The sequence below is a fragment of the Hermetia illucens genome, chromosome 1, assembly GCF_905115235.1.
Source record: "Hermetia illucens chromosome 1, iHerIll2.2.curated.20191125, whole genome shotgun sequence".
NCBI lineage: Eukaryota > Metazoa > Arthropoda > Insecta > Diptera > Stratiomyidae > Hermetia > Hermetia illucens.
In genome coordinates, this window is record NC_051849.1 from 86,000,349 (window position 1) to 86,144,527 (window position 144,179).

At 40.6% G+C, this 144,179-nt stretch overlaps 2 protein-coding genes across 3 annotated transcripts; one reads left to right on the plus strand and one right to left on the minus strand.

Moving 5' to 3' along the window:
- Positions 1-5,059: 5,059 nt before the first annotated feature.
- On the minus strand, positions 5,060-16,769 carry LOC119658945 (F-actin-capping protein subunit alpha). The gene is made up of 5 exons (XM_038066816.1): positions 16,605-16,769; positions 16,063-16,343; positions 9,434-9,603; positions 9,184-9,363; positions 5,060-6,156 (listed from the first exon to the last, which is right to left on the minus strand). The coding sequence occupies exons 2-5, from the start codon at positions 16,298-16,300 to the stop codon at positions 5,881-5,883; spliced, it is 864 nt and encodes a 287-aa protein (XP_037922744.1). The 5' UTR covers positions 16,301-16,343; positions 16,605-16,769; the 3' UTR covers positions 5,060-5,880.
- A 10,602-nt stretch (positions 16,770-27,371) lies between these two features.
- On the plus strand, positions 27,372-79,369 carry LOC119648694 (DE-cadherin). 2 transcript variants are annotated; one of them, XM_038050506.1, is made up of 3 exons: positions 27,372-28,776; positions 50,596-54,507; positions 78,877-79,369. In XM_038050506.1, the coding sequence occupies exons 1-2, from the start codon at positions 28,288-28,290 to the stop codon at positions 54,478-54,480; spliced, it is 4,374 nt and encodes a 1,457-aa protein (XP_037906434.1). In that variant the 5' UTR covers positions 27,372-28,287; the 3' UTR covers positions 54,481-54,507; positions 78,877-79,369. The 2 variants fall into 2 exon arrangements, with proteins under 2 accessions (XP_037906434.1, XP_037906431.1); XM_038050503.1 differs by lacking the exon at positions 78,877-79,369 and adding an exon at positions 54,862-55,026.
- Positions 79,370-144,179: the final 64,810 nt, after the last annotated feature.

Genomic DNA, 144,179 nt, shown 5'->3' on the forward strand with positions numbered 1-144,179 from the left:
TAAAAGTAGTTCTTTTGTTTCCTATAGTTCATTATAAGTAAAACTATTAAAAGGAAAAAATTCCAGTTTAATTATAAATGTTGTGTTTTGGAAACAACATGTGTCCTTCTTCAGTGCTGGTTTTGTAATAATTTATTTCACTTAACTCTATAGCCTTATACATCATAACGTATTAAACAAACAACCTGATAATTAGTATTTAATTACTTACCCTAATTGCCTGGAATAAGCTAGATGAACATCGGTCTGGCGTTACTTTGTTTAAATATTTCCAGACTTCCTGCGGCGTCTAGTTTGTGGACTTTATGTTTTTGTTTTTTCATTATATCCACGTTATCCCAGAAAACGTTACGGTCACTATCTACTATGTGTTTTGAGACGGCATACTTGACATGCCGTATTGGTTTTTTTGCCGCTAGTTCACTTCTTTGGTTTGCCCCATATATATACTATAGTTTTGAATTCCAGGCATGTGTTATAGATCCCGCACGAGACAATGAAATAGAGCGATTCCACGGACACAGGTTTTATGTAGCTTTTACGGACATAGAATAACAGTTCAGAAACTATAATTGACTGAGGGAACGACCAAAAACAAAGACGTCGATGATGTTAATGCGACCATTCAGAATTTTTTTCCACGAGACTTATTTTCTAATAAATCAATTGACACAGTTACAAACCAGGATGACATAGTTAGCTATCCCAATGAGTTTTTAAACTCCCTGGAATTGCCTGGACTATTACCCCCCAATTTACAATTAAAAGTAGGATCAGTTATGATTATGCTGGACTGTGCAATGGCACGAGACTGGCTGTGAAAAACCTAATGAATAACGTCATCGATGCCATTAAGGGAAAATACAAAGAAGAGTCTTCATCCCGCGTATACCGATGATTCCAACGGATTCGCCATTCGATTTCAAGCTTCTACAATTTCCCGTGCGTCTGGGCTTTGTAGTGACCATAAATAAATTGCAAAGCCAGTCATTGAAAGTTCGCGGAATCTACTTGGAGTATCCCTGTTTCGCGAATACATTGCGTGTTCCCGAGTTGAAAAACATTCATCTTCAATTTAAGGATCCTGGGGTGAAAAGAACTGAAATATCTAAAAACACTTTCTCTGCAAGCCCATGCCCATGGGACACTTCAGTGAAGCTGCAATCAATTTGTTGTGTCCATACAAAAGAGTCAACGGTATTTGTATCTCATCTGTAGCATTTATGAGGAAAATTTCGTCATGAAAAATGGAAAAACATCTAAATTAAGTTGACAATGAAAATTTTCCATTTTGGCACTGAAAAAGGTTCAGTTTTTTTTTATCCAAAAACATTACAAAGCTATGGGCCAATTAGTAAAATATATATGTAATTACAGGTACTCTATAAGTATCTTATGTGATCGATCGTTTGGACAAACAAATGTCGAAGGCCATGCCTAATGGGAGGGAGATTTTCCTCGGGCCCGGAGTAGAAATTTCGATGGAAAGGAAAAAGGATAATACACAATTCGGGTTCAATTTCATCTCTTTTGTGCCGCATCACTAAGATGAATGGACTGACTGGCACATTCAAATCCACTCCCTCATGATTTACACATCCCTAGTTAGATGGTGGGACTCTGAAAAACATTCCTCTCTCTTGCTGCATTGTTCTATTGTACTCCGGAAAGCCTGGTGGAAACAAGCGTAAATCCGGTATTGGTTCAACGCTTCCGGCAACTGCAACACGCTTCACTGCAAAATTTCGGTCTAAAACGAGCAACATTTCCATAGTACAGTTTTACGTAGAAACCCAGATTTCCGCTGCAGAAGATGGAGGTGGTGGATTTCTGCAGTCCCAGAATCAAAGCCGGGGGCCTGGAATAGAAATTTCAATGAAAAAAGGAAATAATAATATAATTTTCACCTCAGGATTTTCTCTCTATGGCCCTGATCTAAGGCATCGATCAATTTATATATCTAGGAAGCATCGCTTTTGCGAACGGTAACACCAAACTTGATCTCGTTTAAGGCATTAACAATGCTGGATCCAATTTCGCTACTTCGTCTACACGTTTGCCTCGCAAACGAAGAGTGCATAGCCTTTCGCTTATATTTTCAAAGCCGAGCACATGGTTTACTGGATGGCCGCTATAATATATGGTGTAACGGCTCTTCTCCAGGAAATCGGTTCATCCCATCTCTTGCAACACTGTTACATTAGCCTTATATTTGGACAGGGTATCGGCTAGCTGCTCAGCAGCATTCGGTCTGTACAGGGAGCGCACGTTCCATGGGAAAATGCGCAAATGGTTAATCTGTTGTCGTTGCCGTATTCGTCGTTTTGAAATCCATCCTGCTCGAGGCTTCGTGTAGGGTTTTCAGTCCTACCCAACGCCCAAACTGGAGGACCAGTTGGTACATTTTGTCTCGTTTTTAGGCGCGAGAGACTCGCCTTCATCCTTCTCCGTCTGCAGCTTTTCGTTAAGAAAGAGCTCCTAGCGGTCATCACGTGGAGGTGGAGATAGGGTTTGGTAGTAGAGCTGTTGGCGTTGGTTCAGCAGACGTTTCCCAGATGCTATGCTCCGGGGTGGGTTCCAATCCACGTTTCGCCCTGGAACCTATACTACCCTCTGACCGCTGATGTATGATTGATATATATACATATATATGATATATAGTGTGTCCGGATGGCTCAAGTGGTTAGAGCGCTGGGCTGGCGTAGCGGAAGGTCGCGGTTCAAATCTCATTGGTGACAGTGGGATTTGCTATCGTGATTGGATATCGGATACCAGTCGACTCAGCTGTGAATGAGTACCTGAGTCAAATCAGGGTAATAGTTTCGGGCGAGCGCAATGCTGACCACATTGCCACCTACATTGTACTGTAGTGTGCCGTTACACTCTTGAATGAAGTGCTCTAAGACACTTCAAGACCCTGATTCAATATGGATTGTTGCGCCAACGTTTATTATTATATAATATAGCAGTGAGCGAGTTACTTGGGAGGCGTAATAGTAATATATAAAACGACGATTCCATTCCTGGCTATGTCTTTCCTTTTTCACTCCTTCCCCCGTTCAGAAGCGGGGTTGGCTCGTCTTGATCAGTTACCCCATTTTGCTTGGTCAAAGGCCTGATCTGAATGGAGTACCAGGACTCTGAAATGATCATCCAACGTATCAAGCCATCGTTGTTTCGGACGATTCCTGTCAACTTCGATGTTCAGACCAATCTTCGCAAGTGAGTTCTCGTCGGCACAAATTACATGACACACCATCGAAGATGCCTCTCTCACAATTTTTCCAGGATCGGTACAACGCCTAATTCATTGTGGTCGGTCCTAAAAATTCTGTTCTTCTCTGATCATTCCTCTTTTGAACAAATTGCTGAGGATCAGCTTTGTTATGAGAAGCTAGGAAAATATCAACTCCGGCACTGGACGGTGGTTGTCCCGTGTAACAATGTCCTTAACAAGATCTTACTCTACCTGCCACACTTTGATTTACTCTTCGGATCACAGTAGAGCAATTTAACTGAGCCCATGAGCTCCTCCAGCGCTAGTTAGTAGTTCTGAAGTTCTTGACGAACCGGGTTTCCTTTACATCAGTCATGCGTCCAATTTGGGCTTCAGACCACGATTTACTTCAGTGCAAACAGAGTACCTATGCTGGGCTTTGTCCTTATCGCATTTTAGTGTGCGCAGGATGTGTTTGTTATTATGCATGGCATGTTAGTCATTCATGGACAAATTTCGGGTTATGTGCAACAACACGAGAGGGTAGCCGCGGAACATTTGTTGAGCTAGGTAACGCAAACGGCTCAAAAGCACTAGTGTTGTCGGAAGTGGAAAAGCTGTGGTACTAAAGAATATGGCAAAAAGGTACTAAAGAGTACTTTTATATGATCTTACCTAGGTTCAAACAAAAAGAAAAGATTTTGAACTCTTCTGTTATTGTATTTTGTGTCACACCCATGTATAATCGTATAATGTGAATACCAAAATATTTTTGGTACATTATTTTAGGAGAGACGAGGACACCTAAACATGAGATTTGATGAAAATTAAAACCCGACCAAATTCGAACTTCAATTTTAATGTTGTGTAGGCAATTACAATTGTAAAACAACAATGTACCGCTAGGGATAGGTATTGAATCACCTTGCTGAAATCATGTTTTAAGAAGATGTACCGTGTACGAACCTTCACTTCGAACAAATGCTACAGATTAAGGTTTACCGATTGAGCAGGCATATTTAATTAGCATGGGACATTATACAATAGCCAATCTACGCACGAGAACAAAGTGTACTTGGGGTTCTTCTCCTACTGAAAGACAATCTGAGAAAGTATACTTCTTTATCATGTTCTAGTCAATAAATACCAATCTATTGACTCTGGTCGCTTTGAAACCCTAACTCATAACCGCCCATATTTGAGGGGTGTACTGAATATCTAAAACTCAAAGATTTTGATAGCACTCTCTTTCTCAGAGAAATTTAGAGATGAACGGTTTTCATCTCACAGAGAGATTCAGAGATTCGAAATTGCGCTACCCACAATATAGCACTTATTTAATTAAAAAAAAAATACTGAACAACCAGAAAAAATTGCTGAGATAATGATGAATTTCGAAAGGCGCCAAATTTAGTACTTCGATAGTAAAAAAGTCAACACTGGTCAGCACCTCAAAAAATAGGAATGTAACTTTCATTCATTCAACTTCAGACTTAGAACTCCTGTTCATTCTAACGGAAAAAAATCCCCCAAGTCTTCCATTCCTTGTTGAGTTTGCACCTTTCAACCATAGGCTGTATTTCTGTTTCTTCTGAAGTTTTTCCTTGATACAAATCTCTTTATTGTATAATGCGCAGTATTTTGATTTCCGCAAACTAAAAAAGCTGTAAATGACATGAACAAATTGATCACAAGAAACTTTCCGAAACGACTGTCTTGCATATTGGAAAAAATTATAATTTATTCGAATGTTCATGGGTATAAAAATAATCGAATGAAACAGACAGAAATCCTAGTTAAGGCTTCCAAGAACAAATATAATTGGTCTTTAATACAAAATGGTTATTATAATCGTTAATACTCTTTATTTCCATCTCATTATTTCTCTCACAACTGCACTTCAAAAAGAAAGATTTGGAACGAAAGGATAACATAAACTTGTTGTTCGCATGGTTTTCTGCTTTCCTTAATAACTTTATTTTCTTCTCTTATTGTTTTTAATTATTTTTTAATAGCATGGTCTATATTATACTTAATAATTATTCTATTAAAACGCTATAACAAGTGAATCGTAGTTTAACAAACCTCTCTTTTAAATACTCTGTTAATAGCTTAAAAAATTTGTTTTATTGTTGTTAAATTACAAGAAATAAACCAACCAAATTACAAATGAGATAAAGAGAATTCTTCTAGCTGGACCACACCGTCAAGGGGGCTATGCAAGCCCAGACTGGTGTCTTACCGAATTCGATTATTTATACGTAAGATAAATGAAATGCAACGTTGCTTTCATGATTCAATGGACAATACAGGCAAACGATCTTCTCTTTCAGTGAAAAATTATAGGAAACATTGTGTCAAATGTTAATTTTAAAAATAATCGTATCTAAAATAAAAACAAGGCAATACAAAATTTTTTTGTTATTTCGCTTTTTTAATAAAAATATCTACAAGTTGTTCAAAGTTTTCATTTTATTTAATCTCATATCATTTATATTTTGTGTCTTCCTTTTCTTTCCGTTTCCCCTTCTTTAGCTTTCGTATATTGAACTTGATTCACATCATGCTTACTTTTTATTTTAAAAATAATAAAATTTATATGTATATATAAAGAAAAAATTCTTTCTTTAAAAAATAATAATAATTGCATTTATAGCTGGAGCTTATTGTGTTTTCAATTCTTTACCGATACTATACGAGACAATTTTACTCCAATCGATTTTAGTTCGCGTAACGGGCAATTGCCTCCGCAACGCTTTGAATGTTGTATCGGACATTGTTTGATAATTTTCTGAAATAGCCAATTGGTATTCGTTTTCGGCCTCTTCAATTATTCGGATGATTTCCTTGGCGGTTGCTTGCTCATTCGTCACAATTATCGATTCGCGAGCTTCCTTCGATGAAACTAGTTGAACGTTACCATCTTCGTAGTAGTGAACCTGAAACAAGAGTAAATTTAAGTCCAGTGCATCAACACTTTGCGATTTTCTTCAACTTCCACCTTGAAGTTACTTCAGTCAGTTCAGTTCGCAAAAATTACCTTAGTAGATAATGTGATGTCATATCACTTTTTGAAAAAGGTGATATTACAAAGTAATATCACAAACACCACCTTTCATTACTTTAACGGTACATATGATGTTATACCATCAGTTAAATGCTAAATGTTCGACAACCTATAGTACCAAGTATTACTTATTACTAGAATCATTTGGTATGCATTTATTATATTCAAAACTTAATGGATACGACAGCACCAAATAAGTATCAATGAAGAAGGAATGAATCTTTCATACAAGAGAAGCAAACGTAACATCTCCTGATTATAGAAGATAATAGATAGTACAATATTTCCAAATACAAAGAACAGGGAATCATAATTTTTGCAAATGAGCATTATTTCACTAAATGTAATCTTTACTGGGCTTAATTAGAGTTTGCCTATCACATACAAAATCGAAACCCACTTTTCACATCAAAGCCAGCCGAAAGAACAGATTTGCAACGGGTAATCGGCATCAGCACTCGATAATCGCATCGGCCGCTTGTTGCGCGCTCCTCGCATCCCCCAACTCTAAGTAAGTGTGTGTCCATTGAATTGAATGTCGAAATCGAATTCGGCAAATCACGCCCTCCTTCAATCCCGTGCCAGAAAACTAGGCGGAAAATTGGGTTCGCTCTGCAGTCAGCGACGACGAGAAGACAAGGACCGCAAGTACACGCCACAGTGTGTATCGAACTCCGGCGTGTGCTGGTACCACCGTAGGTTTGTAGGTCAGGCCACGAAATATACCAGCCCATACACTTTTCTTGTGATCCCAAAAAACTTCGCTTGGGGCGCGGCAACGTCTACCCGAATTGCGGCAACACGTCGCCTTATAGTGTACGACCTCCTTAGTGGGCACAATTGGCTGGTAGACACAGGTGCGGAAGTCTCGGTCCCCCCGTTTCCAGGCCCAACAAACTATTTCTACAGCCAAAATTACCGACAGTAAACAGGCAAGTAGACGTGAATCTTGCGTGTGTTGGAACTTTTCGTGGCGCTTCATTTTGGCTGACTTCAGTGCCGCAGGCTTCCTGTGTCACTATGGGCTGCTGGAAAATATGCAGTGTAGGTCCCTGATAGACCCCACAACCTCCCTTCAGTCATCACGGCAAATTTCAACCTGCTCGAACAATAATACTCTTCACTCCTCTAAAAATATCGCAACATTACTACCGTATGTAGTCTTTCTCAGCCAGTTAAGCATAATATCCAGCACCACATTAACACTATTGGTTCCCCGATCTTCTCGAAGGTGCGGTCTCTACCGCTCAGAAACTCGTTGCTACGCGGAAAGAGTTTGAACAGCTACTTAAGAGGATCATCCGGTGTCGTGTCGTTTTTTTTTAGAAATTTTTTTGTGAAGAACTGGTGAAAGTTACAAAAACACATTTTTTTTATTAGTTCGTTACTGAAATACAGAGCAACTTATACGTCAAAAAAGATGGCGTGGCGATCATCTTAAAGAAAAAATTTAAAGGACATTAACGTGCGAACTTAATCACAGTCCGCAAACTAGGATTGTTAAAAAAATAATGAAAACTAAATTTTTGCAAATATGTTCTGAATAAATCGTGAAAATTTCAAAGAATTTCGTTGGATAGATTTTTACCATAAAATCTTAACTGATCATTAATCTGTTATATCTAGTCCCCAAGCCTTAAGTTTCCTGAAAAAAAAACATATACAGCCTTGGCTTCAATTCTTACGATTTTAGCGAAGTCATTCGAACGTCATTTGGACGCATACGCGCATTATTACGGCGATCGACATAAACCTGGCATGTGACACATTAGCTGTTCAACACTGTAATTTCCGAACGACACCGAATATCAAAAAATCACTTTGCCCATATATTCTACACTATACCTAGATACGGATATGGATGCTAGAAAAAAAAATCGATTCCTCGGATCCGACACACGAGATGACCGTCTTAAGCGGTATATGCAGACCTTTCAACAGCAGTTGGTCATCTCCACTCCATTTGGTCTCCAAGCCCAATGGCGAATGGCGACTTTGTGGAGATTATAGATGCCTGAATTATCAGATTCTTGGACATGGTAAACTTCTACCGTTGTTTTCTGGTGAAAACCGCTCACCACCATGCATTACCTAACGCCTTCTTATCTGGTTCTAATACCAAAAAATCGAGCGAGGCTCTGTGATCTAAAGCCGCCCAAGCGTTTGAAACCACCAAGCAACAGCTGATAGACACTACATTTTTGGTATTCCCTCAACAAGATGTATCTTTAACCGTGTTGGTCGATGCCTCGGACACCGCGGTGGGCGCTGTCCTTCCCCAAAGGGTGAATCAAAGCTGGCAACCTCATTAACGGAATTGCAGCGCTTATATCATGAATTTGTATCTGAGTATCAAGCACTTCAGATATTTCCTTGAAGGAAGGCCGCAGACCTTGTTCACGGACCATTAGCCTCTGACTTTTGCCCTACAGCAAAAGCCCAACAATGCTTCCCCTCGCCAACCTGCCGCACCGTACTCAGCCTACATCAGCCGCTCACATCAGATATTCAACATGAGTCTGCACTGGAAGGAAGCGAGAGCGCCGCGTTTGTTTTGATGTCCGCCAGTCGCCCGCAGACGAGTAACTCCGCGGCAGCTACTCTCCTCGAAACCCCTAGGTTTCATGAGAGGCGGAGCGATATCAGGCACCTGGACATGAGGCCCATTAAGAAAAACCGGGACTACTTCACAATTCTAATTCAGGAATCCTGTGAAGTAGAGCAGGCCTGCTCTTTTTGATAGAAGAAAAATGGTTCTTTTAAGATGTTGAATGAATGAATGAATGAAAATAATTTTTAAGTGTTATAATATTCAAAATTAATTAAAAATCAGTAATATATTGTAGTGTAATAAAAAATATTACTCCTTACACATCTTAAAATGTCTTTTAGTACTTACTTGAACTTTTAATACGCCTTTCAATTCAGCTGCTGCACTACCTACACCAGGCTGAAACGAAATATGCCATTGTGACCGCCACCGTCCATTCCAATAATTTTTCGGTTGAAATTGATGGTCTTCAATACAAATACTAAGCGTAATTAGATTTCCTTGTGACTTGCCGAACACAGAACAAACCTAGAATCACAAAACATATTGTTCGTTATTCTCCATGGATTTAGTCCTAAATATATGAATCGATATTTACCCCATGCCTGTAATGATTGGCAGTATAAGCTAATGTCTCTATATCTAAAGCTGAACGCCATGATTCAGCTGTGGCATCTGCATCGTAGTTTTGATATTCACTTGCTTCTTTACGTAAATGGTCATAACGGAATGACTGTTTCGTACGTGGATCATAAAAACGTCCGCCACCTGCAAGTTATAGAAAAATGTTATGAAATCAGACGATTGTGTGATTTTTTCCTAATTGAAACTAACTTCGAAAACGATCTTATTGCGATAATTACTAAAACAAAGGAAAATGCAAACAGAAATATTTATTCTGCATTCTTTAATAGCAATTCAATTAATTGGACAAAAGTGAATTTCAGCCCAATTCTATTTCGCCGTTCAGAGGTTTTAGTTACCGTAGAAACGAAGAAATCTAATCGACTATTATTTATATGATTGTCATAAACCCCTATATGGGTCACAATGTGTCCACCAATTTACGCTATTTGATTGTCGATTCCTGGCAAAATGCTTCAGCTCCCCCAAAACTTTCCTAGAAGATTGCACTTTTCCTCCGCTGTCCATTACTTGTCCTCCACCATGAATCCCAATGGAATTGTCGCCCTTCCTCAATGTTTGATCTATCTACTGCCAATGAACACATGCACCAGCGTACACCGATGGAATTGGCGAGGCAGGTGTTAACGGAGCTTGGAGCCTACGAGTAACAGTGTCGGTCAATTTATAACAGCACAAAGGCTGCGGAGGAGCCTCAACTTAAGCTTGGTGTCGAGATAGTTGCATTTCTAAATTTCAGACAAAACAACAAAAAGGATTTATCGTTGCTAAGGACCATCGCAAATCCACTATTTGGTCAAGGTTTACGACTCGGCGAGAAGTATTAACAAGTCGAGGCGTTTGCGGATAGGCTGAAACCCATTGATTCCCTCCAAGTCCTTCAGCCACCAATAACAAAAAGGAAACATTTCGTTGACATTTCGCTCCTGGCGGACTCCGCTTTGGATCTTAAATTCCTCTGACATTCTGCCTTAATGTAGCACACGAAGTCATAGGTGAAGTTTGGAAGAACCAAATCTTCCCGAAATACGATATTTGTATTACTTCAATTAATCATAACAAAATAAACACTGAAGAAGGGCACATGTTGTGTCCGAAACACGTGTTTGCTACCTCAACATAAATAAAATTCTATAGTTTAATCGGAAACCTAGTTTTCTTTTCAATGAAAATATTTTGCGTCCTCATATATCTCTCTGAAAATAATTAGTAGTTTATCAGGAGGGCTCTTCCTGCGAAGAATAATTCAGATACACTCCCTGTTCACGCTATCGAAATGCTTCTCGAATTCAATGAAGGGCAATAGAGGCGGGGATTTAAATTCAGCACAATGTTCCAAACGATATTAATCTGATCGATCCAAAGCGGAAGCCAGCCTACTCTCTGTCGATCAAGCTTTCAAGGTGTTTTTGAAATTATTATTTTAGCTAGTATCTTTGTGATAGTAGGACCTCCCAAGCACCCACCCAATTGTGACACTCAAGAAGAATGTCTATCTCCGAAACCTTACCGATCATTACCTTCTTCTACTTAATGGAAAAATTGTATATTCCTAACAGGCGACAAAGTGGAAGTCGCAAGTCTGCAGAAAATGAAGAGACCATGAAGTCCAGTGGCCTTGTCTAACTTGAGTGCGTTGATGATGAAGATCATTTGGTTTCTGTATGAAAGAACAGTCTATATTCATGTGTTACGGTGACAAAAGGTGGAACTTCGCTACATTTAATAGAATCGAGAATGATAGTATGTGTTCCTTACACCCATATCTTCAGCTGTTCATCATCACTGATCTTTCCCTTGCTTACGCAATGGTGTTTAAGAGTTCACCTTGGCATTCAGATTACTCACCCCGATTACAATATAACCATTAGGGAAGTCTGTTTCGTCTTCTATATCTGTAGTTCATAGATTAATTAGATTAGATCTATGGGACAACAAAGGATGTCAGGGGCATGGATCTTCGGAAGAGTTAGTGGAAGAACTGATCCCAGTTTTCACAATGCCTTTCAATGTTTGAATCCCCATGCGTCAGTTTGGTAGAAAATATCAAGCTATCCTCAAACGTAGAGAAAACGGACAAACCAGAAGAATGCGTGGCGTGATATACGGACGTCTTCTACACCTCACCTCACCTACAGCTCACAAACAGAAAAGAGTTATGGAGTAGGAATCTACCTTTTGAATAGAAACGACAAGTGAATTTTTCCGTTGGGACAATATGCAACGTCTTTCAGGCTGAATGGTTGTGATTCTAAGGGCAGGAACATTGGCAATTGAAGGGTAAATGCATCGCATCTGCAGTGGTGGTTTTTTGATCACCTAGAAAATCGTTGAGGAATGTAGAAACCAGCTGAACTCTACTTCTTATTGAAGTGAATGTAGACTCGAAATGTTGAATATAAAGTTACAAAGATGGCGCTAGTCTACTTGCCAATTGAGTTCGGTTATCAAAGAACATTTTAAATCAAAGATAACTTTAGATTTTTTTCCAAGGAAAGTAATTGTAATTGTTTAGCACGTTCTGTCCCAAAAGGACATCCACTTTGCACCGTTTTATGTCTAATTTCATCTTAGGAGAAATGGACTGGCCGATGTGGAAGAGAAAAATTCGGGATCTGCCTAATTATCATGAGACTCAAGACAGGAATAGTAAATGCAAATCGACGACTACTGAATGCTGAAGATGAAACATCTAATTGTATTCAAAGATTCCTACGCCAAGTAGTGCAAAGACTGACAGCACCATACACGCCTGAGCAAAGTGGTGGTAACGCGTATGAAAATCGAACAATTTGTGAAATGGTTAGAACTTTCAAGTATTCTAATCCAAATGTCGAGCTTTAAGAAGTGAACTGAGCTGGTGAATAGAAGGGTTTATGTTCTCAATCATCGGTAGAATAAGTCAGTCCGTGCAAGCTGGGGATGGGAAAGAAGCCAAAGATCAGAAACCTTCGCATAATTGGATTGGCACGCTACGCTCTCATTCCAAAGGAAAAACGAAGGAAGAAGCGATCCACGGATGCCTCGTTAGATAAGATGGCTATGAACATTACAGAATTTACATAAAGCAAATTCACAAAGTTTTCTTGTCAAGATTTGCGACGTTTCAGGAGAAACCCGGAGATTGCCGAAAAAAAGTCAAATTTCCATTCGAAGACATTGAGCCTTCAGGAGATTTTCAAGAAGAAAAATGCCAGTAAGATGAACAAGAAGGAAGTGGTGAAGAAAAATACGAAACACGAATCGACACAACTATGAAAGAAGAATAAAAAGGAGATGCAGACGGTTGAGAAGGCTTTGAAAGGGAAACAGAGAGATTCCAAGAAGAATCAATAGACAATGAGATGGCTTCACTATAAGAAAATGAAACGTAAGAACTCACATCACTGGTGAAAGGTGAGAAAGTGATCCCATGTAAATAGACAAGTATAAACCAGGATTAGTCGTCAAGCGATTCAATATTTTCAGTGAAACAGTTGCAAAAATTACAACTATTCGCCCAATTCTGAGCATAACTGCGAGTGAAAAGATGCACCCTAAAAAATTCGTAGTATCAACAGAGAGATGTAAGAATAATCTATATAAAAAAGCCAGAATGGTATATTAATGGCTCGGAAAAAATATGTACACTGAAAAGAACTCCTATGTAATCCCCAGTGAAACACCCGCAGTTGAAGAAACTTTCTGTCGATTTTGACGGTGTGATGAAAGTCACTCCAGACTTGTTCAGAATGCAACGTACGCGAGGAACCTGCAGAGTTTTTTTAGATCATTCAACAAATCCCAACAGAGCGGAAGCGAAAGAATATTGGTGTGGGCTTTGGGGATTACCCGCCTAACGTTCTGAGGTAATTGTAAGACAGACAACTAGAATTTGGTCTATGTAGTTATTCTATCGATTATGCCAAGCCTTTAGACAGTGTCCCGTATATCTGGCTAATCGTCTTCATCTAAGGGTGCCAATACCTCAGAGCCTATCCATATACGAAGAGGCACCTTCCAGGGGGATTCATTGAGTCCCTTTTGGTTTTGCATGGTACTGAACTCCCTCTTATGGCTACTGAAGGATGCTAGAGGGCATGGCTTTGCAATCAAATATGGTCTACGTGATAAGTGCGAACTGACACACTTGATATACTATGAAATCAAGTTGTATGCCGGTATTGACGACCGCTTTAGAAGTCTATTGCATATAGTAAACATGTTCAGCCGTGATATTCGGATGAATTTGGATTAGACAAATGTCGAATCCAAGCCATCCGCAAAGGTCATCACGAGCCGCATGCCGGACGTAGCATTGATGACCTCTACATCCAAGCTATGACCGAGACAGACTTTTATAATTACCTAGAAATTCTGCAAGGAAACCATCCGCGAGTTGGTGATCTGAAGGAAGCGCATTGAATGTATTCGCTATCCACCGGCGGATATGGACTACTATGTGCAAAATCCGAATGCGCTCTGCCGTGGAGGCGATGAACGTGCCTCGTGAAATCGGAGGCAGGGCCGTGATTGACATGACTGTAAAATATCACCACCAAATCGCGCTTGTTTTTACAGCAAATGGTAGGCGATTCCTTTCATATAGATGGTTGCAAGGCAAGCTGTGGACTGACTCTGGGACCTGACTGGGACGATCTTTGATTTCTCTGAGTGGGTTGAAGTCAGACCAAGAGCGGATCGATAAATGGAAGTCGAAGGCAATACATGGTAAACATCTGAATTGCTTTTGGCAGCTAGTTGTCGATTTACATTTGTCGAACAGATGGCTGTGTGCTCAGGAGCTTAAAAAAGCTCATAATGAAAGAGCGGGGGGAGAACGACCAGTGCAGCCAGTGCAGAATGCGTGGTTCGGCGTTAGAGATGTTGAACCATCTCATTTCTGGCTGCACTGTAATGGCCTCGATGCAATACACGGACAGTCATAATGCTGTATGTAGGGCGATTCATCAAAACCTTGGATACAAGCATGGGATGATCATGGAAACATATCCAGTTTACCAATATGAGCCGTAGGCAGTACTTGGTAAATCCGCTTACAGCATGTATTAGAACCGGCAAGTTCTAACTGATCGACGTCCCCCAAAATAGCAACATTGCACGGAAATACGTACAGTAGAAGGTGAACTATGAGCCATTGGTTCGGGAAATCAAAGAAATTTTGGCATCTCGAGCGGGTGGTTGTAGTTCCCCTATTCTCAGCTATAGGTATTGTACCTAAATCCCTCATGACCATCCCCCAAGATGATACGGAGCATTTTCTATGTGAATGCCCCGTAAGCGCTTTGATTCTGATGTGGTCCAATTGCAGCACACATCCACTAATGGAAATTTTACGATACATAAATATATTTGGGATATTTCTTTAGACGGAGGAGTCGAGTACAATATGATCTGAGTGCTCTGCTCAGAGACTATACTTCACGTTCACCTCAAACACATATGTCTATTTGAATAAACTAGAAGTGTTTCGAGTTTTATTGAAAGATTGCCGGTAGTTTACAACCATTTATCTAAATCACTAATAAACGTATTTTTTCATGAAAAACTTATACGTATTTCGGAAAGTACTAAAGAAGAATTTTCAGATGATAACGAGCTGGCTATCAACTCCATATAGTAACGTCTTTTGCTGCATTCTTCAATTTTACCAAATTTCATGTCAATAGATGCAAAGTGCGTGTGACAGACAAATGAACAGACAAACAATGATCCGACTACTATCCGAAACCCAGGTCACAGCGACTGTAAGAACCGAAATTGTTTCAATATGAGGTGTATGGTTGCTGCTGCCCTTTTGAGTCCGCACGTTCGACTGCAGCGTATTGAGGCAACTTTTATTTGAAATTAGCTGAAGCTCCTCGGAAAAGGAATATTCTCGATGAATTCTCCCAAGTCGATCGAATTTTACCTCATGGAGTGCATTACCGGTATAATCATGTAATATAGTCCCAAAAAGGCTTCATTTCTCAGATTATATAATTTATGAGAACAATTCTATTGAGAAATCCTTGAAAGAATATCTCATGTGGATAAATTTCTCGTTCTTGGTTGCTCAGGTAGCCCACATTGCCAAGCTGATACACAAAAGATCGATAACAAGTAAACAATGTATGCGAGGCACGACCCACCAACCTTTTACTAAAGTTCAACAGTTGAGCCATTTATTCTTCATGTCGCTTCTCACATTGCCTCTGCCCGTCGAGTAAGTACGTAAAGCCGATTTGGAATGCCTTAATCAGTTCCTATCCAAGCCCATCTTTCCACACACATCCCTTATCAGCGCTTTCCAATCGAATCCCACATATCAAGCCGCTCTTATCGCCGACTATAATGTTTACTGAGTGATTCACCTGCACGAAGTATTCGCACTCGAATCGCTGTTGGTAATAAACAGCAAACTCGTAAGACTGATTGCATGTTAGCCGAGTTGCAGAGAATATGAGCATTTAGTTGGAGAATCTGAGATAACACTCGGTGGAATACCCTAACCGCTGGTCGCAATCAGTGGAATTCACTGACTTTGCTCCGTTTCTGATAGCTGCAATCAGCGAGGAAATGACAACTACAAAATATACTCACCCAAATCATTGAATTCTGTGATGAGTGCGTAATGATCGCTGCCTTCGATCCGTACGGGCGTCAATTGATCCTTGTTGTACTGAGCAAAAGCAGCACTGGCACCTTCCTTCAGTAGCGCGTCGTTTTTTAGAAGTTCCCTAACATCGTTGAACACCTCATTGAATTCACCGGGTGGAGCGTGCAGAATGAAATCAGAAACAATTCGGACCTTCTCTTGATCGCTAATTGGCTCATCCATTTTTCCAAGAGTAATTCACGTTCCAGACGGTCCTTCACTCTTGCTGCAATCAACGAAGTTCTGTATTAATGAAAATATCCTCTCGTAAGGCACGTAAAGGAGTTGAAATAGCAAAAAGTCAGCTACTATCTTGCCGTGATGACGACTTCGACGTGTAGTCCCTGTTCATGTACACACAAATCGATGTAGTACTAGAGCATGATGTGAATCACTCGTCCAAGAAACGTCAAAAGACAAGTGGAAGACGAGTCATTTTTCTTTGGGGAACTGGGCACCTCCCTTTGCTGAAATCGGACACACTTACCTTGTCAATATTGTATACTTGTATAACTTGAATGCTACTTAAAACTTTTTGCCGCGTCTAGTGGTCTTTCCGCATTGATTTTCACGGTTTGCGGGATATTTCACGGGAGCAACTCTCAACACGGCTGTCAATGTCAATCACCCCACAAAGAAAATTCCGCGCGACATCGTACTAGATGGCGGTTTGAGGGGACTTTAGAGTTGTTAAGTTTTGCAACATGTAACATACGCTGTAGAAGAGTATAAGTGAGGTTGGTGGGAATTTTGAAATTATGGAGTTCTGAGGGATTGTTTAAATTACTACTGAGAAGTTTCTGTGGCATTTTGAGTTAAATTAATTGATCTTGTGTTGTACTTTAAATTTTCCAAACATTACTTGAATTGAATTTTGAATCATTCGACTACACTACTAACACTGAGCTCATAAATAGAGATCTAAGTACTTCACTCTGTTCTCAAAGAACCAACTGAAACAAGCCGCTTCTACCATCATTTGTCTCCAGGTAAACTGTCTTCGAGAAAACCACTTCTTGGCAAACCACAACCCTTTGGTCGTCGAAGTTCGGAGCGAATGGATGGTCCGTCGCACCTCGTCTAAATGCAAACCGAAATGGAAGGAAGTCTTTTGACGATCCCATCTCGTCAACCAAAATGGCAGCAAAAAGCCTGGGCATAAGTCTTCAATTGCAACCATGGCTATCGACGCTGATAGATGGATTTTGTATGACGATAACAATCCATCAAGTTACGATCATGAGGGATGCAAACCGCTTAGTGGAAAACTCTTCCTAGCTTTAATGTTTAATAATAATGAAATTGTTGAGGGATGTGTCCTAAAAAAACTATTGTGCACCTTTACTTATTGTAATATACCCATTAACTATAGTACCAACTTAGTGTTTCAACCTGGCACCTGGTATTAAGTATTCTCCCAGGTGCTTCAACTTATGTACTTTGCACAGGTGTCGGACACTTTCCCAGAATATGTGTGGGGGTTTCATCTCTCTCTTCACAGAATCTACAGACATCCCTAGCTTCCTCAAGGGATAATTTAGCCTGCAGTGATCAGTGAATATTCCTACTATGACCCAGAAGCTCTTCCTGGCAATAGAGATATGTAAGATATTTCATATTCACCATGAGCATCCTAGATTATTCCAATACTCATAGGTTCGCCCAGTACAGTTCTCTCAGCTGTTTCTAGCTGTAAGAATTACGTCAAGCTGATAGGCCCGGAACTTTCCTGAACCCGATACTAAGGAAGTTCGGGAATAAATGAGCTTCTAGGTCTATTACGGGTCTAGGGTTTGTTGTGTTGCTTAAGGCCAGTGAAAGAGATGCACAACCCACGACATCTACATATAAAGCATCGATAAAATACAAGATATCTCAAATAAATTTGTAGAAACGTAAAGCGGTCAGGGCACTAATCAGTCGTCAGACCAATTGCTGCAAGATATTTTTATATCTCATACAATATATTGATCTATCGCACGCCAGCAAAAGCGTTAGTCCCCACTCCTGCATGGTAGTTTATTTCTACTGCGACGAGGACGAAATTCTCAATAGAATGTTTATCCTATATGCCTATATCGCGGTAGAACAATTTAGCCCAGCGGGTTTCTCTCTCCCGGTGTCGCCGCAGGGCATACGAACGGAGTTTGTGTGGTCCCAAGTCAAACACCTTCTCTAGATCCACAAATGCAATGTACAATGCTTCTCACGGTGTGTCTATACGTAAAGTGAATGGCGTCAGTAGTTTCGCAGTTTTTGGCAAACCTGACTTCGTTCACGGTTATTTGAACGATGTCACGAATATGTTTGTCAAGCATACCTTTAAATATCTTTATGGTATGGGACAGTACCCTGATCGGATGGTAATTTGAGCATGGAACGGTTTTACTTTCTTCTTAGTCAGATGGTGTTTTTTCTTAATGCTGAGCACTGCACTGAGTCAGCGATGTCGTCAGGTCCTGTTGCTGTTCCCAATTTCATTCGTTTGATTGCCTCATCCAGTTCCGTAACATTTATTTTGAGTGTTCAGTTTACCGTAACTGCGATCGATTTCTTTGCTTCTCGGTTTTTAATTGGTCCCGAGGGTTGCCTAGATCGCTTTGTTGATCGTGTTTTAAGCTTGATTCCACGATTCTTCGGCATCCGTAATGGTCGGCAATCGCCTAAGTGAAATCATTTCTTCTCTTTTCTCGTGAAATCGCTACCACTTAATTCGTGGCGTGTTCCTCGTTGTGAGAGATGATCTCATACGGCACCCCATGACAGTAATATAAACGACGGCATCGTTTGAGGTTGAAGTCAAATTACGTTTTATTGTTCCTACTATAAAATATAGAAAGCTTAGACAATCGTTTAATAAACCATATATGACAAGGACAAGGTTATGAGTGTCTACAAAATCAACCAGGGCATCTGTTGCTGTTTGCCTTTTCACTCACTAAGAACGCTTACACTGACGATATAGTAATAGGCAAGCACGTTATAGGCCTTTGTATCGAGTACGTGGACTACCAAAATAGAGAAGTTTATAACTATTTTTACTGCGGTTGTGTTCTGTATCGGAGCTTTTCGAACCGTACCATCTAGTTTCTTATAGAGCGCAATTATCCATGCGCCCTTTCCGAAGAACTCTTGCGAGTTCCTCCGTCGATCCAGTGGGTATAGAAATATTTAGCATGTAGACACGGATTTGTTCGGTTTAGACCAACTTATTTGCCTCCTGATGCCGTCCATGCATCAAGAACCCTTTTTCATTTCCTGACAAGCCAGTCCAGGATTTAGCATTGTGGAGTAAATCCGACTATACTTTATTTATTTACCATGCAGAGCAACAAAAGAAAATAGAAAGGAACGCCATAATTCAAACTATCATCTTTCTATACGCGAGACTAGAACAAAACACGTTCAATGAAAATTCTATCTACATACTTGAAACTCAGCAAAATAATTAACGATAGAAAGGGTGAATCATATGGTAGCGACATCTTTTGCAATAATTATTTTATCCACAGGATCATATCCCTACTCCTGGAAAAATAGGTACCAAAGTTTCCATATTTATATTTAGAGCTTTACATGGCTATAACTTCCAAAATATGTAAGTTAAAGCCTTTATCAAATTTATACATTTCTTATGTAAATTTTGCGAAGTATGTCGGTCGGTCTGTCGGTGACACGTACTTTTTTCAGAAATGGCTACACCAATTGAAACGGAATTTAGTGAGAAGATTGGAACTGTTGTGTTTAAGGAGAGGTCCCCATCCGTGTTGTCTTTGTGATATCAAAAGGACTAAAGCGCCATAACATTGAAGCAAGATGTCGCAACATTCTCGAGCAGATATGTTCACTATTGGAACATAGTTTGAGTATTGTTGGTCAATTATGGTGGAAATCAGTTAACTTGGGGCTTCAGAGCGGGTACAACGGGTTTGAAACGAAAAATTCCACTTATAATAACTTTGTTAGTAATATTATGATTTCCACAAAAGTTACTATTTTCATGCTCTATATTATAGCCTATATTATTGCAAAACTGTATGATTCTATAATGAACTTAAAAACTTAACTTAACTTAAAAAATATAGTAATATACTATTATTTACCTTATTTGAGTAGAGATCAGTATTGAGGGTGTTTCGAAGCATAGACACCATATAGCGACAGTTTCATGACTTTTTTCAAACGGGTAGCTTTTGAGAATGGGTCCGCGAAAAAAAATGAAATGGTCCAGCCCCCGCACTTCCCTTTTTGCACCAAATATCAGAATTGAGGTCAGCTTTGCAAAGCACTAATCGAGACCCCCATTTAATACTCCAAATGGTTATATTCGATGTAAATCCACCATTAGCACACCCTCTCGTACGTATGGGGGGGGATCCTCCCATATAGAATAATAGAATAATAATAATAGAGGAAGGACATGTAATGGACTAGGTGGTATATTCAAAGAGGTCAAGCAGACAAAGCTTGCACCGGATGTTACCGAAAAGGAAGTTCGACCAGGCACATAAACTTGTCCCTAAAAAGGACACGGTGCAGGACCTCGAGGACATAATACCCCATAAAATCCTCCACAAATTCATTAGTAGAAGGGTTAATGGGCACCACGAGACCGACAACATTCTGTTCGAGGAGCAGGAGGGCTGTCGAGTTGGTTCAAGGAGTTGCAAAGAGCAATTCATTATCGACTCGAGTCGATAATGAGTTGACAAGTGCGACTTCAAGCCATCCGCAAAGGTCATTACGAACCGCATTCCGGATATAGCATTGGTGATTTCCACATCCAAGCTATGTCCGAGACAGACTTCTTCAAATACCTAGGAATTCTGCAAGCAACCCATGTTCAAGTTGGTGATTTTATGGGTGCTCTACTGTCCGGATTCTTGTGACGTGTAAAGTTGGTGCTGAAATCGCATCTCTCAGGGAAGAATAAAATAAGCGCATTGAATGTATTCGCTATTCCCTCGCTAGCTTATGCATTCGGAATATTGCCGTGGACGAAAACCGATCTGGAAAACGTCCAGCAGCAGCTACGGACTACTCTATTCTCCAAATTCTGAATGCATCATTCAAACTCTACCGTGGAGGGGTGGACCTACCTCGTGACATCGAAGGTAGGGGCGTGGTTCACATTTCGGTACAACATCATCGCCAAGTCAACTCGCTACACACTTATTTTTACAGCAAAAAACAGGCCAATCCCTTGCATGCGGCTGTCTGTAAGGCAGACAGTGGGCTGGCCCCACTTAATTTGAAGGATCGATCTTTCAATCCTCAAAGTGAGGTGAAGTGGGACCAAGAGCGGATCGATGAATGGAAGTCGAAGGCAATGCACATTAAATATATAATTTAAGTAGGTAGGATCGTCCGAGCCTAAATGCATCCTTGCATCCATGATCGAATTTATCCAAAGCAAATTATGACGCACAGAGGAGACCAGTAAAGCGCAGTTACGTGCGCCGCGTAGAGAAAAAAGGAGACCAAGTTATAGTGAGCTAATACCGTTCTACAGAGCAAGAGGGGACTCGGAGTGGTTTTAGTGTCTAAAAATAAATCACAACGTTTCGATAGCACTAGCAGTTGGATCATCATAAAGAGGTTTATACGTCGTTCCCTCCTCAACCTCGCATGCACACCATAGTTGCCAGCTTGACGTGCTTCAACTCTCTCCAGGTTTTTCTGAGATGTCTACACCTTTCTTCTATTGTTCTATGTCATGTGTGTCTAGGGCGACTCACCCGTCACTTTTGGAAAGTGGATTCAGCAATGGAATTTTCGTCATTTCTTAAAGTGTGACCTACCGGCTGCCATTTTAGCCTTCTAATCAACACCATCGGTACGTGACTTACGCGCCTTTAGTATATATGCATCATGTTTCATTATTTTATTTAAATTCATCTTCTTCAACACAAAACCATTATACTCGAGGTGCCCAGCTTCCGATATCCCGACTTGTTTATTTTTGATATGTTTGAAATTTTAGTGGACAGACAAATCCATCCAAATACGACAGGTCGATTACATAAACAGACCATCCTTCCCCAGGCAAACAAATGGCCAGACGGCTCAGTGCAATATCCCAGGAAGCAGCAAAAACTGTACAATCTCCAAACTAGCGATAATTATGATCATTTCCCCCAATAAGTATTAATGGAGAGAATACCAACTCGGAACTCGGAATCGGAAAACGTCCAAGACAAGTTGGCTTTTCGGCCTTCCATACCTAGAATATAACACCAAAGGTGGCCAGCTGCTAAAGCTCCTTATAGACATAGGGGCTAACAAGAATTTCATTTCCATCAAACTAACTACAAACGCAAAACACCCAGCAGAAAGCATTAAAATCACGGCAAAAGTCAGCGGTCCCTGTTTTAAAAGCGACGGAAATAAGACAATTTTAGATTTTTTTATGTTGGCTGGACTCACCTCTTTCTATAGTATCATAGGTAACGATACTTTGAAAGTTCGGCATTAAAATTCCTTTCAACTCCCATTCATCTAGACAGATAAACGTCATTGTGTTCAAATGCGATGACTTAAGCGAGGAATTAAAAGAAAAGCTTCAAAAAGGAGCTCAGTAATCACCCGCAAATTTCTGGATCCATTGCACACAATGAAATTGTTGAGACTTACGTTAGAGCGAAAATTGGAACGTCAATGCAGGAGCCCATATATATGAAATCGTATGCCTACCCTGTGGACGGTATCATTCGTCCTTCTTAAAGGCTATACAATTGGTCCCTTTGGATTGTACCCGAAAAAACCAACTCTACGGGCAACTAAAGAGGTGGAAAAAATTTCTTAACTGTATCACATTTGACGAGATTCCTCCCCTTGTGAATGAAATGGCTAGTTGCCGTAACATGCGAATACGAACTGTTCCTCCAAGCAGAAGATAAATCATTTTGACCATCAATGCATTCAGGCTTTACTCCATTTAACCATCTGAGTTGACTGTCTACCCACAGAGTTACTTATTGCTGCATTTGCAGTTGCTGCACACCTGCTACTTCCATTCGTACGGAAATCTAGGGAATCCGAGACCTTTCCCACAGAATGGAAGAGGGAGATGATTGTTAAGATTCCAAAGAAGGACACTCGTTTTAAGTGTGACAATTGAAGGGGTACCTGCGTGTTCCCTGCCGTTGCAAATATAATAACTAAAATAATTGTGGAACCCATCAAATAACATGTCGAAAGTTTGACAGACAGAGTGAAGGGAAGTTTCCGCTCCCCATTATCCTGCATTCACCACATCGATACCCTACGAAAGAGGAGCCCGCCAGAGTTGCATTTTGTCGCTGATATTATTTCTTCTTGTTATCGGTGATGTTTTGTGCGGGGAACGAGAGGGAGTTCAATGGATGCGGACATCCTTCCTCAAACACCTCGACTACGCAGATGACATCTGTTTGCTCTCTCACCGGGTCATGGACTTTTGCCAAATGGCTATGGATTTGGAAAGAGAGCAAGTAGATTTGGACTAAAGGTAAACATCTACAAAACCAAGGTTCTCAGTCTGACGGTTCATCGTACTCTTCTTATCTGCGAAGAGCATCAAAGGCGTTGATCAATTTGTATATCTGTGAAGCGTGGTTTCTGCCGACACGACGCGTTAACAGTGCTGGATCCACTTTCGCTGCCTTGTCTAAAATCCGGAAATGCAACAACAGGATTAAGTTGAGGCTGTTCCTTGCTAGTGTTGTTCCTATGTTCCTAAAAGGGAGTAGCACATGGAAAGTGAACTTCAACTCAATTGCTGCTTACGGCATGCCTTGAAATCTACTCTTCCAAGATTGCCGACTGGTGGGTTGCCCAGAAGGCGCTTAGCGCAGAGCAATAGAGAAGGAGTCCAGGGATCACAAGAAATCATGGGGGAATTGAAGCGTACTTCAAGTAACTGCAATTGAGGGCGCGTAGTGGTAGTTAACGCGAACCTTTGTCTGTTGGACACTATGGGGAAAATGCTAGGATGAATAATCTACAATAGATTACTCCCCGTTGTTGAGTGCCAGGGAGGTCCCTTAGGTCGACAACCATTGATGCCATCAATATGGTTACTGGCTTGGCCGAAGATACAATTGAGAAATGCATCCAATTCGGCCAATTGAAACCTAATACAAGAAACTTGGTATTACCGCCTATCTCGCAGCTACTGTCAACAGCTATTTACAAGAAAGGAGGCTTTGGTATGACATCGATAATGACCCCAGGAGTACATTATCTCCGAAAGGGAAGCGCACTGCTGTGGAACATCATGTACAACGATGTTCTATCTTTTAGTTCCGGGGGAAGCCACGGTGGTGGGCTACGCCGAGGATATAACGCAAAACGATCTGGAAGATGTTGAGTTATACTCATGTGAAGCGATCGGTGCTGCTAAGAGTTGGCTAGAGGGTTCAAAAAGTTTAACAAACTGAGTGCAGTCTACAAAAGAACAGCCCCAAGGGTGTACTCTGCCTTCAGGGCTGCCTCAGATGATGCATCATTCGTAATTTCGGGAATGATGCACATTGACTTCTTGGCAGATGAGATAACGAACATGTACATCGCAGACGAAAGAGAAAAATCTCTAAATAAATTTGAAGAGCATTGGGAATGCTCGGGAATGGGTCGGTGGACACATAGTCTCATTCCTGCCATCAAAGAGTGATTGGAGAGATAGCATGGTGAGATGAATACTAATCTTACTCAGTTTCTCACGTACCAGTACCCGTACAGGTTTAAACTGGATACCTCGCCCGATTGTCCAAATTGCAATGGAATCCCAGGAAAGCACGTATTCTTCCACACAAGATTTATGAAGGAAAAGAAGAACCTAGAGGAGACTCTAGGAGAGGTTCTGGCACCAGAAAATCTGGTGCGAAAAATGCTAACATCTCAAGAGGAGTGGGACGCGATCAACTGCATGGTCGCATCTATTTAGAGCAAAACGACGAAAAGCGGAGGAGACGAGAAGAACGCGGTTACGCACACGCGATTTTAATGGGTAAAAATCCCATACCCTAGTGAGTCCAGGCCAGTGTCTTCGAAGATTTTTACCTCTTCAAAAAGAAAAAAGACAGATGGACAGAGAGACATTAAATCTATTCTAATAAGGTTTTGTTTCACACAGGAGTTTTAGAGACTTTTTGTCTAGTTTTTCTTACGAATAATGAAAAATTTATTGGTTTATTAGAATGTCAAGCAGATTCGAAGAAAAATGTCCTACTAGTTTGAGAATGGTAGTTTCGAGAAAAGGCGCTTAAGATAAAGATACAAAGTTTTTCACCATAGATTAACTGATATCCTGAGCATACATAGTAATTTTTCCAGCCCGATCGCAGAGTTCGTTATTGAAATATAGAGCAATTTATACACCCATCTCCAAAAAAGTTTTTTTCTGCTACCCCGCTAGAGGGCGCTGTGATCATCTTAAAGAAAAAAAAGTAAACTGCATTTTAACGTGCAGACTTAACTACAATCCACAAACTAGGATTATTAAAAAGTCTTAAAAGCAACATTTTTGGTGCCTTGTTAAACTTTTTTTTTTGCGAATTTTGATGTTTTTTTCATGGCTTCTTCAATGAAAAAAAACTACTGAATGAATCACAATTATCCTAGTTTGTGGATCGTAGAAATATGTTCTGCATAAGTCGTGAAAATTTCAAAGAATTTTGTTGGATAGATTTTGGGCTATAGTGGCAGTCGATTTTCAATATGCAGTTTCGAGAAAAACGCATTTAAAAAGTAGATTTTTAACCATAAAACCTTAACTGACCATTAATCTGCTATACATAGTCCATAAACCCAGGTTTTTTCAAGAAACAATGCAGCCTTGACTTCCACTTTTGTCCTTTTAGCAAAGTCATTCGTAAGTCATTCGGACCGATAAATACGCGCTTTATTACGGCGATTGACATAAATCGACCCTTTTTTAACTGCTGACTACTCCTCCTATTGGTCGAGACGCGGACCTCGTCAAATTGTAGCGACCAAGCCTTTGAAATTTCGCCAATTTTTATGGTCATGAGGTCCATTATGACCAGGTAAGTTTCCGATCCTTCGTTGAAAGTGGATGTTGCGATTCAGGCTGCAATTTCAGTGACATCTTTGCCAGAAAACTTGCTTTTCGGAGAAATATTCCAAATCAAGTTATCGTATCTTCCGTTAGTATTTTGTGTATTTCTGCCGTATCTCGTGACGAGGTTCTGCATCCATTAAAATTTTGTGATAATAGCCTGGATAAATTTCTTTTTTCATATTCTCGATGGAATCCGAATCGTTAAATTGCAAGACCATGAAAAAGGGACATTTCTTGAACCAGTTTAGGCCAATTTTCTATCTACTACGCTTGTATACGTATTGCTATCTCCACCGCTTGTGTAATTGCCTTAAAAGATAGTTTCTATTTTCCCGCAGATCCGTCGTGATTAGGTGAGCATTCAGGTTTATTTTCTTCGTATGACATGGAAAACTCCGCCTCGCTTAGCTGAGATTTATATACAAAATTACAATTTAACCTCCGCATTAATAACATTGCCTGCGAATTTGCCTATGATTGAAGAAACACCTATCAATGATGAAAAGCCTCTCTTCACCATGTGGCGTCACTTGATACAGTCAATGCGTTTGTTTCATTGCCAGCTTCTTTATTTAGATGAATTTCTTCTTCGATTGCCTTTTGAGTTTTTAAATCAACATATTGTTTAGAGACTTTATACATTCTTGATTTAGCGCCATAGCGAAAAATTTGAAGAATGTCCCTTAAACTCGTGAATGTTCGTCGAGAGTTTATGATGAATACAAGTCTCTGATTTATTTCGAGCATATTTTGAGTTGTACTTGGGGAAGAATCGATAAATTTCCTAACACGCCGACACTCGACACCGATTTTAAACTCTAGGCCTTATAAAGAAAGGTTCAATTCCTTTTTGTAAAGAAAGGTTCAATTCATTCACTTAGAATTCCATAATTTGGATTCTGCACTTTGAAAAGTTCAACGTTTAACTTTATTCGACGCTACTAACGCAGTAATGGTAACAATATAACAATATATTAAGATGTGAAAAATGTTTATAGTTCATTCATTTCCCGTTTATAATGATAAACAAATTCAAAATATAACCGCTATTCCACCAAGCAAATTTAAAGTCCCCGCAATCTGCCATCTGGTAACACTCTTATCCCCCGTGAAAACTCGTTTTGCCAGTGTTGACTGGTTTTCCTGGAAACCGGCTTTTCCACTTCAACTTAAGCATAGCCTTGCATCTCTTTCGCACCAACGTGAACCCCGTTCCCTCGGTCAAATCAACAAGTGTCCTCACCGTGCCGTCTCTATTGCTCAAATGGGCAGACAACATTGCAGCGGGCACTCACCGTCAGCAACGTAGCAGCACAACAGTTTCGCTGAGCGTCTACCGTCGTCGAGTTGTGGAGTGACGTCGTGTCCGTGCTGCCTGGAATTGCCGAACGTGCCGTCGTTGAGCTCCTGCCGAATTGCTGACATATCTGCGTTACCTGAACTGCGGTCCGAGTTGCCTAATTAAACTCGAGCGGCATTTCCCCGTCCGCGTCTTGTATGAGATTTGCGAAGTGCAGTCCGGGTCAGCAGCGCCGCAGGATTTCGCATTGGATTACAGTGAAATGCGGCCAATCTCGCGGAAGACAATTGCGGCCAAGTGAATTGAATTGAGAAGGTGAGAAAATAGTTGGTGGCAAACGCGCGGGTGTATGCGTCTCGGGAAGCGATGCGGTGCCGTTCGTTGACGCCGATGTCAACTCAGGTGTGTGCGTGTGTTTACCGATTCGAAATTTTCAAATGTTGCAAGTGCCCGTAACAAGAATCCGCCGACGAACGTTAAATTGTGCGACTGTCAAAAAGTTCAAAATGAAGTGACGCGACGACGAGAGCAAGTTTATTTTGATAAGTTGTATTGAAACCTGTGTGGAGACGCGAACGAATTACACCTGGAATTTGAGTGGACCCGAGTGTCCCCCGACCGTGCAGTGAATTCTTATGAGAAAGTGGCCTACAGTAGCTGGCAGTGGAAAATGGATACCCGCAACCGTCGATAGTACTAAGTGCCTGAAAGTTTTCTGTATTCCTTAAGCCTACAGTTTTGAAGTAGTTTTAAGATAAGCGTCCTATCTTTGTAAAAATACCGTAGCTGTAAGCCTTACTTATCAAAATGAAAACGCGATTAGATAGTTTCCTACAAGTGCTGCTTGTGGTGGTGATTCTCGTGGTAACCGTCGTTCGCTGCCAGACGACGTTCGAGTGGAATCCCCGCGACAATCACAAGCCCCATTTTCGTGACTGCAAGGATTATAAACCGTCCCTGAAAGAGGAGCAACAAAAGAACTCGTTCGTGATCCAAGTGAAAGCCTACGATCCGGATGAAGGCGATACGATAACGTACAAAATCCTTCACTTTGCACAGGAACGGCCAAAGTTCCAAATCGATCCTAAGAGTGGTGTGATAACGACCGGGCACGCTTTTGATCGTGATGAGCCCATCCACGAGAAGGAAGTCTACATAACCGTCCAAGCAACGGACGATGGACGGCCGCGCCTTGACGACGTATGCACGTTCAAACTCACCATTGAAGATATCAACGACAATCCGCCCGTTTTCAACAAGGGCAGATATGACGAGTCCATGTCAGAAGACACACAGGTAAGACGGAGAAACCGCTAAAGATAAAACGGGGGACCAGGGTCTCGATCGAGGTGAGGATGACGGTGCGCCGGCAAAGACAATGGTGAACGCTAGCGTGATTCAGAATTTCGTCGGCTACTTTGTCTTTGAGGGGAACATGCCGTAAATGCTCGCTAAGGTATTTGGGAAAGGCTGCGATGCGATTAAAAATGAATTTCAGTTCCAAGCACATTGTGAGCCAGGCTTGGGTTTAGTCGTTATAGTTAGGATTGAGACAACGGAAATATTTTATGACTGATTTGACTAGGTCTTTCGGTAATGAGATGAGAATGCGGGGAACTCGTTTGATCCTCAGTTATAATGATTAGCAGGTATTCTCCCCTTCGAGCACAAAGCGGACTTTCCTTCCACTTCATCGTCTCTCTTTACATTCTGTAATATTCGTAGAGTTTTTTTCTAATTGGTAGGTTCATCCTAGCCTATTATCGTTGGGTTCATAAAGGAATTCGGTTCCTTAATTCGCCGGAAGTCAGTAAACGGTCTGCGATTTGAATGACTTGGGGTTTCAGTACAGATTTTTAAGTTAAAATATCACAATCTGCTCTTACAAAATTTGATTTGTAGATAAAATGTATTTTCGCTTTACACTTTTTTATGACCTTATTTTTTGGAATTTCCGATGCATACATGACATTTGACTAACAAAAAGTTTCCAGGTGAAGTAAACTGAACATCTCTGCTGCGGATGAAAATAAATTCAGGCTACCACGTTTTCGAGATACAAATCAAAAATCAGCAATGGGTTGAACGGTATTTTCCCTTCTGATCATTAATAACTCTTACTGGTGTAAAAGAAGTGTAAGCGCATTAAACGGCACGATCTTTATGGCTTGGATTTTTTGCTGAAATTACGGGATTTTGAAACTCTTCTCTCAATACCGCATTATCTCACCTACTTTGTTACTTTCAGCATCTGAAATTTTGATGTATCTATTGTTTGCTCGCATATTGCTTAAAAATGATTTATTCAGAAGGAATTGTTCTTACTCTATTGGCACGTTACAAAAGTTCTTCTGGAGGGAAATAGTCCTTTTGACTTAGTGTTTTTCGTTCACCACGATAGTTGAGTATTATTTATTATATATACAGGAGATCGCAGTTGGATATATAATATTTATCATTTTATTCCGTGCACATTTGTGTATTTTCAAATATCGGTATCTGTTTTACAAAAAGTCAGTGCTTCCAAGCTGTTCTCCATCTAAGTACTCAACGCCTCCAGCAATGCTTAACTTCGGTGATCGGATGGTGATCGGTTTTTCCCCAACCCTTCTTCAAGTTCATCTAATTAGAGAAGTAATAATCCAATTTATCCAGCTGCATGGTACGAATAATGGTGTTTGACGTTGAGGTCGTCCAGGGTGAATGATACTTTTTGCCGTTCGTACTGAGAATGAAGAAGTATTTTCCTATGTGAACATCAGTGCATATTGAGCAATAAGACCGAATTAGTAGACGACTAAAACTATTTTATTAGTCTATGTTATAGAAAATTTCTTGTTGATTACGAAAATATGCCATATGAATGGTCGCAAATCATGTTTTGAAGAAAATTAGAATCAAAATTCAAAGTAAACATAAGACCTTATTAAATCGGTTTACTGTCTGTTTGTCCGTCATACGCATTTTTCTCGGAGACGATTGTAGCGATTGACACCAAATTTTGTAGAAAGGTGGGAACTGTGAACGCTCACGCATATAGTGAGATACATCCTTTTATATCGAATTTAGGGGGCGAGGGGGTCGCCATACATGCAAAAGAGGGGTGTACATTTTTTTTTCATCAAATATAGTCATGTGGGGTATTAAATTAAAGGTCTTGGTTAGTACTTTTCGAAGCCGTTATTAGTTTCGACATTTGTTGGCAAGGTGGGAGTGCGGGGGGTTGAAAGTGATCATTTCTTTAACGGACCCATTCTCAGAAACTCAGAGCTCCATTTTTTTAGATCGCGCCAAAAATGCGCTAAACCTGTCGGTTTCGGTGTGAAATGAGATACTTTAATAAGTTTTTTATAGTTAATGCTGCTATCAGTATGGAAAATCTGTTGCCCCCGTCTCTTTTGAATAGGAATAAGCAATTTCGGGATGATCTGGAATAAACCAAAGTTTATTTCTAGTAGCTTCCTCCTTAGTCAGGACGATTTCCCTTTTCTCGATTTTTTTATCTCCACACAGATGCTTTTTTGTGCCGTATTTTCCCTTTAATCTAAAGAAATTCCTGCTAATTTCCATCAACATCGCTCTCATTGTGCGGCCCGAATCTTCCATTCTGCCAAGTTGGCTTTTTCTTCTTCGGTTGACACTTTTTCACGAGGCATCTCTACAATCTAAGTTAAAAACGTTAAAGAGGAACACTGTTTTACGTAGCACACTACAAAATTTGACGTCACACCTTTTAATTAAAACGCTTTAGTTACCTGCGTTTATAGAAATTGCGCACTTGCAAATGATTGCTTTCGACCAGAAACAAAATTCCATACAACATTTTTCAGCTGAACTAAATGCCGCTGTCATAACGAATTCTCAACCCCACCAAGCACAACCAAGGAACTTATATTCCCTTCAATTGTTTCAGACAATCTTTGCATTCTAGCAATTTTCTAAGAAAAAGAAGAAAAATAATGTAACTGCGTATATAGAAATTGCGCTCACTGTAGCTTCCGGTTTCCCGACTTGTTATCATTACTTATAACTTCTTGCCAGCGTGATGGCAATTTGTATATCCTATTTTTCAAAAATGTTTTATCCTTGGAAGCGAAAAATTGGATCAGTGCTTGTCTGACATCATCTTCATTTGTGAATTTTTTGTCCTGTAAAACATTTTGTAAGGCATGAACAAGTAGTAATTGGGTGGTGCTAAGTCCGTAGAATATGGTGGATGCTGTCGAATTTCCCAGCTAGTTCTGCTAGTTTCCGAAGAGTTCCTAAAGCAGCATGCGATCTGGCATTATCATGAAGCAATAAGATGTTTTTTCTATTGAACTTTTTTTCTTGGAGCGCAGTGTATTTAACTTCTGGGTCGTAATTTATCGGCCCTCAACCCACCATACACACAAAATTTTCTTATTCAAGCTTAAGTTCGATATAGAGGTGGAGGGGGCAGGTTCTGCGGAGTGACATAATGTCTTTCTCCTTAGGATGTTTCCGTATGTAATCCATTTTTCATCCCTAGTTATGATCCGCTCCAAGAAAGGTTCGATTTTTTACCATGCAAGGAGAAATATGCATCTGATGACTCGAACATTTAAATTTTTCTCATTTGATTCACGTGGCACCCATTTCAAATATTTCCACACCAATAGTCTCCGGATATGGTCTGAAATGGTCAGTTTGGCTATCTCCAATGTTGTCAGAGAAGAATTTTCCTCTAACAGTGTCTTTAAAACATCGCCGTCAATGAAACACGTTCGCCTGGAGCGTGGTTTATCCGAAAGATCAAAATCCCCTCCTTTTTGGGACCATCTCCTGCATTTCCTATCACAAACTTTACCTTCAACATAGGTCTACACCGTTCCGAAGCATTTTTCCCTTGTTGCAATTCGTACTTTATAAGATCACGTTCCACTTAACAAGCTAATTAAAAGTAGTTATAAAAATTATAATAGAAATAGAGAAAATTAATGGGCGCAGAAAGCAAATACTGAACAGGAAAATTCCAAGTTTTGTCAGGCTTATTTAGTCATTATCTGAAGTACCCGAAATTTCCTCTCTAGTATATTCTTTCTCGGCTGTTGTACCAGTAAACGAGCTATGATTGGGTCTGAAGAAACCACAAGCATGATTAATAGATTTATGTTGATATCTGTGTGACGCTTCTTAACTCCTTGAAAGTATTTATTCCGAGTATCCTTGACCTTGATTGATTAAGGATAAGGTTTGACGAAAAACAGACGTCTCGTCTGAAATGTCCCGCCATAATAACATCACTTTTGCTGTTATTGTTTTACTGGTCAAGGTTCAGTTCTACAAATTTATAATAATAATCGTTGGCACGACTATCCAATTGGATCAGGGCCTTGGAGTGTGTTAGAGCACTTCATTCAAAACCGTAATGGAATAGTAAAGAACACTGTAGGAGGTAATGTGGTCAGCATTGTGCTCCCGCGTGCTCTTATTCATTAAATTCTTTATAAATTTATTCCTTCTTCAAATCAACCATTTTTCTGTCGGATTTACTCCTCATTATCATTTTTTGAGGTAATTGGTATGCTAAAAGGGAAATAATTCAAATTCAAAGATCATAAACTTAATTTTCTATCCTATCAGGTGGAAGGCTGCATGGTTCAGTTTTTCGGCATTGACTGTCAGTAATTTGCCAATTTTAATCTTTTTATTTTCTCATTTTTTTCCTGAACGGCCGGGATGTTGAGACAAATGTGGATTCACTGCAGTCCTAGAAGTAATAAACGTAAAATTGGGTTTATCGAACAATGACGAGTTTTCGGATAACAAAATCTTTCTTTTGTTTATATTAAAAATAACACTCTTAATAGATGCCTTTAAAGATGTTTCATCGACATCTACTTCACTTTGGCTACAATATTCGAATACATGGTTAAGATTTCCGGGATATTTTTTTGAAAATGGTAACCATCCCTTGAAAAATTGACGCCGAGCCATTTTGAGCGTGTATTCTGAAATGGCTTCTTCAATATTACTTTAATATCGCATAAAATCGCAAAAAGAGTAGAGGATATTTCGGGGGATTGAAACCTGTTTTCAAATTTTTGACAGATTTTGACTGATTACATTTTTGAGAAAGTACCAATTTGTTTGACAAATTGAGTTTAATAGAAACTAGGAACACTCTGCAATATCAATTAAATGTTTTGTTCTGGTTGACCTTCAGAATTATGACTCGCACTTTTGACTCCATCAAATGAGAGTTCGTGATGCCTTTTGCTAGTTACAATTTGCATTTCTTGCACGCAGAACAACAATAGACAATGGAAGGAATAATAAATAAATAAAATAAACCTAATTTGTAATTATTGCCTGTGGTTCTGATTTTCATATAGTGGCTGCTTGACAATACTTGTAAGTAGGCCTTCAATTCCCTGAAAGTAAAAACGCTATCAAAAGCTTGGTTTATTGTTCCATTCACTAAATGTTAGACAATGCACTAACTCGGACGAATCCAACGACTTCTTGCTGTCAATGAGCAAATCGCTAGGCGGTCTTAAATTGGAGACCTACTTTTTACGATGAACTGTTTGAGTCCTAGCCGCAGAAAAAGGAAGGACTCATGTTCAGAAGGAAAAGTAGTCTATGCCAACGTTCTAGCATTCAACTGGATTGAGCTGATATACTGTTCTTCTGTATTTTTAGTAATCTACTAGTTTGTTTTACTTAGCAGTAGTAGATTTGAACTGCCCTGAACCTTTCGATGATCATCAAGTAATAATTGAAACAGTGCGAAAATAGGATAGGCCTGACAATGGATGTCGTTTAAAATCTCACTCAATTGATTTATTTGCAATTGAAAACGAATCACTTAAGTGATGTAATTTCGATATCGTATTCAAATTAAACTAATATAATAATTTGAAAAAATAGAAAATGGTACTTGTTGATATCCTGCTTGTGATATTATTGAGATAGTTTTGGGGAGAATTCTGAGTAGAGATCTTAATGCAGACGTTTCCAGTCTAATGCAAAAAAGTATTTTGATAGAGCATTTAAGCTTGTAGAAGTAATTTAGTTGAAAGCTTCAGTGATTGTTATGTCTTTTGCCCATAATTATTTATAATATCTTCGATCTGATGTCAGTGAACTAATTTGACCTTGATTTCTTCCTTTAGTCGCTACCCTTTCTCTTTAACGTTCTGCTGAATAAAATTTATTTGTTTCTATTATTATTTCTACTACTGTAATTCGACGAGCACAGGAAAGTAACTTGGTTTTGTAAAATGTCAATCCACTACTACCAAACTACTATAGTGTAGGGATTTTTTTAAGTTCGCTAATGTTTCCTGTGTTGCTCGTTACATGATTTTGTAGCCAATGCTCTATATCCTTGCTCCTTGGTTATGGCAAAGGTTCAATCTGAGTTTTCTGCTAATTGCATTTTTAACCAATGACCTTTCCTCTTAAGGTGTTAGGTTTTCTTCTTTTTTATAGTCCTGACAAGATTGTGTCTCTTAACAATGGAACTTAGGGACTTTGGTTCACTGCCTCTGTATTAATGAGTTGGCACTGTCAAACATAGTCTGTTTTCCTGCTGATTTTTGTCGGACACTTTTTTATCTGAGTTTTTTCAAAAGCTTTGACGACGATAAGTTCCGCTTCGACAGCCATTGCTTTGGTGACACCAATCTGGCCCCAAGTGTGTCTCTTTTCTGCCGTGATTGTCTCATATTTTCACGTGATTGTCTTATATATATTCACCCCTTCGGGGGTTCTAGCGCGTGATCCACATCTACACGCTATCATACTCGGTCGGTGCGCTTTCTCCGGGTCTTCCCGAGACGGCCGCACTTCTCTACTGGTCTGTGCTAAGCGCCAGGTTGGGAGATTGCACTTCATGTCGTAGCCAGCAATGCAATGTGTGACCTATCCACTGCCAATCCCACCTTCCGATCAGATCGCTTACGAGTAATTGATTTGTGCGTTCGAAAGAGTATCAGGTCAGCGTATACGGATAATATGTTGCTGCTTAGACCACGCTGTCGAAAGCCTTCTCGAAACCGATGAAGAGCAGATGAGGCGTAAATCTGATTGTATTGCCTCTTAATTTTATTTGTTCAGACTTTCTACGGCCTGATAGATTGCTCCACTTCTACTGGCATTACCTGTTGGATCGCTTCGTATTGCACACGCAACGCAGACATCTTCGTAGTAAATTTATCGAGAAGGATCTTCAGTCTTATCAAGTATACATTTAAAACTACACGACGATATGTAGCCTTCGATAAAAAGTTCTTAAATTCACTTTCTTAAATTCAATGCAATTGCTTGCAACCTGTTTGAAACCGGCTTAATGCCTGCAGGGGTCATTAAATTGCCTAAAAATCTCACGTGGGTTTGACGAATTTTTATTCGAAATAGAGAATTATGCTAGAACTAGGATGTAGTTGAGACACTCTAAATGCTGTAAACATTCGAACTCTAAAAAGAAAGTGACCAAACAGTGAAACATGTGGGAGGTGTGTAAATTTCTCTTTTTGGAATGTCGCGGGCAGCTTCAGGATTTTGTGATGGGCCTTAGTCAGATTTAAGGTTTAAACTATTGAATAGTCTGTCAGCGGGGGTAGCGGCCTTTATTCTGCATTAGTTTCTCTTCTCTGTCCATTTTATTTGTGGACAAAGAGAAAAGTTAAAGATAATTACAGCAACTACTAAATGAACGACAAACACTGTCGGAGTAAAAAACAAAATTCATTTTTCATAATTAGGTGCCAAAGGACGCACTTCAGAAAGAACTAGAGACCGGTAGTGTTGATGTGGTGCTGAACACCGTGCTTCACTATGTTCTATATTAACAAAGAGGGCGAGTTTTCATACCAGTAACATCCTAAAAAATAACGGAAAGAGTATTATGAAATCTTCTTTTGCCAATTTCAATATGGTCGCGGGATCTATCAGAGGCCTATTCTGCAGATCAATCACCAGTTCATATTAACACAGGAAGTTGACGTTTATTATGGGACTGAAAATTTATGAAAATTTCAATGCAAACCTCTGAGTCGAATTAATCTTTAATCGTTAATTTCTACTATTTCGTTTTTGAAGACGTTGTGTCATTTTTCCAGGATGTGCTTTGCTATTGTTGATTTTATCTGGTAATTTTCCTTCCCCTTCTTAAATGCTACCTCTGCCTCACTAAGATGTTCGTCCAATCTCGCATTCACGAGTCCTTTTTATCCTATATAGCACATATCGCATAATGTAGACGATATCTGAAAAAGCTCGCCTTTTTATAGAGGTCATTCTTGTCTTTTATTGAGCCTAATCTGTTTTTTTCATTCAGCATTTCTTTCTAATCGTTCATCTTCAAGCTTCTAAAATGTGGCTGAGCTCCTGATCATACACTTGTAGAGTGGAGATGAGGGACGGTATTCTGCTTAATATGGTGTGGTGTGGTTCCACTTTGTGGACGAAACATTGGTTAAAGTCATTTGTGACTGTCTAGAATGGGTTGATTTTCTATGAACAGCCAATTTTAGTGAACCTATGATTGCTAATGACAGTTAGATCGTAGGAAACCGAGTTGTTTGGTCGTTTTGGGTGCAGAGTTTAATTTTCCCAGGGTGTCTTCAAGTTAATTTTTAAAGTTTTGTGTGAAACAAAACCTTACTAAAATCGGTTCAACGTCTGCCTGTCCGTCTGTCACACGAGATTTATTCTGAAGCGGCTGGTCCAATAAACATCTCGTAAATGAAGGGGAGTGGGGATTTTCCACCTTATGATGCATCTTTGAAGTGTTCCTCTCCGAAGGAAAAAAAATTTTACTCATTAATACGCTACGATTTACAACACATGCCGAAAAGATTGGTCGAGATTCATGAGATCCGTTTCATCGACCGTAGTTTTATAAAAAAGCCGATTTTTTTTGTGCTGGTACTGCCTTGTTTCTATTTTTACTGAGTATTTATCTTGTTATTCGAGAGTGTGATTTTTTAACCAATCACTAGGAGACGTGCATTTTAGTCTAATCAAATTTTGTCCAATGAAATAAATTTATCGTGAAAAGAAAAAAAATGAGGTATTTGTTTGCTCAGCAAATTATAATTTCCCGGATCTCTACTGGGTTTATAAAGAGCGCATTAGTGACTGAAGTTATGAGTTATTTCGAAGCTGAAGGTCTGTCAACTTTGAGAATTTTGATTTTTTTATTGCAGGTCCTTCTCTGTAAATATATTTTCTTTACTTTTCTGTTCATCTGCACTATACTGTCCATTTTGACGCTTTATCAGTTCTTTTTCTTTCAAACACCATCTGTCAAATAGTGTGAAGTGATAATGACTCGAATTATCAATAGTTTTCGAATTGAAGTGGCTTCTGCCTCGTTAATGCATGTGTATTCAACACTTTAATTGGTGTCATTGACTTTTTTATTTTCAATGAAACGATCCCATGAACTTACATTGTTCATGATTTTCCCAGATAATAGCCTGATTAATATTCCAAACGATCGTGGAGTTGTGGATGTACTATGTCACAGGTTAATGTGTTGATTGAAACTAGAAACTGATAATTTTCTCTTGGTTGGAGATAGGCTTTTCGGCAAATAACCTATTTATTGATTTTATGTGAATCGGTAGATATGATCGCTTGCGTAGCAATTATAAGAGAGAGTACTGGTTGAACGTTCTTTTTTCTAGTGGAAACGGATTATGTACTCTATCGAATCATATCACTGGGATCTAGAGCTTTATTTGGGTTGGTAAATGAATGAATCTATCGTAAGAAAATAGAAAAAAAAATAACTTTGTATTGACTAATTTGGATGATAGGTAGTTGCCGACTCGGTTATACACTATCGGCAAAAAAAAACCCACAGTGGAAATTATTTTCTATTTATGATCTGCTAGTCCACTTTTCCTTATTTATTATTTGCTTGTTGCTTCTAAAATTTTGTAACATGAATTCCCACACATTTCTCAATCTGAAAATATGAGGCCGGTTTCTGTCTGCTGGCAAAAGAACGAGGAAAATAAATGGAAAACCGATAAAGACGCGTTATTAATCTATTCTCTAGAAAATATATTCCTTACCATTGTCGCAGTATGCGTTTGGGACCTTATCGTGTTCGAAAATTAGTTTTTCATAATTCAGCAATCATATCAATAATCGAAGGAAAAATACTTTCTCCCAGAATCGGTTTATAACTATTCTCAGTTCTGCTAGAGTCTACAAAGAAAACTTCCCACGTCATACCCTGCTGAAGCAACCACAACCATATAACTTGAATTTATACTCTTCGGAAAAAATGAGTCAACCCTAATGGTCCTCGCTCAAGGAACATGCTCGCGGGCAAATTGTAGGAGAGAACACTCAATCCCACTCGAAAATAGGTCTACGATCATGAAGTGTGCTTTCTTATAATCGCCTCCATGCAGAACGCACAGAAATTGGTAAATTTTAAAACGAAGTCAACAATTCTCTTAAATCAGTCGCTATTTTAAAACGAGCTTGAAAGGACAAGTGGTGGAGTACTCAACCATGGCTTGGTGAAGTTAATCTAGACTACCACAATCCGTTTTTGCGTCCAGTATTTCCCCATTGCCGATACTTTTGCGGCAATCCTACAATTATCGAATGAGAAAAAGGTATCCTGTGCGCAGTATCTTAGAAATCCATATTTTTATTGACCAACGCTTTTTAATCGGAACTAAGTTGTTTGATTTTGTAAGGATAATTATCTAGTATTCATTATTCAATGGTTTTTTTTAACTAATCAAGGATTCAATTTATAAGTGATTTATGCAGTGAACACTAAGCAGGTAAGCATTCTGCTACGTTTAGAATGTGGGATGGGACTCGTCGAATCTAAGGGGGCTTTATACTCGCAAAAGGGGGGTGTACATTTTTTCCACCAAATATATCAAATGAAAGATCTTGGTTAGTATTTTTTTAGTATTTTTCTAAGCTGGTCTTAGTTTTGACATTTGTGGGAAGGCTGGAGAGTGCTGGGGGTCGAAAGTGAGTGATTCTCAGAAACTGCCCAACCAAAACATCTGATAAACATCAGCAGGCTGCCACTATATGGTGCCAAGGCTCCGAAATACCCTCTATACCGATAAGTTAATAGTATATTACTACAATTTTTTAGTAATTGGCTGTTAAACCCCCCTAAAGTTTATCTTAGAAGCACGAAATGCAACACAACTTAAAAGGTGATCCTACGAATTTTGTAGGAAATCGCACTATTATTAACAAAGTTATAATAGGTCAAAGTTTTCGCTTCCGTGCAAATTGAAGAGTGTATTACACGAAAGTGGATATTCTCACATAATATATATATGCATATTATATATTACGTGCTAGGTATTAATTGGACAAATGACCACTCAAATATTTTTATAAAAGAAATACATAAAACCTTTCATACCTGAAGCGTCCAGCCTCCGGTTTCCCCATTTGTTTTCAGTATTAGCTTTTTTAAAAGCTGGTCTATTATGATACCCTCTATAAGTGGTTGTAGCACCCCACCCTGTGGATAACCTCCGGATTTATTCTAACATTTTACCCTTTCAGAAGGCTAGGGTTTTCCTGATTTGCATTTTCACATATAATGTGTTGTCAATTGATCTTCAGAAGCGCACCCAGAGCTACATTTTTTATATCTATTGCATTGTACATGGTAGTTTCAGTTGGTTTTTCTGTTTTGAATAAGAGGACATTTTCTACTGGTTCAAGTATGGAGAATGTCAGGCAAATTGATTGGAAAGATTTCAGGGGTAACGGCCCGTTGTTATACGGTTTCGGAACAAGGACAAATTGCACATGATGGGAAGAGGTTATCAGCTTCGAGTGATTTTAGTGGTATGAAGGTTTCCATTTTTCGGCCAACACTGTTTTAGCTTCCAACTCCTTTATTCCTTCTTCTTTTAGTTAGCGAGATGCTAACAGCATATTATTGCATTCCATGGAAAGATAGTACCCCCGGAAATAAGTTTGGAAGAACAGAGACATCTTACTCTTCTTATTCTAGATGAATGTCCCATCTTTTCTTTTCAAAGAAGCAGACCACATTATTCTGTTCCTGACTAATAAGTTTGTGTTCAGTACTTACACAGAATTTCTTGAAATTATCTGCAGTTGCTTCACTGATTGCATTATTATATGTTTTTAGTGAATTTTTGAACCTTCACCAATCCGCGGTTTGGTTTTGTTCGGTTAAGTGTTCTGGCGTAGTTTTAATTCCAGCATTATACAGACGTGATGAAGGCTGGCAGGAGAAGTCCAAATAAATCTCTGTGAAAAAACGACTCTATTTCTCATCGATAAAATGCTGTCCAATTTTCAAATTCATAAGAATGCAATTTGGGAAGAGCGATCGCTGTTACCCAAGTAGCTCCCTAAAAATATCACGTCTATCTTTATGATAAACCGGAGACTCAGGACCCGAAGAAAAATCTTCGTCGATTTGTTAAACGCCACCACCAACGCAAACACTATTATACTTTGCTTTCAGGCCAAGGAGCCGCGACTGGCCGATGATGGCAGGAATAATTCGAGCAGATTTCCAACTGAAGAATTTGCTCATCCTTAGTTTCCACAAGCAGTGTCGATTTTCGTGGCAATTCCATGTCACAAAAGTGAAAGAGACAAACAAACGAATGAAACCAGACAAAGCAGTAAACCAACACTCTGGCTCAGTGAGTTCGTCAACGAAGTTATTAAGGGCAGAAGATCATCTGATTGGCAAAAAAGCACAATCCTTCCAATATAGGAAAAGAAACGCAGACCAGCACAGTGGTTAAATTCTTGTCGGTTCGATTGTTATTCCATACCAAGAAGGTTTTTCAGCACACTTTTGACAGTTGCATTTCCGCCACTTTTTAGATTACTGTAGTATCGTGATAAGCATCGCCCTCTCTGCATAGCGTTCTTAGGTCCAGAAAAGGCGTTTGACCCTGTGCTTTGTGGCAATACCAAGTGCCAGAGGAGCTCGGGTGTTGGATTTAATTGCTTGTATGTGAAAGTTGTTTAGGATATGCGGGATCCTAAGTCCACATCCACATGATGGTGGACCGGACCAAATGGAGAGCAACTTACTCCCACGTTTTATAGTCCATGGATCTATACTTTGGGGCATAGCACCCAAGCATTCAAAATTAAAAAATCAAAAAATGACTGACGGTTTCGTTGAGGGCAGAGGTAACTCATCAGACGCTGCCTCACCTCTGCCCTGGGAGCAGCGTGACCGAAAGTGCCAACGGGTGGAAAAACGCTTCCTTATATCATCACTAAGGAACCGTTCTCTCATCACTTCTTTGCTTTTGTCATGGACATTGTCACACGGGACAAAATCCAGCGCCCTAAGCCACTTCGATATGAAAGTAATGTTACCCTAGTTTCTTACAAGAAAGCTGCCCGAGATAACAAGTTGTTCAACAGTGGACTGAATTTGAATACAACTCACCATGCCAATGAAATACACATCACAGGTCAAAATTGGTTTTTGCGGTAAGCAAGTGACAAGTTATATGTTCGATATGAAAATTATTCAAGGGAGTCTATGTCATTATGGGGGAGAATGAGTTTTGGCAGATCTCTAATTTAGGTCCGTTCGTTGGTATTGGGACGTCAAAAATTTTACAGGAAAACAGGTGTCTATTTACAGGAAAACAAGTCGGGAAACCGGAAGCTAGACGCTTCAGGTATGAAAGGTTTTGTGTATTTCTTTTATATAGACACATAGCACGTAATATATGAAATGAATGAATTTGTACTGAAGCGACAGTTTTGACCTATTATAACTTTGTTGGTAATAGTTCGATTTTCACAAAATGTTATGGTAGGATCATGCTCTATGATGTAACCTACATTATTGCAAAATTTCGTGATTCTAAGGTGAACTTAAGGGGGGGTTTTCCTGCCAATTACTAAAAATTTTAGTAATGTACTATTATTAACTTTATTTGAACAGGTATCGGTATGGAGGGTATTTCGGAGCCTAGGCACCATATAGTGGCAGCCCTCCGATTTTTTTTCCGATTTTTCGGTTAGGTAGTTTCTGAGAATGGGTTCGTTAAAAAAATGATCATTTTGAACCCGCCGCACTCCCCACCTTTCCAACAAATGTCGGAACTAAGACCGGCTTCGAAAAGTACTAACCTTTAATTTGACACCCCACATGACTATATTTGATGAAAAAAAAATTTACACCCCCCTTTTGCATGGATGGGGACACAAAACATTAAAAAGAAGTAACTTCAAAACAACAACTTGACATTGAGTTGCAATTGTTGCTTATGCTAATAACTACTTATTTGTCATACTTCTGCATGCGCTTCGTCGTGACACGTAAGTAGAACTTGGGATACTTGTTGTCCCCATTAACATTGAATTTAATTGATATACAAAAGCGTAGGTGTAGCGTGTAGCAACTGAATAATAAACAACTATTAATCACATATTTCAAGACTCACTTTGTATCTTAAGATGTGATTCAATTATCAGTATTATTCTGACTCAGGGGTGAAGGCGGGGAATTATTGTGAAAGATCCAGAAGATGATTCATAAATTGGGTGAAGGGACGTAAGTCGATATTGTATTTGTAAAAGTACGTGATTAAAATTTTCGGCATTATTCTCATAATGTTCAATTAAAAATTTATCTTATCAAGTCGCAGCGGGCGGGATTTTGTCGTTGAGAGAGCTTATCTTGTTACTTAGCAGTTATCTACTTATTGCAAGAAGAGTGCCAAAGATAAGGGTGGTTAACCAATTTACAATTACTTTTCTCTTAATGCTTGCATTCTCTCTGAGAGAACGTACCTCACTAAAATCTGCGAAATTTAGTGCTAGCTTGTGCAGAAGGTCAGATTTTCTAATTTATTGCAAATAAAACCAAGAAATTTTTGGAATGCTCAGAAGCAGGAGAAAACCTTCACAGATAGAGCGTGGGCTTGTAAGGTATCAGTCATGCTGCTTGAGTTTTGAATTATTCACAATTCCGTTCGAATTTTGCTTCCATGACTTTCATTTTTCAAATAAAATTGGAATCATGTAAAATCCAAGCTGCACCAGGTGTGGTATCTATTAATCGACATATCAGGACTACTTTTGATTTGCGATTACTGGTTGGTCTTTGACTATTGCGATAGTCCGATATGTGTTTTTCAAAGTTTTTTTCGTGGATGTTTTACGTTGTCGAAATTCTTTTTCAGAAATGAATGCAGCCGTACAAATTCGTTTCTAATTTCTCGTGTAACTCATTTGTAACTCAATTTACTCAATTTAACATAAATAGATATATTCCCATTTGCTAAGTACAAAAATAATAGAAAAGGTGGTTTTCAATTGGATTTAATTTTAAATTCAAATGTGGAAACTAGCTCTAAGCTTGAAGCACATAGAATATTCCTCATTTGTTCGTATATAAATTTTATTGCTGTAATATGTACGAAGTAGCTTGGCATGGCATTAACCTCATGAACTGGTTTCGTTATTTCGTCTACAACTTGAATCAGCAACCAGCGGCAGCGTCCACGACGGCGGTAATACTTTCGTGGTAATTTATAGTTTGTTATCTGATTTTGAATAACTTTTGGCTGCTATGTACCTGGAGACTTAGCTGGCTTCAGTGTGGAAGAAAGGGGGGCAGTAACTGGTTGGAAATGGGTTTACGCAAAATTCACTCATTCTGTTATTAATATTGCGTAAAATATATAACATTCGCTATATACAAAGAGGTGAATGAATTCATGATGGGTTTCCGTTAGAATTGCCAAAAGAGCTGGTCTAATTTGTTAGAATTGCTTTTGTTTTACCAGCCATGGCGCTGAGTTTTTACGCTAAAATTTGGGATTCCAATAGTTCCATTCAGTGAAGCATTGTTTTTACTCTCTAAAAGTAGAAATGCATAGGAAAGTCACAGTTTCGACTTCAAATATTGAATTCTGAAAGTTTGTTGATGTATCCGTACCTAAGTTCTCACAGCAGGTGATGATGATTCAGATTAAAGCATTTCTAAGAGTTAACTGTAGATGACTTTTGCAATTTTCATTCAGAATTCACAGAAAATTATGGCTGATGATGGTAATATTCCATAATTGGCTAAAGAAAAGTCAGTCTTTTTATGAATTATATATTTCTTTTGCGACGTCCACGGTCAGCATGTAGTAGCCCCTTACTCTTTATCAGTTGAATGAATGCCCTCGCTGTAGGAAATTACTAATTTTGGGCATTTTTCGAAAATTTGAAACTTTGGAAAATCTTAAAAAATCCAGCTAACCTGTATATATCGCCGCATGCTGGAGAATTATTTAGTCCACTCATCCAATCATGAAACGAAATGGCAGATGACATTTCTGGTGGTCTTCGCTAAGGTGCCGATAGTTTGTTCCAAGCGCCGATGCTAGTTTCTCACCGAAAAGACTGAATACTGAAGTGTGCGGAATGTTATTGCGTATCCTTGTGGTAAGGACGAGGTAGCTTACTGCTTCGTGACCTTTGTGGTTAATGCATTGATGTGTCGGTGGCGGTCTATTCCCCTGCCACCAGAGGCAACTGTGAGCGCAAGTGCAAATTTTTGGATCATTGTTGTTACGATCTTCAAGACCATATCTGTCAACCACGATTACAATATCACTTTAAGGAAGCTTCTCTTGAATTGCTTGTAGTTTCTTATAGAAAGAAGCCTTCACTCCTATATCGAAAATCTAATTTGGTACGTGGACTGAGCACTTGTGATGCTCTTTAACTCTTTTTCAAAATTCCGCAGTCAAGGCCCTGTCAGAAATTGTGTGATAGTCGCCAGAAACAGCCCGACACCAGGATTCTGTTCTACTATTGCCAAGCTTTCTAGAGTAGAAAAGTACAGTGCCGCAAGGAATACCCTCCAGAGTCCCATCATTTCATTTCGTTTGGCGCAGAATGGCCAGTTTATATCGTGCGATTTGTCGCTCAAGTTGGAGAAATCCTATATTCGGTGGGTTCTAGATTCCATTGTTGAGGAGTGTGCATATATTCCAGAAACTAATCAAAAACCGGTTTAGATAACCAATGGTAGCCTTTGAAACCGTTCCTATCCCAGGGACCGTTGACGTTTCCGTAGCAATACGGTTTTGACATTTATACGATGCTGGCTCACAAATCAGAAAACGTTATCAATCAGTCATTTTCTATTTTAGGGGAGCAATATTATGAAAACTTCGCTTTAATTCTATCCGCTCTTAGCAGCCTGGAACTATGTGGTATCTGAGAGAAGTGCGTTTGTGCGGTTGCACCTAGTGAAATGATCTGAAGGTCTTTCGACGAATTTTTGCTGCAGTGCATGGCAAAGTAATTGTATAATTCAAATTGCTGATACCAAAAGTTTATTTCTGGGTGTTATAAATTGCGGTTAATATTTTCTAATTTGGGTTTAGATAACAGAAACGTCACACGTAAAGATCGATTAGCAAATGTTTTTGTACAAAATGGTAGGAACAATAACATCACTAGGCAGACATTTGTAATACACAACTCTTTCTAATGCTTAGCGGCATTATATTTAAGCAGCTAGATATATCTAAAGCCCGCCGATCAGTTCGGCCTATCAGTAACGCCAGGATCCACCAGTTGTTACTTGGTTCGTTACGCCTGTATATCCTCTGGCAGTTTTCGGAAGTGGGAAACTCGAAATCTCTTGCACTTCAACTGGGTTCGGATAGATGCTTTCAGTGGTAACCAGGAGGCCGAGGAATCTAACCTGCGATTGTAGGAATTTGCATTTCTCAACGTTAAGAACTAGATCGGCCTCAAGGAGACGTTGAAAAATCCACTCGAGGTGATCTAAATGCTCGGATTCAAAGGAACAAGCGACCAGAACATCATTCAAATATACCAACCAGAAGCGGAGGAATCTCTGAAAAGTTTGCGCGCGTTGCACAGCCCAAAAGTTATCCTAGTTAACTCGGAGATTCCGGAAGTTGTGCCTATTGCCGTTTCAAAATATCTTCAGGAGCTATAGTGATTTGATGGTATGCCTTGACTAAGTACAAAGTCGAGAAAATACGGCAGTGTGAGATAGAATGCGCAAATTCGTGGATGAGTTGAATGGAGTGTCGTTCTGGAATCGTCTGAGCATTTAAACGTCTGCAGTGGCCACAAGTTCTTCATTCGCCGGGTTTAGCGATCATGTATATATTCTGCTTTTTCCGGGGAACTGCGAGCTTTGCGATGGTAATGGACGAACCTTAGAAAAATTCGGGGATCCATTAGTGTTGACTACTACACTCGGTAGTGATGTTGCGGTATTTTTGAAGAGGTGTGCGCGAATGCGTCGGTCGACAAAGTCCTCAAAAACGATAGAAAGAGTGCTGGGTGAGCAGGAAAAGATTCTTTCTGAATGCCCAAGGGAAGTTGTGGGATTAATCAGGGACCTGTTATCTAGATCTGCCAGTGATTCATACTGACACAGAAAATCCGCGCCTAAGATGGGAATGCTGATGTTCGCGATAATAGAGCGCCAAGGAAATGAAGTCCTAGACTCAAATCTATGTACTTGTATCCATACGTGCGGATCGACTAGGAGTTTGTTGCTGCCAGTTTCAAAGATTGCGGTGGTAAATTATGATGACGGGATACGAAAAGAATCGAGACTTCAGCGTCTGTATCGGTCAAGTAATTGCGCCAGCTCAAGGAATCGTAAATTGTGAGGCGAGGTGCACCATTTCGGGTAGCAGTCGCAAAAACCCCCGGCAAGTCAAATTTTGTTGGTGAGAAATTGCAGGGGCTGGTAGATTCCTTAGTCTTTTCGGCGAATCTACGATAGTACCAGCATGCCCCTGTACTTGCCGAATGCCCCGACGACCTACTACCCGATTGACATTTCGGGAGGCGGATCTAGACTTTGATCTAGTCCTACTACCCTCGGTCAACTCAGAAACGATAGCTGTTAATGTTGCCCCTTCTGCTGCAGTTGAGCGACCTGGCTTGATGTGCCATTAGACAACTCGTCAACTACCGGCCTCACGTGGAACCTGCGGTGGCGGCTAACGTATCCAGAGACCCCGAATCCGCACACGCCAGGATGGTCTGTGTGTTTTCCGGGAGCTTCCGCAGCCATAAAAACTGAAGCAGATCGGTGTCGAGTTTGTCACTACCCAACCGCTTCATTTCACACAGCAGTAGTCTTGGCGCACGGTTACCTAGCGTTAACTCTGTCAGTAAGTGGTTAAGGTTAGCCATCTCATTTAGTTACAGGCGTTTTACGAACCGCTGTTCTATTTTTTTTTTTGTAAGAGCAGTTCTCGAGATCGTCGGAGACTATCTCTTTATCTTCATTGTGCCGTTCCGAATTAAGCCTCAAGCTGGAAGAACCACGCTGTCGGGTTCCTATGCCAAAACGGCGGCACCCGTTGGGTCGCGGCAGTTATCGAGGGACTTGCCTCTACTCTATCTGTAGATAACTTGAGCGGAAACGACACGCGAGTGGAACGAGTGCAGAAAAGATCATATATATTTATGTTTGTTTTTTCTTAAGATGACAAAAAATGTAAATTCTGTTTTAACAAAAACAACAACAAAAAATAACTAACTGGTTAATTTTAATGATACATACAAAAAGTGTACGTTCTAGAAACTACGCAACTGAAAAATTTGAAAAAAAAAACGCAAAGCTGCCACTATCCTGTGGAAGCTCCTACATATCTGTTTAAACAAAGTTAATAATAGTATATTACTATCTTTTTTAAATCGGCTGTAAATGCCCCTTAAGTTCATCCTACAATCATGAAGTTATGCAGTAATATAGGCTATAGTATAGAGCATAATATTACCAAAATTAGTGGAAATTGTAACATGAAAACAAAGTTAAAATAGATGAAAACTGTCTCTTTTGTACAAATTTACTGCAATTAAAACTTGAATGACAGTATCACACTAAAATGAATAGTCTGACATACTAAATATACAAATATCCTTCCACCAGAAGTACACAAAACATGTTTAGAAGTTAGTTTAGTTTACTGGGGGGAGCCGCAGCTCCGAGCACTCAGGCCATTGTTAGGCCTATTGTACTATCCCCGTAAATTGCCTATTCAATGGCTTCCTGCCTACGGTGTTCGCAGGCTTTGGCGATTGTGAGAACATTCTCCAGAGGCAGAGAATGTGCAGATTCTTCGTTGAAGAAAACCTTGCCAAGGTATCTTCGTCTGAGATCTGAGGATGCCGGGCAGCTGCATAAAAAGTGCAGGGCCGTCTTCTCCTCCTCCTCACATTGGCTGCACATAGCCGAAACCACTACCCCAATTTTTTCCATATGGTAGTTTAAGGAGCAGTGTCCCGTTAAAAGCCCTACTAGGGTTTTCATGTCCCACTTCTTAAGGGACAACAAAATGCCGCTCTAGTGGCCCTAGGCTCTTTCACAAGGATTTTCGCTTGTCGACAAGAGTCCAAATTTCTCCTCTCGGTTGCGTGAATCCTTGCAATTTCACCCTTCAGAGTAGATTTGACAGTAGATGACCGGATGCCAAGAGCTGATTCCGGCCCCAACATTGTGGATCCAGACCCCCGTCGAGCCAGTCTGTCAGCCTCCTCATTATCGGCGATGTTAGAGTGCCCCGGCACCCACATTAGGAATGTTTCGTTCGGTCGGCCAAGTTTCATATGTCGTTGCCATTTAGTGCTGATAAAGCCGCCCGATTGTCGGAACAGATTCGAATGGTGCGATCCCTCCATTTTTATCGCATACATTCTTCTGCTGCCAATGAAATGGCATATATCTCCGCCTGGAATATGGTCGTCATTTTTCCGACGGGTCGGGCCAGTTCTATAATCGGATTCTCCGAGAATACCCCTGCGCCTGATTCTAATTACTAATCCGTCGGTGAAGATTATTAGGTCTGTAATCTGAAAAGATTCATGGCCACTTGTTGACCATTCTTCTCTTTTGGTGATTATGACAGTGTATGTCTTTTCAAAGGCGAATCTGGAAGCCATATGATCGGTCGGCATCAGGGCTACCGGATGTTTTTCAAGGAATTTCCAGATAGACGCATGACTGTTTGATTGGCCGCCTTTCCACGCCCCAATAGTATCGAGCCTATATGCGTCGTTGACTGCTTTCCGTTTCACCTCCAAGTGAAGGGGGGTAAATTTAGGATAGCTTCAAGTGCTGCAGTCGGCGTAGTACTCATTGCTCCAGTAATATTAGGTAACCAAGTCTCTGAATCTGCGTTCAGTCTTGGTCACCAGATGATACATGCATACAAAATGGGTTTTATTAGGGATGTATACATCCAGTATATCCGTTTGGGTGAAAGTCCCCAGGTCTTACCTATCGCATTCCTACAGCACCAGAGCAATCTGCAGGATTTCTGATATTGTTCCTGGATATGATGCTTCCACGTTAACTTGGAGCCGAAATGTACTCCTAAGTACTTACTTGTTTAGAAGTAGTTTATATCGCCTTGCTACGATGGCTTGCAATATCATCCACAATAGGTGGAATTTTACCGGGGTGCCCCGCTTCGTTTGCTGCTTGTCTTCGTTTGCACTAAGAATTTCAAGAAAAGAAGCGAAATTCGTGATCGCTTGTTTAAAAGAGGAAAAAGGCCTGCAAATTGGTATATGGGTTGGGGTTTCAGGAGCTGGGGAAAATGATCGAAAAGTGGATGAATTTTTTGAAAACGTTCCTTTTTGCTCGGCGTCCGCTAGACTGCTCTTCTCCCGGTAAAGGGGTTCTATTGCGTCGCGTTCTCAGCTCCTTACGTTAATTCATCCGCCTGTAGGTTTTGGTAGATAGTCAATTTTTGTAACGTTCTTTTGAGACGTGGCGACAACTTCATTCGCATCAGAGGCACTTTTGATGGCTGCTCAATACTGGTTGCTAGGCCACAAATTTCTAACCCTTCTCGTAGCCTTTTACGCCAAGCGGAGAATCCTTTGACGGTATTCGCAAAGACTAACTCAATAGACTTCATTTAGTAGCGTTTATTTGATTTTGTTTGCAATATTTGAAAAAAAATTCGAATGAATTGAGATGAACTATTAGCACACAATGAACCGCCGCCTGCTACGTAGGAAATTGATAAAAATAGCTGATTAATCGATATCAATTCAATTACTCAAAACGTTTTCAATAGAATAGTCATTATAGCGTCTTTTTCTTCTTTCCAGGTCAATAGCACCGTCATGCGAATATCTGCGACAGATCTCGACGATGGCGATAATAGTATTGTCCGTTATAGAATTGTTCCCGATCGCGATTATGAATATTTTAGAATTGATGAACAGCACGGTCTCATTTACTTAAACCGGACAATCGATAGACAACCGGGTCGACAATACGTGATAAATGTTCATGCCTTCAATATCATTCAAGACTATCCTCAGGATGCACAAACCGAAGTACGAATACGAATAGTCGAATCGAATAAAAAACCCCCAGAATTTACCAATATACATCCACCAAACGATGTAATCAGTATGCCAGAAGATTATCGTGATTTCTCAACGCCCATTGTGAAGATGGAGGCAAGGAGTAATGTTCCCGACAAACCTGAAGTGATTTTCGAATTGGTCACGGGCAGAACGGAACAGACGAATAATAAGAAAACATTTGTGTTCAATCAGATTGGAAACACGGCAGTAATTACATTGGGCCAAGCTTTAGATTACGAAGCAATCACAGAGTATACACTAACGATGAGTGTGAGGAATACATACGATCTCGTTGCCGAGCACATAATCAAAATTAAAGTGGAAGATGTAAACGACAACATTCCCTATTTCACAGAGTGGAAAAGCGGTGTTATTTCAGAAAATGAACCTATAGGAACCCCTGTGATGCAAGTGAGAGCTTTCGACATGGATGGAACGGAAGCCAACAACATCATTCATTTTGAGTTGGCCGACAATACTGAATATTTCGCTATCGATCCTCAAACGGGAAATATAACCGCATTGAAGGAATTCGATCGGGAAGAGCGTGACTTCTACAATGTTAAGGTGATTGCAAGTGATAACTCGCCATCGAGCTTGTATAATACAGGCGAACCTAATCGTGGAAACCAAGTGTTTCGTATACAAATCGCCGATAAGAACGATCATAAACCTCATTTCCGGCAAGATGAGTATATTGCTGATAAGCTTCCCGAAAATGCGAACATCAATTCTGTAGTGATTGAAGTCAATGCCATAGACGAGGATAACGAAGCTCAGATTGCGTATACCATAGAAGAAGGCAACGTCGGTGAAGCTTTCAAGATTGAGCCTTTGACAGGAAAAATCACAGTAAATAAACCTTTAGATTACGAGACCATAACTGAGTACACTTTGAAAATTAAGGCGAATGACGGTATGTACGAAGATCATGCAACAGTAACAATTAGAATAGAGGATGTGAATGACAATCCTCCTGTTTTCAAAAGTAATTATAGCACCACCATCGAAGAAGAGAAGATATACGATGATTGCATTTTGATTATCGAAGCCTACGATCCAGACATAAAAGACCGCACTGCAGACCAAAAGCTCAATTATTCGGTTGTCAAGACTGAAATGCAAAGCTACCTAGACATCGATAAGGGCGGTTGTCTACGATTGAAAAAACCATTGGACAGAGACGAACCTTTTGGTCATAAAAATTGGCAAATTCTCATAGCTGCTAACGATGAAAATGGAAATGGCCTCAAGTCGGTTACAGATGTGACTATTTCTTTGAGTGATATCAACGACAATGCACCCTTCTTAACAACATCTATGCCCGTTATTTGGTCTGAAAATCGTGATCCTGGTGAGATTATTAAGTTACAAGCCCATGACTACGACGAAAGCCAGAACGGACCACCATTCACATATTCAATTTCGGAGAATGCACCACGTGACATTAAGGCCAAATTTGTCCTCGACAGTACCGGTCGCCTTAATGCCATAGTAACATTCGATAGAGAGGAACAGAAGGAGTATTTCATTCCCATTAATATTACAGACAGCGGATTTCCTGAGATGAGTAATGTGAGCTGGTTGCATCTGATAATTGGTGATGTTAATGACAATCCCATGAAAGATGGCTCCAGTAAGATTTTTGTGTACAATTACAAAGGCGAGGCGCCTGATACTGAAATAGGTCGAGTTTATGTTGATGACAAGGACGACTGGGATTGGGGTGATAAAGATTTCGTCTGGAATTCTGAAACATATAGCGAGCACTTTAGCCTGAATTCAAGTACAGGTTACATAACAATGTTGCAAGGCACACCCCCCGGTGAATATATCCTCAATTTCATTGTGACTGAACAATCCAACTTGATACCAAAGCATAGTGTGTCGGCGGATGTGACTGTAACTGTTAAGGAGATTCCAGAAGAAGCTGTTGATAAGAGTGGATCTATTCGATTCATCAATGTTACAGGTGAAGATTTCATCAAATTACCTCGAGATGCGGATCCAGGAATGCTCAACATGAAAGATCGACTCCAACGAATTTTAGCGAGATTGTTTAACACGTCAGTGGAGAATGTCGATGTATTCACCGTTTTCAATTACAATGCGTCTATCCTCGATGTTCGATTCTCAGCTCATGGTAGTCCCTACTACGAAGCTGAGAAACTGAACGGATTGGTTGCTCAGAATCAGAACGAACTAGAACGGCAGCTGGGAGTACAAATTCTTATAGTTAATATCGATGAATGCCTCATTGAAAAATACAAATGCGAAAGCTCGTGTACAAATATTTTACATAAATCAAATGTGCCTTTACTAGTTTATACGAATACTACGTCGTTTGTGGGAGTTAATGCATTTACGCAAGCGGAATGCGTGTGTTTGCCTCGGAGACGGAATGTCTGCTTGAATGGAGGTACTGCGAATGATGATGAGACATGTGAATGCATTGATGGATTCACAGGACCAAATTGCGAATTAGTTGCGATCGGATTCTATGGTCATGGATATGCGATGTATCCTCCAGTTAGTGCCTGTGATAACACAAAGATTGCAATGGAGCTATCGCCTAATATGGAGAACGGGTTGGTGATGTATATCGGCCCAATGAATTACAATGAGCATTTGCCATTAAGTGATTTCTTGTCCTTGGAACTAGTCGAAGGATTTCCAGTCCTTACCGTGGATTACGGAACAGGGGCTGTCCGAATAGAACACAAATATATCAAATTATCAACCGGGAAAACATATGCGATTGACATTCTTTTGCAGCGCTCGACTATCGAGATGACCGTGGATAATTGCAAATTGTCCACGTGCATGAGCTTAGGAGCGCCGCAAGGCCCCAACGAGTTTTTGAATGTCAATTCACCGCTTCAATTGGGCGGTACACCGGTCAATTTAGAAATGTTAGGCTTACAGTTGAATTGGACATATATCCCCCAAAGCAGTGGCTATTCAGGATGCGTCCGCAACCTGACAATAGACGGCTTTACATATAATTTGGGAAGACCTGCTCTCTCTAAATATGCTGATCCAGGATGTCAGAATGCAGTGGCCGTTGCTGTGTCATTTAATATAGGCAAAAATTTTCTCATACCCATTCTGATATGCATCATTTGCCTAATAATTTTGATCCTTGCATTCGTTGTACATAAACGGCAGCAAAGCGGGTGGTTAGAAAAAGATACGGACGATATTCGAGAAAATATAATAAATTACGAAGATGAAGGAGGGGGCGAACGGGATACCGACTACGATTTGAATGTTCTTCGAGCTCCTCCGCTCTATGAAGACAAGCCCTACAAAACGAATTTGCTCATGAAAGAGCCAAACGATGTGCCTGATATCGGCGGTTTCTTGGGCGACAAGAAAGATAGTTGCGATAAGGATCAAGGGGCATATCCTGTGGATGATGTGCGACACTACGCATATGAAGGAGATGGAAACAGCACTGGTAGCTTATCTAGTTTAGCATCGTGCACGGACGATGGTGATCTCGATTTCGATTATTTATCAAACTTTGGGCCGAGGTTTAGGAAATTAGCTGATATGTATGGCGAAGAGCCATCAGATACAGATTCGAATGTTGATGATGATCAAGGATGGAGAATATAATATTGAACGGACGGAATGTAATTAAAAGTGAGTATTTATTTATTTCAATAGTCATGTTGTTTCGTGTTTCCGTAATGCTTTTTCCTTCCTTTCTTCATTTCTAAATATGGGTTTGGGTGGTGTTTGTCTATTATCCCATGTGAGATTGCCATTAAAATTTGGAGTGGAAATTCATTTTAGGTTACTTTCACGCTATATCCACAGTGAAGACATGTGACTTACTTTTTAATTTTCTAATTACAACTTTGCCACCAAATCGATAAACTCCTTTGTATCATACTAACATAGACATTCGGTATTGAAGTAAACGTTGCATAATTGTACTTTAGATAGATAGCTGCTAACGTAACTAATTTTTGTCATTGTATTATTTTCTTGCAGGACGTTCTACGATTGATCTATTTGTGTGATAAGATTTTCGAATGAACTTCTCAACTGACTGTCTCCACTGTGGATATAAAATTTATTGTTTTATAATAAATGTTGTTAAAGAAGGCGTATAAAATAAATGAAATTTTTTTATAGAATATAATTTAAGAACTGAAATATTTGTGTTTTTTTTCTTATTGAGCGAGCCACATTTTGAGAGTTTTGATGTACCTAACACTAAAGTGTTTTGATAGTCGCATAGTAGCAGATACGCTGAAACCGGTTTTTCAGATCAAAATTCATCGATAACGATTTTGCCGAGTTGGGAAATTGTGTGGTGTTTGCTATTTTGGGAGTGAGCGTTTCCTTTTCAGATGTAGAATTTACCGAAAGTTATCGAGCCATTAGGTAATGAAAAAAAATGAAATCTAATTTGGCCCAAAGAACGTGGTGATATCATTGACAAGAGATTATCAATATGTATCGTTTGTGTACTTTGCTAACGACGCTGTTTCAATAGCTGATATTGATTATCAATTACAGTGATGCGCAAGTTTCTAAGCTCATCGCTTTAAATATGAGGTTGGCTGTGTAGTGAAGCGTTTAGCTGCTTGAGGGAAAGACGGTTATATTTTTTAAGGCTTTCGAGGAGTTGATGGAGGTTGCATGACTTCATATTTGAATAAAATTGTTTTTACAAAAAAAGTACCTAACAACTGAGTAAACTATGAATTTATATTTGCTTCTCTCAGTTCTTTGAGCTGTAACTTGTACTGGTTTCAACTGATTAGATATGCTACTGGGAATTTTCAATAGATTTTAGGGAATATTTATCCAGAATACATTTGTGAAGAAAGATGTTATACCAGACTTCAAAATTCTAAAAAAATCCGGAAAGGACATTACGAAGAATGGGCTTTACCACATACAAATGATGGAGAATGTAACTTTTACAATTGGTTAGTTGTCTGTCAAAATTGTAATTCAGTGGAAAATTTGTTGAAGTTAATTGATTGAATAGAACTATTTTCCTTGAAATGTAATTTCAATTAGTGCCATAGTTCATGAGTTGTCGAGTAGTAATCATATGCTTGGAAACAATGCACTATTCAATGAGCTGCAACGTGCCCACTGATGACTATATCATCATTGCATTTGCATTGCGACCTTAATGGTCATCGATTTTGCGAACGCCCATGAACTTTTACTTATAAATACATGGTTCATCAAACGATTGTCTCATCTTGCTATTTTTTATAGTGGGAACGGTAAATCGACTATATTCTCATAAGACGCCAACACATGACTGCAAAGCTGTTCCCTATGAAACCATCACACCTCAACATCGATGGTTGATTGTCGTTTTGCGAATCAAGCTTCGGATAAAGCAGCAATTGGTCCATCGAGCATTAAATGGTGGCGATTTCGTGAGAAGAAATGATTTCTAGCGATTACCACCCATTACGAATCGTGAAGCAAAGAAAATGATCGCTTTCACCGGAGCGGTTCATTACAAAGATCTGTACGATAAACTGGACACCCGGGAAGGCGAGAGAGATTTGTATCGGCTTGCCAAAAATCGACAGGAACGCACATAGGATATCAAATACTTGTGTTGCGTTAATGACAAGAACGGTACTTTGCTTACCGACCGTCGAGCCGCGAAGGATAGATGGCGAGAATGTTTCGAGCGGATTTCAACTGACGAATGTGTTCATCCTCCACTCCCACAAGCATTGCCGACATTTGGAGTAGTTCCACCTGTTAGCGCAACTGAAGTCGAGGACGCAATAAAGCGAATGAAATCTGGGAAAGGAACACGACTTGACGGCACCTCATCTGAGCTCTGCAAAGCCAAGAGCTGGAAGCCAACACTGTAGCTCAGTGAATTCTTCAATCGGGTTATTGAGGAAGGTGGAACATCATATGAATGGCAAGAAAGTACCACAGTTCCAATATGGAAAAAGCGAGATTGTCGAGCAGAATCTTTAGATTATTTCATTCTTGACCACCGTATTCGTGAATGATTGAAATAATCGTGAATTAATTATCATTTGTCAAGAACTACGGAACTGCTGACGCAATGCATGTTGCACTGTTGTTTACTCATTGAGGAGCATTGTCCTCTTTGTATTGCATTTCTGGATCTAGAGAAACCGTTTGACTGTGCACCATACAAAATCATTTGGTATGCTCTACGACAACACTTAGTGCGCACGAGTTCTGCGCTGGGTTACTCTACCACGATGCGAAAAGTAAAGTTCGGGTGTATTAAAACCGCTTCGTGCTGTTCATCAATGAAGCTTCGTCGGTGTTCGTCAAGGAAGTGCCCTCTCACCATTTCTCTTCGTTCTTGTTGTGGAAACGATCACACGGGACATCCAATGTCCAGATCCTTATATACTACTTTTGCAGATGATGTTTTGCTAGCGTCTAATAGTAAAAATGATCTTGAATAACTTGTCCAAAAATGGAGTGATCGCCTAATGCAACACGTTCTCAGATTGAATCTAAATAAAACTGAATTTTAGATGACCGATCCCCATGAAACAGGCACTATCACTGTCAGCGGCAGTGACTTTCTCAGAGCCGAGCGATTTAAATATCTCGGGTCAATGCTATCCAATACTCCATTATGAAATTAATTCACACCTCAGGGTAACTTGGATGAAGTGGCGTTGCACAACCGATGTTCTCTCTCTCTCAAGGAACATTTCAATCTAAAATTTACCGCAATGACGTCGGCCTTGTCGCTCTCTATGGTTCTGAGTGTTGGCCAACTATACAATGAACGGCGTCTTGTGGTAATGGAGACGAAAATATTACGTTCGACTAGTGGCGAAATGAGGATTTTCGCGTTCGATGTGGAGTTGCACCGATTGTGGAAAATTTGCGAGAGAGATATCTTCGATGGTATGGTCTCGTAATTCGAGTTAACGAGAATTCACTTGCCAAGATTGGTCTGAAGATCGAATTCGGTGCTAAGCGACCAAGAGGCTGGCCGAAGCATCGGTAGCTTGATACGCTGGAAGGGGGTTTGAAGGCTCCTATCGCATCCACATCAGGCTTATGATAAAACAGAATGACGTGGCCGATCACGACGACCTGACCCCACTTGTGAACGGGACAAAGGCTGAAGAAGGAGAAGATTTTCTTAGAACCATGTGTTCCAGTCTATATATAAAATCTCAATGCAAATATGAAGCAGTGCATTATTTCGCAGAAATAATTAAATCACCGGTTGTCAATTATTTCTGCGCAATAGTAGTAGTACAAAAGATCTTACATTTCTATAGCGTCCATATCCAAAAGGAATAAGATCTAGTTGACTGTAGAATCGCAAAAGCCGATTGTCCAACTTAAGGAACTAAGAGTTTTGATGATCTCTGCAGGCGTGTCCTTCATGCTGATTTATGGTGAGTGAAATGAGTGATGCCGTCTTTTCTCAAACACGGCGATTACCAAATGGTTCTCGATTATGAGGAGGCAAGCGGAGGGCGGGAAATAAATACTAATACAATACAACTTTTGCAACTTAAATAACTGCTAACAACTTGGAAGAAATTATGTACTTTTTCATGTAACATGTCTAAAATATCGCTTTTTAAAAGAGCATTTATTCATCATGATTTTTTGCTTTAGATAAGAACAATTCTGAACAAGTTAAAAGTTGTAGTCTTCTATCTTCAAAGTTTTTTGTTCATCATGTATTTCCTCTTCCTTCCACTAATATGCAGTTTCGCAAGTCGTGCCGTAATCTGGATGAAGGTTGTTAATTTCGTGTCGGTCTTCTCACGATGTTAGAATCGTCAGAACAAAAAAGCAGTTGTAAGGATTTGAAAACTATAGTGCCTGAGGCATTCACTTCAACGTCACGAATCGCTTCTCCTAGGGTAAAGTTAAGATCCCTCAAATATGGATCCTTTTCGCAGATATTTAGTGTCGTCGAGTAATTCTGCTACTTTTATTTTGAACTCGCACATTGCTAAGCGTTAGTTTTGTCGAGGTACATTTTTTCTCTAATGACCGTGTAAGGTTTTATCCTAGCCATGCTATCATGCAAGGTGAATGCAGCGGATGACCGGATTTCGACAGTTTTCCCATTGCTTGCCTCAGAGAAAAATGTAAACGGTCGCTAATTTTCCCGGAATGAAACCTCTTTAGTATGGGTTGATTATGCTCTGAGTGTATGGTGGCATCCGGCGTAGGAATATGATGGAGAATATCTTATATATGGTCCGCAGCGACGTGATGTCGCTATAATTGCTTCTCTAAGTGACATCTCTTTTCATATGAATGGGGCAGATAATACTGCGCTGCCAACTATCAGGCATTGATTTACTGTTCCAAAGTTGGGGCATAAGTTAATGAACTTCTCAGTGTAGTTTTGGTCGTCTCTGTATTTATCGAGTTCGGTTGTAATTTCATCAGTCCCGGACAACTTATGATTCTTAAGTCGAATTACAAGGACAGTATCTCCCGTTCCTGGTGGTTATAGCACTTATCTGCGTCCTTAGTACGTGATTTCGTCGGTATTCTGCTTGCTGGGCGATTCATCCAAATTCGCAACCCATTCGTGCAATATATTAATACAGGATGCCCCGTTGGCCATGATAGAATTTTTAATGGTGGATAGCACTGCTCGTTTAAGGAAAATCGTTTCTTGGAATTGCCACTCTATCTTTTACCGTTACGGAGTTACACGGTTTTCATGAAATTTCATATAAATGGATATTTTTTCAATTGCAAAGGTCACCGTCACTAGCTGTTCAAATTTGAAATGAATTTCAAGCTCGAATTTATATATATATATTTCAAAATGCAATATTGTAACGGTACGGTGTAACTCCGTAACGATAAAAGATAGAATGGTCCTTCTCTCGAACAATTTTCCTCAAACGAGTGGTTTTATCCACCATTAAAATTTCTCCATCGTCAACAATTCAGATGGTAACAAATGCCGAAGCTCTTCATTTTCATTTATATTATCTCTAGATGATAAAGTAATTGACATATCCAGGTTGACCGTATTTTCTCCCCGTTTAATTTTAAGTGGGGCTGCGTTTTAATTTCTGTGGATACAGTTTGGATTTAGACTTGGAACTTTGTGGTTTTTATTGCGAATTTTGATCGTTGTTAGATGGTATTTCAAAATCAAGCATAATTTTGTAGAGAGTGCTGCTAATAATATTATTATATGTTTGCTTGAAGTTGACAAAGGGCCGGTGCACATCGATGTCGTAACCTCCGTATTTTTACAACACTGCTTTCGCTAAGAATTTCTTGGTTATTGCCGCTTATCCCCTTTTAAAGCCTCCTTGACATTCTCAAGTAATAAATATTTCGGTCGGTGCTTTATTGTTTTTATCAGTAAAGTGAAAACGAACACAATGAAATCATCGCATGCCATTCTTTTTCATATCTTCTTCGTTTTAAAATTTTATCATTATTCCATCTACTTCGATTTTGTATACATAAACTCTTGCCAATCGGCACAGCTCGTCACAATTTTATATCTTGGTTATGTTTGTTTTTTTATAGATTGTCCATAGGTTTTTTTCATTAATAACTTTGTGACATTACACGTCAAATTATTGGTTACGCTTTCGAGAGGTTTAATATCTCATTGTTATTTCAACGTTGTTTTTAACTTGGACTTTTAATTTTGGCCTGAAGGAGTTCAACTAGTGTGAGGTAGTTTTTGGAATTTTTTTTTTAAAAAGCCCCTCCAATTTTTTGAAATTTTGGGGGTATATTTATGCATAAATAATGTGTAACTGGTGAACTGTTGGGAAAACCCCTAGGGAATTATACGCAATCTCCAGAGCCACGAAAAAAAATTCCCTCACTATGCAGTGACTGTGACATTCAGTACGTAAAATCAAAAAAATAAAAAAGTTCGTTAGGCATTGTGCAAAAAAATTAACAAAATGGTAGATTTAAAAAAAATTGAAATTTTGCCCAAAAATTTTATTGTACTTGACATGGCAAAATTACATTTTTCATCCAATCAAAAAACTGGAGGGTCATTGTATGGAGAAAGATATACCAAAAACGCTAAAGAAAACAAAGTCGATCGCGCGATATGTTATCGAGTTAGAAATGCAACAAAGTTGAAAAATATAGCTTTCAGAAAAACGCGATTAAAGATAAAAGTATCGATTTCATTGTCGATAAATATAATATAAACAATATGCGAAAAAAATTCTCGCATTATTATAAGATTATGATTATTTACAAAGTCCGTAGGGCCCGAGCAATAAGTTAGGAACAGCCCTTCAGGAAGCTCACATCTATAACGGACTAGCAGCTACTCTTACAAAGCTATAATTTAAAGAATTTATTTTATTTTTAAAGGTATAAACTATCAAAAAATGCAAAAAAAATGATCGTTTAAAAATTTCACACTAGTTGTTCCTCTTAATTTGTAACTCTTAAGCCCACTAGCCACTAAATTTGTTTTTTTTTATTGAGATGAAGATCTTCAAAAGGTTAGCTCCAATCGGTTTACTGTTTGTCTGTCGCACGCATTTTTTTCAGAAGCGGTTATAGCGATTAACACCAAATTTGGAGGAAAAGTAGGAACTGTGAACGCTCACGCATACAGTTAGCTACATCATTCTACGTCGAATTTAGGGGGGGTCTCTATACATGCAAAAGGAGGGTGTACATTTTTTTACCACTAAATATAGTCATGTGGGATATCAAACGAAAGGTTTTGGTTCGTATTGACTCTAAAACCCCCTTAAGTTCATCCTAGAATCATAATGTAGGGCATTATATAGAGCATCATCCTACGTCCTATCCTATGTTTGGTGGAAATCGCACTATTATTAACAAATGCAAATTCAAGGTGCAAAAGTGGATATTCTCACATGATATATACATAGATTACGGCGTTTTTAAAAAACAAATATTATACACAAAACTTTTCATACTTGTTTGGTGAGCTGGTAAAAAATTGCGATTCACAATGATTTGTTTAAATTTCTCCAGAAGTAGTCTTCCAAACAATTTGGCCGTAGTTGGGAGATCCGATTTTGTTGATTCTTTAACTGGTTTGTTGAGTTGATTGAAGGCATTTGGCTTTGTATTGTCCTGTTGTTATAGGGCTGCCATTTATACAGAATTCAGTGAGATTATAGTGAAATTAAATGAATAGAAAAACAAATCGGGAAACCAGAAGCTCGGGGCTCCAGGTATGAAAGATTTTATATAATTTTTGTCCCATTTTTACCTAGCTCGTAATGCATATGGGCTCGTAATGCATATGAAGACTATGCACTTTAGCGTGATACTGGCATTCAAAGTCTTAGATTGCACTAAATTAGCACGAAAGGGACAAATTTGACTTGTTACAACTTTCTGGGTAGTATGCAAATCGGATGGGTAGTATGCAGGGTACGAATGAGGATAGTCCCCACCAAGTGCTACAGGTGTCTGGACTATGGACACACGTCAGCAGCTTGCAAGGGTCCGGACAGGAGGACAGCATGCCGGAGATGCGGCCAAGTGGGTCATCAAGCGAAGACTTGCAAGGAAAGCGAGAGTTGCGTTCTCTGCAGGGATCGTGGCGCATCTGGCGAAAGCGTCGCACACACTGCGGGCTCGGGACGGTGTCCGATCTTTAGGGCGGAATTGGAGAGGGCTAGGGTGCGAACGCCATGATCCGCATTTTGCAAATTTACATGCCCCGGAGTGCAACCGCTCACCAGTTGCTAGCACAGTTCGCTGCGGAAATAAATGCTGATCTAGTGCTGATTAGCGAGCAATACCGAAATAAGGACCCGTCCTCATGGTATCTCGACTTATCGGGCATCGCTGCCATCTGGGTTCGGGACGACGTTCGACTTCGTGTTCTTGCCGAAGCCCGGGGGGACGGATTTGTCTGGATCCGGTGTTTAGGGATAACGTTTTTTAGCGTTTACCTGACGCGGAATGAGTCGGCGCCGGCTTGATGCTCTGGAGGACGCCGTTTCGAGCACGGAGGGACGAATCCTGGTTGGCGGTGATTTTAATGCCAGGGCTCTTGAATGGGGCATGCCTCAATCAGACTCCAGAGGGAAACGGATTCTGGAAATGGCGGCGAGAACCGGGCTCGTAGTTTTAAACACCGGATCCACGCCAACGTTTCGGAGCCCAGGTTGTGAAGAAAGCATTCCTGACATCACTTTTGCGTTGGTATGTCTGGCATCATCGGTGGACGGGTGGCGAGTCCTAGAAGACTTCTCGGCAAGTGATCATCAGTACATTGCGTTCGAAGTGTTTGACGCTACTTGCCGGCGAGCACCAACACGACGTTCCCCCTGCGTGTGGAATGTCGCGAGGGTGAACATCGGAAGGTTCGTCGAAGCTCTTGGAGCAGGTAGGGCCGTGCTGGGGGGCATTCCGGGGGGTGGTGGTGTCGCAGCTGACACCGTCGTAAATTCAGTGATGAATCTGATAACGACGGCGTGTGAGGCTTCCATGCCCCGGAGAGGCCCCAGGCGCGACAAGCCTTCTATGTACTGGTGGACGGCAGAAATTGCCGACCTACGGAAGGAGTGTCATAAGCTCCGCCGTTTGGCACAACGTTTGTACGCCAACGAGGAGGCATGTGCCATAAAGGCACAATATAGATCAGCAAAAAGGAGACTCCGCAGCGCTATAAATAAAAGCAAAGCTCGCGGCTGGCAAAATCTTGTTAATGAGGTGAATGATGACCCGTGGGGACTATAAGCTTGTCACTCGGAAAATCGGGGCTCTGCGGAAGCCCTGCATACTGAGCACCGACCAGATGGACCGCATTGTGCGGACATTGTTCCCCAGACACCGGTGCTCAGAGGTGGCGGCGAGGAAGATGGGGCGACAACCCTATCGGCCAAACCAAAACCAAGTGGCCGAGGAGAACCTCCATAGTGGTGGCACCGGAAGACGCTGTAATCACTTTGGTTTGCCGGCCGTGATTCAGTAGGCGAATGCTCCAAAGGCCTAATCAGGGCGATCAGACCCGAGTCTGCACGGGGACTCATCTGAAGTGGCAAATTGGTCACGAAATCTTACCAGGGGTATACTGGTACCATGGGAACCGGGAAAGCCCCTGGACTCACATACTTCGGGTGAACTTCTGTTGTATGTGAGGACAGCTCGGTTATTTGCGGTTGGCCCCCCTAGTGGGGGTTTCATGGTGGTTGTGGTTATGCTCAAGCGAGAAGAGACCTTCTGGCCTCGACGTGGTGTTGCGTATCAACACGGCTGCCGTACTCCATAGTGCGGTAGAAATTTAGGTAATTCTTGCATCCACCAGTATGAATGCTAAGCCATGCACTTGGTATAGACTGGTACCGTTGTTGCTTGTCTCAGCGGGGCTCTGATTGTGGTCACAAAATCAATCCGTGTCTTAAGAGGACCGTAGGATTAAGTCTCACGACAGGTGCCTACGTAAAACACCATGGGCTTCACTGTTCCCCAGACACCCTGTACGGGTTGAGGTAAATAGCGCGGAAAGCGTCGTGGATTGCCCTCTTTTCAAAATTGGAGAACTCGAAGAAGCGGTTCTCAATATGAAAAACAGGAAGGCGCCAGGTCCTGATGGCATCCCGGCGGAAGTTTACAAACTGGTGTTATGCAGACGACGTTGCGGTATTTATTGCCGGACGCACTGTTGAACAGGCGCAAAGCAGACTTGGCATATTTATGCGACGGGTAAGCGGATGGATGACTGCTGACGGTTTCAACCTTGCGCTGGAAAAAACCGAACTAGTCATCCTGACCAGAAGGAGAATCCCGACCTTGCGTCCCATATCGATCGGCGAGTTGACTATAGAGTCAAAACCAGCGATTAAATACCTTGATTTAATGCTCGAATCGAAGATGAGCTTCTTCGAGCAAATCAAAGCAGCCGCGGACAGGGGTGCAGCAGGAGTCGCGGCCTTGAGTCGGCTAATGGCGAATGTCAGCGGCCTTATATCAACTAAGAGACGTCTCCTCACGGGAGCAACGCAATCCGTCCTTCTCTATGGTGCGGAGGTATGGGCTGATGCCCTTGACAAGGAGGTGCATCGTAAACGCCTCGCTCAAGTGCAGAGGCGGGGAGTTTTGCGAGTGGCGCCTGCTTATCGCACCGTCTCCGAACCGACTGTGATGGTGATTGCGGGAGTGATCCCCGTTGCCCTTCTTGCCAAGGAGCGCAAAGCTGTCTATCGCCGTAAGGGCGAAAACTTAAGAGAAGTGGTTGCCCGTGAAGAACGTCAACGCACCCTTAGCGAGTGGCAACTTCCTTGGCAAAATGAGCCAAGGGGCAAGTGGCAAGGCTCATCGACAAATTAGACCCATGGTTGAACAGAACGCACGGTGAGATTGATTACTTCCTTACCCAACTTCTAAGTGGGCATGGAGGTTTTCAGTCTTACCTGCACAGGGTTGGGAAGGCGCGATCTCCTGATTGTGTGTTCTGCAATAGAGTGGCGAATGACGCTGAACACACCTTTTTCTCTTGCGAGAGTTGGGACGGCCTCCGCCAGCAGCTTTATGCAGACACAGGGGAGCTCTCTCCAGACAACATTGTCAGAGAGATGCTGAAGAGTGCTGGCAGCTGGAATCGTATTGCGCATTATGTTCGGGCTCTTCTTACTACGAAGAAGATTGAACTCGACCGGCAGAGAGATCGGACGGTAAGGGGTTCCCTGAACTAACAACAACTCCCTTCCTCCCCTCCCCTAATAATAATAATAATCGTTGGCGCAACAATGCAATTGGATCAGGGCCTTGAAGTATGTTAGTGCACTTCATTCAGGACCGTAAGGGTACACAACAGGATTTCACTACCCTGTAGGAGGCAATCTGACCAGCATTGCGCTCGCCCGAGGTTATTACCCTGATTTGACTCAAGTCGACTGGTATCCGACGTCAAATCATGACACAAATCCCACGGCCACCAGTCTGATTTGAACCGCGGCCTTCCGTACGACGGCCTCGTACTCTAACCACTCATCTATCCGGCCTATTGTAAAATTTAAAATTTTAGGTACTTTTTCTGAGATTTTTAAAATAAAAAGTACTGAACCAATTGTTTTTAAAATATATACAAGTATTTATTACAAAGTAAAGTATATGGAAAGAGTATTTGCCCAGAAAAATATGTAAAATTATTCGACTTTGCTGAAACCGTGAGAAAAGAATTATAGCTCCACTGCTGCAGTGTAGAGTGCCTGAAGTATGGAAATTTCAAATGAATGTTACAATATTAGTTATTTCCTGTAAGGTTAATTAGAATTATTGAAAACTATCAAAATTTGCCGAAATGGGAAAGTTTTGAAGAAAAAAATTGAAATTTGCCATGAAAAAGTTGGTCTCTGAACTGTCTAGTTGGCATTTTTGATTCAATCAAGTTAGAGTTACAAAAATTCGAAAAATTTCATCTCGAAAAAAATGCCTTTAAAATTTAAATTACTAATTTTTATACGGTAAAGTCATTTTCTATCATTATATTTTAACACCTAACCCGGTACAATTCATCTTCTTCTTCAAAAATAGCCTGGTGCTTGGCCAAGGCTTTTCTTCCTGCTGTGCAAGCCCCTTTTGAAGCCTCGTTGCTTCGCCTGTTTGCTTGAGGAATTCTGTGCTTATGTTTGTTTTCAGCATATGCATTGGCAAAAGCACCAATAGTCACTCTTATTATTCGTAACATACGAGGTGGTTTTCCCAAATTCTGGGAATTGCGATCCAGTTGTATAATCCTGGGCTCAAGACTAATGCTTTCGAGTACAGACGGGTTCTGACAGGTTTTCCTTGGCATGTTGGTCAATGTTGACCAGTATAGCTTAGTTGATTGTCGAATATAGACGTATTTTTAAGTGCTGATTTTGGAGCTATGGAACACGCTGTAAATTCTCAAAGAGCCATTATTTTTTGTATGAAACGAGGGAGTGCAAACATCTGGGGTCATTCAACGATTGCACGGAATTGAAGAGCTTCCAGAATCTAAAAGTACTGTTTATTGTTGGGTTGACTGATTTATAGCAGAGAGAACGTCGCTAGAAAACTGCTGTAAATCACTGCCGTGGAGAACTTGTTGAAGAATGACAGACAAATAACTATTCGTGGAAAATCCATTTTTTTTCTAATATTTGACGTCACGAGAAGCAAAACTTTTCGAGTTATAGACAATTAAATCTTCCAGCGTCCACCATTAAGAAAACCGGAATCGCATATCGAAAGCAGAACGCAAAATCCAGGTTGCTCCTTAAAAGGATAGAATTTGTCGTAGGATGAAGTAAAAGGGTGCTTTGGATTATCCAATTGCTTTATGTAGCTGGAATCGACGATTCTATGTAAATTTTTGAAAACAAAAATTTTTCTTGCTTTTCTGGGTAACTACTGCGTCTGATTTGTACATTGAAGTCGTAAACCAATATTTGAGCATTTTACGGTGGGATGCGTCGTATGTCCATTCCAAAACGTTTTAGAATCCATTATTTCGCCCTCTGCAGTTGCGTTGTAGTTATAAGTCACACAAAATTTTGAATACACTATGCAAATGGCTTCGATTTTTTTGTCTATTTTCTATTTGTGAAGACTGAATCAGACCACCTATCATTTCAGTACATAACATCATCCTTCGTGTGAAATGTGCGCAAAAACGTCTGGTAGTCACCCTATGTATAAATGTGTTTTTTTGTGGGAGAAAATAGCTAAACAGCAACCAGTTTAGCCCTGTGACCTATCCCACAATTAGACTGCTTTGAGAACTCACTGTAGAAATTATGGAAAGTGTATAACAGAGCAAAAATATTAATAAAATGATGAAAGTATAGTAATATTTCTTAACGTCGGGGTTTACGATGATACCGTCGAAACCAGATTTGACATTTTCCGTCCTAAAATAAAATTCAACCGTCAACACTATCAGGAACAATGTTATTTTGAGGCGAAATTACAATTATGTTTACAGTGATGTTAATGTCTATAAGCATAAACTTTGAAAGGATCTGTCGTAAAATTCAATTTTATTATGAAACCAACCACGGTTTAAAATGATCGACATGTTCTAAAAATATGTGTATACAGCGTTCGCTTTTTCCATATCAATTGTCTGGAGGGGTGCTTCGAATTTTATGAATTATATGCCCATAAGACTTCACATGGACGACCTGCTGAGTGACAAGGATACTCGACTTCCCTGGTTCGTTGTTCATAGAATAACTTTCAACAACTGTTTATTTTTATTCGTTAAACCTCCCCAGAATCACTAGACATTTTATGGCCTTTATGTTCATGGTCAGAATTTTTTGTAGATACGAGTATAGGCGTATCTAGGAAACTTTCATAGACTTGTACATGTTTATTCCTTGCACTTATACGTATCTACTTGGGTAATTTCGAAAACTTAAAAATTCCTAAAGTATCTTTAAACTCCTTATGAATTTTAATTGAATCTTTGTTCATGTAATACTTAGGGATAGAGTCTGCTCATACTTTGTTCATGAATTTATCATCATAGTAATAGGAAAAACCTAATCATTTCAAGTGTAACATAAACAGCGGATAATTTTCAAGGCTATAAATCATCTTAACATTTTAAGCACTTCATTTTACTGATTTAAAACTGCTACCCCAAATGGGATTATAGTCATATAAGTATACATTGTGTATCTATGGATCAATTTTTTCGAAGTCTGTATTCTTTCCGGCATTATTCATTCTATTATCAAATATCTACATCACTTGCTTTTCAATGATGCGGTATATGTAGTTGTATGGGGCAATGATATCTTAAACCCTTTAGTAGCTGCGCTCATTCAAGTTCAAATATGCCTAATTTGAAACATTCTATATATAAACAATTTCTTTCTTGGAAGTGGATAAATTAGCCTTGTGTTTACTATTTATTCTTGGGAAGAAAAAATAGGAGAGCGAAAATATGATAGCGGAATGGCACCCAAAGAGCGTACTGGAAAGATATTACAATATATTGTAGGGCAGGCTTGTTTCTCAACTCTTGACCTCACTAAGAATAGACTTGTTTGCGGTAATAAAATCAATATGCATTCTTGTGAAGAGCACAACATAATCCATACACATGTCGAGTCTTTTACCCATACACTCTGCGACAATATAATAGAACTTTAAATGAATTTTTTCGTTTTTCTTTTGTGGTTGTTTAAATTTATCTCCAATTAATAGTATACGGTTTTAGCGATTTTCCATTTTACTATCATAAGGAAATTGGTTTCATGGCCTTTTAGGATTACAATTTATAAATTGTGGAATTTTAGGCTTTTGCACACACAAAATTGTGAGTTTTGGATTTGGAAAACTATCTGTCTTGTTTGACATAAAACCTTAAAAAAAAAGTAATTATCAACAAAAATACATAATCGTGGTTCGGATAAAAACTACTGTTGTGTAGAATAATGTGTAAAAATTTCAGCCTAATCGGTTGAACAAATACGCTTTTAAATTTTCGTTTTGTAGGCACGTCAATATGGCGCGTGGTTTGCTATTTGCTGTAACTTGGTAAATATTTTGAATATTGATCTAAAATTTCTACAGTATACTCTCAGCATATTCTGTTTCTCAATTACATATAACAGAAAAACATGATTTCTGGAAACCATCACATATGAGAACCCCCTTAAGCAGAATTATACAAACCTAATCTGGCATTCAACACGATCCGATAGATGTTACCATTATACGAGATTCAAAGTACTTTACCTTGGCCGCTATGTTAGTTTTCCAGATTTTTTTCGGGAGGGTAAAGTCGCTTTCCTCTACATTAAAAATATGCTTTATTTGTATGAAGGCCCTTCGTAATAGCTTCCAAGGCGGTGCATCTCTACTCTTTTAGCACGGCTTAGCATTTTTCATTTGAACGTCATCACTCCACAGTAAAGTATCACGGTTGGTAAAACAGATGCTGGGCTTTGTGACTCCGATTATTGCTTAGGGTATCTCGTGGGTTGTGTCCTGAGCTGGTTTCTTCGATTGATGGTGATGGCAGTCACTTATTTTTTTTTTTTACCACCCGATATGCTTGTTTGCGTTGGTATCTTGTCCGCTTGTTGCTATTGTTCTCTGACTTCAAACCAGGCAGGTCGTGACTGCATGGCTCTGTGACGAGAAGGTTCACTAAAATTCCGTCGCTAAACGGCGAAAAGGTAGAATGTTTTTAATTTACTGTCTGCCTACCTGTCACGCTCACTTTTCTTAGAAACGATACACCTACTGACACGAAATTCCGTTAAGAAATGAATCTCCCAACATACGGCAAATTGCATTGTCCCACGGTGAACTTAAGGGGGTCCCCATACATGTAAAATAGGGTGCAAAACTTTGTTCCATCAAATACAGGTGGGGTTTCAAATGAAAGAAGTAGTACTTTTCGAAGGAAATGTTAGTTTTGACATTGGCTACATAGGGGAGGAGTGCGGGGGTCCGAAAATGGTCAATTATTGTACTTTAAGGACCCGTTCTCAGAAATTACTCAACCCTAAAATTTGAAAAAAAATTATGGTGGTCCACGCAGAAGGTATCTAGGCCTCGAAATACTCTCCATTTCGATACCTACTCAAATAAAGTTAATAATATTATATGTTGAATATTTACCGCGAAGTCCCCTTATATTCATCCTAGATTCTTAAAATTTTGCTATAATAAAGGTTTCAATATGAAAAATCATACTTGAAAATATGGAAATCGTACTATTGTTAACAAAGTTATGGTAGGTGAAAAAGAGGAGGCAACTCGTCAAAATTGTATTTACATTTTCTTCTTCGGGTTCACAATTTGGCCAGAAAAGCAGGGAATGTTGGATGAAGTCTCGAAAAAGAGCAAAATAAAAAAACCCTATTTATAACTAACAGCAACCGAATAGATCTTTTATTTTGATTTCATTCTTTATCTTCAAAATGAAACGAGTCGCGAAACCGGAAGCTAGGCGCTTCAGGTATGAAAGGTTTTGTTTGTTTCTTATATAAGTCGATTTGACTGCAGAACTACCCCATTTGTACGTAGCCCGTAATGATTTTGACCGACCTTGGGAATATCATGCTCTTTCGGGTGAGTTCCGCTAATTTGGTGTGGAGCTTGGACAAATCTCCGCTAAGCGGCACTACAACGCCTCCCCACTATAGTCTATACTACTGTAAAATTTTTTAACTCTAGAATAAACTTAAGGGGAGTTACTAGTCTAATTTCTCCAAAAACATAGTAATATATTATTATTAACTTAAGTTGAATAGAGATCGATATGGAGGGTATTTTGAAAGCTATACTATACGGTATATCATGTTTTTCAGATTTTTCGGTTGGGTAGTTTTTGAAAATGGGTCCGTTAAAGAAATCATCATTTTCACGCCCGGCTTTCAAATAAATTTCAAAATTAAAACTAGCATCGGAAAGTACTGATCGGGACCTTTCATTTAATACCCAACCTGACTATATTCGGTGAAAAAAATATGAGGACCTCCTGAAACTCAAAAGAAAGAAAGATGTAACTTACTGCAAGTGGGAACGTTTACCGTCTCCACCTTCTCACCAAATTTCTTGCCAATCGGTATAGATGTTTCTCAGAAAATTACGTGAGTTTTGAGTGAAACAAAACCTTATTAAAATGGATTCCGATTCTGCCCGTTCGCCTGTCTGTGAAACGGCTGAACTTATTAAAATGAAATTTAGTAAGAACATGTGGTCCATTAATTCCTTTAGATATAACGAGTGGCGCCATTTTCTGTTAAGTTCCCATACTTTAGAAAGGGGGGAGGGTGCATAATTTTTTTCCACTGAAAATGTGGGGAATCAAATGAAAGGGGACAATTTAATAGTTTCCCAAACAGCTTCTATTTTTGATATTGGGTGGAACATAGGGGTGTAAAGGCTCAGAATGCGAGCCCCAAAAGGTAGGTCTCGTTCTCAAAACCTGTTCCACTGAAAAATCTGAAAAAAGTCACAATGATACATCTATGTATATGAAATCTAATATATCCCGTTGAGATATTTGCTCAAATAGAGATGATAATAGCATATGGCACTCGCAAATCCCCCTTAAGTTCATCCTAGAAGTACAAAATTTGGCAGCAGTATAAGCGATAAGATAGGAAATCTTGGCAAATTGGAAGTAAAGTCAACCATTTTTAACAAAGTCATAAATGCTGTTTCACGTTAATTGATTGCATCCTAGGACGTGTACGACGTCATCATCATATAAAGTGAAGTCATATGAGCGGCGGGTAACAAGGGAATATCTTAGCTTTTCTTTTTTAGCTTTTTACTTATTTGTATATCAGTATCAATTACTTGAGACAGACATATACATTTATATATTCCAATGAAGTTCACAGGTAGTATCCAAGAAAGATAGATTTGTATGTAAGTTAGTACCAGCGGTATTCAATTTACGTACATATGTATGAGTGTATGCACGTACGATTTTGTGCACGGAGTAAAGAAGAATAAATATATCTTGGAGTTTCAACATATATGAAGCAATGCTTTGAATTCTTAAGCCCGCCATCCACGTTTAGTTCGGCCTGTCAGTTACGCCTGAAGAGTTCGCATTTGAGCGTCGGTCGTAAATTGGATAGAATGTAGTTGGTCTGCCAGTTTTGACTATTCAAGCGCTCGGTGATCGAATGAAAAAAGATTCGGCCAGCCGGTCAGACATGTTTGTTTAGGATGTGGGTGAGGATTTCATCTTTGTTTAGGTTGTGAGCGAGAATTTTATGAGCATCTTTATCGCTAATGAACATTTTTGATAAATGCTCACACACAAAAATAGCAGTACGTGGCTGGTGCTTTCAGTTCAATTGGCGTCAAATGCGTGGCGGGTTCTTCCGGCGTAACTGCCAGGCCGGACTCAATGTGGGTGGCGGTCATTCGTTATGTACGAATTGGAAAAAGAATGGACCCCTATGCTTGCATGTCGCTGTTCGCAGAGGAATGGAACGTCGCCTATGCTTTTCCTCAACGATGATCAGCAGCTGAAGGAGAAGCATTTCATCATGATTTTGAACCGTATAGTATTCGGTGAAGCTTCACTTCTTAAAGCTGATATGGTAAGCGCTACTTTCACTCATTCCTAAATCATGGGAGCCTGAAATGTTTCCCAATGAGTAGAAGAAGGCGATGACCGTTAAGATTCCGAAAAGGTTAGCCGGTTTGAGTACTACAACTGGAGAGATTTTTACATACTTCCTGATGTCACGTTGATATTAGCTAAAAATGTCCTGAAATACATCAAAGAACACCTTGGAAGCTTGATCGATAGAGTAGTTTGGGTTTCGGCTTGACTTTTTCTATATGATCACATTAAAACCTTGCGAATCATTATGGAACATTGTGCGAAGTTAGGATCATCGCTTTTCATCAATTTCAAGAATGATTTGAATAGGGAGTGCATTCATGACCCACGAAGAGGGACATTTTGAAAAAAACTAATAGCCATTATCAGATCAAAATATGACGGTGCAAAATCGCAAGGATTTCGAAGTCGAAAGTGGAATCCGTCAAAGGTGTATTATGTTACCGATACGCACTTCCTTACGTGGAGGACTTCAATGGACGGTACTATCTTTCTTCAAACACCTCAATTAGGCCAATGATATCTGTTTGCTTTCTCATCGGTTCTCAGTTTGGTTGTTCCTCGCACTCTTCTTATCTGCAATAATAGGGCGAATATCGACGGTGCCAGCGAGCTTGATGTTGCTCGATGCATCGACGACGATAAATCCGCTTGCGTTGTTTTTTCCAAAAACTGAAGCCCAATTTCAACACCAAAAACAAGTTGAGACTGTTCTCTAAGGTTCTACCACTGTTCCTAATTGGGAGTAGTACATGTGAAGTGACCTACGGTGATACTCAAAAGCCCCAAATTTTCAATAATTCTCTAGTTTTTGATGACGAATCGAGGCCTGAGGTGCTGGAACAATTAATGTAGTGATGAATGAAACCGGATCCTCGTACGGACGACGTAAGCAGTTTACCAGGAAGGTTGCCTGTAAATAACGTCAGCGGCAGTGGCTTCAAATCCTTGCGTCACGCTGCACTAATGCTAAGAAGAATCGTAGGTAATATGCGCGTTCAGTGCACATTCAAGTTTCATCGGATAGCAGCTTTAAGCTGTTGATGTAGATGCTCCATAAGTCTGTTGGTCTGAGCGTGGTATGGTTTTGTACGGAGATGAGTCGTGCCTGTCAATTGGCTAAGTTATTTGAACAAATCAGATTCGTTGTGGTCTTGCAATGAATAGAGTCGATGGTAGCTAAAAGCTGGGAGAACCTATAGTCGCAACTTGTATGGAAATATTGCAGTATATTCGACGTCCACACTTGGACAGTTTGCTTCCTTCAGCTGGCGGGGAGATATAAAAGCGAGTAGAGTTTCTCATGATCTCGTTGCGCTTGTATAATCGTTGCATAGTCGAGTGATGTTGACACTTTCTCATTGCGAGAGAACGAATCCGCCCCGATGTTGTCCGTGGTCCGTAAAAAACTGGACGATGAAGTCCAGATACCGAGCGTGGCGTGGTGAACGAGTTTCTGATTGAATGTGAAACTAAGTTTGTGATCTGGGAAAATTACAAAGCATGCATGGCTTGAGCATGTGTCGAACCTGTTTAACAACTACGTAGACAACGAACAGCTCTTGGTCGAAGGTGTTGTTGCGAGTCTGTGCAGGGCTAAACTTCTATGAAAAGTAGGCCAGCAGCTCCCATATTCTCTTAATTTGCTGTTGAAGGGCTGCACCAGCGCTAAAACCAGAGGTATCCGTGAATTGCGCAACTGGCGCTCCAGTCTAATAATAGGCGACTAAGGAAGCTTGCACGAGGTTGGTCTTTGCCTTATCTTTTGCCTTCTGAAAAGCCACTTTATTTTTAGGAGCTCAGTTCAGTTTTCCTTTAATGTTGCCGCCGAGATCCAGGTACGATATGAAAATCATACTTAGAGATTGAACATCCAGTAGTCACATGTTTAGGTGGTGCTTCGGTGGGTTTAAGTAAATATACCAATGACAAGGAACTATGGATTATTCAGCTAGCGGTGTCCTATGAAATTGTCGCTAGAAGTTTCTGGTTTGCGGGGAAAGAAATCCGGAAGTAAACGGGGATCACTCCAAACGGGACCAATTTCAACCAAATTAACCACGTGTGAACATCGCCACCTCTCAGCCTTGATAAATGCCAGAATAGGCAATATACACTTGTATCACTATCTCGTTGGCATTTTGGCCCGGGCTCCACAAACAGATGAGAGTGAACACTGAAGCTATTCATAATAAAGTCTTCCGTAAGACTTATACGAGGGAAATGAATTCTGTCATAATCACAGCTGCTAGAAGTCCTGTAGATGAAGCATCGATAAATAATCTCCACAATAAATTGAGGAATATTAGCTTTATTTTGGCCATAAAAATATCCGACCCTAATGGTCAAGAAAGTCGGGATGACTGGTTCGATGATGATTGTAACCTGACAATGGAACGGAAGACGCGGATCGGAGAGGCGAGTTCACAGATAGACAGAAAAAGGAAGCCTGGGAGAAGCAGTAGAACTGTGAACTCGAGAAGTAGAGGGAACAACATCACCAGACGCGGAAGTTTTACAATCAAATCAGCATCATCATCATCAACGGCGCAACAACCGTTATCCGGTCTAGGCCTGCCTTAATAAGGAACTCCAGACATCCCCGTTTTGCACCGAGGTCAACCAATTCGATATCCTTAAAAGCTGTCTGGCGTCCTGGCCTACGCCATCGCTCCATCTTAGGCAGGGTCTGCCTCGTCTTCTTTTTCTACCATAGATATTGCCCTTATAGACTTTCCGGGTGGGATCACCCTCATCCATACGGATTAAGTGACGCGCCCACCGTAACCTATTGAGCCGGATTTTATCCACAACCGAACGGTCATGGTATCGCTCATAGATTTCGTCATTGTGTAGGCTACGGAATCGTCCATCCTCATGTAGGGGGCCAAAAATTCTTCGGAGGATTCTTCTCTCGAACGCGGCCAAGAGTTCGCAATTTTTCTTGCTAAGAACCCAAGTTTCCGAGGAATACATGAGGACTGGCAAGATCATAGTCTTGTACAGTAAGAGCTTTGACCCTATGGTGAGACGTTTCGAGCGGAACAGTCTTTGTAAGCTGAAATAGGCTCTGTTGGCTGACAAGAACCGTGCGCGGATTTCATCATCGTAGCTGTTATCGGTTGTGATTTTCGACCCAAGATAGGAGAAATTGTCAACCGTCTCAAAGTTGTATTCTCCTATCCTTATTCTTCCTGTTTGACCAGTGCGGTTTGATGTTGTTGGCTGGTTCGTTTTCGGTGCTAAGGTTGCCACCATAGGCTTTGTCTTGCCTTCATTGATATGCAGCCGAAGATCTCGCGCCGCCTGCTCGATCTGGATGAAGGCAGTTTGAACGTCTCGGGTGGTTCTTCCCATGATGTCGATATCGTCAGAATAGGCCAGTAGTTGGGTGGCCTTAAAGAGGATCGTACCTCTTGCATTTACATCAGCATCACGGATCACTTTCTCGAGGGCCAGGTTAAAGAGGACGCATGATAAGACATCCCCTTGTCGTAGACCGTTGTTGATGTCGAATGGTCTTGAGAGTGATCCTGCTACTTTTATCTGGCCTCGCACATTGGCCAGGGTCAGCCCAGTCAGTCTTATTAATTTCGTCGGGATACCGAATTCTCTCATGGTCGTGTACAGTTTTACCCTGGCTATGCTATCATAGGCGGCTCTAAAGTCGATGAATAGATTTTGCAACTGGTGTCCATATTCCAACAGTTTTTCCATCGCTTGCCGCAGAGGGAAAATCTGATCTGTTGCTGATTTGCCTGGAGTGTAGCCTCTTTGGTATGGGCCAATGATGTTGTGGGCGTATGGGGCTATCCGGCCTAACAAGATAGAGTAGAATATCTTATAGATGGTACTCAGCAACGTGATACCTCTATAATTGCTGCACTGTGTGACACCTCCCTTTTAATGTATGAGACAGATAATGCCCGTTGCCAATCGTCAGGCATTGATTCGCTGTCCCATACCTTGAGCACACGTTGATGAACCACTTGGTGTAACTGGTCGCCTCCATATTTAACTAATTCGGTTGTAATTCTATCGGCTTCTGGCGACTTATGATTTTTTAGCCGATGAATTGCACGGGCTTTCTCCTAAACTTGGTGGTGGCAGTATGCGTCCGTCGTCTTCAGTTGGCGGGACCTCCAACCTCCAGCCTGGTTGTTCAGTAGTTCATCAAATTGCTCAACCTATCGCACCAATATGCCTATTCTGTGGGAAATCAGATTTCCCTCTTTGTTTCGGTAGAATGAGCATCGAGGTGTATAAGGCTTCATCCTGCTGACTTGTTGGTAAAACTTCCGCGCCTCGTGTTTTGCTTCTTGTACTTTTCTAGTTCACAGACTTGTTGGTACTCCCAGGCTTCCTTTTTTCGTCTGTGAAGTCGCGTTCTTTGAGAATGCAACATTACTCGGTATGCAGCATTCTTCCGTTCCGTTGCTAGCTTACATTCATCGTCAAACTAGCCGTTCCGACTCTTTGTGCGGCTGGTGCCAAGTATGTTTGCGGCCGTATCAATGATAACATTCTTCAGGTGGTTGTGAAGATCATTTGTTGATGCTTCATCTCCAGGTCCTCTGTTGACTGCGGTTATTGCGGCATCCATTTCCCTCTTATAGGTATCGCGGAGGGCTGTGTTGTGGATGGCTTCAGTGTTAACTCTCACCTGATTGTCAGAGGGGATTCTGTGTGGTGTTGTTATTCGAGCTCGGAACACCAAGCCAACGAGATAGTGATGCGAGCCTATTTTGGCTCCCCTATATGTTCTGATATTTTCCTACTTCCTTACTTGGCTGTTAAGATCCCCAAGTATGATTTTGATATCATACCTGGGACAAGCTTCGAGGGTTCGTTCTACTGCCTCGTAGAAGGTATCCTTCTTCGACTCTGCAGTCTCCCCTGTAGGAGCGTGATCGTTAATGAGGCTTTTATTTCTAAACTTGGCTCGCAAGCGCAGAGTGCATAGCCGTTCGCTTATGTTTTCAAAGCCGATAACAGCAGGTTTCATTTCTTGGCTGACTAAGAAACCTACTCCGAACACATGGTTTACTGGATGGCCACTATAATATATGGTGTAGCACCTTGAAGAACAGTTGGTACAGTTTGTCCCGTTTTTAAGCGCGGGAGACTCGCCTTCATCCTTCTCCGTTTGCAGCTTTTCGTAAAGAAGGAGCTCCCAGCAATCATCACGTGGAGGTGGATATAGGGTTTGGTAGTAGAGCTGTTTGTGTTGGTTCAGCAGGCGTTTGTCAGGTTTTATGCTCCATCGTGGGTACCAATTCATGTTTCGCCCTGGGACCTATACTACCCTTTTACCACCTGAATGTATATGCGTATGTATAATGACTTTAATAATTTGATAGAGACGTAGCAAACATCGTAGCTAAACTTGCACTCGCAAGTAAGACAATCTCAACAGTTTTGATAAAGTTCAGGTCCTTTATAGATTTTTTTAGTCAGATTTTAATATGTATCAGAGGAATTTGAAGTCGAAAGGGAGTTGACTCAATGCTGGAATCTATCATCGAGGCCTTTTATTCTTGTGATAGAATTATCTAGGATTTGTAGGAGTTTATGGCATATGTTTTTCTCTGATGAGAAGGTGAAAGTGCGTGGCTTATATCACGAGGAAGGACGATAATTTTGGTGATAGTTTGTTGTCTATGCCGTGCACCGGAAACCATATTTGAAGCAAGTTCAGCAGGTGGGTGATTCTGGTAGCTTCATGGACGAAGAACAGTTGAGTAAAGATGTCTAGCTCTCGTCACGCTGTGAAAACATTTGAAACAAAGGCTTGAAACAGCCATGTTATTACATTCAAGTTTATTATTATGAACATAAACTAAATATATCATATATCTTCCATTTGATTAGAATACATTTACATTTCATTGTACTGTGAGTCAACTATTTACAGAATGAAAGTATCATGTACCTTTTAAATTTAATTTATTTTCTTATTTTTGCAGGCATTATTAACGTCCGTGCTAAGTCAATTGAAAGGCAGACTTATCGTATTCTGCCTCGTCAGCAGCCTACAAACCTAGCAAACCTGTACAAAGTGTTAGTATAGTTTCATGAATTTTTTAATATCCATTAAGTATATTGATCTAAGTTTCGTTTGCTTGAATGATAAATGAAATATCGTTTTTGAAGTAATTATTTTTAAAAGTGTGCGTAAGATCAATGAATATACAATTCAAAGTACATTCCAAAATATAATATGTAGTAATATTTATATGAAATAATTGTTTATATTTTGATAAAATTGATAATCGTTTAAACTGCCACAAAAGGATTTTTTATAGTTAAAATACGGCGATAAATTCTTAATCTCTAATTTCAACTATTGTTGAAACTTCAAATGAGTAATTTATTTCATTTGATTTCCAAAAAATATTAAATAGCTAATGTAAAACATACCCTGCCACACGTGTCAATAAATTATTTTTTATAATTTTATGTTTTGTTTTTTATTTTGATACGTTATGCAACCACTTCTCAATTTCCAGCCAATTTCTTCCTTGTTGGAAACTCATACGAAAGTGATTTTGCACTTTGGGAAGTGGGGAAGTGCGAGAGAAAGAAATTTAACCTCTTAAGTGCGCAGTTATGGTATATGTATGCCCTAGTGTGGCGTTAAAATTTCTTCAAATATGAAAGGTGAACAACTGGTGGTTATGTTTAGGACGTTGATTATGAGTGTAAGTTTTATTTTTCAATTCACGGGGTTATTCTGCCTCGTATCGTATCTGCTGACAACTCAAGACAGGAGACAATAGATACTCTAACGGAATTATGGTTGGTAGAACTTTCTTACGCGTTCAGCATTGACACAACAAATTCAATAAATGAGCTGACATTTTTTAGTTACTTGATTTTGTTTTGTTGGAGACGTCTAGAGAAATCAACATTTGCTTTCATAAGAACGCACTCCACGAAGAAGTTGCAGGTCAGGTAATAAATAGTTTTAGTATTTTAATGCCAAGTTTAACTTTTTCTTTAAATTTTTCGCCTATTTACTCTTCTCATGCTTCCTACGAGTACATTCGGCAAAATGGGTTTGGGTTTGTTGTTGATGGCATTTAACGTGCTTTGGCCTGGTATTGAAAGGTGAAGTTTCATAGTTTTGCCATTAATTTAGTAAACAAATAATAAAATCGCCGCAATTATTAGTACAACATAGTATATTGATACAACTGCTATAAGGAGACTAACGTTGAGCGAGGGCAAGATGGAGGTGAAGAAAAATACTGTTCACATCAGTGACGCCTGTTTTCCTGTTTTCTGCGGCAAGTATGGAACTATGGCAAACAAATATGTACATAGAACTTCAACGAACGTTATATAAAGAAAATTTGTTTAACAAGTTCAGTTATATCCAGACTTTGTTATTTAATTTCAACAATCTTTATATGTTTTTAAATGTGGCACTATTGAGATAATAGAATAATAATCGATGGCGCAACTGTCTAATTTGGACCTAGGCCTTGAAGTTTGCTGGAGCAGTTCATTTCTAGACTGTAAGTGTACACTTGGAGGCAATGTAGTCAATATTTCATTCACAACGGTAATATAAATTGGTACCACTGAGACTTGAATTGGGTCCTTCCGGAGCGACTGTCTAGCCTTTTAACCAATAAACCAACTGGCCAAGATTAAGATATTTTTCAAAAATCATTCAGGGTTGGATGGAAGAAAGTATTATACATAAAGTGCCGTGCCATCGAATTTGATATATTTCTTTTGAACTATAAAATAAAATAAATTATGTTTCAAAAAATAAAGAGGTAATGAATTTATTAAAATGGACGATTTTAGATAATTCATACCAATTTTTATCTAAAAGTTATTAGTATTTTGTCCATCCACTTTTGTTTCCAATTATGCTTCAGATTCTGTGCGCTACACTCTGAACACCACATTCAATGCATTAAGAGATAAACATACTTCGCGAATATTTTGTAGAAAAATTTCCTTCGTAGGGCATTGCTTTTTATAAACCTTCTGCTTTAAAGCACTCCATCCATTTTAATTGGGTTAATATCAGGAGAATTGGGTGGAAAGCAAGGCGGTAGGGTGCATTAATCGTTGGCGCAACAATCCATATTGAATCAGGGCCTTGAAGTGTGTTAGAGCACTTCATTCAATACCTAAGCGGCACACTACAGTACATTTTCGGAAGCAATGTGGTCAGCATTGCGCTCGCCCGAGATTATTACCCTGATTTGACTCAGGTACTCATTCACAACTGAGTCGACTGGTATCCGACGTTAAATCACGATACAAATCCCATTGCCACCAGTGAGATTTGAACCACGACATTCCGTATGGCAGCCCTGTGCCCTAGCCTAGCTATCCGGACAGGTGCAGGGTGCATTACCTTCCAAAAATATTGATGAGTGTCCATTTGCTTCCATTGGTTGTTTAAATCGGAGAGGAGTTTACGACTTTAATGTTTAAATTGGAGAGGACCATTGTTTGAGACTTCTTGGTGCCCAAACCATCACTGAAGGAGAGGGTGTTTAATAATTATTTGAACAGAGCAAGGGTGGTACTTGTGGATTACACTGGAAACAAACTGGTCTGTCAATGTCCTTAAAGTGGATTTGTCACTAAACAGGAGCTAAAAAAAATTTAGCTGTACTAGTTTTGCATTAGAAAACGCTTTGAAATTACTTTTAACCCAAATCCTATCTTTTTTCAGTCAGCTGCAGTAAATGTTTTCAACTGATTTGCAAAATTCAAATGGATCTTTTTCATTGCCTCTGATAAATCTTAGCTTGTTTGTGGGACAATATGATTTTAGACCAGTTTCAGTACATTGACCCTCAAAGTTCGAATGGACAAAAACATCCAATCGATCTCCAAATTCTTTTGGATTTTCTTAAAAGTTGCTCCGCGGTTCTGCAACAATTTTCGAACCACAATCCAGCCTATTCTCTATGCGATTTGGTTTTGCCCTTACAGTTCGGTCGTAGATTTGGTTGGTCGCTCTTTCCTACATGGATATTTTTAGCATATCTAGAAATTATACTCACTCTCATGCTGTCAATTACACGATTTTACTACAACTTAAAAAAAGGCACATTTTTTAAGCTGCTTACCTTTAAAACTATTAAAATATATTGATCTTATAATTGACTTTAATGATTTCAAACGCTTTGCATGGATATCAGTACAAAAATTTTCTCTTTCATTAATATATGATAATGCTTCAAACCATTACACGCAAAGATGTTCTATTACGTTTCTATTCTACATACGATATATGAGGCACAAATCCATACATACATACATATTGGAAGCGACAATTGGATGTATATTGGATAGTAACTATAAGATTCTTGCACTTGTCAGCTAGAGTTATCAAACTGGCTCTACTTCGAGTAGTCTTGATAGCTAAAAGCAAAACAGCAGCATCTTAGGGTAGAGGAGAAAGACTGTATACAGGGGATTTAGCCACCAGCGCATTGTTCGAAATTTTATAGTGGAGAAAAATCATTGCGCATCTTCGAGCGCGATGGTATTTGCTGGGGAAAGTTCCACGCATAAGGTCGAACATGGCTGCGAGCATGTCACATGGGAAGGGGAAACACAAAAAAATAAATCTAAGCGCCATCGACACACCGACACAACATTACATGAACTACAAGGGTCACGGGCCAGTTAGCTACCTTGTCCCTACCTAGCCATACACAATGACATTTCGTGCTCTTTGCCGCTGGGTATGCTCCTTTTGTACACAGTCTTCTTGGAGTAGAGTTGGTATATCTCATACATTGCACCATTAGCATGTCATCACTCATCTTTATTTCTACCTGGGAAAATATTGATTGATAAAATTCACTCGATATTGCAATAGTTCTGAACGTCCTGAATTATCGATTGTACTCCTATGCAGGGAGCGTTTCAGAAATGTATAAAGACTATTTAGGGATGACAGATGATAACCCGAGTTGACCAAGATTAATTACGAAGGATGTGTTATCGCAAAGCTTAAGCAAATGGTGAAATTGACCGTGAGTGCAGCTCCACTCAACTGTCAAATAACACGCGCTTGCAGGTCTCTGTGCTAACTAAGTTTGGAAATGTGGAGGATCCTCAGTCCCTCATGTCATTATCAAAAAATTCAAATGTCTGGTAATGCTTGGGACCGCACCGAAATCAGAAGGAACTACTAATTGGGAATGGAAACAGACACGTTGTTCCAGTGTCGCGATCAAGAGGGAAGGTCCACGGTGGATCGCATTCTCAATCGACGTTCCTTCTGCCTCAGATCTTTTAAAGCCGCGGCATGGTATCCTCCGGCTATAATAATCGAGGATATCCTTTCACTTCAGGCAAATCAGCAACAGATCGGATTTTCTTTCTGCGGCAAGCGATGGAAACTGCTGGAATATGGCCATCAGTTGATTTTAAAGCCGCCTGTGACAGAATAGCCGGGATAAAACTGTACACGGCTATGAGAAAATTCGGTATCTCGGCGAAATTGAATTTTTTCTCACGATTAGTGCTTTCCGAAACTTAGTTCTGACATTAGTTGCGAATGAGATGAATCCAGGGGCATCCCGAGGCTTCTCGAGGTTGCTGCAACCCGGCCGTCAATGTCCAGTAACCGGTTTCGGAAATGACCCCGGAGATTATCCTGCAAACTCACCCAACTAATTTTCGTAGTATGTAGACTGCCGAAATTGCCAGTAATAGTCGGCAGCATCACCGGTAATGAGGAAGCGTTCATGGTGCATCAGAAAAGAGAAGTTCCCTTGCAGAGTCAGATGTATAAATATTTCGATCTTGAAAAGGAACTTGCCAATGGGCAGCAGACCATTGTAAATGAAGCAACTATTTTTTTTCTTGACCCGATGTTTCACAGCAATCAGTTATGGCCTACTGGACTAGGTGGACGAGGTGTTAGTTTTAATACGCGTTTGGTTTCAGTTGGCTCCGAACTAGCGGAAACCGAAGATTGTGTTACTGTGAATTGCTTTTGTATTTGTGAGATGATGCGATTATAATGGATCGTTTTATGAGCAACATTTCACACATACTTGGGAAGTTGTTTATTGAACCGTTTTGGCAAAACAAACATATTTGTAAAACAAACATATTTGTAAAACAAAAATAAATATGAAAATGAAATATGAAATATTCTGAGAAGGTGGGAACTGTGATCGCCTACATATGTGGCAAGTTACATCTTTTAATTTTGAGTTTAAGGGGGGTCTTCGTACATGCAAAGCATCGATCGATTTTTTTTGTCGGGTATCAACTGAAAGGTCTCGATTGAACTTTCCGAAGTCAATCTTAGTTTTTACATTTGTTGGAATGGAGGGTGTGTGGGGTCGAGAGTGGTGGGTTTTTTAACGTATCCGTTCTGACGACTACCCAACCGAAAAATCTGGAAAAAATCATGAAATTGTCCCTATACGGTGTCCAGGCTTTAAAATACTCTCTAAATCGATGTCTACTCAAATTAAGTTAATAATAGCATATTACTATGTTTTTAGGGAAATTGCCTTAAGTTTATCATAGAGTTACAAAAATTTGCATTAATATAGAATATAGTATGGAGCATGACATCTCTTTGATCCAAATCGTACAATTATTAATAAAGTTACAGTAGCTCAAAGTTGTTTTTTCCGCGTAAATTTACATTACGGGCTCCGTGCAAATGGGGTAGTTCTGCATTCAAATATACTTACAGAAGAAACAAACAAAACCTCTCATACCTGAAGCGTCTAGCTTGCGGTTTCTCGATTTGTTACAATAGTTTGACAGTTTCCTGGGTACTTATCTAAGTCACAGTTTTTCAATGACAGATTCGTTCCGGGAGGTCGCAGACGAAATGTCACGGGTGTACGTGATTGTTTGAACTCTTCCAATGGTTGAGTTATTAATGGGTAGAAACTATAGATATGAAGAAAACAATCGTTTATTGCATTGTAACTGAAAGTTTGAATTTGAGAAACTGTGCGCCATGTCGGTGTCGATAATTTTAACTAATGAACGAAAGAGAATGCAATTGTTCTGGCGTCAAAAGCATTTGGAAATATGTAAAAATCACGTTTATAACTTCTTGATGTACTTCCAGGAACTTTCACTAACTCTCATAAGTTTTGAAATATTTTTCGTGGCTTCCTGTAGTCCATAATGATAATTCTTGAATATTCGAACCGTGCCACAAGAAAGCAACTAAAGAAAGTGTTGTGATTGTAACATTTTTGCTGACTAACCATTTCTTCAATCTAATATTTTTAGCGCCGGAATGCTGTTCAAATAACAATTTAAGGTAGTAGCACAGTGTGGGGCTTGAAATTCCAGTATTTTCTTGATTAAGAAAACAATGCACGATTGCTCTGAAATTTTAATATAATTTTGATTAGCTTAAAATATACATATATATTTTACTTCATTTTGGAATAATTAATATGTTTCTTATGACCAAAGTAGACTCTTTGAAAAAAGATGATCTCACTCCGGGAAGCACACAGCCTTCTGCGGTGGTTCAAATTGAACAAAATTAATTTCTTTCTATTCTGTAGACTTGTCGAAATATACGGAACCTCAAATATGTATTTTTCTTTTAAAAATAACAAAATGGTAAAAAAATTCCAAAATCGTATTTTTTATGTTAAATTGCTAGAAAATTAAATATTTTCGAGTTTCCACATATTGACATGGGTGTGTAGAATAAGGGATACAAATTTCAACTAAATCGAGTAAGTAGTTTTTTGTGAGTGTCACCCTGAAACTTTGGAAACGTACTTTCGAGTAAAAAGAGTTTAAAGCTTTGATAATACATTTTTCGTAAAAAACTTACTAATGAGATGTTTACATAATGTCTAGACCTTAGTCAGGGGATTACAACAAGGGGTCGAGCACATTTTATAGAAGGGCGATTGAAGCAGCCGCTGTTGGCTAATTTGCATTCTTAAATTTACTGCAGGGCGCTCCTTTCTTTGCGCTATAACTTTAGAAATATTTTGAATTTTTATCTGAGATTTAAATATGTTATACTTTCGAAATATGTGACGAAACAAAATTGATTTTTTTTTAAAATGGTCACGCTGTAGTACTACCTGTAATTAGAAGTGTGAAATTTGGGTGCATGAATGTTATACATAATCTCCGCGTTCGAAATATAGCTAATGAACTATGCTGGCATAAATAATATCATTAGAAGCGTAAACGAAATTCATACTTTTGATAGAAAAACCTATTCTCTTGATGAATATCCAGAAATTTCAATCTTTTTACAGTTAGATTTCTTATGAACATGAATCGATTGTGGATACAAGTATGTAATATGTATCATGCTGCCATGTAGTACGCAATAATGCCTGGTTTCCATAAAACAAAAAATTGTTTACACAGCCCTTAAATTTCCAGCATTTAGTTCATTGTAAAATTTGATGAGTGCCAATTATCTCCAACTGTCGCGTCTACTAACTTAAGAGGGTCATCCCGGGTAAAGGCCGCTTTTTCGCTTTTTTTTTAGAAATTTTTGGTGAAGAACTGGATAAAGATACAAATATGAATTTATATTTATTAATATCTTGAGCATGCGTAAGAATTTTTCCATTTGGATAGCATAGTTCATTATTGAAATATAGAGCAATTTATACACCCATCTCCAAAAAAGGTATTTTTCTGCTGTAACGCTAGAGGGCGCTCCGATCATCTTAAAGAAGAAATGTAAACGGCATTTTAACGTGCGGATTTAATTACAAACGGCAAACTAGGATTATTAAAAAAATATTAAAGGCTAATTTTTTTGGTGTCGTGTTAAACTTTTCTTGCGAATTTTGGTGTTTTTTCAAGGGTTCTTTAATGAATAAAAAAAAAAACAAAATGAATCGCAATTACCCTAGTTTGCGAAACGTAGAAATATGTTCTGAATAAGCCTTGGGCTATGGTGGCATCAGATTTTCAATATACAGGTTCGAGAAAACGCATTTAAAAAGTAGAATAATAGAATCTAGTCCATGAACCTTAGGTTTCGCCAAGAAACACATGTACAGCCTTGGCTCCAATTCTTGTTCTTTTAGCGAAGTCATTTGAACGTCATTCGGACCGATAAATACGCGCTTTATTACGGCGATCGTTATAAATCTGGCATGTGACTTATTGTGTCCGGATGGTTCAAGTGGTTAGAGCGCTGGGCTATCGTAGCGAAAGGTCGCGGTTCGAATCTCGCTGGGGGCAGAGGAATTTGTTATCGTGACTGGATGTCGGACGCCAGTCGACTCAGCTGTGAATGAGTACCTGAGTCAAATCAGGGTAATAATCTCGGGCGAGCGCAATGCTGACCACATTGCCTCCCACAGTGTACTGTGGTGTACCGTTACGGTCTTGAATGAAGTGCTCTAACACACTTCAAGGCCTTGATCCAATATGGATTGTTGCGCCAACGATTATTATATTATTATTATGTGACTTATTACGTGTTTAACACTATAATTTTCGAACGACTCCGAATATAAAAAAAACACTTTGCCCATATATTCTATACTATACCTAGATACAATTGATGCCAAAACAAAATTCGATTCCGCGGATACGACACACGGAATGACCCCCTTAAAGTTATAAAATGTATATACCGAATGCCTTGCACTGAGGAAGGCAACAAATGGTTCCTGAAATATCGGTGCTTGCTAAGTAAATATTATGCTGACGAAGAAAACGTCTTCCTTTGTTTCATTGTTTTATTAGTTTACTATTTGTTTTTGTAAGGGCGAGATGGACAGTTTTCTTCAGTCTCAGACATCTGCTTAGAAGGTTGCGTCAACAATTTTATTCTTTAATTAAAAATTACTTGTGGATAATATTGTTAATTTCGTCGTTTTAATTTTCGAGTCGGTTATTCTTGTCTTCATTTATTTAGAGGACGCTAGGGTACGCTATTCGACACTCTAGAACTCAAACGTTTCCGGTGGCGCCCGAAGTGGGAGGATTTATCATGAACTGATTCGTAAGGTTCGCGAAAACATTCTACCTGTTCTAGTTCCCAATTTCGTACGACGTGCTGGATCGAAGGACAATAACTGCTGAAATTTGCTCCCGGCTAGGGTCCATGTGCAATTGGCTTCATTCCTGTACTACCAAGCCGACGTCTTTGGCTGGGTTAAGTGCACGGCCGGAGGAAGTGATTTCAATTTTGTTGAGAAAAGGAAACCTAAATCTCATGTTACGGTGACTAGCTATTTCATTCACCGGAGGTGGAACTTCACTGAATTTTATACAATTAAGAATCGTGGTGAAGTGATACCCTTTGATAGTTTTCTTTACTGGACTCCCGAAAATTTTAGAACCACAAAGTTCTGGCAAGTTGCCTTATGGTTTTGTTATTATTTATGATGACTTATGGTAAATTCTCGCTGACCATTGCAATGGTAATGATGGTCATCTGTCACGGCGACCTAAGATTGCAGTAGATTCAATTTGCGCATATCGATCATCAGAGTCTCCAGTTTTTATGCGTTCTGCTTCCATGTTGGCGCTAAAGAAATGAATACTTTTGATGGCGGTCCAGAGCTCAGTGGTAATACTCAATCATTGAATTACCTGATATCCTACTTGACTTTTAGTAAGTATTTCATTAATTCTCTGCGTTATTGTCTTTAACTATGGTTCTTCCACTATTTTCTTAAAAAATGATTGGTATTGGTATTTTCTTTTACGGTCAGTTAAAACTCACAACAGAACTGAATTTTTCGGAAGATGGAAAGGCAGGGGATATGGGAAAATTAATTCAATTTCACTTGTTGGCGTTCCACTGTTCACTTCAATTTTCAATTACAAACCATGAAAATTTGCTCACACATCGCCTAATAAGTGTTTTGGAAAAATGCGCTAGTTTAAGATTTTTCACAGCTTAGTATAGATGGAAATATCTATTTCGATTTCATGATCAGACTTTGTAAACAGGTCCTGTATAGTACGACGCAGAGGAAAGAAAGAAAGAAAGCAGAAATTATATTTTCGCTCAACATAAAGATTCTGGATGACGATCCTTTGTGCTGTAATTATTGGTTTTGATGTCTCATCGTTAACAAGCCATATCTGAGCTAGCATGGATGTCTCTAAATCGCCATTTAGCTACTTAATGATGCGAATTTGCTATTAGCGGTTATAATTTTAATTCAGTTTTTCTCTGAGGTCAACATTTTCTGAACTAAATTTTTGGGGGTTCATGCTAATTTTCAGTATTTCTTGTGACATGTTTACTGTTTATCATGCATGCGCCATGTGAGCATGTTTATCTCTAGTGTGCTGGATGTAATCACACCATGAATAGTTAGATTCATCCCTTCTTCTTGATATCCGGTTGCCGAGAAGTTTTGAGCTTGCATGAGCATTCGATTGGGGGTCTCATGACCCATATATTGAGTGACCAGAATATCTCATATCGTTCAAACTAAATCGATGAATATATTTCCGAGAACAGTTGAAGTGCCTTCATTCCTTCTGCTGGATTTTCGGGGACTCATCCCATCATTACCGTGACTGACATGGCCCCCTACATGAGGATGGACGATTCCGTAGCTTACATAACGATGAAATCTATGAGCGATACTATGACCGTCCGGATGTGGATAAAATCCGGCTCAATAGGTTACGGTGGGTGGGTCACTTAATCCGTATGGATGAAGATGATCCAGCCCGGAAAGTCTATAAGGGCAATATCTATGGTAGAAAAAGAAGACGAGGCAGACCCTGCCTGAGATGGAGCGATGGCGTAAGTCAGGACGCCAGACAGCTTTTAGGGATTTGGTGGACCTCAGCTCAAAACGGGGATGTCTGGAGTTCCTTATTAAGGCAGACCCAGACCGGATAGATGTGAATAGTCTATTCGTCTCGTCGCGTACTCTTCACACATTTCAGGTAGGTAAAATGGCTCATGTGCGCTCAAGAAATAAATCATCCTCGAATTTATTAACCCTCTTTTGGTCCTTTTCATCTGGTAGCTTCTCCCACCATTCAGATGCCGCATATAACATAGTAGTGTGCAAATTCCGGTTGTATCTCAGTTTATTAACACAGGACAGCAGTCTTGTTTTTGTCGTCTTTGAGCAATCACACTTCGAGTGCCTATATTCAGCTAGGTATTGACTATTATCCATACTATCACACTATATCAATCTTAATGTGCTCTTACGATCCGACTTATGGTGCCAAGAACGACCAGATTATCCACTATTGACACAATTTTCGAAAAAATAATCTGCTCGCATTAAAGACATATGTTTACGATTTCATTTTTGATTTTGTCTCATTCACTAAAATGTAGAAGTAAGCACAGGGATGTGGTAGATTTTATACTGTAGCTCTGATAGACTAATGACAAAATGGGATTAGGGATGGTCTTTTATTATGAGTGGTAGAAAACAACCAAGGGGGAGAGCTACTCCAAAAACCTAAAAAGATGATGAAATTGACTGTAAATTTTTGTTTAAAGACGCGTGAGAGATTGAAGTGATCCAAGGACCCCCATATGCTCGAGCCTGGCTAACATCGAGGTATGCAAGTATTTGTCGACAGAACACTTCGATGGAGCTTCAGTATTTGCGGGCGATGTTAACGGTCAATTTGTCCATCTTTTTAGGTTTATAGGGTAGCTACACGCGCGTCGCCGAGTCGTTATTTTCTTTTGTGTTTCATTCCCAAGATTAGCTTGCAAGTTGATTTTTCGATAGGATCGCGCGAATTCCATGGTTGTTTAATTTTCAGATTCCGGAGCGGTCCCACCCATCGGTAAACGACAGGTGTATTTTTGCATAATGGCATATGGAGGATCGAAGTGTGTAAAGGATCGCCTCACATTTCCGGGTCTGGCTAGCATAGAGGCATTTACGCACCTTTACAGTCAATTTCGCCATTTTTTTAGATTTTCGTGATATCTCTCCCCACTTGCTCCTCTCCGCCCACTCGCAAATCCCTTTTAAGTCATTACAACACCTTTCTTTATCTGCAACTATTGCAGTTGGGTCTCTTAATAATCTATTGAGTTTGGCTAACCGCACTACTTTTCGCCTTTTTCTCTTTGTGGAGAATACTCTTTTTTCCAGGGAAGCCTTACAGGTTTTGACGAACTCGATGGGAGTTTCATTGTTCTGTAATTGTAGATTCTTCACGCAGACCCCAGGTATCTTGCTTTCATTGATTTTCTGCTCATTTTGTGCTAGAGTCGCACACAGCCTATATGTCACGGACACGTTCTGGGTTTCCTGGTTTTTCGTTTCTCTCCTATAAGTTGTTTGGCTCTACCGATGAACAGTTTGCCAAAACTTGTCAGTGCGTATTTCCTTACTTCGACATAAACAAATATGCCTTTATCTACAAGTTGGAAACGCATCTAAAGCAAAAACGCCACATGAAGCGGAACTTTTAAGCAAGTTCTAGATCGTGCACACTGTGGTTGATTACACTTTAATAAATATTTCCCTATACCGAATTTAGGGATAGGTCTGATGGGAGCAATGAGTATTCACCTTATGAATGATTAGTACTATCCATAGGTGGATATTATACTTATTACTGTTCTTCATTCTCTTCGGTATTTCCGGCCTTCATCCTTCATTGGCTTCTAGGTTTGTTTTCATGACTCTTAAAGGTTGCAGCTTAGTGGTACTTCCTTTTATTTTCATCGCTTTCCGCATATACATTAGTTTCGCTTAAAATATAAAATGAGACCGTTACATCGTTCCACCTGGAAACGTAATGATACAATCAATAAATAGAGATCATATTTTTTGCTTCCATTTATCACATGTAAAGTAAAGCCTCATTTTTTCCACAGCGCATGGAGGGAAGATACAATTTTAATCTGAAATCGTTTTAAGGACGTAATTTTTCACTTAATCTGCGCGAGGTTTAGAGAATGTAATGAAGAAATTTTAGTGCTAAAGATACGATATATGTATCTGGAAGCATATTTAAAAAAAAATAAATGTAAGGAGGTCAAAAACTCTAAAAGAAAAACCCGGTCAGACGTAATGTCCATGGCTCTATTTTTACTTAAAATTAAATTTTAATTTTTAGCATTCATTTATCGAGTATTCGTTAAATCAGTTTGTCACTATAGGTTTAGTTAATTAAGCTATTAATTGATGCAGAATTTATTTATATAAGGTTACTAAATTATGACATGCATGTCTTGCTATAAGTTAAAACCTGCATGATATCGGAATGGGTTCCCAAACTAACTATAAACAATGATTCGAAACTACGGGGAACTTATTAATATGCTAGTCGCGGTCGCACACTCACGTCATTTTTAATGTTTCTATTTTATGACTGGCTTCTCTATGGAACCAATCTCCATCAGAATGCCATAAACTATGAATCATTATTGCAATACTTTACAAAACTTTATTTGTACAGAGAGTCTGGAGAAAAGATAAATAAAAACCGATCTCACTAACAAATTTGTCCAGGCCCCATAGCATTCGATGGGGGTACTAAATGGTTATGCAAGATGAGACATGGTATGTACATATAATATAAATATAAAGCGCTTAGGAACTATGACACGTAACTGCAAAGATTTCGATCTATAAATGCAGATAAATTCTCAGATATATGTAAGTAGCGTTTCTTATTGTGCTTGTCAGTAACAAAAAGTATTAACCTTGATATTTCTTGTGCTGGAGTTGTAGGAGAAATTGAAAGTAAATTATAAGCTAAGGTCTGAGTGGAAATAAAAATGGGTAAAATGTGACAGAATAGGATTTAACTTATGATTCATTTAATTGAGTACATATTGTATAAAAGTCGCGTCAGTGTCACCCATTTGATTGATGAATAATCATTTTTCCGAAAATATGTACAATCACTGATTGGCAGCTCATAAAAAAGTCTGGACTGCGCAAGCAACTGTTTGCAATATAAGCGGTAACAGGTGGATAGTCACTGCCTTTTCCGTTGGTGAATTATCAAGCTTCCGCAGTATATACTTACTCTTTATTGCTGATTAACTAATAATAATAATCGTTAGCTCGACATTCCAATTGGATGAAGGCCTCGAAGCGTATTAACACAGTTCATTCAAGACCATAACGGTACACTACAGTACCTTGTAGAGGACAATGTGTTCAGCATTGCGCTCGCCCGTGATTATTATCCTGATTTGATTCAGATACACATCCACAGTTGAGTCAACTGGTATCTGACATCTAGCCATATTACAAATTCCACCACCAGTCAGATTTGAACCGCTACCTTCTGCTTCGACAGCCTAGTGTTCTAACCACTGAGCCATACACGCATATCAAAGAAGATTCGGCATTCTTGTAGGAAAAGGAGACTGAGAGTGTGAAGCTGGAAAGGATGGAAAAACTTCTTTCTAAAAAAGAGAGATAGGGTGAATTTGCGTTATATATGGAGGAGGAGCGTAGTCTAAAACCACACATTTTGGAGTTATGATGTCAACAAAGTGGGAAATGAAAAGAAGTTTGTCATCGAAGAGTGCAGTTACGTCTTGAAAGGGGGTCAGTAGTGATAGCGATTGTCCATCAAGAGAGTAGGAAAAACATGTTGGGAGGCTTTAAGTGAGTAACATAGTCAGTGACGTTTACTGACATTTAGTGTCAGCTTGTTATCCTAAAATGTTGTCTTTTTGGTACCAAAGATACTAATTTAGTACCTTTCGAAGTTCATCAGCACCTCAGTACTTCTTTCCATTTTTAAGATTTTGTGTAAAACAAAACCTTATTAAAATCGATTCAGTGTCAGTCTGTCTGTCTGTCACACGCACTTTTCTCCAAAACGGCTAAACCGATCCGAACGAAATTTGGTGGACAGATGGGAACTATGAAATCCCACGCATACAAAGAGAGGCATAAATTTAGGTGGAGTTCGAAGGGGGACTCCTCATGCACGCAAAGGGGGGATTTGAAAAAAAAAAATTGAAAATTTTGTCACCGGATATAGTCGCCTAGGGTATCAAATGAAAGGTCTCGATTTATAATTTTCGTTTTTGGCATAAATTGCAAAGTGCGTGAGTAAGGAGTTAAAATGTACGCACTTAAAGTGAGACAGGACTCATTTTCGGAAACTGCCCAACCTAAAAATCCGAAAAAAATCAAGGTGGTGCGTTTAGATGAAATCTAGGCCTCAAAATATGTCCCATTCCGATATATGCTCAAATAAACATACTAATAGTATATTATTACTTTTTAGAAATTTACTGAAATCCCCCCTTAAATTCCTAGGACAGAATTTTGTACCAGCATAGTGGACAATATTTCATATATACCTGCTAAATTTCGTTATAGCAGTTCAATTTTGCGTGAATTTATTGCTCCAAAGCCATGCAAATAAGATGCTGACGTCAAAATTAACCGCAATAATAGACATTCGCGAGAAATATCAAAGTCGTATTTATGAAGAATCTATTTATCTGCAGCCCTTTTTAAGGTTTTGTGCAAAACGCTTTGGTGAAATCTAATCTTCGAGAGATGGTTGTGATTTTCGACTCTAGATAGGAGAAATTGTCAACGGTCTCAAAGTTGTATTCTCCTATCCTTATTCTTGTTCGTGTTTGTGTTTGACCAGTGCGGTTTGATGTTGTTGGTTGATTCGTCTTCGGTGCTGACGTTGCCACCATATATTTTGTCTTGCCTTCATTGATGTGCAGCCCAAGATCTCGCGCCGCCTGCTCGATCTGGATGAAGGCAGTTTGTACATCTCGGGTGGTTCTTCCCATGATGTCGATATCGTCAGCATAGACCAGTAGTTGGGTGGACTTGAAGAGGATCGTACCTCTTGCATTTACCTCGGCATCACGGATCACTTTCTCGAGGGCCAGGTTAAAGAGGACGCATGATAGCGCATCCCTTTGTCGTAGACCGTTGTTGATGTCGAATGGTCTTGAGAGTGATCCTGCTGCTTTTATCTGGCCTCGCAAATTGGTCAGGGTCAGCCTAGTCAGTCTTATTAATTTCGTCGGGATACCGAATTCTCCCATGGCCGTGTACAGTTTTACCCTGGCTATGCTATCATAGGCGGCTTTAAAGTCGATGAACAGATGGTGTAACTGTTGTCCATATTCCAACAGTTTTTCCATCCATAATATGAAGCATATTATCCCCAAGTTTGACCAAAATCATACTATTAGTAACAAAGTTAAAGTAGCTCAAAGTTGACTTTATCGTGTAAATTTACTGCGACTGAATATCAATATCACACTAAATTGGGTAGTTAGGCATGCTAAATGCATATATCATACATAACGGGCTAGGTACAAATGGGATAGTTCTACAGTTAAATATACTCACAGAACAAGCAAACTAAACTTTTCAAACCTGAAGGGCCCAGCTTTCGGTTTCCCGACTTGTTTATATTTGATGTTGGTTAAATTCTTGACATTTGCTAATAATATTAAACTCAGAGTGTGAAGCGTATGAGGTTGACTATTATCAATACAGGGGTTTCCATCAAATGATTTATTTAAATCGCTTTCTAGAAAATAGAGGGCAATGGAATTTTTAGATATATTACACGGAGCTGTCGTGCACTCACATCTTTTTCTTATTCTTCAGCCTTCAGTTCACAAGTGGGGTCGGCTCGTCGTGGTCGGTTTCGTCATTTTATCTTATCAAATACCTGATCAGGATGTAATCGCGAGACCTGTAAATCCCCATCCAATGTATTAAGTCACCATTGTTTTGGTTGGTTTTTTGGTTGCTTACTATTGACTTCGATGTTCTGACCAACACTGGTTATCGAAAACGCCTCTCTCGCAGTTTTTTCACGATCGGCGCAAACCCATATCGATCGCGGATATCCTCATTTCAGACGTGATCACAACGTGTCACGCCACCATTGCAATGCAATATCTTCGTTCCCATTACCGCAAGACGCCATTCATTGTTCTTTATAGTCGGCCAACACACAGAACTATAGAAAGCGACAGACGAACGACATTGCAGTAAACTTTATATTTGGGACGTGCGCTGATACGTCGATCACAAAGAACACTAGTTGGGGAATGCCACTTCATCCAGGTTGCGTTAATGCGTGAAACAATTTCATTACGCAGTTCTCCATTGGCTGATACCATTGACTCGAGATATTTAAATCGCTGAGTTCTGGCAATGGCAGTAACCTGCCCCTCGAGGTATTTAAATCGTCAGTTCTGGCAATGGCAATAATCTGCCCAGAACTGAGCGATTTCAATTTTTCAGGTCAATGCTATAAGCCAATGGAGAACTACGCTATGCTCCTCACATAGGGAAACACAAAACTTTTTATACCTGAAGCATCAAGCTTCCGGTTTCCCGACTTGTTCAGTACTTTTTAGGTTAAATAGTGACTTCTCAGTATATTTCAACAAAAATACAAACGAAGTTAATTTTTGCAATGGATTGAAAAGCTGAACTGGTAACGTTACGCTGCCTGTCGACAGTTCGTGAAATAGGTCAAAATTACAGTAAAATGGCAAACATAAAGTCCACTACATAGCAAAAGGTATAAAATAAGCCACTAAATTTGACATTAAGTGAAACCACTTACTCGAGAGGCTGACAGTTCGAAAACAACACGACATCATTCGCATTTCACACAAAGGTTGCGATATGCACGAGTGGACAGGTTGACTTTTAGAGAATGCGTAGAATATTTTTGGAAGTGAAGTTGCATAGCTCTTCGACCAGAAGAAAGGCGTTTATCATCGGAAAGGGCGTCCTATAGAAATCTCAGACTTTTGGTAGTCAGTTCTGCGGGTTTAAAGTCACCAAGACCATTTGACCCTATTATATGTGCAAGCAAGGTATTGTCAGACACACAAAATCACCTTTAGGAAGCTTCTTCTGAACTGTGTGCAGTTGCTCATAGAAAGCAACCTTCTCTTCTATATCGGAAATTTCCGCAAGGGCATTGCACTTTGTAATTGTGATGTTCCATAAAATGGACTGTAATATTGCAGTCTAGGTCATATCAGAAATAGTCCGCGTGCTCATAAAAGCATGTCTTTTCATCAGTCCGGTAGCGAGTTCCCGTCTACTACTACTAGGCTCTCCAGAGTATATAAGCACAGTGCCAGAAGAGGGAGAAGAGTACTGTCTAGAGTTCCACCACCATATGGATACTGAACTCAAAACATCCAGTTTATATGTCCGAAATGCTTGGGTATATCTGGGTGGATGAAATGATGAGCTTATATAATAGGAAGTTCACCGTTCACTATCGCAGATGAAGAGCGTTGGAAGGGATTTATAGATAGATAGCAATAATGATGGGATCACTCATAATAAATCTACCATCAAGGAGTGGAAATAAATTTCAATCTCACCCAGTTTATCTCGGGGCATAAGGGATACCGCAGGCACTTATACAATTTTTAATTGAACGCCTCACCTGATTGGTTGATCTGAGACAGGAGACCGGAGACCACGAAGCAGACATTCTGTCACTATTCGGAACAAATGAAAGGTAAAGCCTGGAGGAAACTCAATGTGAATTAGTGGTCCCAGAAAATCAGACCGGGAAAACGCGGTAATAATAGAATCGCATAGTAAAGGGGGTAGGGGTGGTTTATTGAGTAAAAACCCTGGTATATAGATGGGGCAACAAAACTTTTTTTACTTTTTAATTAATTAATTAATTTTATTTTTGTGGATCACAACTCCTTTCTCAATTATGAGGTTAAAAATGCATTCATAAAGCCTCCTCGCATGCATTTAGCCTTGAAATTTAATTTGCCAGGATTGCACTCTATAAAATTTAACTGATACACACCACCAAACGTTGACCTTCACTGAAACATTAACATACATACAATGAACCGCCTCCATGAACTGTTGCAGTAACAAACTCATTGCCTCTAATTAGAGATGGAAAATCAGTTTTTGAACTCTTTTGAGTTCAAAGACGATGAATGCAACAGTGCGACAAACTTTTTAATTTCGTATATCCGCTCCTAAGACGATCTCGACCGTATCGTTTTTATTATTAAACTATGTCATGCAACAATTGCAACAATGAAACAACACGCTCATAAATAATGAGAATTTATTAGTCATATTTAATTTGTATTTTGTGATGGCAGTTTAAACGAGAGAATGTGTTGCGTAAAAAATGATGAGTTATTTGTCTTTCATGTCTTCTGTTTTACCATGGTCCTAATTAAGGCTTGTATTTCAATGGACCCGAACATATAGGGCAGACATTCTTGAAATAGTTTAATAGTTTTTTTTATACTTATGTACTTATTCACAAGCCAAGTGCGTTTTTATGAAAGAGATCTCTGATATTGTTCATTACTTCAATTAATTGGGGGAAAAGATGTATCACCTTCAGACTGTTTTTCAGCACAGTTCAGTTTCTTTAAAGTGACGTCTAGAAAGCATTTCGTTTGACGATGAGGAAATCATCAAAATAATATATGTTAGTATCTTTTATTCGTCGCATTGTTTACTGGTCTACACTGAAATCGCAACTGAAAGTTGCGTGTTTAAATCGATTAGTTTATTTTTCGCTCGTGCAGTTTTTCTTCAAATAGCCAATTTGCGGTTTTTTGCCAATTTCCACAACTAGCTTTTCATTAGAAAGAACGTTAAATTATCTTTCAAACTATATACTACTCCTTCAGATCCGATAAGAAGTGACTGAGTTATAGAGAACCAAAATTCAAATATTTTGCAAATTTCTGTATTTTTTGGGAGTCTGCTCTATTTCGAAAATTTTTTTTATTCCCGCCATATTTTGATGGAAGCGCACATCTTGCTCATCAATCTCGGCACCACAAGGAAACATCCAAGTGGCTAAAAAGAAAATGGATTTTGGTGGTCATATTTGCATTTGAAATCGATCGAACACCATCCCTATATACAAACAACCACCGAATGCATTGTCTTTATACAGTGCCATGATTTGTGGTCATCAAAAACGTCAGTACTTTGCTTCGCTTCGAATAGTACGCAACTTTTCCACGCTGTTGCAGTCGAGATGCAAGAACTTTTGCTTTCGATTTCGACAAATAAAGGTCACGGACCAAATCATTCAGTTCGGCATAACTCATCAAGTGGCGCAACAACCGGTATCTGGTCTACCAATTTGATATCCCTAAAAGTTGTTTGGCGTCCTGATCTACGCCATCGCTCCATCTCCGGCAGGGCTTGCCTTGTCCTTTTCTTTCTACCATAAATATTGTCCTTATAAACTTTCCGGGCTGTATCATCCTCATCCATGCGGATTAAGCCGGATTTTATCCACACCTTGATGGTCATGGTATTGCTCACAGATTTCGTTTTTATATAGGCTACGGAATCGCCCATCCTCATGTAAGGGGCCAAATCTTCCTCGCAGAATTCTTCTCTCGAACGTGGATTTCATCGTCTTAGCGGTTATCGGTTGTGATTTTCAACCCTAAATACGAGAAGTTATCAACGGTCTCAAAGTTGTAGTCTCGTATCTTTATTATTCTCGTTTGACTAGTGCCACATGATGTTGCTGGTTGTTTGTCCTTTGGTGCTGACGTTACCACGATATATTTCGTCTTGCCTTCATCGATGTGCAGCCCAAGATTTCGCAGTAATCGCCGCCTGTTTGATCTGGATGAAAGTTGTACGTTTCGGGTCGTTCTTCCCATGATGTCGATATTGTCAGTATAGGCCAATAGTTGGGTAGTGCCTATCGCATTTACTTCAGCATCACTGATCACTTTTTCCAGGGCCAGGAGGACGATAGGGCACCCCATTGTCTTAGACCGTTGTTGATGTTAAATGGTCTCGAGAGTGATCTTGCTGCTTATATCTCTCCTCGCACATTGGTCAGGATCAGCCTAGTTAGTCTGATGAATTTCGTCGGGATGCCGAATTCTGCGTGTACAGTTTTACCCTGGTTATGCTATCATAGACGGAATTAATCTGATTTGTTACTGATTTGTCTGCAGTGAAGCTTCTTTGGTATGGGCCAATGATGGGGCTATCTGACCTAGCGAAATACCAGAGAGTATCTTATAGACGGCACTCAACAACGTGATACCTCTATAATTGCTGCTCTGCGTGGTATCTCCCTTTTTATGTATGGGGCAGATAATACCTCGTTGCGGTTGCTCCTTGCAATTTTCGAGTTTACATACCCGTTGGTTCTCCCAGGCTTCCTTTTTCCGTCTGTGAAGTCACTTCTCCGCTCGACGGAGTTCGTGTGTCGTCGCGTGTCCACGTTAAGAATGCAACATTATACGAAATGCAAAATTTTTTTGTTCCGTTGCTAGCTTACATTCATCGTTGAAATAGCCGTTCCGACTTTTTTGCGACTGTTTGTGGCCATATTAATAATAACGTTCTTCAGATGATTGTGAAGATCATTTTTTGATGCTTCACCTCCAGGACATCTGTTAACTGCGATTCTTGCGGCATTTATTTCCCCCTTATAGATGTTACGGAGGGCTTTCTTGTGGATGACTTCAGGATTCACTCCCACCTGATTGTCAAAAGGGATTCTAGGTGGTGTTGTTATTCAAGCCTGGAGAATTATGCCAACGAGATAGTGATCTGACTCTATATTGGCTTCCCTATTTGTTCTGACATTCATCAAGGCTGAGAGGTGGCGCATTCGATCAATCATCTGGAGAGGTCCACATTTGTTTGTGGACCACTTTTCGCGCAAACCAGGTACTTCCAACAACCATATTTCGTGTGACACTGCTAATTAAAGAATCCGCAGTTCGTTATCATTGGTATCTTTATGTAAGCTATGGGAGCGAATGAATCAGTTGAAAACGGGCTCCATCTCTACTTGACTGTTAAAATCCCCAAGTATGATTTTGATATCCTACCTCGGACATTCTACTATCTCGTAGAAGATATCGTTCTCCGATTCTTCAGTCTCCTCTGTAGGGGCGTGAACGTTAATGTGGCTTTTATTTCTAAAGTTGATTCGTAAGCGCAGAGTGCATAGTCGATCGCTTATGTTTTGGCTAACAACGAAACCTACTCCGAGCACATGGTTTACTAGATGGCCGCTATCATATATGGTGTAGTGGGTTTTCTCCAGGAAACCGATCCCTGTCCAACGCATCTCCTGCAACGCTCTTATATTAGCCCTATATTGGGACAGGGCATCGGCTAGTTGCTTAGCATCTCCTTCTCTGTACAGCGAGCACACGTTCCATGAGGAAATGCGCAAATCGTTATTCCGTTTTCGTTGCCGGGTTCGTCGTTGTGTTGTTAATCCAGTTCGAGGCTCCTTTTGTGGCTTCTTAACAAGTTCTCTTTCATGTAGGGTTGTTAGCCCTACCCAATCCCCCATCTGGAGGACCAGTTGGTGCAATTTGTCCTGTTTTTAGGCGCGGGAGACTTGCCTTCATCCTTCTCTGTCTGCTGCTTTTTTGTTAAGAAAATTTTCTCACCAGTCACCAAGTGGAGGTGGAGATAGGCTTTGATAGTAGAGGTGTTCGTGTTGGTTCAGTAGGCGTATCACTAGTTTTATGTTCCATCGTTGGTACCAATCCATGTGTCGCCCTGTGACCTATACTACCCTTTGACCACTGCATGCAAATTTGAGCCTCGATGGAAGTCATATATCCTTAATACTCTGTTGCCCTCTGTGGCCCTCGTGCAGAATTTCATGTCGTTCTCTACTGTGAGTGCGGAACGCAATTTCACGTACTAGGTATTTTCAACAAACTTCGGTTCGATTGGATTAGAATCATCAATTACGAGACATGAAAATGAAATTCTATAAGAGCTTACACAACTTTTTGAAAGTGTACAGCAGGTAAGAAGACAAAATTTTCAAATTAAAAAAACTGCAACAATCAGTCCTTGTGTTAATCCATCTATCATAATCTAGAGCAGAGCTGCTCCGGTTGGGGTCGAAATTTTCGTAATCAAAACAAAATAATTTTTTTTATTGGTTGGTTCGAAAAAGAATTTAGTAGGATCAGACACCCAAAATTTACATAAAATTTTAACTTTGGTGTCCAGTAACAAATAGTACATGGTTTGAAATATAATTTAATTTTTTTTCGAATGGAATGCTAATATGAGTGCGGTATTTCTAGCGATTAAATTATTTGAAATAATAAAATCTTGCCTTTTCTATTCGCTAGTGCTAATTTATTGGTCCACCACGTGTTCCCTTCATCAGTGCTAATAAGTGAAGGACTTGTAATTACACTCAAGTCAAGGACTTGTTAGCACTGATGGAGAGAACAAGTGGTTCCCGAAATATCGGTGTTTGCAAGACCAATAAATTAACACTAACGAATAGAAAAAAGAAATTTTTAATATTTCAAAGGAATGCTAATTGTCGAAATTGGACAATTTTTTTTTTCATCAGAACACCAAAACTCATCGATATAAAACTGAAAATTTTAATTATGGAAAAGAAGCTTAAATTTGTCGACCAATGTAATTATTTTATCATCCATCACTTTCGCCTTAAAATTATGCAAAGAAAGAATGGTACACATTTTGATGTTCATTAAAACTATGCCGAATTTAATATAGAATTGCCACCATTGTGCAAAAGATTATCAGTTTTCAATTAAAGGAAGGATAATCTAGACTAATAAGTTAATATCATAACAGTGGTATTTATTACTGTTTGGTTTGTATATAATTTGATGTAAATTGCAGACAATTTTGCATAAAATACATATGTGGCTCTTCTATGACAGCTAGTCTGAAGGATAGTAATCTTAAAGAATAGACTCTTAATCCATTATTCACATTCATGTATAATATATGACGAAATAATTAATGCTAAAGTCACTGCCAGAAGGGAAAATCAGTTAAGCTAGAAAGCTAGTGCTTGAATGTACAAAAAAAGTTTACTAAGGTTTTTACTAGTTTGTGATCTTTTGTCGTATAGTTTTATAAATAGTTGTTACTGCAAAGGAAAAATATGGAAAGTAGTAGAGACTGAAGCTCTTGTAGCACATTAGATTCACACTGCTTAATATTATTTCCTAGTAAGTTTCATGGAGTAATTTTTGTGTAAATGCGGAAAAGATTTGTTTAAATATGTATTCCGAATAAATTCTAATGTACGGGTACCAAGAATTTCCTTTTTAATTTGTATTATACTGATATTTGAAATTATAATAAAGTAAATGTATAATTAACACGACTTTTCGTGTTAATTATACATTTACACAGACATACATATGTATTTACGGAACGAAAATCAAAGTTCCCTTTAATTTTATACATAAATATGCTTATACGCGAAAGAAAAAAATTACATAGTAAGACGAGGCTATGTAAATATTTATATAAAATACCTTTTTTATGTAAAAAATCAAGGAACATTAATAAAGTTTGCGTCAACATGAAAAAATGTGCAAAAAGTAACTTTTAATTCTGTTAATGAAATGCAGTTCGTCCATCAATGTAACTAGTTCTGGGTTCACTGTCCGTCTGTTTTATCAAAGTGTAAGGGGTTTAAGAACCAAGTTGGAGACCTTCAATCTTGCCGCGCTGACTCAATAACATCGTGTAATTCTGAAACCTGATTTGATGAGAAGGTACTGAACTCTGAGCTCTTCGAAGAGTATTTCATTTTCTGCTGTGACAGGGACCGCCCTGCGTCGTGTAAGTCCACAGATGGTGGAGTCCTAATTGTAATTAAAGATCAATTCCGCCTGAATTCGTCTTTTTCTCCTCTGGCTCACCATACGATTGTGTAGTCCCACGTGTCTCCCGGTCTAACTCCAATCCGTTTTTTGTAGCTTGCATCTACGTCCTCCATTCTAGTCCTTCTGACAGGAGGTACACGCTTTTTATACCGATTTCGCCAAAGCTTTCGATACCGGTGATCACAATGTTTGTGGAACGATATTCAGACAAAGACCCCTTCAATGTCCACGAATACCTCCACCGCGTACTCACCTTTCAGAGTTGGATTCTATATCTTTGAAACCAAAAAATGAAGTGCAGCCTAACCGCATTTTCCACGTTGGTAAGTAAGACTTTAGCGCCTTTCCACGAATAAGACACTTAGCCAGTCTCCAAATCTTTCAGCAAGAAAGAAGTTAGGCTGATCTGTCTGAAGTTCTTTGAGTTTGAAGAGTCATCTTTCCAAGGCTTAGGTTTGATGTATGACTATCATAACGTTTTAAGTCCAAAGCAAGACATGCTACAAAAATATGTCTTAGCCGTCGCTTTAAGTGCTCTATACCCCCCTTTTTGGCAGTGTTTCAATTCCCCTTGCAAACACTTATGTGTTGAAGGGGTTTATAGACACCGCGAACTCTCGCCTTTTCATTTCCCTTTCCTGTTCTCCCGGATGGAGTACTTCCAAAAAGGTCTGGGGTTCGTAAAAGTACCATCCGGTTTTTTAAGAGAGTCCAAGTTGGTCAACTAATTCCTTTTAAGGAATCTATACCGCTTTTCCTTCCTCCCTTTCGCTTTCCAGTATACTTTAAAAGAGTCTCAATTCGAAAACTGAACGAGCCTCTTATATTCTGCTGTGACTTTCGGAAGTTTAATCAACCTTTATTCTTCTTTTACAAAACGATTCAGACGTCGCTTAGTTGATTTCCTGAGTTTTTGTATGCATACACTAGCGGCAGAAAAGGCACAACGGAAAATTTTCTGAAATTTTACGTTTTCCAACCCCACCCTTGGTTAGTCTTGCACAAATCATTTCTAAATTGAATCCTTGGTTAGTTTATAACCAATGTCAATATCCGCCTCGGAAAGTACCAATCGAGACGTTTCTTTGATACTACACACGCGTATATTCGGTAAAAAAAAGTTTGTCTCCTCTAATTGATTGCTGCAAAAGTATCGGCGGACGGGAAGTACTGGACGCAAAAATCGACCCAGATATCAAGATTAACTTCACCAAAAGAAGATCAAGTACTTCACCAGTTCGGGACCGTTTGAAGGTGGGAGATACCTGAAATCCGTCCAGGAAACTTCCATTCCCTTTCCCTGATCTCAGTGCTTTATTTTTGTTTCACTCAGGATAGTACAAAGTAGGTTGCCTTAAACTCTCCTCCTTTATGTGGGTTTGGAATCAGCGGAATTAATATCTGAGTTTACCATTTCTTGATATTTCTATTTACCAAAGGGTAGTCAAAGGGTAGTATAGGTCCCAGGGCGAAACGTGGATTGGTACCCACGATGGAGCATAAAACCTGAGAAATGCCTGCTAAACCAACACCAACAGCTCTATTACCAAACCCTATCTCCACCTCCAGGTGGTGACCGATGGGAGCTCTTTCTTAGCGAAAAGCTGCAGACGGAGAAAGATGAAGCCGAGTCTAAAAACGGGACAAATTGTACCAACTGGTCCTCCAGGTTGGGGGTTGGGTAGGGCTGACAACCCTACACGGAAAACAACTTGTTACGAAGCAACAACAGGAGCCTCGGACTGGACGGATTATACAACGGAATAACGATTTGCGTATTTTCTCATGGAACGTGCGCTCCCTGTACAGAGATGAAGCTGATAAACAGCTAGCCGATACCCTGTCCCAATATAGGGCTGGTGTAGCAGCGTTACAGGAGATGCGTTGAACAGGGACCGGTTTCCTGGAGAAGAGCCGCTACACCATATATTATAGTGGCCATCCAGTAAACCATGTGCTCGGAGTAGGCTTCTTAGTCAGTCAAAAAATAAAACCTGCTGTTATCGGCTTTGAAAACATAAGCGACCGACCATGCACTCTGCGCTTGCGAGGCAAGTTTAGAAATATAAGCCTCATTAATATTCACGTCCAGAGGAGACTGCAGAGTCGGAGAAGGATCCCTTCTACGAGGCAGTAGAACGAACCCTCGAAGCCTGTCCTAGATATGATATCAAAATCATACTTGGGGATTTTAACAGCCAAGTCGGGGAGGAGTCCGTATTCAGGCGATACGTTGGCTCCCATAGCTTACACCAAAATACAAATGATAACGGACTGCGGATTATTCAATTAGCAGGGTCACACGAAATGGTTATTGGAAGTACTTGGTTTGCGCGGAAAGCGGTCCACAAACATATGTGGGCCTCTCCAGACGGCCCCACTTTCAACCAAATTGACCATGTGCTGATTGAACGCCGCCACCTCTGAGCCTTGATGAATGTCAGAACATATAGAGGGGCCAATATATACTCGGACCACTATCTCGTTGGCATGGTGCTCTGAGCTCGAATTACAAAACCCCCTACAATCTCCTCTGACAATTAGGTGAGAGTGAATACTGAAGCCATCCACAACACAGTCCTCCGCGACACCTATAAGAGGCAAATGGATGCCGCAATAACAGCAGTCAACAGAGGACCTGGAGATGAAGCATCAACTAATGATCTTCACAACCACCTGAAGAACGTTATCATGGATACGGCCACAAAGATACTTGGCCCCAGCCGCAAAAGGAGTCGGAACGGCTGGTTTGACGATGAATGTAAGCTAGCAACGGAATGGAAGAATGCCGCATACCGAGTAATGTTGCATTCTCAAAGAACGCGGGCGCACGCAGAGACTTATCACGAACTCCGTCGAGTGGAGAAGCGACTTCACAGGCAGAAAAAGGAAGCCTGGGAGAACCAACAAGTCTGTGAACTAGAAACGTACAAGGAGCAACCGCACCAGGTGCGGAAGTTTTACCAACAATTCAGCAGGGTGAAGCCTTATACACCTCGATGCTCATCCTGCCGAGACAAAGAGGGAAATCTGATTTCCGACAGAATGGGCATATTGGATGGGTTGAGTACTTTGATGAGCTACTGAGCAACCAGAACATCGACGAGTTGAAGGTCCCGCCAACTGAAGACAACGGACAAATACTGCCACCACAAAGTTTAGGAGAAACAGTCCATGAAATTCATCGGCTAAAAAATCAGAAGTCGCCAGGAGCCGATGGAATTACAGGCGAATTGGTTAAATATGGAGGCGACCAATTACACCAAGTGGTTCATCAACTTGTGCTAAAGGTATGGGACAGCGAATCAATGCCTGACGACTGGAAATGAGGCATTATCTGTCTCATACATAAAAAGGGGGATATCATGTAGTGCACCAATTATAGAGGTATCACGTCGCTGAGTACCACCTAAAAGATATTCTCCGGTATCTTGCTAACCCAGATAGCCCCATACGCACAGAACATCATTGGCCCATATCAAAGAGGCTTCATTCCTGGCAAATCAGCAACAGATCAGATTTTCTCTCTGCGGCAAGCGATGGAAAAACTGTTGGAATATGGACAACAGTTGCACCATCTATTCATCGACTTTAAAGCCGCCTATGATAGCATAGCCAGGGTAAAACTGTACACGGCCATGAGAGAATTCGGTATCCTGACGAAATTAATAAGACTGATTAGGCTGACCCTGACCAATGTGCGAGGTCAGATAAAAGCAGCAGGATCACTCTCAAGACCATTCGACATCAACAACGGTCTACGACAGGGGAATGCGATATCATGCGTCCTCTTTAACCTGGCCCTCGAGAAAGTGATCCGTGATGCTGATGTAAATGCAAGAGGTACGATCCTCTTCAAATCCACCCAACTACTGGCCTATTCTGACGATATCGACATCATGGGAAGAACCACCCGAGATGTACAAACTGCCTTCATCCAGATCGAGCAGGCGGTAAGACAAAATATATGGTGGCAACGTCAGCATCGAAGACGAACCAACCAACAACATCAAACCGCACTGGTCAAACAGGAAGAATAGGGATAGGAGAATACAACTTTGAGACCGTTGACAATTTCTCCTATCTAGGGTCGAAAATCACAACCGATTGTTGTCAGCCAACAGAGCCTATTTCTGCTTACAAAAACTGTTCCGCTCGAAACGTCTCACCATAGGGTCAAAGCTCTTACTGTACAAGACAATGATCTTGCCAGTCCTCATGTATTCCTCGGAAACTTGGGTTCTTAGCAAGAAAAATTACGAACTCTTGGCCGCGTTCGAGAGAAGAATCCTCCGAAGAATTTTTGGCCCCCTACATGAGGATGGACGATTTCGTAGCCTACACAATGACGAAATCTATGAGCGATACAATGACCGCCCGGTTGTGGATAAAATCCGGCTTAATAGGTTACGGTAGGCGGGTCACTTAATACGCACACGCAATATCTATGGTAGAAAAAGAAGATGAGGCAGACCCTGCCTAAGATGAAGCGATGGCGTTGGCCAGGACGCCAGACAGCTTTTAGGGATATCGAATCGGTAGATATTGGCGCAAAACCGGGATGTTTGGAGTTCCTTATTAAGGCAGGCCTAGACCGGATACCGGTTGTTGTGCCATTGATAATGATGATAATTTACCAATTCAATGCAATTCTTTCTAATAAAATCGTGGGTAAACTAATGCAGTAAACTGGAAACGTGTAATCTAATTTTATAATCAGATACCTAGTTTGAATCTGTTATTCAAAACCAGAAGCATTTTCAATTGATTTTTTATCTTCACTTTTATTTGTTCCAACTTTCATTAGCATAACAGCTTCTAAAGTTCCAGGGAAGTGTGCGATCACGTGAAAAGTTGATTTTTGATTTGTATTCATCTATTCGGCGCCTCTGACGATATTTGGAAAGTTGACTTGAAATTCGTTCGGTGGAACTCTTCGAAAATCAATAATCGCCTTACAGAAAAAAGCCTACAAATGCATAAGCATTCCACGATGTCCGTAAATTGAAACGCTGACCGTTGTGCGGTGGTGATTCATCCACTTTTCTGCCCCATACTCTGTAACTCTTTTGGAATTCCTCATGAGTTACTCATCGGTTTTATAAATATTTCATGTAAATCCGGTTGTTGCTATTCGTTTTCTTCGCCCTCCGTGTATTCTCTAGATTCTCCTTTGAACAAGCCAATCTGGGGGAAGTCAATCCTAACCATGATCAAGATGAAATCTGATGCACGGTACCAGTTTTCGAGGAAAATTGAACCCTTTTCGACCCAAGGAGATCCTAATCGAAGTCATCTGTATCTTAAGCAAGTATTTTCTAGATGAGGAAATTATGTATTTGGTTGAATTATGTGATGTACATAATTAATTTTTACTGGATAGTGCGAGTACGCCATTAGTGTCTTATTTTTTTGCTTGTTTTTCTTGGGGACATTGTTCAATTTTACCGAAGTGATCAGCAGGTCTAATATTATCACATTCATTGTGTTATTTTCTGTTTCTACCCCATACAAAAGCAATGGACAGTGTAGATTATTTGGACGGTGTTTGATGTTCCATTGGATTAGCATAAGAAATAGAAAACTCGTTCTTTAAAGGCGTTGAGTTGAGTTGTTGGAAGGTGAAGAAAAGTTGAATCAACTTAAATGATTTTAGAAAGAAAATGTTTCACAGTCCCAGTGCCTTAATGAAAGGAATTTCACAGAAATTTAAGTCTTTGTTGCCGATATTCTTTCCTCCAATATTGGCACTCCTACATGCTTCTTTTGTAGAACTGAACAAAAAATATTTCAGTCGGAACCACCCCGATGGAGTGTGTTCTGTTCATACGAACAAGTATATTGGAATATTGTTCGGAACCCACTTACCCTGCTCGACTAAAAGAAGCCCTCCAAGTGAAATATGACCCAATATTTTTTCCGATTCAGTGCAGGCGTGCTGATTGCTTACAAACAAAGCAAAAGTATGCGTCTCAAATTCAATTTAACCTCCTCATCCAGACTATAATTGGAATTGAAGTACAGACGATAGACGCGGCTAGAACGTTGGCTCGTTAATTTATCGTTCAAGATTTAGGTGGTCATTATTAGATACGGTCAGTCTAATTACAATTGAGAGGTCATGTATTAAACATTAGATACGCATCAATGATTTGTGGCAGCTTGGCTTCAGCTCCACGCATTGAAATCTTCCATGCGGATGCATATGTACGTCAGAACGTTGGGGTCCCACTGTCGCGACGACGGGACCCAACTTCATTGTATGCTATTTACGGATTGTTACGCATATAATTGACGCCAATTACAACACAGCAACTGCTTAGACCATCTAACTAGCTCACATTGCATACGAGTGACGCTTAGTTTCAGATTTCAGCCTCAAACTAGATCATCAGATTTTAGCACCCCCTAATCGCATGAAAAATCTGTGCCGTAGATTACGTGCCACACCAGAGTCAGCATGTTCTTTAGGACGCATTCATGACATGAATGCAACAATGCATCCGATTTTTTTCTCCACTTTGGAGCTCTCAGTGGTTCATGGGCTTCTATGTCAACTGCTGTAATGTTTTAATCTCCTTTGACCAGTTTGTATGGCATGCATTGTCGAAGGCTACTAACGGGGGCCACAGGTCAAGACTGCATAGTGTGCATATCTATATAGGTACATATACTATTTAATATGGAGTTGCCGATTTTCGTTTTAATCCCACGATTAGAAGAAACTAAACTGCATCGTAACTGAACTGGACACAATGCTGACACTAATAAATCCCAGTCGTTAACTGACTTGTTATGAAAAGATAGGAGAGAGTACGCATATAAGTATGTACGTTTTCCAGTGATATTACGTTTATATTAACAATAATATCACCCCAGCAACACTAGGACCTTTCACTTCAATGTCTGAAAACTCTTTGACTACATTTTAATTTAATTCTCGGTGGTTTCAACTCCGCTCTCTTCCTAACATTGCCTAGCACAAAGGTTCCTACCCTATCCTATTCCAACTTTGGATTTATAGTTTCCACGAAAAAAAGGTTCTTATTATTGTTATTATGCAAAGCTCAAAAGCGTAAAACGATCGGATCAGAGGTTCCCTTTTTTAATTCCCTCGGACGGGAATTTAAGACCATCTTAAATCTTTCCATGAGTATGTACATTGCAACGGGGTCGGAGCCGACGTCTGATACACGCTCTTGATTTGAATAGTATATTGAATAATAGAGTGTGGCTGATCTTGCTATAAGTCTGGTGAATGAAATAAATTTAAGCCGGGGAAAATAGATTTGTATAATAATGCTGGCATTTTATGGGCATATCATTTAGATTATGGAGATCTTTATTCGACTTGTGATGAGAATAGCTTGGAAAGGGAAGGACTAATGATTTACTGTGGTACATGTATAATACTTAAGAGGCAGTGCACAGTTAATGTGACTAGTACACTGGTAGGCTTATTATTTGATATAGTATAGTAGAGTTTTCTGTGGATGATGGAAGAAGTCTTGTTTGTTAATTTTTTTTAGGTGAAAATATGAAAAGGGATTGAGGTTTCCATTCTATCTTTTTTTCGAAATCAAGAACTGTTTTGTCAAGATCAGTGTGATCAACGAGTTGGTTATTTGTTGACCGATTTGGCAATATCGTCTTGATACTTCACTGCATGGCATAGCCTTCAGTGCAACTGGCGGCCCTTCTTAATATGTGCCCAATCCACTGCCACTTCCACCTTCTGATCACAATGTGACAAAGTTCTTCGTTTAAGATATTATCAGGCCACGGTACTTCGATGATACGAAGCAAACAGGTGTTGACGATGGTTTGGAATTCACTTTCCATGTGCTACTCCCATATAGCAACACAGAAAGGACACTAGCACAGAAAAGTATCAACTTGATCTTGACATTGAGATAAATGTATTTCCAGATTTTATACCAGGCAGCGAAAATCGATTTAGCGCTGTTAATGCATCAGGCAACATCCAGTTCAGTGCCAGCGTCGGCAAAGATCACGCTTCCTAGATATACAAATGGATCAACTCCTTCAATGTTCTATCCGTTAATGCAGATGGGGAAAGTGCAATCACCCGTCCGACTGAGAACCTTGGTTTTGTTGGTGTTTATCTTTAGCCCTACGCTTCTTGCCTCTCATTTCAAATCCAGAGCCATTTGGCCAAATTCCGTGATCTGGTGAGAGAGCAAACAGATGTTATCAGCAGCAGTTTGAGGAAAGATGTGATTCTCCATTGAACTCCTCCTCGTTCTCCGGACAAGGCAGTATGAAGAACTTCACCGATAATAAGAAAAAATAATATCGGTGACAGGATGCAACCATCGCCGACTCTGTTTTGGATTTCAAGATCCTCCGAGATTTTGCCTCGAGGCAGCATTTGACATCATATGTCGCCTTGACATATGACATTGCCTGATAGACTTTCCTAGCTGGATCATCTTCATCCATATGGATTAGGTGAGCCGTCCACCGCAACCTATCGTCCGTCCTCATGTAGGAGACCAAAAATTCTTCGGAGGATTCTTCTCTCGAACGTGGCCAAGAGTTCGCAATTTTTCTTTCTAAGAACCCAAGTTTCCGAGGAATACATGAGGACTGGCAAGATCATTGTCTTGTGCAGTAAGAGCTTCGACCCTATGGTGAGACGTTTCGAGCGGAACAGTTTTTGTAAGCTGAAATAGGCTCTGTTAGCTGCTACTAATCTTGCGCGGATTTCATCGTCATAGCTGTTATCGGTTGTGATTTTCGACTCTAGATAGGAGAAATTAGCAACGGTCTCAAAATGGTAGTCTTTTGTCTTTATTCTACTCGTTTGACTAGTGCAGTTTGATGTTATTGGTTGGTTGTGGTGCTGAAGGTGCCACTAATATATTTTGTCTTGCCTTCCTTTATGTGCAGCCCAGATTTTATGGAAATCGCCGCCTGCTCGATCCGGATGAAGGCAGTTTGTACGTCTCGGGCCGTTCTTCCCATGATGGCGATATCGTCAGCATAGGCCAGTAGTTGGGTGGACTTAAAGAACGCATTTACCTCATCATCATGGATCACTTTTTCCGGGGCCAGGCTAAAGAGGACGCATGATAGGGCATCCCCCTGTCTTAGACCGTTGTTGATGTTGAAGAGTCAGTGAAAGTGATCCTGCTGCTTTTACCCGGCTTCGCACATTGGTCAGGGTCAGCTTAGTCGGACTTACTAATTTCATTGTTATACCGAATTCTCTAATACAGTTTTACTCTGGCTGTGCTATCATAGGGGCCTTAAAATTGATGAAAAGATGGTGCATAATCCAGCAGTTTTTCCATTGAATGAAGCCTCTCTGGTATGGGCCACTGATATTATTGTACATGAAAAAATATTTGCACATTATTGAAAGACGCAAAAGCTGATTCAATGAAACCCTTTTTTCAATGACCTCCGTGGGCGAAAATCTGCAGGCGGTAATTTTTTTATCTCAAGCAAAAAACCAGAAGGCTCCCTAATGCGAACATTAAAATCTAGTGAAATATGAATTTTTTGAAAGATTGAATTTTAACAGAATGGTTTCAATTGGAAATAAAAATTTGCCCTTTTCAGTCAATCACAAAATAGTGAAATTTTGGTCAATCGAAAACTGGTTTACAAAGTGTAAGTGAAATCAAACAATTTTCTTGGATAACCATTAGTCACTCGAAACTGTATTTATTTTATTTTATTTTTTTAAAAGAGCTTATACCAAAAATGTTTTTTATGAAAATATTCGTTTAATTCTCCAAAGTTTCATCGAGTTACCTCCCACCATCGTGACTTTTTTCGCCGTTACTTGTCGTGATAAATACCGGGGGACTTAGAGCGAAAAACAGCCTGCTCGCTTTCGATCAAGTTTTCGGTTTGTTCTTTAATGCGCTCTACGATTATTTCAGCAACTACCTTTGCAATTGCAAGGACCAATCAAATACTCCTCCTCCTCCATTTGTCATATTCAAGACGGATGCCCTTTCTGAGGTAACGATGGTCTTCTTGAAATAACGATCATCTCCTTCTCCCATTCTGAGGATGACCTCAGATTGTAAGGATTTTGATATATACGGCATTGAAATCAGTATTGTTTATGGCAGGTTCTGCTTAACGGATTTGTCACAATATCAGAACGTGCTTTATCAAGTTTAATTTAGTTTAGTTTACTGGGGAGAGCCGCAGCGTGCTCGGAGCACGCAGGCCACTCTTAGGCCCATTGTATTATCCCCGTAAATCGCCTATTCAATTACCAAGGTGTCTCCGTCTGAGATCTTAGGAGGCCGGGCTGCTGCATATAAAGTGCCGGTGCGTTTCTTCTCCTCTTCACATGGGCTGCACATAGCCGAAACCATCACCCCAATCTTTTTCATATGGTAGCTTAAGACGCAGTGCCCCGTTTAAAGCCACACTAGGACTTTCATGTCCTACGTCTTAAGGGACAATAAAAATTTCGATCTGGCGACGCCAGGTTCTTTCACAAGGATTTTCGCCTGGCGACAATAGTTCAAATTTCTCCACTCAGCTGCGTGAATCCTTGCAATTTCACCCTTTAGAGTAGACTTGACAGTAGATGGCCGGATGCCAAAAGATGGTTCTGGCTCCACCATTGTGGATCTAGATCCTCGGCGAGCCAGTCTGTCAGCCTCTTCATTACAAGCGATTACGGTTATCAATCCTAAGTCGGCATCTACTTGATGGCGGATGACACTAATTATCAGGAGCGATTTACTTCTTCCTTCTTGTGCACGAACCATTGTTTTTTGGGCGAATACCCAGCTTTTTAAAAAAAATTTGGTGACGTCTTCGTTTGTAAGGGCAGAGATAAACTCATTAGATTCTACCTTACCTCTTTCCATTACCGGTAAATGCGTCCTTTTTGATTAGTAATGCGACAGTTTTATTCTTAGCGATGCGGCATATGTCACCGCTCCGCGTAAGTCAGGGTTAGCCTAATTGTTTCTTAGCATACATATTGCCGTTTGACTATTTGGGTAAGGCATTCCTCATCCATACTTGAAGCGTTCAGCTTCTGGTTTTTCAGATAGTTTGTCTGTGGATCACCAGCCATCTATCAGTAGTATTTGCCAATGCTGTTATCAAAAACCAAGAACAACCTTTCTATGATGATAGGTGACAGAGTATAAATGCTACTAGGCACAAAAAACTTTTCTTGACACAACGAAACGAACATACTGCAAAGATCATTTTGTGAGAAAGTAGAAGAGGAAGCATTGTCAAAATTTTGATATGTTTCACTAGCTGTGCATATGTTCACAATAGGAATTCTACAAGCTGTCTATCCTGTAATGAGGAATCGAGATCCACGGATTTTTCCTAATGTGAATGCCCACTTATGGATGTATCAAATATTAGATTTTTGATGCTGAAGTACCCCAGTTGCAGCAGGTAGCATCACACCCGTTTGTGTAACACTCCTGCGATACATAAACATATCCGGGATATTCCGTTAGAAGGGAATGAATGCCACGAATCACTGTGGTCCGAGTGCTCAGCGATAGCTTTTCCCCACCATTAATATATGTATAGCACCCCTATCTTCTAGATGTATGGTTAAACATACCAACAATTAATACTCTATTGTTTTTCTTGCTCCATAGATACGCGCTCATAATTTCTTACAAACGCACAGGTTCCAGTTTTCGATTTTTTTCCTGAAGTTTCGGTGATATGTAGAGCACGCAGCTTGGTTGCAGTTCTTTGTTGAATATTGATTGAATATCCCGGATTCGTTTAGTGGATGTGAGGCTGCCCGCTGCAGTTGGAGCACATCAGCACTAAAAAAATCTGATCTCTGATGGGTCCATAGGCGGGGCACTCACATAGAAAATGTTCCGTGGATTGTAAAGTATGGCAAGTCAGAATGCCCACAATACTTCTGCAAGTCTTCCTGTTTTTCGACAGGATAAAATTTGTTTTATTTGTTTGGTTCTGACAGTTTCGTGTGTCTAGCAGCATTAAGCCTTCGCCACCTGTTATTATGGGAAGCTTTTGTTTTTGATTGCAGCATCAGTCAATGCTATTGACACCCCAATTGCTGGTTCGGGTCCGAGCATGACGGAAGTTCAAGCCTTTTTTGCTAAGGTATCCGAGATATAATTTCCCTCTACACCACAATGACCAGGTACCCAGAGTAATTCCACTGTATTGAACAGAGTTCAATCAATGTCTACATTCCCGAACTATTTTTGAAGTGATCCAAGTAGTATTCAACACTTTCAATGCACCTTAACTATCGCTATAGATTGCGATGCGCCTGCTCTTCAACTGCTCGTCAATCATCCGCCCTTAGGATCGCATACACTTCAGTCTGAAAGACCATTGTATATTGTCCCAAAGCAAAAGCTTACTTCTCGTTTCTATTCGAGAGGTAGACTCCTGCTCCAGAACCGTTTTCTGTTTTTGAACCATCGGTATAGAAGACGTCAGTATATCCTGACACGCATTCTTCTGGTTCGTCCCAGTTGTTTCTTCGTTTCGAGATAACATCATATATTCTACCAAACAGATATATGGGGATCTGAGAGTCGGAAGGTAAACTGTGAGAGCTCATTTCATCTTTATCTCGATATGTTTGTTCCAAAGCAGCTTCTTGTTTAGAATAATTCCCAGATATTTCACTTCTTCAGAGATTGGCAGGGTTGTTCCTCTCATCTCTGGAAGGCCAAGACCATTCAGTTACCTCCTTTTTGTAAATAATACGGTTGTGGTTTTATTTAGATTTAGTGAAAGTCGATGCCTGAGACACCAACTGTCAATCAAAACAATGGCGCGTTGTGTATTTCTACACACCATTAAGAGATCTCCACCAACAGCGGTACATCCACGTCATCTGCATAAGCGTGAACGTGTATTGGCAGATTTTGCAGTTCGCATAGTAGTGAGTTGATCAGCATACTCCACAGAAGTGGCGACAGCACACCTCCTTGAGGGCAGCCTTTCGTCAACACCATGCTCACGGCATCACAGGGCTTTTGGAAGGGCGCACAGTCGAAAGCGCCTTCAATGTCCTCCAGCACCCCCGTCGCATACTCACCCTTCAGAGTTGTATCCTCTATCTTTGTAACCAAAGAATGAACAGCAGAACCACACGTTGGTAAGCATATTGGTTTTCATTAAGTGAGTGCGACCTAAGTGAATGTGACGCTTAACCAGTCTTTTCAAACCTTTCAGCAAGAATGAAGTCAAAATGATATGTCTGAAATTCTTTGGATTAGAATAGTCATCTTTTCCAGGTTTTGGCATGAAAACTACCTTAACCTTTTGACATCCTCAAAAAATATTTCTTAGAGGTTGCTCTAAGTGCTTTATACTTTCCTTTAGCATCGCTGAGTAAATGCTACCCATGCCAGGTGCTTTGAAGTACTCAAATGATAGCATAGCAGTTCTCGCCTTTTCATTGGCAACCACCACTCTCGCAGTGTCCCAATTCCTCTCCCAACACCTTCGTGTTGAAGGGTTTGCAGAAACCGCCAATTCACTTCTGGGACGTGTTCTCCCGGGTGGTGTACTTCCAAGAGAGTTTGTATAGACTCAGCTCTGGAGTTCGTGAAAATGCCATCCGGTTTTCTGAAAGAGTCCAACTTGACCGACTCATCCTTATTAAGAACTTTGCACAGACTGGAAGTCTTCCTTTCACTTTCCAGTTCCTCACAGTATGCTATAAAAGAGTCTCGTTCCGAACGTTTTACGAGCCTCTTTTATCCACATTGTGTGTTCCGGAAGTTTAGTCAGTCTTCATGTTCATTGCTTTTGCAAGCACAATTTACAAGTCTTCTGGTTAATTTCCTGAGTCTTTGCAGTTCTCCGTTTCTCTATGGAACCGTTTTACCACGTTGCCCTGGGAAAATAGGACAAGCCTTTTCAAAGCACCCTAAAAGTGTGGGATTCAGAGTTTTCAATAGATCTTCTATCGCCAAAAAAGTCCTTAGTCGCCTAGGGAGCTCAACTCAGTTCATTGAATTTTGTCCAATGCTTTTTCCTACGACTCCTTCTTTGTATTACAGGCTCGCCTGCATTAGTTAGACAGACGATAAGTGTTACTTCATGATATGCGAAGAACTTAAAGTTCTTAAAATTGGAACTGCAAGGGAAATTGTTATTTTTAGGAGAGGTACATATAAAGCAAGGCTAACAAACCTTCGAAGTGAGCTACTTAAATATTTGGTAGCTCCTTTTAAGATTCAATTTTCCCATTTTGACTAAATTGAGCGAGTTACATCTTGAATCTTTATTGAATTTTTTGATTTAGACCAGTTCTTGCCGCAGGATCACTGTCCCCGTTTACTATATTATCATCCTTTTGAAAGTAGCCTTTCATTACTCTGGTAATGAATGCCGTTTATGACTACATTATTAGATTTGACCGGTAAGTAAACTATTGTTAAAGAAATGTGTTTTTCGTTTTTCTTTTTCGGGTTTTACTCTTTTGGGGCACAATTATTTATTACGAATGCTGTCAGAACCTTCACCTTACCTACCAGAAATAGAATGTTCATAGCAGTTCTCACCAAAAAAACTCTGTATTGAACTTAAGGGTAAATATGCCATAGTTCGCAACATACTACCTTCGACAACTTTCTGTAAAAGATGAATTGCTCTTCGATACCCTCATCGCTCAATTTTCGAAACATTTCATTCGAGAAACTGCTGAAATCATCCGGTGTTCAATTTCTATGTAAAAAGTTGAATATTTTCAGAACTGCGTATCCAATACGATGGAATTACAAGAAAAATCTTCGATGGACCATAAAATATAGCCACTTATTATCGGCGCCCACACAGACTCTATGATAACATGTCGAAACCGAAGTCAACCGTCTATTCAGTCTTTAAAGATAAACTCATTTTTCAAAATAAACAGAAAAGATTTATAAGGCCATCATCGTATGCATGCAAATGTTTATTCCGTTCGCCCAATTCCCAACGCACTCCTCACAAATTCAGCGAAATGTTCATCAGGCCATTTCGATATCCGCCCTCGTAAGACCGTTAGAAATTCAAATTTGTGATGACATCCTAATCGTAGTCATGATACGCTTGTTTCATGCAATAAATTTGTTGTGCTGCACCCACATATGACCAAATGGATTCCTTCAACAATGAAACCCTATCGCTTGTCGATAAACTAAATTCGATATTGATGTTATTTCAGTTGAACGACGTTTCGTGAGGATGCGTGGATTGCTTTGTTTGTAATTCGTGTGAAATTTGAGTTGCATTTTGAATTTCTGATAAGAATCCAAAGGAAGGCGGAGTCTACCTTATTTCAAATGGAAATTTAATGGTTATTTTTTAATCATCTTTTGTAAATACGTGGGCCTGTTTTCTTTTAAGCCGGATTGCATATTTGAATGTGAACGTTGAACTGGCTGCAAAGGGAGGTCAAAGGAACTTCACGCTTGAAAACATGGTGTAAGTTCTCAATGAACACAGTTTTCTACATTGTAAAGCAAACCCAGAAACACTATTCGAGAAAAATCAGGAAACTATTTATACTATTAGTTACCAGTTATTATTTCAGATTTGTATCTTTTAGCGCATTCTCGTTCTCATGGGATCAACAACAATATTCTCTATTTCCCAAGCTCGCCTTATGAAAATTTGTATGCATTCAAGGTTGAATAATTAATCGAATGAGATCCCTATTTTTACTATTTTCTGGCCAAAGGTCAAGTGCATGTCCAAATGGTATTGCAGACTTGATTCCACCCTAAAAGTTTCTATACATATACTCTTGCCAATATAGCTGTATGTATATAGGTATAGTAGACGCAGGTATATCTACGAGTAATATGTAATTAAATGAGGGTGGAATAATTACTTGAAGTTCCTCCCTGAACTTGGTGCAACATTCTTCAACATCAACCCTAAACAGTGGCAGGGTCGCTACACGATTGAAATTATTGTGTGTACTCTATTAATAAATTAGTTCTAGAGGGAGGAACCGAAAAATGAAACACCAGTGAGTGATATAGTTGGACTCTTGGAAATTGCTGCCAAGTCTGCTCTATATAAATAAAGAGTAATGACATCCACCGCGGTAGAGACCATAATTTAATGCCATCTTACATTCGCAACAAATTACAAGTTCTTACTTTCAAAGTCAATATGAACCCCTTCGTCATTGATCCAATTATCATCAAATAGTGGATGGCAGGAATCTTGAACAAACCGTCAGAGAATGTCAATGAGCGCTGAAGCAGATGTACTTTTACCTCTGGCGTATGTCGATTTATCGGCCACATCGCAAATGGGTGCCATAAGATTTGACTACGGAACCATAGGGTCAGATCTCCAAAAGGAAGGAGCTGAGAGTTGATCAGAAAGCTACAAATAAACATGATTTTGATCCTCATATATCACATTGAAAAAGGACGACCCCTAAATCTCAATCCGGCTACTGAAACATGGAACCGCATCCATCTGTGAAAGAAATCGTAACATGCGGATATGGACTCTTCCTCCTAACAAAAGGTAAATGACCTGTGTCATCAATACATTTGACGATCATTTCACAAAACTGTGCTGCTTTTGTGCTTTTTCTTATTGAGTGAAGGACGTCTGTCGGGGTAAAATTTCAGAGGAATTAAAACTGCAAAGTCTTTCTGCAACCTCTCGATATTTGATATCCGCTTGTTCTATCATCAATGCATGGGCTTAGTCCAAATTGCCTTGGATTCGGAGAAAAGGGCAAGTAGAATAAAAATAAATACCAATAAATCCAAAGTTCTCAGTCTAACGGGTAATCGCATTCTGTTAATCTGCATTAAGGGGCAGAACGTATCTAGCTAGGAGGGGCTGTTTCTACCGACGGATGTACCAATTTTGATGTTCCCGAACGTATTAATTGTTCGTTACTGTTTTGTCCAAAATCTAGAAATGCAGATACCATAACACCGAAATCAGGTTGTTGTTGCATATGGGAGCAGCACATAGAAAGTGAAAGCGAAAATTTTAAGCCTTCGTTAACATCTATCTGCGGGCTGACATATTCTCGAACGGAGAAGTTCGTCGGCATATGTGCGACGTACCGGTAGACGTCTGGATTAGAAAATGGCAAAATGGCAGTGGTTAGGTTACATTTTAAGAATGGTCGACGAAGGCATCGCGCAAGAAATGACGTAGGACAGGTTCCCCCAGAAGACCTGTTGAAAACTGATGGGCATTATCAGAAGAAAATAATGGTGGCGCGCAGATATGACGCGCTGTGCATCATCTAGTGAATATTGGCAACCATATTACAAGTGATCCTAAGTCTTTTGATCGCCCGGTGAACCACGTTAACAGTAAGTTCCTTATCGAGCATGGTAGCTTGATCTAGGTAGCTCGCGAGAGAAGTACTTCATCATAATCCCCAATAGTATAAACTCCAATAAAATTCCACCTATCGCGGATGAAATGCCAATCCATCATCACCTTAACGTATGGCTGCTGAGTGTTTTCCTAAATAAAAGTGAAATCATCTCGACAATCAAAGTGTTAAAGCGAATTAAAGCCGATGGGCCTAATGGCTTTCCAGTGTCACTTCGAATTTTAATTATTTGAAAATTTTGGGAATCTGAGATCTCGCCCCTCTGGACTAGTGCTGGACAGTGTGTAGTGTTTAGATACCCGCTTACCACCTTTCATATAGTTCGAGAAAACCCTCCTTCACGGTAAACAGGGAAGACTTCGAGTGAATTTTTTATCCTCAACCTAGTCATCATCTCAGCGGGTATTTTCTGCATTGAAATTATAATACTTACTTTATGCAGAAAGTAAGATGAGCGCATCTAGTCACTGAGAAGCCCAAATATTATACTATCATTCAGAATATAGTAATTCTTCCGCCCTGCTCAATGCCATCTCAGCGAATCGCATCTTCAACATTATCGGATTCCGATAGATGAAACTTAGTACCGCATTGACATCATTGCCAGTTAACCAGCTTCGATCCGGAGTAAATGATTTTATCATTCACGGACAACATGCTGATTATATTTGCTTGGAAAATCTATAATTTCAATAAGAATTTTCTTCATTTTCTTTGTGTAAACGAGCTTGACCGACTGAACGAAACATTCTTGATGTGGGGGCCGAAACACTTAATCATCGCTGGTAATGGGGAGGCTGACAGACTGGCTTGCCGACGGTCTGGATCCACAATGGTGGGGCCAGAACCAGCTTTTGGAACCCGGTCATCCACTGTCAAGTCTACTCTGAAGGGTGAAATTGCAAGGATTCACGCAACCGAGTGGAGAAATTTGAACTCTTGCCGGCAAGCGTGAAGCGACCTGGGGTCGCCAGAGCGGCATTTTTATTGCCCCTTAAGAAGTGGGACATGAAATCGCTAGTTGGGCTTTCAACGGGACACTGCTTCTTAAACTACCATTTGGTAAACATTGGGGTGATGGTTTCTACTATTTGTAGCCAATGTGAGGAGGGGGAGGGGACGCCCCTGCGCTTTTTATGTAGCTGCCCGGCCTCCTCAGATCTCAGACGAAGACACCTTGGTAAGGTTTTCTTCAAAAAGAATTTGCACACAATTTGGTGTTAGCTTGCGATTAACTTTTTTTAGGCTTCAATGTTGATAGCTCAATGCATGAAGATGATGATGGGTTCAAGAATTCGCACCCTTGTCGTGTTTTGCAAATTATAAAAGGGAGCGTATAACATCTGCGAGCCGCGTCGGTCACGCTGCTCCCAGGGCAGCGGTGAGGCAGCGTCTGATGAGTTGCCTCCGCCCTGGTACGAAACTGTAGCCGTCTTCATCCCTCTTTTACTTTTTGAACTCTGGGTGTTAAACTCAAAAAGAGGAGTCCGTCGACCATAACCAGCGGGAGCAAGTTGCTCTCCATTTGGTCCGGTCCGGCATCAAGTGGATGCGGACTTAGGACTCCCAAATTCTTAAAAAAGTGTCTAGTTCCGGCCAAGCTTTGGTCTGAACTGTGGACGGATTTACGTTCAATATAATTAGCACCCTTGTCCTGTTTTGCGAATTATAAAAGAGAGGGTACAACATCTGCGAGTCGCTTCGGTCACGCTGCTCCCAGGGCAGAGGTGAGGCAGCGTCTGATGAGTTGCCTTTGCCCTGGTACGAAACCGTAGCTGTCTTCGTCCCTCTTTTACTTCTGTCCACCTGTTTTACGAATTGTTCTATAGAATCGATCCTGAGCCTTCTGTATGGTCCATTCTCCTGCTTTTTCTTCATCCGATTATCGTAGTCCTGTTTATCCGAAATTACTAGCGCGTTCACTTTATTTGCTTTGATGTAGTAAATGGGCTATTTTCTTTGATGGCGCCCGCTGTTGCTGTCTTGATGTGGTGTTTCTCTTCTGGAGTGATTGGTAACGTAGGAGAGTACGCATTCATTCCTGTCTCTATGTCTGTGATTAGAAGTAAAATATCTGCTCGACCTTCGACGCCAAAAGTCTCCAACTTGAGCGGGAACTCCAACGATATAAGCTGGACATTCCCTGGTCTAAGCGAAGTAAAATGCTGGGACTCTAGAGATTACTCCTCCCTCTCTGTGCTTTTGTACTCTGGAAAGCCAAATGGTAGCAGACGCGAATCCAGTGTACGGTTACTTTTGACTTCTACCGCAAGGCGTCGGCGTCGGTTTCTGAAAGACTTCTATATACAAGATTCCGCTGTAAGTTAAGGAGCAATCGTACAATTCTATGCACCAACGGAGGCTTCTGATATAGTGGAGAAGGCTGCTTTCCACGAGCAATTAAACGCAGTTCAGAAGAGGCTTCCTAAAGGTGACAGTGTGATCGTGATGGATGATTTGAAGCCAAGGCACAGTAGATTTACTATAGGCAGTACCCACACTAAAATGACCCCACTTGCGAATGTGCTTGCAGAAGCTTATCTGTACACATCAGAGACGCAAAACAAGGAAAAGGCATAATCTTCGTCAAATCGTATTGGTAAGAGAGAGATCGATGAGCTTTTGCTATTCTGGTACTACGGCGTGCTCACCTATATAGCAAAAAGTTGTTTCACGTATTCACTTATACATAAGCAAAAACTTGTTGATCTCACAAATACATTGACAAGTCCGGGCGGTATGTCAAACACAGCTGATCGGATTTTCGTTACATCTCGCTCATGCTCAAGGGCAAAACAAGTTGAAATCGTGCGTACTTGCACTGATGTCCCCCCTTGAGGGGCAAGGGGGAGTGTGGTAGCTGTCTAGTATCTAATTGTGGCCAAGGTTTGGTCTATCAACACCTTACTCGGAGATGCGATGGTGGAACACGGTCTTGGCGACCGTAACGATAACTGAGGGAGGTTTGTGGATTTCTGGCTTTGACTGATTGGCCGGCAGATATGCCGAGTAATCCGCTTGAGAATATCGATGAGAATTGGGCCGTCACAAAAATTATCTTTTCTCGGATGCTATGCAGGTCGTTGGCCTCGTCCGAAAGGGTATCATAAAATTTTTCTTATTGCGATGAACGGAAGGGGTTGAAAGTTCTGTCACCGATATTATTTCTTCTTGTTATCGGTGACGTTATTCATGCTGGCTTGTACCGAGGACGTGAAGAAATTCAATGGGCTATGACGTATTTCCTCAAACACCTAGTCTAGGAAGCTGATGACATTTGTTTGCTTTCTCATCGGGTCATGGACACTGGTCAAACGGCTCTGCATTTGAAATGAGAAGTAAATGGGTTTGGATTGAAGACAAACACTAACAAAGCAAAAGTTCTTGGTCTGACGTGTTATCATAGAGCATCGAAGGCGTCGATGAATTTGTATATCTAGGAAGCGTAGTTTTCTCCGAACTGGATATTGTTCGATGCATTAATAACCCTGTTTTGTCTAAAATCTGGAAACACAGTTATCTCAACAAGAAGATCAAGTTGGGACTGTTCTGTGCTAGTGTTCTGACTGTATTGTTATTTGGGAATAGTACACAAAAAATAAACTCCACTGTTACTTAAAAGCCCCAAGTCTTCGCGAACTTCTGTCTGAGTCGTATTATCAGAGTATGCTGGTCTGACACTATTTCAAACGAAGAACTTGGGCGCCGCACGGGCTTGGCACTCATACGCACTGTGATCGGAAGACGGAAGTGGCAGTGGATAGGTCACACTTTAATGGGCGAAGATTGTATTGCGGGTTGCACCATGCGTCTTCGGAAGTCATGAAGGGACCTGAAGGGCCTTTTAGGTAAACGCGAATGATGGCGTGTAAGTGTGGTCGACGCGCTATATCCCACCAAGGGGTGAATATCAATGGTGTACATATATAGGCACCGATGGAATTTCGCCAAAGTGGTAAATAGAAGGCGATCAACTACACTAAGCAATTCATCAATTTTTGCTCAAGGTTTGGGGCAGCGAATCAATGGCTCATGACTGGCAATGAGAGATTTTCTGCCTCATACATAAAAATTGGCAAATTAAGCAGTGCAGTAATTATGGAGGTGTCACCATCTACACGGTGTTTTCCACTATTTTGTTAGGCCTTTACAGGAGAATGGACGATTTCGTAAACTCTATCAGGATGAAATTTATGAGCGATACCATGACCGTTTGGTTGTGGATAATAGATTGAATTAGCTGAGTGGACGGATCATCTTATCTGTAGGGTGAGGATGATCCAGTCTGGCATATCCATAAGTACAAGGCCTCAGATGGAGCGAAGGCATAGCCTAAGACGCCAGACAGCTTTTAGGGGTATCGAATTGGTGGACTTCGGTGCAAAACCGAGAGTTTTGGAGTTCCTTATTAAGGTGCTTCAGATAGACCCGCAGTACCTTTAAACTAATTTAAGACTTGCCCACATATGTGTACATGCCAAATATAAATGCTCTGGAATTAAGATACATGATTTGTGGCAATGATCTGTGAATCGAAATAGCGAAGGATTTTCTTGGAACTGATTGATTTGTTTGATTGCTCTGCCCTTGTGGTTTACAATAGCCAAATTGTATGTTCATTTTGGCCGTCCCAAGCTCCTCAAGAGATAGTTAACTTTTCTAGTATCAATAGATTGGAGAATATGCTTTACATTGCATGCATGAATGCTAAGTAATAATCACGTATTGCATGCTTGATTATTTAACATAGTCCCAGCCGTATTTATTCTGCTTTACTTTCTCTACGTTTCGATGCATGAACCGATGCTAAAAACCTAATTGGAGGTAATGTAAAATTAAGGAAAAATCGAGCTTGTATTTAAAACATGAGATGGTTTTACTTATTTAACGCTAATTTTACAAATTTAAATCTATTAGTTATTGCTATACTTATTTCAAAATAATAGTCTGTGCAATAGTATAGTACATTGCGACAACTGTGTACATGGTGCATGCAGCGCTTCCAGAAAAAATGTTTTACAAAGGATGGAGATGGAGGATTTTACGTGGATACTCATTAGTTTGCAGGGCCTTAAAAGTGATAGCTAAGGATATACAAAAATCTTTACATCATGTTCATAATGCATCTGCGAATAGTTTTAACCTTTGGAAGAAAATCTGCAATACCTGCTGGACATATTTGAGCAATACCGCAAGATTTATTTTTAGCAACACTCCAGTGATGCATGTAGGGGTTGCGTAACGACCCATGACCACCATGAGCTTATAGAGGATCAATTTGGTTGCAGTGTTTTCATTTTCTTACTTAAGTCTTTAATGAATAGCGTGCTTAACTAATACCGAGCTCAAAGTTGTGTCACTTTTAGGAGCTCCTGAAATTTAGTTTAAATATTCAGGATGTATTCATTACAATGTTCCCCATGTCAAGTTTTATGCATTACGCTTCCCCGTGGGTGAATCTAGATTATCCATAAAAAGAATATAAGGATTGCTTAGATTCACTAATTTTTTTTTTGTGGGGGACTTTATAGTAATGGATATCTATCTATATCTACAAGAATGTTTAATTATTTGATCTAATACTTTAATGATTTAATTACATTCGGTTGTGTTTTGTCTGATTTTGATCTTTGTTAGCTTGCATAATTGAAGCTGTACAGGCCCCAAAATACCCTCCATATTCATATCTACTGAAATTCAGTTAATAATAGTATATTACTATATTTTTGGGGGAATTGAGTAGAAAACCCCCATAAGTTTTTCCTAGATTTACAAAATATAGTAATATAGACTAGATATATGAGGAATGATATCAAAATCGTACTATTACTAATGAAGTTACAGTAGCTCAAATTTGTTTTTTTTTGCGCGTAAATTGACTGGCAGTCCAAAATACTAATTATAAATATCACATGGAGGTGAGTAGTATGATATGTTAAATATACCATACATAGGTATATCTACAAATGGGATAGTTTTGCATTCAAATATACTTACCTAAGAAACAAACAAAACCTCTCATACCTGAAGTGTCAAGCTTCCGGTTTTTCTTTCCAATCGGTCACTGCTGTCTCGTCTGCTGATTGTAATTACTTTCCTCCTTGCGGCTTTACTGAAGTGCCCCAACGACAAGTGCTTGCATGCCTCAGTGTTAGCCAGGCTCGGGAATATTAAGCGAGTTCTCACGTCATGTACAAAATTTCATGTATCTGATACACGGCGCTGGGATCGCACCAAGCTCTAAAATACAGACGAACTGACACGAAGTGTGAAGTTAAATGCAAATAAAAAAAAATATCGGTTCGTGCACGTGTTTGAAGCAGGAGAAACTTAGACACGTTTGACACAATTGCGGTGGAATGAAGGAGACTTCACTTAGGTATTCCCAGGGGCTCAAAAGAAGAAGGCGTAGTATGACAAGAGGCAAGAACATGCCGCGTCGTCAGAAAAACCTCTGCCCAAAATCAAGGCGGACATGAAGGGTGGAGCATCAAAGGAAAAGGTGGGGAGACGAAGGAGGACTAGGCGGCCAGCTCTGCTTAAAAAACCAACGAAAGGTAACGCTTTTACGAAAGTCCGAAATCTACTATAGAAACAAACCCGAAAATGCGGAGTGGAAGTGTCTTTCAATCGCAAAGCGAAAGGTCTTTTTGTAAAGCAATGAAGGGGCTTCTGGGGGAGAAAGCTTTGGTTTCTAGCCAAGCAACTACGTGCTCTTTGGAAATCCGAAATCTTGAACGAAGTAGTAGATCAATCGGGACTGTCCGGAAGTAATCAATGCCCGGATTGGTATCACCTTCGCGAACTCCAGAAGCCAAAAACTCGCTTTGGTGGAAGTTGCCATGCAATACGCATGGAAGCTTCTTAACAGCTGGTAAACCAGAGTTGGTTGGGCAATATGTAGGATATGAAACCGGGCTACTCGAACCAAATGTTATAGATGTTTAGATTATGGGCACACGTCCGCAACCTCGCGGGGGCCTGATTGGAATGCAACATGCGGAAGATGTGCCCAGGTAGGCCATAAAGCGAGTACCTGCAACGAAAAATAGTGTTGTGTTCCACGCAGGTATTGTGGGGCGTCTGATGAGGGTTCGGGCGGTGAACAGTTTTCAGAGAAGAATTGGAAAGAGCTAGGACGCGGTTAACATGATTCGCATCCTACAGATCAATATGCATCGTAGTGCAAACGCTTATGAGTTGTTGGTGCAGTTCGCTATGAAAATAAAAGCAAGGACTCAGCATCACGGCGCTCCGACACATCGGGCACAGCTACCATCTGGGTTTGGGGTGGTACGCATCTTAGAGTTCTTGCTCAAGACCTAGGGGTCGGGTTTGTCTGTATTCGGTATTTAGAGGTGTTGTTTTTCAGTGTGTATCTAATGCCGAATGAAACGTTGCCGGACCTTCGACTCAGGCTTCATGCCCTGGAGGACACTATCTTGAGCACGGAGGGCTGGGTGGTAACTTCAACGACAAGGCACTTGAATGGGGAATGCCTCACATGGACTCCAGAGGGAATCGAATTCTCGAAATACCTGTGAGAACAGGATTCGTAGCCTGTGAAGCTTCCATGTCCGGGGGGCATCGAGACGTAGCAAGTTTCTTTGAAATGGGGAACGGGGGAGATTGCAGAGCTCCCGAAGGAGTGTCACAAATTCCGTCGCTTTATACAACCTCTAAGTGACCGCAGGGAGGCATGTACCACACTGACAGAGTATTAATCAGCCAAAAGGAGACTCCACAGGGCAGTAAACAGGAGGAAAGCTCGCGAGACCTAGTCGACGAGGTAAATGAGGACCCGTGGGGGCTCGGTTGCAGACTTGTTACACGAAAAATCGGAAATCTGCGGAAACCCTGTTCACTTAAAGCCGAGGAGATGGATCGCATTGTACGGGCGCTATTCCTTGCGCATCCCATACGGATAGTGAATGCAAGGTGGAGGACGTCGAAGACTGTTCACTTTTCTCAATAAAACAGCTGGAAAAGGCAGGCCTTTCTATGAAAACCACCCGATGTTATCCCAGCAGAGGTATACAAACTGGTGCTCCAGCATCGGCCAGGCTTACTGCCCAGCGCATTCAACGCCTGCCTGAAAGACATCAGTTTCCCTTCTCATTGAGATATGACGAGGCCTGCGCGGATCAGCAAAAGGTGAGACGACCCTGGGCTGCCGTTTTCATAGCGATCACTTTGTATGCTTGACATAGCCGATAAACTTCTCGAAAAACTCATCAGCTACCGAGCTTGACGAGTGGTGCTCTTCGTAACACTCGACGTCAGAAATGCCTTTAATTCCGTAAGATGAAATGACATTCTAGCCACGCTGGACAATGCTTTCCACGTGCCGAGCTATCTCTTACCGATAATGAGGGATTATCTGAGGAACCGCTTCCTGCTCTATGAGACACGCAGGTGTCTAATAGACACTTCCTATGATAGTCTGCTTAGAGTCGACATGCTGGAAGAGTCGCGCCTGGTCGGTTATGCGGATAATGTAGCGGCGCTTGTTGCCGGACGGACCGTCAAAGAGGCGCAAAGCAGAATTGGCATATGTATACGACGGACAAGCGGATGGATGACTTCCATGGCTCATGGAAAAACCGAAATAGTCGTCCTGACTAAAAAGAGAATTCCGACCTTGCATCACATATCGACCGACGAGTCGATAATCGAATCAAAACCAATGGTTAAGTACGCTGGAAAAAAGTGAACTTTCTCTAGCAAATCAAAGCAGCATCGGACAAGGCTGCAGTTGGAGTTTCGGCTAATGTGGCTAACGGCAAACATTGGGGGTAGTGAGTCTAGCAGACGACGTCTTCTTCTGTTCTGCTCTAAGGCACAGAGGTATAGGCTGAAGCTCTTGGCAAGGAGGTATATCGTAACCGTCTTGTGTAAGTACAGATATGGAGAGTTTTGCTGGCGACTGCGTACCGCAGCGTCTCTAAACTGGCCATGATGGTGATCGCGGGAGTGATTCCCGTTGCCGTACCGAATCTCATATATAAGCGCAAGGGAAAAGAGCCAAAGGAGGTGGTTGCTGGTGAAAAGCGGCAACGTACACTAGATGAGATGATTTGAAGGCTCCGTAAGGCGGGAGAGCTCGGAGGCTAGCCCGAATTAATATGGCAAACGACTTCGGGCTAGCTCTCCGACGATGGCGAGGTGTTTAGTTGGTAGTCGGACGGCGTATCGTCGCAGGACCTCAAAACAAAAAGAGAAACTGCGTGTTTTATTAAGAAACTTTTAAAAAATTACACGTTCTTGAATCCATCTCCTTCTGCTTCTACTCATGGAGCCGGAACAGTTCTTGAATTTGGCTTGTTGTGGTTCTCTCCCATTCTTTGTTAGGAATTCCTCCTCCCTAAACTATTCATGAATAATTTCTTTTCTTTTCTATTTGGTTTCAAGCTTCCGTTGACTCCTGGAAGAATTTAAAAATATTTCCAGGTGCAGCTATGCGGTAAACCCGGGGGCAGTGTTCGATGCGCAGTGAATCTGGATGTAGGTAGAAACAGTAACCTCCATCCCCACTTAATACCTGTGTTAACCCGCAGTTTAATTTCCCGATTATATAATTTTTAGAGTAAAGAGGCCAGCCTTCGTTCGTCAGGGTGTCTGAGGGTTGTCTGATAATTTGCGGGAACCGCAGGTCCGGCGGGCACTTAGCCGGTACGCTGTTCATAATTTTCTGCAGTTTAACTTATTTTCCAGAACAGTTGCCAAAACTGTGACACAGCGACTTCCTCCACTGTTTGCAATGAAATAATTTGAAAACAAAATTGTAGTAACTTCTAATATCTTATTACATAGGTTGGGGATTAAAGCCGGGTTCTCCTTACCAACCGATGGAATTAAAAATTACACTATGTGTAAAATGTTTTCTGTGTTCCAAGTGAGAAGGGAGCTCTATTTACAGGGGTTTCTGGACAGAAGCGCTGTCGCTAAGCTACACTCTCCGCCCGAATTTCAGGTTCGAGTCATACTTTCCAGGATCATTCAGTGCAAGTGAACTGAATACCAAATTCAGCGAGAGTCTGTCTGTCTGTTACACGCACTTTCATCACCAGTTGGCACAAAATTTGGCGAAAAGGTTGAAATTGTGAATCCATCCACATACGTTGAGTTTAAGGAGGCTGCCTACAGACGCAAAAGAGGAGTGTACATTTTTTCAGCAAATATAGTCGTGTGGGGTATTAGATGAAAGGTCTCAATTAGTATTTTCTGTAGCAGGTATTAGTTTGGCAACAGGTGTAAAGGACGGAGTATGGGGGTCAGTTCGTGGTTACTTATTTTGACGGAGAGACTATCCAACTGAAAAAAATCATGGTGGTGTCTGGATACGATATCAAGGCATCAAAATACCCTTCATATCGATATCTGTGCAAACAATAGCGGTACAATGAATGCGCGCAGATATGAAGGGTATTTTGATTGGTACATTTTTTAAATGTATTGTAAAGCCACCTTTAAGTTCATCCTGGAATAATTTTGACAAAATGTCAGCAAAATATTGAAGTGAAAAGTGGGACATACTTAATGCACATGCGCTATGAGCTGTACACACCATGGAACCATTGCGCACTCAAATTTATAAAACCTTTCTTACGTGAAGCGCTGAACTTCCGGTTTCTAACTTGTTTTTTCGTTATTTATAATTAAAATAATCACGATTTTGTTATATTTTGGCCGGAAGAATAAACAACTTTCGCATTCTGATATGGGTAATGCAGAGACTGATGCATTTCGTCCATATTTACAAACATATCCGCACGTTCCCAGGTTTTCCTACGGAACTCTCCGATGATAATTTTCCCCTATTGCATTTTCCAATGGCAGATACGAATATCAAATCCGGATACAATAATTAACGTTAGCAGTATCAATTCCAATTATCTGCACAAACTGCATACATCCTTCCCTTTCCGTCACCCATGTAAAAGCCAATTCCGAATAATTATTATCAAGGTGAACCCCAATAAAAGACCAGCTATAGCCGGCAAAGGTGCACACGCATGCATATGTATGCATGGGAGTGTGCATATGGATACGTAGGCTTATGCCATCGGGTAAAATGTGGGCAGATGTTTCCATGAATAGTGGTTTTTTGTGTTGTGCAATAAAAAATAACACAGAACCTTTGGAGGAACGCCAGGTAAAAATCTGCCATTAAATAACTGCTGCCGCTACTTCAGGATCAGGAGAGAAGTGTTTTAAATTCGAATAAGAGCAATCTGAACTGAGGCAACACATGTGCCTTGAATATGCCCTTTGTTGAGGAGGGTTGGTGGTTTTGATGGATTAATGTTACGCAATGGAAGGAACATGGGCCTACCTTTCCCTTATTACAATACAGTGTCCCAGCTTCTCACGAAATTGTTGAAAAGATTTGTAATTACGAAAGCGGTAAGCCAGTGCAGAAGTGAAGGTTGTCGTGCATTTGTTGAATCTGAATCATCGTCTTCATCCGTCGACCAGCCAAATTTATGGAAGTAGAAATTCCTACCTTTATGTCAGGTAAGAGGAAATTCTTGATTAAAAGAATGTACCTGAGGCTGAAGGCTGTGTGACTGGGTTTCAAAGCTGACGTTGGCATGCAACCAGCTCTCGTTCGTACCGGATGGATGTATTATTTCGCATCTGGTCCGGACTCTTGGTTTGCACATGCCACCGGGGGACATAATAAAGGGAAGTCTTGGCATGGCGTGAAGATTTCCATTATGTTTTGTGGTTTGTTAAATTAGACGATTGACTCTCAAGGAGCAAAACAAAAAATGTTATGGGACGCACTTATGAGAGGATCGAACTTGGAATGAACTTCAAAGTACAAATAGTACAAGTGGACATTTACTCTGACTTCAGGAAACGTTGAATGTTGAATTGTTTAACTTAGAAGGGTCATATCCGGGATCATTATTGTACCCATTTATGACCTAAAAACTGCGTAAATATACTTGTCAGAAAGAGAGGATTTACTTCGTTAAATTATTTGAACTTTCAATCGTGGGAAAACGTTATTGTAACTGTTTTGTTTTTCATTTGCCTTAATCCATCCTTTTACCCAGATTCCAGAATTTAGACGAGAGGAAATTTTTAACCGAACTCCAGTAATTTTTCAAAATAAAGAGCTCCTGGATATGAAGGCGGATAGATGTATATAAATGGGTCTTTGCATGCAGTTTTGTCGGTATCTATCATAGAACTTACCCTCGCAAAAATGGAAAACAGCAAAGAACACCTGGAAAACTTGGTGGGTAGAAAACGGGCTGAACACCTTGCCGATTATTTTGGAATATGCGTAGTTTAGACTTGCGCTTCATGTACTCTTCATCAAGGATACTCAACTGCTCTGCACGGGAGGGGTATTCCAGTGAAACTCATAGTTAACATCATCAAAGTGAGGTAAATGGCGGTGCACCAACACTGTTGACTACCCTGAAGATGTCTGGCTGATCACACACCAAGTCATGAATCTAGGCTTAGTGGTCGTTGATTTGGAAAAGAAGGCAACCAGCCCGACCAAACATAAATATAATAGCAACAAAGCCGAGGTTGTCAGCTTGAAGAGTCATTGCAATCTTTTTATCAGCATTAATGGGCAGATCATTGAAGGCATCGAACAGTTTTCCCATCTTGGCAACGTTGTTTCTCTTGTTAGAACTCGACTTTATTTGAAATCTTATCAGTGCTCAATTCGCTTTAGTTGGTTTGTCTAAAATCTGCAACGCCGTCATCAAAAGAAGCACATGGAAAGCGGTGACCACTGTTTCTCAGAACTTCCAAGTCTGGCTGACACAATTTCGAACGAAAACGTGTTGATTAGAATGAGGAAGTACCACTGGCTTCCTCACATTTTAATAAAGGACGACAGATCCATTGAGATGTAATTCATTATCACAGAGCGCCTCATGTGTAAATCGCACTGCGTAAAAAATGACACAGAGCAGCAGCGAGGCATGCAACTTTCTGAAGCACATCTCAGTGCACAAGTATCCTTACTTGATTAGTACATTAGATACCCATGATGGAACATTGAAAATGGAAAACGTCTGCTGAATTCACACCTAAAGTTCCATTACTGATTCCTTTCATCTTAAGGTGGTTGTCGCTTCCTTAATGACAAACTGCAGACGGAGAAGAAGGAAAGCGAGTATCCCGCCCCTAAAAACGGGATAAACTGTGTCCATTTTACAACTTTATATGGAAAATAATTGATACGAAGCACGGAACGCGGTAAAGACAAAAGAGAAACAATTTGTGATTAGACCGCCTTCAACCAAACTGAGGACGCGTTAATAGAACACCGCCACCTGGCAGCTTTGCTGAATGCGAGAACATATAGGGAGGATGGTTGTAAGTTAACATCGAAACGGAAGAATGCAAAGAAGTTTACCACGTACTCGTACAAGCGGAGAAACGACTTCGAGCGGAAAAAGAAAAAGCAACAGGTCTGTTTACTCGAGAAGTACAGAGAGCGCAGTTTTATCTTTAAGTCGACAGGATAAAGCCACGTAAACCTCGATACTCATCGTTATAGGAAATGAAAAAATCTGGTGTGTGCATTTAGAACGATGGGTTGAGAATAGTGAACATGAAACACCAAGGCGACAAAGTCCAATAGCACAGGCGAAATGAATATGTTGAAGATAAGAGAGTACAATTTTGACACTATTCCAAATGACGGTGAAATTCGCGTATGGGTTTTGGCAGCTAACAAACCTATTTTAGCTTAGAAAACTTTTACGCACGAAGCGAATCACCGCGGTATGGGACGTTACGGTACGACGGATCTTGTAACTCTTACTGGTGGAAACCAAATGAATAACATATACATGTTAACAAAAAAATGAAAACCAACAAACAAACGGGACCACACACCGCATGCTACCTGGTCAGGTGAAGGTAGATTTCCGCAAGACTGAGAACCAGTTGACTATATCTAAGAAGAGTTGGGAAATCAATCAGTGGAGCTAAGTTCAATATTGGCGTTTTATGAAGATCGCCTGAGTTCAGAATCTCAGATGTCCATCTTGGCGTCTGGAAAGCCTCCTCAGTGGCGCAGGTATCAAAAGATGGCTTTAGGAAGGCCCAGGATATACTTAAGCCTTCACAAATGGAACCAAGGAAGAGGACTAGCGGAGATCAGATCAGAAGCGGAGAATGCTCCCAAAAATCCAAATCCAAACTCGGGTAGCTCGGGGTGAATTCAGAAGTCAGGAAGTAATAGTATGGTGAAGGGCATTTGACTGGCTGCACGACCGAAATTATTTCCGGAGCAAATACTCAATCGGATCAGGAAATTGATGATCTTGCCGTCATCCGTATGTACAAGGGATGAAGTGTCCAGCTCGTGTTCATCGACATATGCTTTTGAGCCCCTAAATTGACAGGCTGGAAGGGAGTACAATCGTTGACATGTGCTGAATACGATATACCAAGGGTGTACATGGTGACAGCCTGAATTCCCAAAGTCGGAGTGATGGAGGCGGAGAATCTTGTGGGCCTCTGAGTAAAGATATTCATACATTTTAAAAGCAAGGTGGAGGGTAAAGACAAACTCCTCATGATCTGGGACCGCTGCCTTAAGGCAATCAAATGCCGTCACTGACTCATGAATTACAGCTTTGGCAACATTCCAGTTCATGTGCACAGGGAGAAACCGAGGAATGTACTCATCGGGTGGAAAGCCTAACGAGATGCCTGAATGAAGCTGGAAGGGCAGCGTCGACTATGAAAGTGGAGCGGCTGTCCACTGAGAAGGACGAGTTGGACGACTTAGACCCAAAGTTTCCAGGGCTCAAGGTGGACAGCGATATTCAGGGAAGTATCATCTCGGACGGAAGGGATTATATTCCGACAGCTGCGAAGCTTGCAAAGAGCTGGAGCCAATAGGCAGCATTAATAGAGCCCATGTAAGCATCCATCGCACAAACCTGCATCTGGGCGTACCGCGGGCCAATACGTGGTCTGCAAAGGAGACGTACGCAGGTAATTTGGGATTCCTGTTGTGAAGAAACAGTTTCAAATTGGACTCGCGCTGCCCAAGCTTCATTCGAAGTCGGCGGGAGAACTCGAGGGGCAGTCATGATACAGGGTTACTTACTAGAAGGCGACACGCAGACCTCAACGGAATTAACTGCTAGGCTGAAGAAGTTTTGTGGGTGGAAGGCGTTATCATTTCTCTTTTGCTGCGATGCCATCATGAAATCTGGAGAATCAGCAAAACTGCACAGAGAGGTCAATACCTTTTTCAAATTGTCCTGAACTAGAAATGTATAATATGGAGAACACGGCAACATTTGACAGACTAGACTGCACATAAATCAAAGGAATACTCTGATGACCGGGCTGGTAAATAATTGGAGGATGACGAATGGCCGCTCTATATTGGATTGCAGAATAATCCGACTCGATATTGACGGCAACTTTGAAGTAGAAGGAATAGTAACGAATCCCTGGAGAACAGATTGACACTTCTACAAAAGGCATCGTCAATAATATGGCTAGCGGTGCAAGACCTCAACAAAGTCCGAACACTCTTTAACCTATGAAACAAACTGGAGATTGGCAGAGGTACAAGACACACTGACAACGTATAGTAACGTGATCAGGGAAGCAAAACAAACAGCTTTACTGAATTCCGAGTAGCGATTTAACAAACCACGCAAACATCCAGATGATTTAATGCTATAGTTGAATGTATGGAAGTATCTTCTGTGTTTTCGTCCTCCTTATTGACGGTAAATATTCCAGTCAATGAGGAGGACAGAATACAGTTGCTTCTCGGAGCTTATTTTACAGGGTCCCAAGGCCGAAGGCAACAAAACTGTGATTGACACCTCAATAACAGAGAGAATAAGAAAAAGGGAAAATGGGAAAATAGCAAAAGAGGTATGCACGGAAGCTAGAGTTAGAAGGGCAATGGGAACCTAAAATCCTAAAGAATGAATGATCTTTTTCCAGTACTACTCCAGAGGAACATAGAAATTACCTGAGGCTCTCTTCGGGAGCAGAGATTTGGGATATATACCAAGAGCCTGGAAGCGGATAAAAGTGGTCTTTATTAAATAAATCTTTCAGACCAATTTGCCTGACATCGTTTGTACTCAAAACAGTGGAGAAGGTCATAGACAACTATAGGAGGACTAATGTTGTAATATGTGATCCCCAACATCCATGTTAACACGCTTGCTGGGCAGGATGGTTTATCGAAACTGCCATTCATCAGCGGACGAATATATTACTCGGTGATATAGAAACTAAAGAAATATCACTGTGTCTTTTTGGATACTGAAGGAGCGCTTGACAACACATGGCATATAGAGATAGGAGATGCCCTTATTAGCATGGTATGGAGGTTCAGCGAGAAACAAAAACTAAACATTTTGGAAATTCACTAAATTGAAAACTGGTCTGGAAGAAATATGGTACATATGTATATTGGAAAGTTACAAAGGCTTTGATTTCTCACAGATCCATAGCAGGAAAAAAATGGGATGCACCCGGAAATTACTACTTTGGATATACGCTACAATAGTAAGGCCAATTTACCTATGGGACAGACATCTAGGTAGAAGCAACTGAACTCAGCATGACAGCCAGACAGTTAAATAAACTTGAAGGACTGGCTTGTCTGAGTATAAGTGAGATAATGAAGTCAACGGCATCCCTGGAGGTCCTTCCGGAATTGAATCTGCTTCATTTTCACATACAGGTTGTCCTCAGGGTGGCCAGAAATATTAGCGAGATTGGGGGCTACCTAAATCTAAGCAAGATTGACATCCTTTCTAGGCGATATCCCGAATTACAGATACTAAGGGATAGCACTTTAATTTCGAAAAAAAATTTGAAACACGTTAGGGCAACAGGACAAACTGGGAAAGCGCGACAGCAACTGATTATCTCGTGTGGGTCTCTCACTGCAGAGGAAGCGGCGCCTGGGTCACTGGTTCAAGGAAAACATACTTTGAATCTATGGGGAAGCACACTAGCATATTCCAGGCGGAACAGCTTGATAGGTAGATGCGCCTCCTATAGTAGCTCTTCTAACCGATAGCCAAGTGGCTATTAGGTCTCACCAGGTGAACTCGAAATTGGTATGGTGGTGCCTTAACAGACTGAATATGATCGGCTGGGTCAATAAGGTCTGGATACTTTGAGCTATAGGTCATATTTGGTTAGAAGACAATGAGGCAGCGGATAAGCTGACCAGGAAAGTAGCAGTAATGCCGCTTTATGGACCAGAACTCTGCTGTGGCGATCATGGCTACGACGATATGGAATGAGGACAAACGGCAGAGGGAACTATACTGGGCGAATCTACCAGGAAATGTCCAGTGTGCCTATGGAAATTTGAATCCAAGAGCTCGAAGGGTTGCTTAAACTTCACCTAGAAAAGCCTCAGAATCATAGTAGAAAATCTCATTGGTCATTGGAGGCTAAACTATCACCTGGGTAAACTAAGGGATGTCAGCTGACACTGCTTGCAAATTTTGTGAGAAGAGTGGGGAAACCTCCGTACATGTTCTGGTACAGTGTTCGGTGCTTGTGTAAAGTTGTTTAATGCATCTGGGAGGATATTTAATACCACATACCAGGCTGAAATGCTTGGAAGTAGGGAATATATTAAAATTCCTGTCAGTTGTAGGCTGATCGAAATACTATACTGTTAATAGAGAGTTGGATTCTTAGCTAGAAATATTATATGTTTGTCGTACTGTCCGACTTGTTTTTTTTAGTAAGAAGAAAAAACCAAAAAGAAAAGATCAAATTAATAATAACTCCGCCGAAGCCGGTCCCAAGCCCGGTTGTGAAAGGAGGAGGGATGGATAGCTTCAGTCTGAATGGCTGTACGCCACCGCAGCGTCTCAGGGGGTAGGTGAGAAAAGTGCAGGAACTTTGCAGTCTTGCAGATTACTCACTAAGGAAGCTATCTACACACCTGGCAGCTAGGGATAAAATGCACCACCAAAAAAATGAGAAGAAGGAGAAATTTAAGGTCCGGTACGGATAACCGCGGGAGTCGTCTGACTTGGTGACTGGGTCGGGCTCTCGTAATGGACAGCACGGCGTCGAAACCGCTAGTCGTGGGGCGGTTCGACGTCTAGGCGCCACGACGACCAGGAGCACAGCTCCGCCTGCTGCAGCTGTTTCGCCACAATCTGTGGCGACCACTTCAGCAGGTTCGCGTAGGAAGCGGATGAAATGGACTGAAGAAATGAACCTCTTCATCATCCGCTGCTACTACGAAATAACGGCGGGGGCGGGTACAACATCTTACCGCCCCTTGTTGCACCAGAGATTAGTCGAGCGTTTCCCGCAATTCGCGCACGTGACTGTGCAGCGAGTCGCAGACCAGTACCGCTTCATCACTCGCAGTGACACAATCCCGGCCACCATCAGGGAACGTGTTCGACTTGAAGTCATCGGGGAAACTGGTGACCGAGAGTCGATGGGGGCAGAGGCGGCGGCATCAACAACACCACGCCGCACTGCAGGCAACAGGTTCAGTACTCGCCGAAGCACTCTTCTCCACCGTCCAGCTGAGGTTTCCGCTGAGGTTCGGGACGAATTCCAAAGAGCGTGTATGGAATTCTCGGATATGGATCCTTTGCATAGACCAGGTATTCCCAGGCTCTATGCATCTCCAGCAACTCCGGGAATTCTATCTCAAATCAATGATGTGATTGCGTCTCGACTGTGTGCTGATATGTCGCTGCTGCAACTACAATCACTTGTGTATTGTGGTGCAGTTGCGGCTATCAGATTGCACGGTCAGAAGATTCGCTTTCGCGTTATTGGTTTGAGTGACAAAAGAGATCCACCATGGAAAATTCGTCTGGAACGTCGGCGGGACTCACTAAGGCAGGACATTGCTAGACTGATTCAGATCAGCACTGACAATGCCAGCCGACGGGTGAGAAATAAAGTGCAGAGGGTTTACCGGAACTATGCCATCCCCTGTGAGACACCCGTAGTTGAAATTCTGGACACACTAAAACACACTGTCATATGCAGTCGGTTACGACGGTATGGCGAAAGTTATTCCAGACGTGTCCAGAATGCAACATACGCGAGGAACCAGCGGAGCTTTTTCAGATCTCTCAACGAATCCCAACAGAACGCCCAGACAATACAGTTCTCGGTGACGGAAGCGAAAGAGTATTGGGGTGGACTTTGGGGGTTACCTGCCCAGCATGCTGAGTGGATCACCGCCGAAGGCACCCGCCATGCCAATACACCTGGCATGAGTTTCGCGGATGTTACCGAAGAGGAAGTTCGACGAGCCATAAACATCTCGAAGAACTGGAGGGGCCCAGGTCTGGATCGGGTGCAGAATTTCTGGTATAAGAAATTTACCAGCGTACACAGTCGGTTGGCACCCAGTATAAATGCGGTCATGAGTCGGCCGGAGGAATTTCCACCTTTCCTCACTGCGGGAATTACCTACCTTATCCCTAAGAAGGACACGGTGCAGGACTCCGCAGACACAAGACCGATCACTTGCTTACCAACCCTCTACAAATTTATCACGACCATTATTAGTGGAAGGATCAATGCGCACCTCGAGACCAACAACATTCTGTCCGAGGAGCAGAAGGGCTGCCGAGTTGGGTCAAGGGGTTGCAAAGAGCAACTCATTATCGACTCGGTAGTTGTAGGACAAGCAACTAGAAGCCAAAGAAACCTCTTCAGTTGCTATATCGATTATGCCAAGGCTTTTGATAGCGTTCCGCATACCTGGCTAATCGACATCCTACATCTGTATCGCATTGATCCGAAACTAATAAAGTTTTTGGCGACAGTCATGGAAGGGTGGCATACCACCTTGTCAGTCCGTACATCTGAGGGTGCTAATACCTCAGAGCCCATCCGTATTCGGAGGGGCATCTTCCAGGGGGATTCATTGAGTCCTCTTTGGTTTTGTATGGCACTAACCCCCTTTCATGGCTACTGAATGATGCTAGAGGGCATGGTTTTGCAATAAAATATGGCCTACGTGCTAAGTGCAAACTGACACACTTGATGTACCTAGATGACATCAAGCTGTATGCTGGTACTGACAACCATCTTAGAAGTCTGTTGCGAATAATAGACATGTTTAGCCGTGATATTCGGATGGAGTTTGGATTAGACAAATGTCGAATCCAAGCCATTCGCAAAGGTCATCACGAGCCGCATGCCGGACATAGCATTGGTGACCTCCACATCGAAGCTATGACCGAGACAGACTTCTACAAGTACCTAGGAATTCTGCAAGGAACCCATGCTCGAGTTGGTGATCTGAAGGAAGCTCTGCTGTCCGAATTCCTGCGACGTGTAAAGCTGGTGCTGAAATCGCATCTCTCGGGGAAGAATAAAATAAGCGCGTTGAATGTATTCGCTATCCCTTCACTGGCTTATGCATTCGGAATATTGCCGTGGACGAAGACCGACCTGGAAAACGTCCAGCGGCGGATACGGACAACTATGTCCAAATTCCGAATGCATCACCCAAAGTCTGCCGTGGAGCGGATGAACCTGCCTCGTGACATCGGAGGTAGGGGCGTGGTTGACGTGGCGGCACAACATCATCGCCAAGTCGACTCGCTGCGCGCTTATTTTTACAGCAAAGAGCAGGCGAGTCCCTTGCATGCGGCTGTCTGTAAGGCAGACTGTGGACTGACTCCACTTAACTTGAAGGATCGATCTTTCAATCCTCTGAGTGGGGTGAAGTCGGACCAGGAGCGGATCGAGGAATGGAAGTCGAAGGCAATGCACGGTAAACACGTGAATTGTCTGACAATACATCACCAGGCATAATGCTGTATGTAAGGTTATCCATCAAAACCTTGCGTATAAGCATGGGCTGATCACGGGAACATGTCCGGTTTACCGATATGAGCCGCAAGCAGTACTTGATAGTTCTGCTTACAGCATGTATTGGGACCGGCAAGTTCTGACTGATCGCCATACCGCACACAACAAGCCTGACGTACTGTTAGTTGACAAGACGGGTCGCTCCGCGTATATTATTGATGTTGCTATCCCCCATAATAGCAACATTGAACGGAAATACGTGGAGAAGAAGGTGAACTATGAGCCATTGGCTCGGGAAATCAAAGAAATTTGGCGTCTCGAGCGGGTGGTTGTAGTTCCCATAATATTGTCAGCTATAGGTATTGTACCTAAATCCCTGACGGCTTCCCTTGATGTCCTGGGACTTTCGCACAGTCTGGTTCAAACCATGCAGAAGTACACCATTCTGCATACGTGCTCGATGTTGCGGGGAGTACTCGACGGATTCTCCCACTGACCTACCACCGGCCACCACCACCAGTGCCCCTTTAGTTTTTAAGTAGGTAGGATCGTCCGAGCCTAAATGCTTGGCACTTAGTGCTAGTATTAGGTAAAATCCGGCATCTGCCGAGATTGTGATAACTCGGAAAATAATAACAATAGTTAGCGCAACAATCCATATTGGATCAGGGCTTTGAAGTCTGTTAGAGCACTTCATTCAAGACCGTAACGGTACACTACAGTACACTGTGGGAGGCAATGTGGTCAGTATTGCGCTTGCCTGAGATTATTACCCTGATTTGACTCAGGTACAAGTGATTCGACTGGTATTCGAGATCCAGTCACGATAACAAATCCCTATGCCACCAGTGAGATTTGAACCGCGACATTTCACTGCAACAGCCTAGAGTTCTAACCATTTGAACCATCCGGACATAACAATTTTTATTCGGCATTTAAAGAAAAATTTGATCTTTTCTTTTTGGTTTTTTTTTCTTGCCGAAAAGAGAATGGTCTAAAAAATGTTCGCCCCCTAGAGTATGATGGACAATTCGAATGTCCTAGCCTATACAACGAAGAAATTGATGAGCGATTGCACGACCATTTGGTTGTGAATAAAATCCCGCTGAGTAGGCTTCGGTGGGCGGGTCAGAGGGACCCAGCGTGGAAAGTCTAAACAGACAATACCTGTTAGACCCAACCTCAGGTGAAGCGATAGCGTAGGGTAGGACGCCAGACTGTTGGTAGGGATATTGAATTGGAAGACCTCGGCGTAGAACTAGGATGCTTGGACTTCCTTATTAAGGCAGGTCTAGACCGAATACCGGTCGCTGTGTTGTTGATGGTGATGGTATATAACTCCTGCCATGAGCGCACCATTTACCTGTGTGTTATAACACCGGATTAGAACTTTTGTGATGCGGCATAACAGCAACAATCAGGACCTGCACCATGAGATGATTGCGTTCATAGTTTTGATTGTTGCCAAGTCAGCAAACACCCTTCCATCGTCTGCTGCACGGGAGTCAACTTCGCATTTAAGTTACCCGTTTAATATTGTTCTGTTGGTGTTGTGAAGCTGATAATTTTTGATTTTGTTTGCAGATCCTGACGGGACCTAAGTTCCTAAGAAGATTGTCACCAGTTAAGTTGAATCAGAAAAGTTTTAACTCAATCCTATTGCTTCCCATGGATATGTTCAATGTTAGTAGGAGACATAATGCGGTAATAAAGAAAAGGGGGAAAGGGTGCCCCCCATTAATGTTTATAAATTAGGTGGTAGAGATTTAGCCACTCTACTTAATAGGAGCGCGGGGCTCTCAAATTTTGTTATTAAAAAGACGGGGGCCGAGAGAGCCCAAGTCAAATGCAATAAAATTGCAGATTATAAAAAAGCACGGGAGATCCTCGAGCGAGTGAAGGCTCCTCACTTCACCTACACTCCAAAGGAAGAGAAGGTGCAAACCTTCCTTCTGAAAGGCTTGGATGCGGAGGAAGAGCCCGACGAGGTGCTCAAAATGCTCCGGGAGACGGGAACTGAGGTTAAGTTCCTCTCAGTGTCACGGTTTAGTACGAGGAGGTCCGTTTTGGAAAAACAAATTCTGCCGCACTTCCTCGTGCAGATAAGCCCGGAGAGCCGGGGAAGCGATCTGATCGGCATCAGGTCGCTTAATTACCAGGCCATTCGTTTTGAGCGCCTGCTAAGGGGCGAAATAGTCCAGTGTCGAAGATGCCAGCGCTATGGTCACTCGGCAGTGAACTGTCAAATGACCTTACGATGTGTAAAGTGCGGGAAAGACCATACCGCAGCTGAATGTTCGCTGACTGAAGCAGATGGCAAGGAAAAAACTTTCTGTGTTAACTGCGGAAGCGGAGGGCATCCGGCTTCGTACCGTGGATGTCCTGTATACCGCAATGTTAAGGTCACAAGGCAGCAAGCACCGAGATCGGCGCAAAAAACGAAGGTGTCAGCGGCGTTGGATGGTACCGTCCCTTCGGCACCAATCGTCTCGGGGATCCCATTTGCAGAAGTAGTTCGACAAGGGGGAGCTAAGAAGCCC

What these genes read in the sequence shown, in the direction of transcription:
- LOC119648694 (XM_038050506.1), top strand. Translation starts at nt 28,288, where the DNA reads ATGAAAACGCGATTAGATAGTTTCCTACAAGTGCTGCTTGTGGTGGTG. An exon ending in CCATGTCAGAAGACACACAG is followed by an intron (nt 28,777 to 50,595) that starts GTAAGACGGAGA and finishes TCTTCTTTCCAG; the next exon opens with GTCAATAGCACCGTCATGCG.
- LOC119658945 (XM_038066816.1), bottom strand. Translation starts at nt 16,300, where the DNA reads ATGGATGAGCCAATTAGCGATCAAGAGAAGGTCCGAATTGTTTCTGAT. An exon ending in CACAGAATTCAATGATTTGG is followed by an intron (nt 9,604 to 16,062) that starts GTGAGTATATTT and finishes TATAACTTGCAG; the next exon opens with GTGGCGGACGTTTTTATGAT. An exon ending in AAGGCGTATTAAAAGTTCAA is followed by an intron (nt 6,157 to 9,183) that starts GTAAGTACTAAA and finishes CTCTTGTTTCAG; the next exon opens with GTTCACTACTACGAAGATGG.